The sequence below is a fragment of the Talpa occidentalis genome, unplaced genomic scaffold (genome assembly GCF_014898055.3).
Source record: "Talpa occidentalis isolate TD23 unplaced genomic scaffold, MPIMG_talOcc4v2.1 talOcc4.8, whole genome shotgun sequence".
Taxonomy (NCBI): domain Eukaryota; kingdom Metazoa; phylum Chordata; class Mammalia; order Eulipotyphla; family Talpidae; genus Talpa; species Talpa occidentalis.
In genome coordinates, this window is record NW_023605194.1 from 94,491,186 (window position 1) to 94,613,081 (window position 121,896).

Consider the following 121,896-nt stretch of genomic DNA (forward strand, 5'->3'; position numbering starts at 1 on the left):
TCGAGTAACTGAAAGAGGAGGAGCCTGGCTGAGACCACGGGAGGCAGAAGGGAGGCAGAAGAGGTGGCTGGCTGGGGAACAGTCCTAAAACCAGCTTCCAGGGATGGTGAAGCAGGGTTTTAGACCTCCTTGCAAGGACCTGCGATTGAAGGACCCCAGGTCATAAAAAATCCCTTCTGGGTATTAATGGCTCTCCCCAGGTGCTAGCCCTCTGTCTCCAGTTCCACTGAGACCACCAGGCCTTCATTTTCTGCTTCTGTGCTTCCCAGTCCACCATGAACTCATGATGGGAGCTCCTGCTGGTAACTTACAGCAAAGCAAGGAACTCTCCCTTTACTTTTTCTGCCTCAACCTCCACTATAGGAATGCCCCAAGATGCTGCCAGTGTACGAAGAGAAAGAGGAAGTGCCGAGAGACAAATCCTAAAGATAGATACCCAGACATGGCTCTCCTGAGGTCTATGTGAATGGTGGCCCTGGATTTGTGCAGTACACAGCCTGTGCTACTGTACATGCTGGCCTCATAGACACTATACAGTACTCAAAGCACCCCATCGCTCAAACAACTTGTGCCTTATTCCCTGGCCTAGCTGGTCATGCTCACCTGAGCCATGATAATGAACGCACCGCACCCCCCAGAGCTGTTCATTGTTCAATGTCTACACTGTGCACAGAGATGCTGCAATGCCATCTCCTTCCTTTAGGGCAAGTTCTCTCCCAGAAAGTTCCTCTACCCCTCACACTATGGGACCCACACTACCTGTTCTCCAAACATGTCTGAATCCCAGTTATGAGTGCCACCATATGCTAAAATTACTATTTTGAACCCATATCCTCCATACTTTCTGAAGACCAAGTTATTTCTGCTGCTTTGCTGTTTTGGCAGTTTCCCCAAAGTAAAGTTGTAGAATTAACAGAGACGTCAAAGTCTTCTAATTCAGCTTTATCATTTTGCAGATGGCAACATAAGGTCCAGAGAAGGGAAGGGACTTGCCCAATCTCCCACTTCCATTTAGAGGCTTGGTGGGGGCTGAGACTCCAAGTTGAGCACTCCACCTCCTATCCCACACTGTCCCCTCTCACAGGATGTGGAGGTTCAGGGCACAGAGTAGCTGAACAAAGGTGCCCCAAGCACACAGCCCTCTGCACACAACTGGCCTTGAAAGGGAACCGCTAAGCAAATGAAATCTTTCCTATTTCCTGCTAAAAGAGTCATAGGTCTGGAGCAGTAAATAATGCAAAGTAAATGTAAACAAGTTTTGCTTCACTAAGGCCTATCTAGATGAGATTACCTAAATGAGGTTACATTTTAACAAGGCCAGAAAGCTGGCCAGGCTTGTTGATCTCCCAGGGCATCCTCAAATACCTGTCTTTTGTCACAAACTTTTTTATTTTTTTAAGATTTATTTATTTATTTATACACGCACTGGGTACAGTCAGAAGCACGGGAGGGTGAGAGAATTCACCAGAGCCAGAGCGGGGAGCAGAATAGGCAGAAGGAGTGAAGTACACTGCTAAGGGGAGCAGCGGGGGCGGCAGGAGAGGTCTGCGCGCCATGTGGGACCCTTGGCCGGGAATCGAACTGGGGCTGCAGAGGCTGCGGGCAGCTTCGCAGCCCAGCGCTCAACCTCTGCGGCACCAGGGGAGGCCCTTGTCACAAACTTTTGTGCTTACTGACCGATGTTATCAATGTAAGATGGTTATGTATAAAAGAAACCCTTTGTCCCTAGACTGTTGCTCAGACCTTATGGGGTTACCCAGGTCTGGGACCTCATGCATGAGTAATAAAGCTTCTCCTGACTTCACCATTCCTAAAGTACCACTTGTTCTTTCCTTGGCTGGGTAAAAGGCTAGAATTTATTTCTGCAACAGCCTTGCTGCCTTCACCACCAAAGGAATCAACAGACCCATTTTTAAAAGAGGCAGGTAAACTTTGCCAGCTGAGAAGTGAGATCCTGTAGTGGGTTGAACTGGAAAGCAAGACCAGCGGAGCACAAGTTGGCTGTCAGAGCCTGACAAAGCCTGAGGGAGGTAACCCAGTCTCTGCCTTGTGTTCAGGGTTCAGTCTAGAGTCGGCGAATCAATTTGGCCAAGACTGTGGATGGCTGCTTCTGCACACTGCCTGTGTCTCCAGCCTCCCAGGCCTTTTCCTACAAACTCCTGCTGAGAACCCTGTGCCCAGGCAGAAAAGCTCAGCCCAGGCTGGTTGGCCATGCCTAAGGGCCCTCTCAGCCCCTCCCCCTGCACACCTCCACCCCCACAGCCTGCCTAGGCAGGTTCCATTTCCTCTCAGTAGGCCGGCCTTGAGAAAATGGTTTTTCCTCACTGGTTCCCGGGCTCTCAGGCTCTGAGTTTCTCCCAAGCCACAATCTCTTCAGGATTCTCTCTCTATGAGTAGGCAGAGTCACTTATTCCAGTTGCTCCCCCACCCCCATTTCCCCAAACCTCTGGCCACTGGAGCCTCTGATCCCTCACCTATGTATCATCTCATTTCACTCTTTCATGTGTCCACACCTTCCTCTTCCAGATCCATCCCATTCATATCTCCACCCTCTGCCTCATCTCCCTCAACCCCAGCCTGCCCCTTGCCTCCTGTGGTCTCATAGACGCCATCATTCCTGTTGCTGTGTGGAGGCAGGAGCTGGCCCTGTGCCCTGCTTGAACTTACCTGCTGAGAAGAGCTGCTCCAGGGTTTGGAGGCAAGGATGACATGGGTGATGAAGTGGAGGGAGTAGTAGAGGGGGGAACCAGAAAGAGAATAAGACCTAGAGTGCTCCTACCTCAGGGGCTGTGTGGGAGCCAGCAGAAAGAACAGCGAGGCCTTTCAAGTTGCCCTTAATTAACCTGGGCCTCTGGTTCACACCCCTGGGCATTTGCCTGGGTACTTGCCAAGTGACAATAGGGAGAAGAAAGCCTTGCTCAGAGATTAGGGGAATCAGGAGTCCCCTCCCCTTTGCTTCTCCCTCACCCACATAAAAGGTTAAAAAAAAATGACCTCCTCGTGCTTGTCACAGTCTTAATATAAGTGACTTGCTCGTTAGCATAAGCACAATTGTAAACAAATTCTAGTAAAATGTAAATACATCAGAGAGGGATTTAAAAATTAACTTGGCTTCAGTTTCCTTTAGAGGAAGATAAGGACTTAGGTGAGAGGTTCCTTCGGTCACTTATGATTCAGACATTCTGGTCCTTGGCATGGATGAGGATGAGGGGTTTCTCCCGTGGAGCACCCCGGGGTGCTGGCCTGGGGAGGGGTGGAGATGGGCACAGGATCACAAGTACAGGGCAGCCAGGGAAACTTGACAATTTGCCTTCTAGGCAGCGGTCTCAGCCAGCTGAGAAGCGCCCTCCAAGACCCTGGAACAGAGGCCAGGTCGCTAGGTTTCAGGATTCTTCCGAGGTACAGCATCAGTCAGCCCCTTAATCCAAGTCAGGTCTTTCCTCACTCCAGCCCCTCCCTCCCCACCTCGGTAACTCTGCCTCCAGCTGGGCTTGGCTGCCCCTTTCTGGCTCATTCTCAGCCTCTCCTAAGGATTCTTTGTAGCTATGGCATTTGCATTTTAAAAGGGGCCTGCTAGGAGGGGAAGGGGCGGGACACGAAATGCTGATGATGTGGTTTGCTGAGCTAGTAGGGGAAATGCTTTGCTCCGGACCCACAAATTACAACACTTGGGAGCATCTATGTGCCCCCCGCCCCTACACAAAGTGGGCTTGCTTTAGTCTTTCCATCAAGAAATAGCTAGAGGGCCTCTCTGGTGGCACAAGTGGTTAAGACTCAACCTATGAAGCTGTCCACAGCCTCTGCAGCACGAGTTTGATCCCCCGGGAGATACCCACATGGCGCAGCAGACCTCTCCTGACTCACCTGCTTTTCCCCTCAGCAGTGTATTTCAGTTGATCTGCCTGTTCTGTTCCTCACTCTGTCTCTGGTGAATCCTCTCACCCTCCACACCTCTGGCCTGTATCCTAGCTCTTGTATGCATAAATAAATGAATCTTTAAAAAAAATAGCTACCTTGTATTAGGCATTGAATTAAGAGCCAGGATACAATGATGAATTAGGTCAAGAATGAGTCCTCAGTCCTGCCCCTAGGAGGGTTGCAGTAGGAGGCTTACAGTCTAGTGGAGAGATGGCTAACCTGCTTCAGCGTGTCCTCTGGGCCCTTTCTGCCCATCTCCTCCCTACCCTCCTTCCCCAGAGATCCCCTGGTGGCTGCAGGCAGAGTCCCAGAGGGTCTATATTGTTCACATCAGCTGGCAGGCCCTGCCATCTAGACCACCAGGTGCTCCAACCCAGCCAGGAGCCTGCTCCCAGGTCCTGGAGTGCCAGCTGCCAGGCTGCCAGTGGATATAGCAGCTCAGATGAAAAAAGGAAATCTTTAAAAGGGCTTGCAAATACTGCTCTTTCCAGGAGAGCAGAATCCCCCAGCCAGGATCCACCTGTTCCATGGCTGAAAGGTCCTGTGGATGCTGGCCTCCTGTTTCCTTGAATCCTTGTCTACTTTCCTTTGTTTGTATCAAAATCTGACCTCTCCTTCCCAAATCCTCCCACTTCCACAAAGCCTACGTTTACCACCCTAAGGTAAGAGACTTGCCCTCTCCATGCCACCATCGTTGCTAGGGAAGTAGGCCCCCAAGCCTCAGCGTGCTGTTGGAGGTGAAATGACTGGAGCCCTATGTGTACAGACACTGTTCTGAGAGCCATGTGCATCTTCACTCACTTAGCCTTCACAGCAAGTGTATTATTATTATTTCCATTTTACAGATGTCCAAAGACACACAGGTAGCAAATAAAGAACCAGAATTTGAGCCCAGGCAGTCAGGCTGAAGGCTGTGTCCCTGACCACTATACTAATCTGTCCCCAAAGCAGCTTGTAAATGAGGAAATGTCGTACAAATGCTGCTGCTTCCTCAGGCACACCTGCCTTTTACCCCACCTCCACCCCCCAGTCCTCTCTGATAGGACACCTGGAAGCACCTGTCCTGGAGTGCAGTTCTCAGAATTATTTAAAGCAGCTCGGGGGCTTAAAATCCCGCAGAATAGGTGCTGGCCACCTACACCCACCCCACTTCTGAATGCACCCGCCACATCTGGCCCAGGGAGCCAGGAGCTGGTGTCAAGAAGAGGGCTCCAGAGGTAGGAGGGGGTGAGGAGGAGAGAGGCGGGCTGGCAGAGCCCAGAGATGGACTGTGTGTTGGAGCTGGCCAGCATCAGGGCTGCCTGGGGGCTGGGCAGTGACGTGCCAGAACTACCTAGGGGAAGCCAGTCTGCTGCCTAATCAGATTAAATACTCCTCCCAGAAACCCCCTACTCCTCTCTGTCCCCCTCTTAGCTCTTCACTTCTCTGCCCCGCCCTCCCTGAGGAAACCAACTGCCCCAGCTGATTTTATAAATGGCCTTGCAGGAGGTGGGCACATTGGCTAATTGAATCAGCGCCCATGAGGCAGGAGGCGGAAGGCTGGTTAGCATCACGGCTGAAAGGTGGTGGCAGGAACAGCTTGAGCGCAGCCTTCAGGGAGAAGCCTGCTTGAGCAGAGAAGCCTGGACAAGCTGGGCCTTGGTAGAGTCTGAAGCTCCAAGGTAGGAATGCAGCAGGAGCCCTGGCCACCCCTCCATAGCCTGCAACCAAGCTTAGAGAGGAGACCATCAGCTAACACACGCCGCCGCTGCCACCGCCACCATATACTCTGGAAAAAGAAAATACAAAGGGAAACAAAAGAGAGAAGAAAAGAAACAGGAAGACTGATGTGACATGCTGTGTGTGTGTGGTTATGTGGATCCGTGCACACGTCTTGACACCAAGCTCAGTCATGAGCCACGCTCACTTGCCTCGATGTCACCTCTGCATAATAATTAGCAAATGAAAGCAGTTTCTGAGCCTTTTGAGCAAGGCCAAGCTCCCCATGGTACCAACTGCTCCCTGGTAGCAGACCCTGGAGCCAAGAGGTCCCTTCTGCAGGAATTGTCACTGGTCTCACCTTGGTCTGTGCCTTCCAAGATGCAGGTGCTTCCTCAGCTATGGACTTCGCCCTAGGTGGCCTGGGTGGCACAGAAACACTGCAAGGAGGGTTCCCTTCAGTATTTGAGGAGGTAGATTCCTAATGTCCACGCCTTGGTTCATACATTCAGTAAACTTCTGCACAGCCAGTCTTTGGGTGGGCTCATCGAGGGGGGACCAGTCCACGTGTCCTGCACTGCCCACCTCTGTGTAGGCCTGGAAGGTGGCAGGAGCTAAGGAACTCTGCGTGAGTAGGCTGGGGAGTGTTGGGGGTTGGGGAGAGGTTTTCCAGGAGCCCTGTTGCTGGTCTGTGTCAAAGACCAGCCACAATGTGGTTGGGCCTGGCCACACTGGCACTGCTACTTCCCTTCAGAGACCCTGCCTGCCCCCGCCAAGTCCTACAGACAATGATAGCACGGGTCAGCATCCTGGCAACTGTCTCAAGGACTTTCATTACCCCTCCCAACTTCCCCAAATGCCCACTTCCTCTGCCCCACCAGTCCACACACTGCCTTTCCCAAGTGTCCAGTCTATCACTTCCCTTTTCCAGCAAAGCTAGCACCAGGACGGAAGAGCTCAGAAGACCCTGCATCTCCAGGGAGGAGAAAGGAGGAGAGGAACAATTTTCAGTTCAGTGTCGCACACCTCTCAGGGGCAAGTTCCACAGGTCTCCCGCTCAGGATCTGAGGAGCTGAAGAAGCAAGCTCTGGATACTGGCTGCTCATATCATCCTCATTCTTTTGGGTAATAGTTCCTTCAGGGTAAGTCCCCATACCTGACTACTAAGCCCCCGGCAGCCTTTTTCATAGGCTAACACTGCCCCCTGCTGGACTGAGCTCACCTCAAGTCCATCTGACAGATACAAGAAAAAGAGAATTGCCAGTTCAAGGGTGCCCCAATTCCCACTTCTGGCCTGGAAGGGGGAATGGGAGGCCTGGGCCCTTCCAGCCTCCAATACAGCCAGATGCTTGGATTGGAGGGGACAGTGGGGCAGTCACAGTGGCCTTTGACTCAGACCAGCAACAGGGCTCCTGGAAAACCTCTCCCCAAACCCCAACATTCCCCAGCCTACTGGCCCATTGCTTCAAATCCCTTTCATAAGGACAAAGACACTGTGCCTGCAAGGTAAAAACAGGTCCCTGTTGGGGGGAAGCCTCCGGGGCTCTAGGGACCTCTTTCACTTCCCTCCAGAGCTCTGAACTCTTTCCCTGGCTGCTCTTAGGACAACATGAGCTCGAGAGATAAGACCATCTTAACCTCAACACTTCAGAAACTCAGCTCATCTTCTAGACACCCTACGGGTCTGTGTTCCACTGTGACATCTGCTCTGATCCCAAGCTCTGCAGGCCGTATCACTGTCGATTTTGAACCTAGTCTTTTCTGAATGTCCTTTTTCAGCCCTGACCTTGTCCACTCTGGTCCATTTCCCATAGGGCTGTTGGGGTCATGGCCCTAATGCTCGACTCTCATGAGACTCTGCTCAAAAGCCTCGTTGTTCCCCCTTGCACTCTAATTAGGTACAAATTCCTGCACAACATGGTGGAGACCTGTTTCAGCCAGATCATCGTATGTGAATGTGAAGCCCTTTCCCACGCATGTCCAGACCTTCCCCACACCTCCACAAAAGCTCAGAGCTCCATGGAATTCCTTCCTGTCCTTGAAGACCCACCTAAAGTGCTACCTGGGATATGAAGTCCTTCCTCTGAACCCCCCTGGCCTTGTTTCACTTCCTATGCACACATGTACTTTCCTTTTCCCTCAACTGGCAGAACCCGGACCGTCTCATCCCACTCTGGCTGTAAGCAGCCTGATGCCAGGGAAGTTCAGAGGCCTACAGAGCCCCTTCCTATGGACTGAACTGGCTGGTGGCAGAAGCACCTTTGCCTTCCTTTCCATGGAAGTAGGTTTTGATGAGAGGGCACCACGCCTGCCCTTCAGGAAAATGAGACACTGGGGCCTGGGGAGAATCAGAGCAGGAGGGGCTCTCAAAGACCATGTGGTGGGTCCCCTCATTTTACAAAGGGCAGGGCAGGCCAGGGCAAGTGGGATTGATCTCCTCAGAGGCCCACTGACTGCCAGCTCTCTCTTTCTCTCCAGCCAGGCTTCTCCCCGCCCCCTCAACCTCCCCACCACACACCACCAGCTTCCCTGAAGTTTTTCCGGTGTTGCCACTACACTGGCAACGTGTTTAAGATGCTCAAATGTCTTTCCAGGGTGCACTGACTCAACAGACACTGACTACAGATTCTTAGGACCTGGCCTCAGCTCTCCCAGCCCAGACCTTGCTGACAGCAGAAGAGGGGTCCAGAGGCCCACAGGACCCTTCACCTCCCAGTAGGGCCATGACTATCCCATCTCTGCCCTCACAGCACTCATGACACACAAAAATATTACAGAAATGTTTAATGCCACAGAGAAGTCCCAAACCTGCAAAAGCTGCAGCCACTTTTTCATGTGCCTGGAGCCAGGAGGCAGGAAGCCTGCACAAGCCTGGGAACCAGGGTGATTTGCTGACATCATTTTGTCCTCTCCCCTAAACGCCTGAGGTTCCCCTTAGGCCCCCGGAAGAAGAGGAAGTGGAAAGGGAGTAGGAGGAGGGAGGGTCTCTTTGGGGCAACCTTCCTGCTTCAGAGGGTGACTCACAAGCCCTGGGAAGGACAATTTCTCAGACCAGGCTAAGGCCAGCTAATCCTGGGGTTCCCCAAAGAGCAGGGGGAGGTGCTTGGGGTACAGTAGCCAGGAGGAGTCACCAGAAGGAGCTAAAAGGGGATGACTGATGTGTCCCTCCTCCTGACCAGCATCTAACCTCCTCCCAGGTGCACAGGACCACTTCAGGGCCAGCATTTGACACGGTCCACATCTCCCTGCCTCAATCACTTTGGGCCTCTCTTAAGTATGATATTGTCATACTCAGTTCCCTGCGACCAGTCAGAGGCTGAGAAGTCCTGCCCTGCTGGGTAGACACGCTGGAGGCCGCTGGGGTCCCCATCATCCGTGGCCTGCCTCCTCCAGGCCTCACCTCGGGGCTCCTGGGGTCTGTCATAGAGGGCCAGGGAGGCCACTCCCTCAGGCTCATCGTATATGTGTTCAGGCCTTGGGGGTGGGTGCTCCTCAATGCTGTCATACAGAGGGTCAACTGGGCTTTGGCGAGGGACACCCAGCATACCCCTCAAGCTCTTCCCCAGGTTACGGGCTACTGCATCGAAGGGCACCGCATACTCTCCCTCTGGGCCCCGAGGCCGGAGGGCAGCCACTGGGGCAGTGGGTGAAGGTGGTGGTGGCAGTGAATCATGGGGCCGGGAGTAGGGACTCTCAGGTCGGGACAGCACCCCTGGGACTGTGGCTGGCTGGGCTTGGGGTCCAGGAGGAGCCGAGTTCTTCTGAGCAGAGATGGCCTCTTCTAGGGCCAAGAAGATCTCATTGCCTTGCCGGGTTTCGAACTCAAAGTTGCCCTCTCCAGAGGTGCAGCGCCGGCCTGCCTCAAAGGAAAAGGTGACCTGGGTGGAGGGAAAAAGGGATCACTAGGCCGCTGCTGGGTGGGCCACTGCTTTGGGACCCAGCCCCCAACAAACTCTCTCACCTCCAACTTTCCTCCATGGGAACCAGGCAGCCATCTCGCCAAGCACCTCTCTGCTCCCTCAACCGTCCCTTCAAATTGTTTCCATCTCCTCTCCTCCTCTCACTTCACCAGCCATCTTGGCTTATCCCACATATCACCAGCCCCCATCTACCCTGTCACTTCTCTCTTTCTCCTCCCTCCTGTCCTTCTCCCTCACCTCCAAGACCTTTTCAGTTCCCCTTCTTACTCCCCATCTTCTTATCCCCATCTCCTGGGCTGTCTCTGCCTTCCTCCTCCTAGCTTCCTGTCCTTTGAGGGCCCCTTGGCCCCCTCCCTGACAACTCTTTGCTCCTGTAACGCATTCTTCCTCTCCCAGGCTGCTGGGCCCCTGCTCACCTTGTCCCGCCCAAAGCGCCTCAGGAACCTGTAGGGCCATTCATATTGCTTGGTGAGGGGCTCTGGGCCACCCCACAGCTCCAGGGCACTCTCCCCAGCTCGGAGGGTATAGGCTCCCCGCAGCCGGCACCGCTCACTTGCTTCGGTGAGCCTTATGGTCACAGAAAACTCCTTTCGGGAAACCACTTAGCAGGGAGAGAGCAGGATTAGAAAGAAGGTGGTTAAAGGGACACACTGGCCTGCCTGGAGTGAGTGTGTCAGGCCTTGAGGAAAGTGTGATCCATGCACCCGTGGCCTCAGCCTGCATCTTGAAGGGCAAGCCTCTCCCCAAACGTCTGGTACCGCCACCCCCTGCCCTAGTAGGCATCATGCCCTAGCCGCACGCACCCCAACCTTGTGCCCACATCCTTCCTGTCCCCGTTGCCAGAGCCACAGCTTGTCATCCCCAACTCATCTCTCACCCCGACCCAGCTGCCGCCTCAATCCCTATTGGCACGGCTGCGGGTGCAGTTGACCCTGCCCACGCCCTGTGGATGCCAGCAGGGCCCGTGGTGAGGTGGGGTGGGGGTGTCCCCTGAGTCTGCCCTCCACACACACCCAGAGGGCTAGATAGATCACATGAGTGGGGACTGCTTTGTCAGCAAAAGGCTCCCCTGCATTCTCTCCACCTTAAATCCCCAGAAAGAAAACCATTCTTTTTCAAACAGTTGCCCAGGTCCCAAAGAGACAGGGTTTAAGAGGAGACCCACACCGGACACCTCCCCCGCACCCTCTCCCATGCGCAGGGCCTGGGCAAGGTGGGAGCCACAGTGCAGGGCTCACACCCAGACAAGCCAGCTCCCCCACCTTGGGCTGCTTGCTTCCGGAAGCGATATGAAGCCGCTGATATGGGGCCTGGCGGGGCTGGGGGCAACCACAAAGCAGAAAGACTCCGGTAGAGGCAGCAGGCTGGCCCACACCTCCTCCCGCCACGCCGTGGGGGTAGCACCAGAGATAGGCAGCCCCTCACCTGTGGTCGTGCTGCTGTACAACTCATTCTCTGCCATGCAGGGCCTGCTGCCCTTCCCCTCCAGCTCATTCCTCTGGCCCTGGGGGAGAAGGGCTGGGTCTCACCACCATCACCCATCCTAAATCCCACCTCTGCTCAGGCTTTCTGAGCTGGTTGCCCATCTGTGCTCTAGTTTGGGGACCCCATCAAAGAATCATCCCACAGCCCTGCTCTGGGCTCCCATAACAACTACCCACAAGCAGTGTCTCTGTCCTTCTCCTGCCTGCCCTCCTTGCCCCTTCTGCACCCCTGGGCAACTCACAGGAAAGGCCAGGAGGCAGATGGCCTGAATCCAGTCACTGCGCTCTGCGGCGGGGGCCGCCAACAGATACTGGCGCTCCTTGGTCTCCAGGAAGAAGGGGCTGGTGTCCCGGGGGCTGCTGGCTTCCCCACCAGCCTCAGCCACACGCAGGCAGTCACTGAGGCGGATGACCTTCCTGGAGGCCTCTCCCCGCCGCGGCTTCTCCGGGCCTTCCTGCAGCTCCAGCCGGGCCAGGGAGTAGCCCGACTCTCGGTACAGCACAGCCCCAAACCGGCGCCATTTCTGAGTCCAGACGCAGGGCAGGTGGAATGCCGAGAGGGAGCCAGCAGAAATGGATAGATGGTCACCAAAGGGGAGAGGAGAAACCAGGGGAGAGGTCTGGAGTGGCAATGTGGGGATGGGGAGAGAGCGGCAAAGATCGCAGGGGGCCCAAGAAGATGGAGAGAAGAGCTGTAATTAGAAAGGAGCTCAGCTGCGAGCAGTCTAAAGAGGTCTGCAGTGGCAGCAGAGAGACTGCCCAAGGCGGGAAAAGGCACACAGAGACAGGCTGCTAGGAGAAGACAGGCCCAACCTAGGAGATGCCCATGGAGAGGCAAGAAGCCAGAAAGTTCTTGAAGAGGTATCCAGAGGAGAAGGGGAGGAGGCAGCGGCAGGAGGGCACGGTGAGGAGGCAGCATGAAGGTCCAGACGATCATCCTTCTTGTTCTGTGTGAGGTTCCGTAGAAGCCCTCCAGGGATATTTCCCCAAGCCCTTGAAGCCTCCTGCCTCCCCTCTCCACCCCCAACAGCTTGGGCATGAGAGTGTAGGAGAGAGAGGCCCTGCTGTGGGGAAGCTGAGAGAAAGAGGACTTCCTTATTCAAGGAAGTGAAGGTTGGACACCCTGGGATCGTGGTGTCCAGAGGCCCCAGCCAAGGTGACCGGTGAAATACACCTCAAGAGGGTGGGAAAGGAACCTCCACTGCAATCCTGAATCATCCCCTCCCCATCCCCATCCCCAAGGTGTCCCCGTGAAAAGTCCCAGCAGAGCAAAAGTGAAGTCAGAGTCCTCTGTTCCCTCCCTACAAGGCCAACAGCCATCTGCAAAAGGCAGAGTTTGAGGCCTGGTTGGGGAGGCAAGTGGATGCTGAGAAAAGAGACTTCTAAGCTTGACCCTGGCCAGTCTTATCAGGTCGATGGCCCAGTCCCCACCATCCCATAAGGGTTTTTGGAACATTCAGGGAACCCATGTCTTCCCCAGAAATTATTAGCAGCCCCCCAGACCCTCTGTCCAGGCCCAGCCCAGGTTGCACCTCTTACCTTTACAAAGGTCTGCTGCAGCTGAAGGTACAGGAAGCCCTGCTTCACAGCCACTTCTTCCATCCTCCCACCATCGCGGGCCCCTCAGCAATCTCCTACCGCTCCCGCCCTCTTTCTCTCCTCTCTGCCCTGTGTTCCCCCTTCTTTCAAGTTCATTTCCTCTCTGCCTAGAGTTTCTGCACTATTCTAGTCTGCTCGATGACGACAGGCCGATAGGCCCTGTGGTTTCTTGGGGGTGTGTGTGTGAGTGTGTGTGTGTGTGTGTGTGTGTGTGTGTGTGTTTTGATGAGTTTCATGTTCAAGCTTCCTGCATTTCTCAGTGAGTAAAAGATAATTTCCAAAAAGTCAAGTTCTGCTCTCAGTGAGCAAAACTCAGGTACAGGCGTTTTTTTTTTTTTCATTGTTGGCATCACCAACAAAGAGTGGCTGACCACAAGAAGAGAGGCAGAAACCAAGTTTGAAAGAAAAACCAATAACACACAGCAACCACCCCCCCCCCCCAGACCTCCCGCCCCTTTGCCACACTCAGCCGGATGCTTATCATGGCACAGCTGGAAGAGAATTAGAGGTCAACCAGCTAAACCCCCCAATCTAAAAAACAAGGAGACAGGCACAGAAAGGTCTGAGAACATGTTCAAGGCCACCAAACCGGAACTTGGGTTTCTCAATTCACAAGAGCTGAGCTGCACACAGCAGGCCCTGTGCAAGGGCCAGAGCTCACCACTTTCACACAGCTGTACCTGTTCCATTAGGTGGAAGCACTCTCTGCCCCCCACAACACACAGGCCACCTCCGTGAAAGAGGTGCAATATGAGCATGTACATGCTGAAATATGTGACGCTGACCTTCCTGCCAGTCTACTGAAGACTGAAAGACACTTGGGTTTCATCTGGAGATATCTTTCTAAGTACTCTAGCAGTCTTTATATATATATATATATATATTTTTTTTTTTTAAGCTTCATATGGCGCAGCGGGTTGAGCATCACACTGTGAAGCTGTCTGCAGCCTCTTCAGGGTGGGTTAGATTCCCAGCTGGTCAGGGAGAAACCGACATGGCATGGCAGACCTCTCCTGCCTAGCCCGCTGCTCCCTTCAGCAGTGTCCTCAGTCTGTCTTCCTGTTCTGCTCCCCACTCTGTCTCTGGTGAATTCTCCCTCTGACCTATACCCCACCTCTGACCTATACCTCATTCTTGTATAAATAAAAATAAATCTTTTTAAAAAAAAAAAGCTTCATAGTTACTAAAGCTTCCAGGCACACCCTGTCACCAGCCACACTAGCCAACCCTGGAAGAAGGCAGAGCAAGTATGAACCAGCCTGTTTGCCACCCTGCTGGGGTCACAGGCTGGTACGGGCAGAGGAAGAAGTACCGGGGCTCCTGATCTTTAATTCAACAGTCCTTTCATGGCTGGTCCCTAAGTGGAACACAGACGCTCAGGATCAGTCTCCTTGTTTTTAGATTGCTATACAGGAAGATACACTGCTGTGGGGAAATCTAAGCTCCCCAGAGGGTATTTAACTTAGAGCCAGCTGGTTTAGAGAAGAGAACTGATGGATGCATGGTGTGGAGACATGGTGGGAACAGAAGAAATAGAGTAGCACTCTCAGGGTAACACTAGAATCGATGTTTAGGTATCTGGGCCCTTTTCAGCTCCCACAATTGTCCTTGGAATGAAGAGTAGAGCAAAGCACTGTGCAGGCCTTCTGCCGTACACGCTGTGTACTTTGCCAAGGCTCTGTAAAGCACAGATGTTAGGAGCGATGGGAGGGCAAAGCCGAGGCACATAAGGCTCAGGACACTCAGCCTAGCTGTCTTGTGAACAGGTTGATCCAGAGACTAAGGAAGAACCAAGGATGCTGGTATGGGAAAAGCTCCTTGACCAGAGGTTAAGGGTATGGAAATAGGACATGGCCTATTCCATCTCGCTCATCCCTTGGCAGAGACAACTTGTCTGGTAATTGCATGGTCTTGAAAAGAAATCAGCATCTCCTGGTAGAGTGAGAAAAGAAGCTGAGGGCTGACAAAGCAGTGCTGTTCAACTTCAAGGGCATATATTGTTAAAAGTGCAGATTCTGATAGTGTATTAAGTATGGAGGGTGATACTAATGCTGTTGGGAGGTGGCAAATTTCATTTGAAGTAGCAATATATAGAGGATGCCATCCCCCACCCCTACCACAGCTGTTTGCTTTCCCTGGGTAAACTGGGCACATTCCACTCGGAGCCACAGGGAGGCGCCCGAGCTTGCTGGATTACCTGAAAGCTGTTTAACCCTGGAGGACTGAGCAGCAGGTATTCCAGATCCCCCATGCCATCCCTTGGTTGTGGAAGTTGGAAAAATCCTCCTCCTGTAGTTGTTGTCTCCAGAAGACAGGATAAAAGTGACCCCCTCCAAAATGACTTTCACTTTCCCTGACCTAACTTGTGAGGACCCTGCAGTGGAGGAGCTAATTCCAGTACCTTCTGCCTGGCCAACCCTCTGAGACTTTGTTACAAGACATAGCAGAGGGGCAGAAAATGAAAAGTCTTTAGGTTACCCAGGCAAGTAAGAGAAAGTAAAAAAAAGAGGATCCTGAGGGTGAATGTTGGGACGCGGGTAGAACTTGGGGACCCTTGGCTTCCCTTTGCTTTTTATTGATAAGGAAAGATACCTCAAATCTCTCCTGTGTCATAATATAAGCCAAGGGATCTCTTTCCTACACCATGGTTTCTCTCAGCAAAAGTAGAGAACCATACAGATCAGAGACCATGGTTCTCAAAATTTCACAGGTTTTTGTTTAAATACTCTCCCAGTGATTAGCAACTAAATCTTGAACACAAATGAGTTTGTGAGCTTACCTTTGAAACAACAAAGGAAGGAGCACAATAGACCAAATTATGGGTGGGTAGAGGCCCATGGTAAGTTAGGCCCAGGTAGCTTGGGCATACAAGAAAGAAGGTATAGAATGGTCAGGGAGCTGGCAGGGACCTGAGAACAGTATAGGACTGAGCAAAAAAACAAGTGAGTAGGAATCATGAAAGGTCCCACCCATGGCCCTCCCTCAACCCCAGCAGTTCCCGACTGTGGAGGAGACAGATAACACCTCTCTCTTGAGTTTCATTGCTAGCCTTCGCCCTTTCTCCATTTAAGCATATCTCTTCCCCCAGCACAAAGTAAAGAGAGAACCATGTTCTGGAAACTCCGAGAGGAAGGGTTTATAATATTTGTGTTACTTAACATTGACATAACATTCCAAATGTTTTATTGTTCTCACATGCACACTAGCATGAGGCTGAAATATAAAGAATTAAGTAGGGCCTCCCCGGTGGCGCAGCGGTTGAGCGCTGGGTTGCGAAGCTGCCCGCAGCCTCTGCAGCGCCGGTTCGATCCCAGACTGCTCCCCAGCGGATGCCAGCAGCCTCTGCAGCGCCGGTTTGATGCCCAGCCACCAGAGGAGGGTCCCACATTGCGCGCAGACCTCTCCTGCCGCCCACTGCTCCCCTCAGCAGTGTACTTCAGTCCTTCTGCCTGCTCTGCTCCCTGCTCTGGCTCTGGTAAATTCTCTCACCCTCCTGCGCTTCTGACTGTACCCAGTGCTTGTATAAATAAATAAATAAATCTCTTAAAAATAAATAAAGAATTAACTTAAAAATTATTTATTGAGCATCTATTCTGTGCAGAGGTACTAGGAACACACCATAAGCAAGACAAAGCCTCCTGTTTTCATTAGGGTTAGTTTCTAGCTAGGGAGCTTGATAATGAAAAGAGTAAATTTTTAAGTAAATCATTGATCATGGTGGGCAGACCATGACCAAGTCTATACAGCAGTGGGGTTGGAATATAACTTTCAATAGAGTGGTGAGAAAGCCTCTCCGAGAGGACAACAACTGCACTAAAAAGTCAATAATAGGAAGGAACCAGCCACTTAAAACTCTGAGAGAGAAATATTCCAGCCACAAATTACTTCAAGTGCAAAGGCCCTGAGGCAGGAACACCCTTGATGTGAGGAACTGCAAGAATGGCAGGTTGACCAGAACATCATGAGTGAGAGGGCGGCATGGTAGAAATGAGATCTGATCACATGGGCTCTTGGGCCACAGCAACGATTTTGAAAGTATTCTAAATAGAATGGGAGGTCATGTAACACTTTTTAAGGGAGGTGCAAATAATCCGATTTATGATTTTTAAAAAATGTCCTGCAGTTACATAGATAACATATTATCAAGAAGTAAGGCAGGAAGCAGGGATGGCTTGGACCAGGGTGTTAGCAGTGAAAAGAAGAGAAGTGGTTGGATTTGGGTATATGTTAGATCTAATGCAACAGGACTTAAAGTGGATTGGAATCCCAGGACTGATAAGAGCCTAGGAATCAAGATAATTCCTGGGCTTTAATCTGGGCACCTAAGTGAATGCTGGTACCATTTACTAGAAGGGAGACAGGAGAAAGCAGTAGAGAAGAGAGTTAATGGGGGATGGATTTGCGCTTGGCCCACAGGGAGTTGTTACTTCCACCCAATCTTGCAAGTAGGGAATTAGAAGACTACCATTACTATTGTGATTCCAAAGACAGATCATTATTAACTTAGATGCCAGGTCAGGAAGGTTGGGGCCCATGATCCCTGCTGGTTACATTCAGGGAACTAACGAGTGGATACTGAAAGGGGTTTTTTGTTTTTTGCTTTTGGGCGGGGGGAGGGCAAAAAACAAACCCTCAACAATTCAGGGCTATGCTTGCCAGAAGCAACAGTCGAAAGCTTGAGCCTCACTTCTGCCTCCTAAGGGACTCTAATCGGCAGCGCCAATCTAGCATACAGAACCCTAGTAGCACGGAATTCTGGGTGATGTAGTTTTTAGGTGTCCTATCGTTGCAAACCAGGAAGACACAGAAGGACAGAGGTTGAAAGAACACTGAACACCAATCCAGTTTATCCACAACAGAAAGTGTGTAAGATTATCATCATCATTTCCATCCCAATGGTATGGCAGCGCCCAGTTAACACAAACTTCAAACAAGCAATACGCTAAGAACCCAGGCAAAATTTTATCTGGGTGCCCTGACTGGACGCCAGAGTAAAAGCCTATGGAAAACAGGAACCGGCACTGTCTTAACACAGATGATTCCTAGTGGGAAGAACTGGAATTGGCAGGCAGGCAGGGACTGACCTGTACTGATCCAGAGGGATGACTTTCTCACTCAGATTGAGCCCAGAGGTCCTGAAACCTCTTTCTCTCCACCACAACAATATCTCCTAGCAGGAGAGATTGACCCATTTCAGGAGGTAGCTTACGACAGTGGTTAAAATAATCCATTAGGGACGATTAGAACTGTGTCTTCTTCATGTTTCCATCATCGCCACTCTAGGGCGGCTATTTATTTCCATGAACTTTCACGGAGGAGAAAAGGACAGAGCTGCAAACAAGGAGACCACTATTTGGGTTGCTGGTAAGATCCAGAATCGAGACAGCAATGGTCCTTGGCCCTGCAGCAGAAAGACAAACATAAATTCGGCTGCTGCTGGAAACTGCGTATTGGAAAGTCAAGAATAATGCAGGTATCCTAAGTGGGGAGGAGGGGCTGGGAGGCGGTGGGCACATCAGAAGATCCCTCCGTGTGCTAGAGCAGCTGCTCGGCATGCGGAGGTGGGGAGCAAAGGGGTGTCCAGAGGCGAGTCAAGAGAACACGCAGGACGAGAGGATTCCGCCAGGTGCAGAGTTCGGGGCGTGGGAAGGTCTCGGCCCTCCTAGAGCCCTCACCACGCCAGCGAGCAAAAGGCAGCGCCAACGACCGCTTCCGCGCCGGCCGGGCCCAGCGTGCGCGGCCCCTTTAAAAACCATGTAAACAAAGCTTTGTTCCCCCGGCTCCCCTCCCTCGCGCTCCCCGGCCGGCTCCTTCCTCCCACCCCCAGCGTCTCCGGGCCGCTGACGTTGCCCGCGCCTTTACGCCGTCCCAGCGGCGCTGCGCATTCTCCAACCGCGGCCCCGGCCGCTGGGGCCTGCGCAGCTGAGCAGCGCTACGCCGTAAGCGTAGCGCGACGAGCCCCCAGCGCGCAGGCGCAGCGGCGACGGCGGCGGCGGCGGCAGCGGCCCCGGCCGAGGTGCGCGCTGGGGGGGAGGGGGGGCCGGAGAGGAGCATGAATGGAGCAAAATGGCGGATCATGTGCAGGTGAGAGGAGCCGCGGGGGGGAGGGGGCGGCCGCGGAGAGTGGGGAGTGGGGGCGCGCGCGGCCTAAAGGGCTCGGGCCGGCTCGGGGCTCGCCAGGCCCGAGCCGCCGCTGCTCCGGGCTCCGGGGCCGCCGCCCGTCCCGGAGCTCCGGGGCCTTTCCCGCCTCCCGGGCCGGGGGCCTCCTCCATCCCCTCCCACCGGTCCCACGCCTCTCGCGCGGGCCTGGGGGTGCGGGAATCCGCGCCCCGCCGCGCACAGGCTCCATCGCTATCAGTCACTGTCTGGAGGGAGGCCTCCCGCAGATCTTCAGGGCCCCCCCCAAACGGAGGAGGAGGGAGCACCCCTTGCCGACTTGTCCTGAGAGGACTCCCCCATTACACCCGCCAGTCCTAAACAATTAACAAAAAGGAAACCTCACAGTGATAAATCTCGCGCTCCACAGTCTTTCCCGCTGCCTCCTCTTCTCGCCCGGAATACGAGAGACCCCCTCCCCTCGGGTCTCCTTCCCCCCCACACCGATGCGCCCTTCGCTCCCACACTCCCGACCGTACAGCCTGCGGGGCTCAACTCCCCAATCCTTCAAGATGGGTGCTCGGGCCTGGGCCCGCCCTCTCTCGGGTCCCCCTATCCACAGTGAAGGAGTTGAGCGCCCACACCTCCTATGAAACGCGGGGTGGAGGGGGGTGTGTCTGAAATGAGAGAGGCGATGTTGGGTGCAGACCTTGTCCTGAAGGGTCCTGGTCGGGTTCGGGGGTGCCCGGGGCGTGCTTTGGGCCCATCTTGCTTTACCTCAGAGATGGGCACAGGCCCTAGAAGGGACAACGTGATAGTAGGAGGATTGCAGGGTTCCTGTAAACTCGATGAAGTTTCTCCTTTCTATACCATAGAATGGATATTTTAATGACAGTTATTGATTCAAATCTATTATCAGAAACCTTCGAATTTTCTAGGTAACTGCACAGTTTTTGTATTGTGGGAAGTAAAAAGTGGAGCGCATAGGACGTGTCAGCTTACCTTGCTTGCTATATAGTATCATTCTCCAAGTAAATAGAATGTTCTTATTCCTCATAGGATATCTACAAGAAACAGGAATGGTGTGACTTCTACTGGGTTGGTTGTTGTTGTTTGTTTATTGGGAGAGAAGGGACTAAATAAATTTTCAAGCCAGGCATCAGTAGAGAAGATCATTGGAGTGTGAGAGACAACTTCTACCAGAACAGAATTACATCAAAAATTGTAGCACAAGCTTTGTGCTTTAAACCCACCATTATGGACTACTTCAGAAGTAGCAGTGAAACTTGATACAAGGGGACAGTAGTAATAATAATAGTGTAGCACCTGGACTTGCATAGCAGTCATTTCTAAGAAGTGTGAAGGATTTTATGTGACTTTGTTTTAGTTCTTCCATCTTAAAAGACTAGGTAGGCAAGAATTATTCCTGTCATTTTAAAGGAACAAACCAAACTGACGAAGAGATTTACTTAAGGTAAGGCTAAGTGGACCAAAGACTTCTGACTTTGGATCCAGTGCCCTTATGCAGGGACTGAAAATTAGTGGAAGAAAATTAGTGTCCATGAACACTCCAAAACTTGGTTTTAATAGACAGTCTTTCTGGGCCTCCCTGGTGGCGCAGCGGTTGAGCGCTGGGTTGCGAAGCTGCCCGCAGCCTCTGCAGCGCCTGTTCCATCCCCGGCTGCTCACCAGCCACTGGGCGAGGGTTCCACCTGGTGCGCAGACCTCTCCTGCCGCCCGCTGCTCTCCTTAGCAGTGTACTTCGGTCCTTCTGCCTGCACTGCTACCGGCTCTGGCTCTGGTGAATTCTCTCACCCTCCCGCGCTTCTGACTGTACCCAGTGCTTGTATAAATAAATAAATTAAAAAAAATAGACAGTCTTTCTGATTAATGCTTTGGAAAGCAGAAGAAGATAGTGTACTTTTATGAATTATACATCTGTTCTATTGCCAGTAAAAAGTATCACTTAGTGTGATCTTTCCCATTTTTAACCAAATATGTTATTTCTACCCAGAGGAAAGTCAAGATGTGTCAAAGCAAGTGTCATGGCTTTTTTGGCATAAAGGAGGCTCTGGGGTGATATTTTTCTCCCACCCATGTAAAAATAAAAATCTACTAAAGTGAACAGCTTACTAACTTTTCAAAACAAAGGAGCATGCCAGTGTTTCGTTTTATTTTATTCTTTATTTACTTTAAAGAATTGCAATATGTTACTGTAAATTAGTGGTCTTTATATCAATAGCCTAAATTTGTGAGAGAATTTTTCTGTGTGGATTAGAATGGGGGCATATTGCTTCTAACCTTCCTAAGAAAAAGATACGATTTCCCTGATACAAAATTTCTTTTTTTTTTTTTTTTTTTTGTGGGACCCTCACCAGTGGCCGGGGATCGAACTGGCGCTGCAGAGGCTGTGGGCAGCCTCGCAACCCGGTGCTCAACCGCTGTGCCACCAGGGAGGCCTGATAGGGAATTTCTAAATAAATGAAAGAATTAAAAGACAATTGAGTACATTGAGGGGGAATACTTTTCTTATAACACTGTTGGAACATGAAGTTTCAGAAGGAGTCTATTACAGATTCAAGGCAGTGATTATTTGAAAATTGCCTATGTAGTACTAAATAGTCAAGTCATCATGTATCTAGTACTTTTCTGGACCACCAGGGTGAGCAGTTTTGTTTTTTGTGAGGTTTTTTTATTGTTGCTTTGACACTAATCAAGTATCATGGTTCTCAGGCTGAAATCCTGAGCATCTTTTATCAAAGGTTTAAGTGTCACAGAACTTTGGCAATGGGAAAATCAAAATATTTGATTTGTCTTTTACCTCTGTTGATGTCATAATCAAACCTCTAGAAGGGGGACTGTAAGTAACTCCTTATTGTGATGGATTTCCTAGTCTTGGTCTTAGGACCTTATCTACTGACAACCATAAAGGCTGTGGTTACAGAACACTGACTGTTAAAAAAAAAAAAATCAAACTCATTTGTATTTATCTTCAGTTGCCTCTGCTTCCTTTTTTTAATATCGAAGGTTAGAGTAAGATAACAAGGATTCAGTATCTTTACCTGTTGGCTAGTTACTGCAGAGACAAGTGTGCAGTAGTACTGCGTACAGTAGTAATTAAAAAAAGATTGAGAAGGATCAGATGTTAGCTTTAGTAGTGCTAGGTGGTGCCCAGGATCTTGAGAGAAAAGAATGTGTAATATTATAATTCTATATTAAATGCACTATTTAATACATAAATATATTAAATGTATAAAATTATATAAAAGGTAATTCTGGGTTTTTGTTGGAGTTATGTTGTGCTGGGCATTACATAGAATCTTAAATCACTACTGGTTTCTGCAATCTATGTAATAACAGAATATTTTCAAATACTCACTTTGTTTTAAATTTAAGGTAAAGTAATTAAATATTGATCACTAGTGTAATTCTTGGGAGTCAGGAAGAATTGTACCTACTGGCAGGTTAAAATTTAACAGAGTGCAAAAGTTAGCCTGATTATAACAAAATTGATAGTTTTCTTTTCAGCTATTAAAAATACACAAGAAAATGATACAAGCTTTGGGTAGTGTTTGAGAAGGGAGTTCTGTGGAACTTTTGGGAATTTTAAATGGGGGGTGGGGGGGAACCCAGTAACTTTTGTAGCTTTTTTTCAGTTAATCTAATACCAGAATATATGTGCAAGGTCCTTTGCTGCTGGCCACTGCAGAGGATTCAGAGCTGAAAAAGACTCTGGTGCCAGACTGCTGAAGTGTCAAATTCTGATGTTCTCTTTGGGCTGACTTCAGAAGTACAAACAGATAAAAGAACTAATGCACTCATTTCAAAACATGCTACATTTGTGTTAGAAGATACTGGAATAGTTGTACTCCCTTACTCAGCCCACCTCTTCTGTGCATTTATACAAATAATATGTTTGTATTTTAAAGGGACATATTTATTTGATCACTTTGCCCTTAATATATTCCTCTTGTGAGAAAAGTCTTCCAAAAATTTATGGCATGTGGTATCTATCATTCAAACACTCGTGCAATAAAACACATGTTACTGTAATGGAATCTCTCGTTTAGATGGAGGTGGGAAAAAGAAGCATTGAGAAAAAAATCCCTGTTTGTATCTTTCAGAGACATTAACTTCCATTTGATCCAGAAATTGATGTTCATAATCACCAGCTGTATTTTCTTTTTTCTTGGTTGAGTTTTGAAAACAATATTGTACCACAGCCTTTCGAGAGGGAAAGTTGCCAATTTAAACCAATAAGCTAATGTCTCTGAAGATACAGCTACTGGGGCTACTTTGCTCACTTCAATATATGCCAAGAAGATAGTGTTTAGAAATTGCATCATAAAAAAAAAAATACTTACATTACCTCACACATTTTCTCAGAATTGGGAATCTGGGAGTGACTTAATGATTTGAGAGTTCTGGTTCAGGTTTAGTTGTCAACTTGGGCTGCAGTAAAAGTCTCCAGGCTTGACCCAGGTTAGGGAAACCTGCTTTCATGCTTACCCAAGTGGTTGTCAGTAAACCTGTTACTTGCAGGCTGTTAGATTGAGGGCCTTGTTGCTATTTGGAGACTTCAGGTCTTCGACACCTGGGCCTTTCCTGATACATCATTTTTAAGGACTTTTATACATCATGTGCTGACATCTGCTTTGTATAAATGACCCATCTTTGTTTTTTTTTTTTTTTTTTTTTAAACTCTTACCAAAATCATGTGAGTTTAGCTTGGTGAATTTTCACAAGTGAACAGTGTTTGGTACCCAGCACCCAATTCTACAATGTTACCAGTACCTCAAAAGTCCCTTAGATGCCCCCTTCAGCAACCACCCATACATCCTTCCTCCTAAGGGTAACTACTGTCCTGTCATCTTATTTTTAAATATGATTTTAGAAGTCAGCCTAAGTAAGGCCTATCCATGAGAGAGTGAACTTCAGAGCCAGGGAAGAAACAATATAGAGCTGTGGTTCTTCAACTTTGGGGAGAATTTGGATTCTTTTTGTTTTTTCCCCAGAACATAATGGAAGGAAACTATATGCTAGAAATTGAGGGAGAGTATACCTCCACAAGAAAATGCCTACAATTTCAGGCCATTCATAAACCTTAGAAATAGAGCCTAAAGAATATTCCTTTTTAGATGAAAATGTTCATTACATTTTACTGAGAAATTGATTTGCAAGTGTTTTTCTTTTGACCTATGTAAAAGGCTAGTCCAGGGTCATAATATGTGTTTCTAGACAATTGTGTGCAAGCCGAATGTTTAAATATTGAATTCTTGAGGATGATTAATAGAGACTATTAACTATCTACTAATGTCTTGTTCTTGGTGCTGTGCAGACATGGAAGGAAAGAAAAGATGTGCTGTCCTACTTTCAGGAGCCTTGCATTTTAATTGTGAAGATAATAACAAGCCTGGGTTATTGAGTTGTGAATTTGTAATGTGACTGTGGTTTTGTCAGCATGTCCTTGAATGAGGAAGATATTACTGTCATTATCTTTACCCCCATTCCAATACATCTGAATTCACTCCTCACATATACAGCGACTCATTCTAGCAGGGGCATCTCAGTGGAATGAGATTGGAACCCAGAACACATCAAAATACTGCGGCTAGGAGTAGTGTTGTCAAAACTGTCCTAAGTGTGTCTGATAATGGCATTTGTGACTCTACCTCTCGAAACATGTTTATGCACACACACAGTTCACGTGCACATACTGCTACCACCATAAATGGAAATTATGTATTGGAAAGAAGGCAGAATTGGGGCCTTCCCTGGTGGCGCAGCAGTTGAGCGCTGGACTGTGAAGCTGCTCACAGCCTCTGCAGGTCCGGTTCGATCCCCGGCCAGCCGGCAAGGGTCCCACATGGCGCACAGACCTCTCCTGCAGCGCCTGCTGCTCCTCTCAGCAGTGTATGTCATCAGTCTGCCTGTTCTGTTCCCCACTGTGGCTCTGGTGAATTCTCTTACCCTCCCACGCTTCTGACTGTACCCAGTGCTTGTATAAATAAATAAATTAATAAATAAATCTTTTAAGGAAAAAAAGAAGGCAGAATTGGACACTTCATGCTAGCAGTTTTTGTACTTTAACAGCTTGCCACTTTGTAGGGTCTCGTTTAATGTTCACAGCAACACTATAAGGTAGGTATTTAGAGATAGTCGAATGGAATATTCCTTAAAATAAATTGATGAAAATACCTGGTGCCTCTGGAAGACTGGAAAACTGTTGGAAGATTTAGGTGGTGATTGTGGTAGTGGTTATTGTAAAACTGGACTATGGCGTTTTGGGGAGTTGAAAGGGAGATAACCAGCACTTGTTGCGCATCTCTTATAATACAGCTACCAAGATGTATTATGTCATTTAATTTGACGGGTCACTGAGTGAATTAGTAGGTGATCTGTTAATTGCCTTATACTACCAACTTGCTGGCTGGGATTTCCAGTTGTCATCCTTACATCTCTCCCTAATAAACGACCATGTACTTAATTCCATGTACATTATCATAAATTTTCCCAAAATATTTATGTTCCTACTAATATTTCTGTGTCACTTTTATTAAATATGCTCACTTTGATTCCTTAACTCACAGAGTTTCTTTCTAAGATCTGATAATCTGTAGCTCTTTTCTCAAATTGAGCTATTTGTTATGCTCCAAAGTAAACAAGTAGAGGTCTCTTGTTTGCACAGTAAGCAGTGAAAGACATTTTTTATGGGACAGTGAAATGATACTATTAGTCAGATGTTGATGCTAATAGACCAAACAAGTATTGTCTCTCAGAAGTCCCTTTCCTAGAAAAAGATTAGGTGAGAAACAATCAAAATGCTTTCCTAAAATTCCTTTGACCGTAATTAGATTGATAAACTATCCATTGCGCAACTTCAGGAAGTTGAAATTGTATAGCTATAATGACCTTTGAATTTTTTTGTGTATGAATTTATGTCAGACATTAAATGCTAATCTCATTTGTACTTTGTATATTTGAATTATATAGTCTTAGAAAGATTTGAGAGTTGTGCTAGATATTTGTCTTGAAATTTGAATCAATTTTATGGTAAAAGGGGTGTATTTAAGACTAGAAAAGAGGAAAACAAGTTTTTTTAAAGGATTTTTCCATTTCTGTTTAGAATTTCTGTTTAGAATTATTGATAGAGTTTTGAAAGCATGTATCATGAAAGTGGCAAAAATCATTTCAAAGTCAGCTTTTTAAGTTCATTCACGTCCACTGACTCCTCAATTGTGGCGTTTTATTTGTCTTCCCAAAGGCTATTGTCTAAAGTCAAGCTTGAGATTTAATGACTATAGGAACCTGTAACAAAGTTCACTTTGAAACTAATGTTAAAAACAAGATATGTATTTCACTTTTTTTTGGGGGGGGGGTCCTCTACCAATCTGAAGAATACCCCACAAGACCTTGTCTTTAAAAGCTAGTCTGAGGCATAGCCAAGAACTAAAAAAAAATCAGTAAAACTTATTGGAAAAGGGGATCTTGGTTTTCTTTACTTACAATATTTTGAACTAATAATGATGTTGCAAAGCTGAGTAAGTTTCAAGTCTTCACAATATTTATAACAAATTGTTTTTAAACAAATTGAACCTGAGTAACAGGGTATATTTAAAATATGGACGGTATGTCTGAAAGTGTTACAAATGAACACTTGTATAATTTACTTATTCTTGGCATTCTTCCTTTCAATTTAACAAAATCTACCTTTCAAACAGGGAGATTGGAATGTTGTGAACAGGAAAGATTTCAATTCACAGAATTCCTAAAACCTGTCCTTTCAAAGCTCTGTTTTGGGTTACTATCCATGTGCCTTAGAGGTCACAGAGACATATTTCTCATCAACAGTGATAATAGGAAACTTCAAAACTAACTTTGTATATATCCCTCCCTTACCCACTTTCTCAAATTTAAACAGCAATTAGAAAACTGAATATATCAATTCATAGAGATGGCTGCTGAGTAAATCTGATGCCAGTGGAATCAGATTTTTCTTTAAATCAACTTTATGTGTAAACTGCATTATTTAAAGTGTATATTTTAAGAAATATATGGGACTCCCTCACCACAGTCAAAATACAGAACTTTTCCTCCTAACTCTGCTGTCCATCCCTCCCTCAGTCATTAACCCTCAGCCCCAAGCAACATTGATCTGTTTTCTGTCACTATCAATTAATTTGCATTTCCTAGAGTTTTGTATAATGTACTTACACAATATGTACTATATTGGTTTTAACTCTCTTTGACCAAGTTTTGGCTTTGGCAGTAATTTTGAGATTTGTTCAAGCTGTTATATCAATAATTGGTTACTTTTTATAGCTGAGTAGTATTCCATTGTATGAATGTACCACATTTCATGTATCCCTTCACTCCTTGGAGGTTATCTGGCTTGCTTCTAGTTTTGTCCCTGTGAATAAAAGCTCTATAAATGTTCATATCCAAGTCTTTGTATGGACATACATTTTCATTTCTTTTGAGTAAGTACCTTGGAGTAGAATGACTGGCTCCTATGGTATGTTCAACTTCTTAAAGAAACTCAGCTTTCTGAAGTGATTGCTCCACTTTCCTTCTCACGGTAGTGTATGAGTTCCGAGTGTTGCTTATCTTCACCACCACTTGGTATTGTCATTCAGCGGGATTTTACTGTGCTTCTGGCTTGGCATTTCCTTGATGAGTAAAGGTGTTGAGCACCTCTCCATGTGCTCACTGTCCTTTCATTTATTTTGGAGGTTTGCAAACCAGGCTGTTGGTTTAACCCCCACAGCCCGTTTCTGTATGACCTGAGAACTACAAACAGTTTTCACATAATGAATGGCTTTTAAATGTTTTTTTAAAAAAAAAAAAATGACAGAGCGTAATAATCCATCGCAAATGACAATTGTATTAAATTCTAATTTCAGTGTTCATAAGTAAAAGTTTTATTAGAAAACAGCTACTTGAATTCTATGCAAATCGTCTGTGACTACTTCTGTGCCACAGTGGCAGTGTTGAATAAAGGTTATGAAAAAAAGTTTTCATAACCTTCTGCCCTAATGGCCCTTTACAGAAAATGTTTGCAGACTCCTGGTCATTTGTTCCTTCAAATCTGTTGACTTAGGGATAGGGGAAGGACTCACCCAGTGTGATTCTTTTTTTTTTTTTTTTTTTTTTGTTATTGTAAGTAAATAGGAACATTTAGTTATTTCTTTTTTTTTTTATTAAATAATAAATTTTATTTTTATATTCCCCCATACAACTGCACATGCCCCATTCTGACCCCAATCCCTCTCCTCCCGGCCCCCACCCCCCAAAAAGTGTCTCTGGTTCATAGTTTTTTGTTGATTTTGATTTTCACTTTCTTATAGTTATTCTTTTTCCTGATCCCTTATTTAAGTTTTCTAGATTCCTGCTATGAGTGAGACCATCCGGTATTTTTCTTTTTCTTTTTGGCTTATTTCGCTGAGCATGATCCCTTCCAGCGCCATCCATGTTGCTGCAAATTGCATGTGTTTATCTTTTTTGAATGCTGAGTAATATTCCATGGTATATATGTACCACATCTTCTTGATCCAGTCATCTATTTTTGGGCATTTGGGCTGTTTCCAAAGCTTAGCTATTGTAAATAGTGCTGCTATAAACATAGGGGTGCAGGTGTTCTTTGGAATGGATGTTTCTGTGTCCTTTGGGTAAATACCTAGGAGTGGAATTGCTGGATCATATGGAAGCTCTATGTTTAGTAGGTCCAGAAATCTCCACACAGCTCTCCATAGTGGTTGGACCAGTTTGCATTCCCACCAACAGTGCAGGAGAGTTCCTTTTTCTCCACAACCTCGCCAACATTTGTTGTTGCTAGTTTTTTTAATATGTGCCATTCTCACTGGTGTAAGATGGTATCTCATGGTAGTTTTGATTTGCATTTCCCTGATGACAAGTGATGTTGAACATTTTTTCATATGTCTGTTGGCCATTTGCATTTCCTCTTCAGAGAAGTTTCTTTTTAGCTCTTCTGCCCATTTTTTGACTGGAGTATTTTCTTTGTTGTTGTTGAGTTTCATCAGCTCTTTGCAGATTTTTGTGATCAGTCCTTTATCATTAGTGTTGTCACCCAGTATGATTCTAATCCAAGCTTAGCTTGAAAGGAACCAGAGCCAATTAATATATTTTATTAACTGTGGTGTTCTGGGATGCTACTGATTATTCAAAATGGTAGCCAATAGGTACATGTTCCTATTTACGTTTAGTTTAAATTAAATTCTCTAGTTGTGCTGATCACATTTCAGGTGCTCAGTAGCCACATATGGCTAATGACTACCTATTGCACGGTGCGCTTGTAAAATACCAGGAACTTTCTATTCGACAGTTCTACTTTAAGTAAGAAAAACTTGTCAAAAAACTAAAGGGATTGGAAGTGGGATGGACGTTATAGATACTGAATGCTCATGGGTACTTATAAAAATAAGCTAGATCCATATTCTCCCAGGTGTATGAATGAAAATAAATATATTAAAGTATTTATTTAAAATTACTTAGTATTCATATTATCAATCTATGATCTGTCCCTTTACTTTAGTGAGAAGAAGCGTCAACTCTGAAAAGAAATTCAGAATTTTACTGACTGAAGGTAGTGTTTTAAGGACTTAAAATACCTTAATGTATTCTATCCCAAAGCACTTTGCAAAATAGACCTTCTAAAATGCCCATGTATTTGTAACCATTTTAAGGTAAGTATTAAAACCATATATTCAAGGTTTTAAGTCTTGATATACTGGCAGTCTGGTTCCCTTCAGTTGCTAATTTTAAAATAAAGGTTTTCATAATGATAACATTAACTTAGAAATAATCCAGAAATATTCTATGTTACGATGTCCATTTTAAGATTGAATTCAAGGCTTTCCTTCAAGTCACTGAAAAGTGTTTTGTGTGATTATACTTTTGGGATCAGATATAACATTCTCAATAGTGAAGTGGGAATCAATAAATGTATTATCAGATAGTGATTGATTAATCATGGCAATAAGATCCATCCTAGATGTAAATGTTTTGCTGAAGTAGGATCTAAATGTACCAGCTAATCATGAGAAAGTGGCATAAATGTGTTCTGTGGTGGTCTTGTTTTAGATATGAGTGTAATGAATGGGCATTTTAGAGGCATCCAGAAATGTATGTTTTAAACAACTGTCATATCTAGTTTCAAACCTAGCTCTGTCACATTCTTGATGTGATGTGTCTTATATGTACCCTAAATGTGTCACTTATTTGTTCTTTGACAGAATAATGCTGCTTGAAATAGTATTGTCCTCTTGGTAATTTGGTGAGATAGGAGAAATGACAGATACTTAAACATATCATTAAGCAGTCCTTTATTCAGCTAGTGTTTTTGATTCTGAACTGTATACCATATTGGTAGGCAACACGAGCATAAACATGAATAAGGGACAGGATCTGTACTTTAGGACTGTAATAGCTAAAAAATGGACACTATTAAGGGATATAGAACAGTATAGGTTCTGTGTACGCATGAACATGCCGAGACTTCCTCGGAGGTTTGGGGAAGTCTTCTTAAAGTGAATGCTTCAGCCAGATCTAAAAAAAAGTCGTGTTCTGCAGGTTGATAGCACCATACCAGGCACAGAGAACCATAAAAAAAAGCTATGTATGTTCATCAACATTCCAGGAAAGTGAGAAAAATTCAGGGTGCCTGCTATATGAGAAATAAAGAGGAACAAGGTGAAAAATGAGATTGTAATAGTCAGAAGGGACCAGAGCGTGAAGAGCCTATTATATCATAATTTATACTATAGTTGTATAGTTAAAAGTTTTTAAGAAGTGACATCATAAGTACATTAATGGGGTTGATGGTATAGAAAATTGACTGTAGACAAAGTAGAGATGAAGCAGTAGTCTATGCAGAAAATTACTGGGACTTGAACTAAGTTAGTAGGTATGAGGATAGAGAATAAGAGATTGATGTTAAGAAGGTTAAGGGTGTTAAGAAGGTTAAGGGTGGGATTTAGTTGGCAGTTGAATATGTCAAGTGAGAAGGCAAACTTGCACATTTTGGGGACTTTGAATGGCGAATGACTGAATGACTAGGATGTTGAGAAAAATGGTAATATTAGTCTGTGCAGTTTTAAGGTACTTAATACATTTGAGTAAAGATGTCAATTAGACAACTATGCCTTATCAACTTGTGTTTTACATTTTCATATTTCAGTAGCCTTCAGATGTTGTAAGTATGTAAAATGTTAACTGTCCATGATAGACACATGCCCTGTTTCTTACTAGGTCTTACAGCAACCACAAACTTGAGTGAAACTGATAGTCTATTCTAGTTTGTTTGCTGAAACAGCCTCAGAATCTGTTACCAGCAGTAAAATGCTTTTCAAAATCAGCAGTGAGATAGGCATACATGTAATGCAAAAAAGAAGAGGTTATAGTCTCAGGAGTTTTAGTAAGCCCTGCAATTCTGACTGGCCAAATATTTCTGGTCACCAATATTTAAGGTTTTTCTTTGTATTTAAGACAATTAAAACTAAATCTACCTGATCTGTCCTTGGTCTGTTTTGTCTTCCCCTCCCATTTTTAACTTTCTGAAAAATCATATTAATTTTTCTCTATCCTTCATCATAATTAGTGTAGGATATCCAAAAAATATTTATTTTTTAAAATCTCCTATTAGAAGATTTTTCCAATACTGTATTTTGTAACTTTGCTGTTCCTTCTTACTTGCTTTCTGGAAGAATTCCTTGAAAGCATTTTTCATATATAGTAATGTAACTGGAAAAGCAAATTGATATTGTACAAAACTGTCACAGGAAAAGTTATTTAGAATTCCAGAGAATCAGAAAACCAGCATATATGGTGACTATATGCTAAAACTTCTGAAGAAATATTTACTTGATATTCTTACTTTTTTGTGAGAGGGTAAATATGAACCTCTGAATTCTTTGCTTCTCTGAATCAGACAGGGTTTCAAGATTAAGTATTTGTGATTACGTTTATATTTTCTCCTTTAATGTTCTGTTTTGAGTTTCTTTTTTTTTTAAGATTTATTTATTTATGCATACAAGAGTTGGGGTACAGGCCAGAGGTGGGGGGGGAGTGAGAGGATTCACCAGAGACAGAGTGGGGAGCAGAACAGGTGGATCTACTGAAATACACTGCTGAGGGGAGCAGTGGGCGAGTCAGGAGAGGTCTGCTGCGCCATGTGGGTAGCTCCCTGGCCGGGGATCGAACTCTTGCTGCAGTGCCTGCATATAGCTTCATAGGTTGCTTCTTAACCCCTTGTGTCACCAGGGAGCCCCCTATTTTGAGTTTTTTTATGTTTCTTTCTTGTTGAGTCTTCTAAAGAGTACATAGAGTGTTTGGGATTTTCTCATGGGCAAAGAGATAAGGAGAGCTGAGAAGTTTTCTTCTGAATTTTTAAAGTAAAAATTCTGTCCTCTTTATGCCTTTATTTCTGAAATCTTTCATTCTTACTAATAAACTTTTGAATGTTCATTGTTGATAATTATACTGTAGGTCAACAGGCCTGAGGAGATACTATCTTAATATCTAAGAATATTAAATCTCAGTAAACTAAGAAACTAGGGGCTGTTCATGTTCAATACCTGTGATACATAGGTATAAATAAATAACACACAGAAGAAGGCATTCAAGGGAAGTTGGCTGTTATTTTTATTCAGTAAACAGCATTGACTTTTTTTAGAGAAGCAAGGATGCATAAATGTATGGGGTAAAGAATTAATGGACTGTAGTCATTTATTACCAGGATTAAAGATGTCCTTCACATTCTGAGGTTTTAGAAAACAATTGAAATGTCTTTCTCCTTTTGCTGGATTTTATGATGTTATCTTTGTTACTGTTATTTAATAGATGATGTGTTATAGTTTGAAATTCAAGACTTCAGGTCTATATAAATCATGAGTTCCCCAATCATATGTACAAGATGTTTAAAATTGGAGCACTGCCCTGACCTGTTTTTAAAACACAGTTTTAATGATGTACAACAGTAGCTTGCTTTCTGTTTCATATTACATTTTATTTATGTGGGTATATTAAGGAGGCACTTTAAGGCCAGTTAATGTTTCTTCACCAAATGTACTGATTTTGTTTACCCACAGCTGGTATTTACAGTGTTTTACTTATGAATATAAGTCATTATTGTATTGCGATACAATTGTGTTACATGTTCATGAGAATCTGAATTATGCCTTATCAGGCTTATGAAATGGGATTCGACTCACTTAATTTTTAAATTAGAAAGAATCTTAGAGTGTGATGATACAATTTAAAAATTCAGGGCCTCCCCGGTGGCGCAGCGGGTTGAGCGCCACGCTATGAAGCTATCCTTAGCCTTTGCAGCGCAGGTTCGATACTGGCTGGCGGGCGAGAATCCCACATGGCGCAGGGGACCTCTCCTGTCTCACCCACTGCACCCCTCAGCAGTGTATTTCAGTGAGATCTACGTGTTCTGCTCCCCGCTCTGTCTCTAGTGAATTCTCTTACCCTCCCGTGCCTCTGGCCTGTACCCCAGCGCTTGTATAAATAATTAAATAAATAAATAAAATCTTTTAAAAAATAAAAATTCATATGTCCTCTTTTCAGAGGATGGGTAACTATTTTTTAGAGTTAATGTAAGAATTTCAACTTTCCAAACCACTAAAATCTTAATTGTTATAGTTAACACAATTAAAGAAAAAGTACAAATAGGCATGCTCAGGGAAGGTATAGACAAGAAAATGGATTTTTTTTAATTATATATTTCACTTCTATGGGCAGGCATTGTACTAAATACTAGAGATAAAGCAGAGAACAAAATCCGTCTGGTCCTTGCTTTTGTAGTGCTTATAGATATTTAATAAATTATACCAATCAGTACATATTTACAAACTATGATAAGTGATATGAAGATTAATCCTCAGACTTTTATGAAGCTTCAAATTTTTGTGGGACCACACTAGCAGCACTTCCTAAGTATTTCATGGCTCACTTGGTCTATCATTCCACACACATAAGAAGATTATTAACTTTAGAAATTGGGGCATTTATGTCTCTCTCTTAGAAATTCATGGTGTACTTTAGCATACTGATGGACTTCTTAGTAAGTTCTAACTACATTTTTTTTTTAATTCTGATTTCATCAGTATTTTTTTTTTTTAAGATTTCTGTATTCATACAAGAACTGGGGTACAGGCCAGAGGTGCGGGAGGGTGAGAGAATTCACCAGAGACAGAGTGGGGAATAGAACAGGCAGATGAATAGAGGACACTGCTGAGGGGAGCAGCGGGCGAGGCAGAAGAGGTCTGACACACCATTTAGGTATCTCCTTAGCCTTCCAAGAATCGAACCCACACTGCAAAGGCTGCAGATAGCTTCACTGTGAGGCACTCAACCTGGGAGGCCCCTCTAACTACATTCTTCTAGAAGAACTTAGAATAACTAAAGTTCCCAAACTGGAATGTATTTCATTGATCTAATCCTATCTCTTAGCCAATGTGGAATACTTACAGCTCTGTACGTAGAATTTTCTATTTTTTTCATTTGAAAAGAGGGAATAACATCTTTGTATTTTGGCTTTGAGGATTAAATTAGAGTCAAGGTATAAATGTTGAGTGGTTAAATAGGTTGCTTGTTAGCTATGTAGGGCTTTGCTGCAGCAAAACAAATATTCTGTTATTTTTGGTCACTCTTGACATACTCAGACTTTGACTAGTCAAATCTATCAGTTCTAAATTCTAGACAAACATTTATAATTTGCATAATCATTGGTTGATTGCTACCATCTTGGTTGAATGAATGAGGGAATGAATCTTATTTGAGCTTATATATGAAATGCACTTCCAAATTATATTTGAGTTTGGTTATTAAAGTATTTAAAACATTTTAATATGCTGTTTCAGGCAGGAGCACTTTGTGATATCTACTACAAAGATTAAACCTCTTAGTACTCATATAATAGAAAAGACTTGTAACTGGTGGCTGCTAGCTGACCTCATAGGCTTATTCTTTTCAAACTGCTTGTCTTGTTCCTTAGGATTGAATCTGCGGTAGCTCATAGCTCTTTCCTTCCTAGTTGCATCACTGTTGCTGTCACTTAGCACCCCCCCCCCCCATTGCAACCTACCAGTTGTCAGGACAGGGAAGTTATTTCTTTTTTGAATTTATTAGTTTCTAGTTACTGACTAGTAACTTAATTTAATTGTAGAGGATCAAGCAGAAACTGAAGTACCCTGGACCAACATGGACACCTGCATTTCTGTTTCTCAGTGCCTGATTCTTGGTATCTTTCTTCCTCTTTTGTAAAAAATGTATGTATATATTCGTTGAGCAGCTACCATCTTCAAATTGATACTCAGTTTTGCAAGTAGACATGTTACATGGGTAAATGAAAATCGTCAGAGGCCTTGAAGTAATTTATAGAGAACATACTGTTTACATTATGTTCCCATCATTACTAAACTGTTTAATTTACTGTAGTATTAGAGAAATAAGATGTGGGTGTGATTTATGAGCTGTTCATGTCATGTTTTATAACTCACGCACATAATACATGCGGCATATTTTTAAAAGGCAGGTGGTCTCTCAGCTACCCAATAGTGTTTTATTTTTATTTTAATATAACAAATATTAACCAAATAAAACTAGGTATAAATTATATAGGTTGTCATTCTTATGAAACTAAACCATTTTGCAAATTTAAAACAAACCACACAACAAATTTCGTTCAAATTGGCATTATATACTTAATATGCAAGATAATGAAGTCTGTACTACTGACTGCAGTGTTCTTAAGGTTTTGTTGTTATTGGAGAAAAACTCATGTAACGGAATATTTGGAAGAATTTTCTTTAGTGATTTTCAACTCACTTGTTCCAATGTCATATAACTATTAGCACTCATTCCAGGTCATTTCATTACTGCAAAAGAAGCCTGTACCCATTAAGAAGTTTCAATAAGTTTCTCTTTTTGTTTTGCTTTTAGTTCAACATGTATGCATACTACCTGTTTCTCCCACCATTTTTTTATTTTGCATGCTGAGAACTGAGGAACTCCCATTCTTGATACATAACCTGTCCTTCACTTCCTAGAAGGCGTCATTTACATATTCAGTCCAAAGTCCATCTCTGCTCCTCTTATTACCCCTAAGTTATTAAGTATAACTACTTGGCATGAGTATATCCCTAAAGCAGAAGTATGAGCACTCATGACGCTGTGCTTCATATTAAGGTGAACAGTCAAATTATCCAAAATACAATTATTTTTAAACAATCATAAAAATGAAAATATGTCATGTATAATATTCTCATTGTGAACCCATGCAACACTGAGACTATATTTGAGGAGCCCAGTTTGAGAAACATGGTTCTACATAATTGTTGACGTCTTGTGTGTACCTAGTAAAAATGAGGAGCATGGGAGCTTTAAACCCTTACTATACTTTAAAAAATTTTAGGGTAATTGCTTTGCTGTGTGGAAAATATCCTTTTAGAGAAATCTTAATTGCTATCTTCTCTTAGTAAAAAAATATTTTTATTTATATAATTTATTTTATCAGGAACATGAGAAATATTGCTCCCTTTGGAAACTTCAAATTGACCTTTTTTTAAACTCAAAGCTTTTTATTCTTAATTTGGTTCTTAAATGTATTTTTATGACAAAAAAAGATAAATACAGGCTTTGTCAGATATGCCTTTTATTTTCAAACAATAACTTATTTTTTATTTTAAAAGTATTTGAGTAGTTACTTTCAGCAATTGATTCATGAATTGGGTAAAGGGAGTTAAAAGGTATATACTTTGAATTATAAAATAAATCATGGGGATAAAAAAATCTTAACATACAAATTTATCAGAATAAAATCTTAAATTACACACAAGAAAAAAATCATATTTTTATTCTGTCCTGAATTTTGTCATAAATTAAGAACTAATTTGCTATCTGTCTTTTTCCATACCTAAAATGCCTTTATTTATGGAAATGTATGTTTTCAAGTGTGAAGCTGATCTTTACATAGCTGGATTTAATGTAGTTAAATCTCTCCTTTGGTGGTCAAAATGTGCAGTTTGAAAATTTGATAGGGAAGTTAAATATATTTAAATTCATTAATTCTGAATGTTATTTAAAATAAGTAAGAGTAATAACAATTACCTTCATGATAGGAAACCAACCAATTCATTATCTTGAACTGAGAAAAGTAAAGAAATCAAGTATTTACTTTGCCTTCTTTTCATAAACTGAACAGATAACCAAGTAGGAGATGTGGGGCAGAATTGCTTTATACATGATTCTGACTAATTAAAGAACAAAAATTATAAAATTGAAGTATCACTGTTTTATAAGCCCCACATAAGTAGATAAAGGCAGTGAGCATCACTGGCTGCTAACATCACAAAAGGCATGACAATCGGGCTTTATGTGCCTCCTTTATTCTTGCCATTGGGGATAGAACCTGAGTCTGTTTCAATCTTTGGATCCATCTGTCAGTTTTTAGGAAATACTGAAAACAGGAACAGGCTGAAATACACCAAGATTATCTAGTCAGCAAAACTCAAACCTGGGTTCTTCAAAGATAAATTTGTAAAGAAATGAAAGTTGGTGAAGAAACCTAAGTGACACCAATTTTTTAAGTGGATATGACGACACTGTAGAGTCTGGAAGCACACAGAGGTACCAACGCCATAGAAAGAAATAGCAAGGAAGTGATTTATATGAAAGCAAGGTAAATTGGTTACCTGTAGCCCGAGAGGAAAGGTGGTGATTGGGATGGCACACAGAGAAAGGACTTTCTGGGGCAGCCGATAAAGTTCTATGTCTGGACTTAACTGCTGTTCACCTTAAAATAATTCATTAGGTCCTACACTGCAAGAGAAAATATACAAGTAGCAAATAATATTCCAACTATTTCTTGCTAATTTGTAAGTCCTGCTGTATGTCCAGAAGTGAGGTTTTTCATTAGCTATAGCAAAGATTTTGGTCTCAGCCCCCCTCTAATACGAGGAGCCCAGACAGCTTTCATTTTCATGACTTGTAACTATCATGTTACTATACTAGAAATTAAGACAATATTTATAGAGTAAGCGTTTAAAATAATCGTACTCAACCACCATAAACAAGGCAACATTATAAACATGAAAAATATTCTAAGGTAAACAAAAAAATAGTAAATTAGCATTATTTTACCCTTTTGGGGTACATTTCTTTAATATGTGACTTAATAGAATGCAGCTAGAGTTTCACATTTACTTATACATTCATTTCATTATCAGACATTGTTTTGATTGAAAAATATGAGCAAAATCCAGTCTCACAGAGATATATAGTTGGAAAAAAGAGTATACTATTCTTATAGTTTTTTCAGATTATTATGGATAATCTTCAATAAATAGTAGTATTATGAAGGTTAGCTGCAATGTGGAACCTATAGCCATATCTGAACTTTGTTTATTCTGTTACGTGAAACCCACTGACATGCAGCAAAGATGTGTTTTTTTATGCATACTTAGCATTTTGTCACATAGAACATTAAAAAGACATGTCCTTAAGGTTGAGATTTAATAAAAATATTTTTTCTGCTTTTTTCATCAAGGACATTCTTAAGTGAAACTGGCCCTTTTTAAAAAACAATGTCACAATAAAAAGTACATTGACCGATAGTATATTGCAGCGCTACCACCTGGATTTATATTAAGGCACCTGCAGTTTTATCCACCACTGACTGTGTTCTTCTATTATTTGTGCAAATGTTCATATACTCAAAAAGGTGAATAATGTCTTAGTATTAAGAAAATAGCATGGACTTTATAGACCTTCTGAGTTTCAGTAAACCTCAGGACCATCCTTTGAGAACAAGTGAATGAGGAGCTTTGCAGAATCTCACTGATTATTGTATTCAACATTCATCTTGGTTACTTTTAAGTAACCAAATGAAAATAATTTATTGTATTTTTGAGGAATTGTCTTCTGGTGTGGCTTTCCCAGGCTTGTCAGAAATTAAGAGCTAGATGGAAGTGTGATCAGTTAAATAAGCTGTTTAGGAATGTAGTTTTAGTATGTTACATTGATTGACAGTGAGTTTCAAAATACTCTTTCATATCATCTGAGAAATACATAGACCCCTTTAGTATTTGGATTTCTGTAACTGAATGCATTCCTTTCACAAATGTTTGTTGCTCAACTTTATCTGAAGAAATAGACTGAAGAATATGAAAACAGATTTTGGTTATATTAAAGTCTGAGTAATTTTATTAAACACACAACTGTGCTTTCTCTGTTTTCTCCCCTCTCATTTTTCCCTCTGCTGAGTGGGACTAGAGATGAAGAGTTCTCATTTCCCCTTTATATCTCACACATTTAAAAGACATCCTACTATAAGAAAACATTTATTGATGGTTTGTTTTATGGTCAACATTAGGTTAAATATCATGGGAATATAAGTTATAAACTCATTAAACAGTTAATAAGGCAGCATCCAGATAAAGAGTAAAAATGTGTGTCCTGAGGTTACAGTCTATTAAAGAGATCAGTATGATTCAAATATTCAGAAAAGCTTCCTGAGAGATTAAAGAGGAGTCAGTAAAAATACTGTAAACAGAATATAGCTGGATAACAAAGCATTTAATAAAATCCCTCAGAATACCCTCACATACGTCAATTATTGGCTAAAATGTAAAATTTAATACAACCTCGCATGTGTTGAATCATTGAGTAACTAGTTGACTGACCATATACAAGAGTGCTAATCAGTGGATCATTGACAGCTTTTATGGCCCAGGACTCTATGGACTATCCTATGGACTTATTAGTAACTTAGATATGGATATTCATTCAGTATGCATTTATTGAGTAGCTCCTGGGACTTGTATGTTACAACATATCCTCAAAAACCAAAAGTAACTAATATACAGCCTATTCTATATTCTCAAGGGTAATAAACTAAGCAATTATATAAGCAAATTAACTACTGAAATATAAGTTTACTATGCTTCTCATATTCAGGGTAATAGGGTGTACTGGTTAATAATAAAGGAGCTGAAAAAAGTCTCAATTCTCCAAATCTGACAAGATAAAATTTTATACAGATAAATGCAAGATCCTACATGTGAACAACGAATAATAACTCCATAAGTATAAAATGGGAGAGACCTAGTTTCACATGTGTGGGGATATCAAAAGAGTACTTCTGAAATTTCTAGCTATATGTAGAATACTTAAAATTTCTTCTGTATATCTCAGAAATGTTAATAAAATGTTAATTCCCTTTAAATATATACCTGACCTTAGCTCTACAAAAAGTAAGGAAAGTTACTTGGGAACAAAAAATGATTGGGAAGGTGGACTTCTATTTCCTGCTGTATGGCAAACTGATTTTTCTGAAATACATTGAATTTGTAGGGTTTGATGCCAAAATGAAAACACTTGTGTATACTGCAAGGTAAGGAAGTTAAAGCTGAAACTTCCACATTAGTCCAAGACCCTGGAAAGTATTCATTAGACATGAGCAGAAATAGGCAGATATAGACACTCAACATTTCCTCAGATTGATTTCAACAATTATGAATTTATGTCACCCACACACACATAGAAAAGGCCACCATAAATGAGATTCAGCAAAAACTAAGCAGCAAGTTTAGATTATTCCATCAACCCACACACCCCTCAGATACTGCAGAATCATTAGAGACAGATTTTAAAAATAAACTGCATGAAATCCTTACCAAAACAATTTTTTTTTAAGATTTATTTATTTATACATACAAGCACTGGCTACAGTCAGAAGCATGGGAGGGTGAGAGAATTCACCAGAGTCAGAGCAGGGAGCAGAGCAGGCAGAAGGACCGAAGCACACTGCTGAGGGGAGCAGCGGGCGGCAGGAGGGGTCTGCCCGCCATGTGGGACCCTCCTCCAGTGGCCGGGGAGCAGCCAGGGATCCAACCGGCGCTGCAGAGGCTGCGGGCGGCTTCGCAGCCCAGTGCTCAACCGCTGCACCACTGGGGAGGCCCCCAAAACAATTTTTGAAAGGAAAAAATGAGCAAACAAAAGTGACCATTAAAAATGATGAAGCACATCTGAAAAGAAAATCAAATAGAATATAAATTAAAAGTAGAATCATTAACATTACAAACCTAACGAATAGGTTAGCATATTGGGCACACTGAGGACGAGAGAGCCAGAAGATCTGAAGTTACGAAGAATATAAACCAATGAGACAAGGAAAGAAACATTTAAAAAATTAAGAGACATGGAAGATAGAATGTCTGATATACCTAGAAGAGAGACAAATATTTGGAGAATTGACAGAATTTTCTAGGACTATAAAAATCACACTTGGACATAGTGAAGCCTCAAAACTCTTAACGACAAAGGTGTTAAAATCAGAAAGAAAACATCATGTAAAACATAAACTGGTAAGAATAATCTCAACAGCAACCTGGAAGCCAAGAGAAAGTACAGAGAAAGTTAATGTCAGCTTCGAATTGTATACTCAACAAAATAATCTTTCAGGGATGCGGGCATTATCACACTCAGGCAAACAGAAGCTCAGTAAGTCTTATGGACTTTCATAAAGTATATACTAAAAGAGGAAGGATTTGGTTATGTAAGAAATAAAGGTGAGCAAAGAAATTGGTAAACATAAGTAAATAAATGTGTGAAATATTAGTAATGTCTGATTTTTAGGGCTAAAGCAAAACCGAAATAATAGACAATGGCAACGTAACAGTGGTCTTTTGGTTCATGGTGTTAAAGGTTATTGTGTTACTCAGGAGAGGTGAGAAAATATTGTCTGATTTGGACTTTATTAAGAATTGTGGTAATTAATATTGAGAAAAATGGTACTCAGAAACTAGCAAATAAAATTTTATTGAAATCCAAAAATTGTCAAGGAATGAAAGGAAGCAGGTGGACAAGGATAGCACAAAAAGAATGTAAGTCCAAGGTACATTGCTAATCACAAGTACTAGGTAATCTCGAAGTTAAAAGCCAGTTTACTTGAGTAGATTACAAATGATATGGAAGAAGCAAGACTTCACCATCACCCTCCCCAGTATACACAGGGAGCATACTTAAAGTAGTCGTTTCCACCTGACTTAGATTACAGGTGAAAGTAAAAGAAGCAATTTTCAAAAGATGGTATAAAAATATATGTTTATGATCTTAGAATAGGAGATGATTTCTTAAACAGGACAAGCAAAACACTAATCATAAAGGAAAATAATGGTAAGTTTGACTGTATTAAAATTAGGATCTCTTCAGCAAAAGCTACCATTAAAGGCAAAAAAAAAAATCTAGAGTGGGACGATTCATTACAGGTAACTTGCAAAGCTCTTGGAAATGAAGTCACTAAATATTTAGCTACTGAAATTGTATGTACCTCTTAAAATCACTTGAGAATAAAGTAAAATCTGATAAATGTGTAAGGTAAATTGCAAATCCACTATCAGTCAAAAAGAATAGGTCAAAGGGCCAAAAAGAATGAAGCCACAAAAGATTTGAACACAATAGGCTGAATTTGAACATCACAAAAACTTTCTGCTCAATCATATATGGACCATATATAAAATGAACAAGAAACAACCAGAGTAGTAAGCAGACACTGGGAGCCTAGAAATAAGCATGATGCATCTGAAAGCGAGGGACCAAAGAGTTTGTATTAAGAAGTAATGCAAAGTTTACATTAAATAATTTGAAGTCAGATTGTTTACCAAATTTGTAACTCGTCTCACACTGTTATATTCATCTAAAATTGAAACCCAACCCTTTGTTAGAAACAACACATATTTCTTCAAAGACGTTTTAAAATTGTGCCACATAAATTAGGTCAAGAATTATAAATTTGGCTTTTCATGTGGCTCACCTAGTAAAGGTGAGAAATTGAGCTTGCTGGGTTTTGGTTTTGTTTTTACAACAAACCTCTTCCAGAAAAAAGTTTTAGTGCATCAGGACTCAACATCCTATTAAAAGCATCTGTGCCAAAATCTTCCTAATTCTTTTTTTTTTTTTTAAATAGAGGCATGTTTTTAATTAATTTATTTATTTATTTGTTTTGTTTATACAAGCACTGGGTACAGTCAGAAGCGCTGGAGGGTGAGAGAATTCACCAGAGCCAGAGCGGGGAGCAGCGCAGGCAGAGGGACCAAAGTACACTGCTGAGGGGAGCAGCGGGCGGCAGGAGAGGTCTGCACGCCATGCCGGGGAGCAGCCGGGGATCGAACCGGCACCGCAGAGGCCGCGGGCAGCTTCGCAACCCAGCGCTCAACCGCTGCGCCACCAGGGAGGCCCAATCTTCCTAATTCTTTTAATATGTTACACACGAGAAGGTGTCACAGGCTTTAGTAATGATACATTCTTAGACCAGAACGAGATGGTGGGATTATTTCAGAGAAACCGTTTGACCCCTCTAGGATCCTTTAAAAAGCCCTAAGGAGTGTGAGTATTTAATGTTTGGTCTCATCTGTAATTGTTAGTCATTACCAGAAAATACTTCCCTGGGCCTGGAAGTTTCTGGTAGTGATAGCAAATTAGGGTCCTACGATAAAAATAGAAGATTTGCTAAGTTTTCTGTTCAAAATTCTAGGTGTCCTCTGCTTCTGGTTTATTTTTTAACTGTTGAATTATGCTTTCAAAAATCTGGTTCCAGAAATTAATAATGTAGGCAAAATTGTTTTATTCTCACCCTGTGAAGTTTAATTTCCACATTTAACTTTTATTAGTGTAGCACAAATCTTCCTGGCTTAACCAAATTTTTCTTTTTTGGATTTAGTTGTGCCAGCAACCATCAAAGACTGATCTAGATCTGTCAGCTCATTGCTTGTCCAGAGGCAGTTGACTAGCATAGCTGTCTTTCTGCAAAATCTATGCATTAAAATAATATGAAACTGACAACTATTAGAGTTTCAGTTTTCCATCATTATGGCTCAAATGAAACAATACACAAATTCAATGCAATTCCAATAAAAATATCAATGGTGGAATTTTTTTTTCCCCCAAAGAACTGGAGCAAATACTATTGAAATTCAACTGGAATCACAAAAAAGACCCTGACTAGCAAAAGCAATCTTGACAAAGAAGAAATAGAATAGAGCTGTCATACTTCAGACCTCAAGTTATATTATAAAGTCATAATAATTAAAACAGCCTGGTATACCACACACACACAGATTCCTAATCTATAGGAGCTGACTTGTTTTCTAAAGAGAAAAGTAAACTGTTCTCCCCATTAAATAAATAAGATTGTTAAAGTTTTGTTGAAAAATTTTGGGTTACATTTGTTTCTGAGGTGGTCAATTTTGTTTCAGGTTATCTTTATCAACCTACATATGTCACATGGACTTTGGATGAATAATCCAGATTCTTTTTCATAGTGGTTCCTTAAAGTAGCTCATATAAGATTTATATTTGCCTTTTATTTATTAAATTTTTTTTCTTTTTTTTTTTTTAAAGAGGCATGTATTATTTGTTTGTTTGTTTGTTTGTTTGTTTTGTTTATACATGCACTGGGTACAGTCAGAAGCGCGGGAGGGTGAGAGAATTCACCACAGCCAGAGCGGAGAGCATAGCAGGCAGAAGGACTGAAGTACACTGCTGAGGGGAGCAGCGGGCGGCAGGAGAGGTCTGCGCGCCATGCGCGACCCTCCTCCAGTGGCCGGGGAGCAGCCGGGGATCGAACCAGCGCTGCAGAGGCCGCGGGCAGCTTCGCAACCCAGGACTCAACCACTGCGCCACCGGGGAGGCCCCTATTTTTAAAATTTTTTTTAAAGATTATTTATACAAGCACTGGGTACAGTCAGAAGCGAGGGAGGGTAAGAGAATTCACCAGAGCAAGAGTGGGGAACAGAACAGGCAGAGGGACGAAATACACTGCTGAGGGGAGCAGCGGGCCTCAGGAGAGGTCTGCGTGCCATGTGGGACCCTCACCCGGCGGCCTGGATTAAACCAGCACTGCAGAGGCTGCGGGCAGCTTCGCAGCCCAGCGCTCAACTGCTGCGCCATCAGGGGAGGCCCCTGCCTTTTATTTTTTAAATGATAATAACTGCCAATGGGATTTTAATATTCTGCCTTAAATTTATTTAGAAAATGAGATGTATACAAGTTCATAGCATAGAGACTAACACATAGTGTTTATCCAGCAAAGCAATCTTTCCTTTTATCTGTGAAGAAGCCTCCCTGGTTGTGCAGGTGGTTAAGCACAGCACTGTGAAGCTATCTGCAGCCTCTACAGTGTGGGCTCCATCTTGGCCAGCTGCGGAGATATCCATATGGCATGGCAGACCTCTCCTGTCTTGCTCACTACTCCCCTCAAAAGTGTATTTCAGCCAGTCTGCCTGTTCTGGTCCCACTCTGTCTCTGGTGAATCCTCTCACCCTCTTGCACATCTGGCCTGTACCCCCGTTCTTGTATAAATAAACCTTAAAAAAAAAAAAAAAAGTAGTATCCAGTGAATGAGCTTGCCTTTTTGATTAACTCCCTCAACTTTTTAAACATTTTGGCTCATTTTTTCCTACCTCCCTATGAACTCTGCCTAACTACACAATTTTGTTTTTTGTGAATTTTCCCCCACCACCATCCTTTATATCACCCTGACTCTCCTTTCCCCCATCTTTATTTTTTTTTTTATTTATTTTTTATTTATACAATAATTGGAGTACAGGCCAGAGGCACAGGAGGGTGAGATGATTCACCAGAGACAGAGTGGGGAGCAGAACAGGCAGGCAGACTGAAAGCACTGCTGAGGGAAGCATCGGGCATGACAGGAGAGGTCTGCTGCGCCATGTGGGAATCTCGGCCAGCTGGAAATCGATCCCGTGCTGCAGAGGCTGTGGACAGTTTCGCAGTGCTGTGCTCAACCCACTGCACTACTGGGGAGGCCATCCCCCATCTTTCTTAATCTCAGAATCCTTGCTTCCACTTAGTAATTTCCACTAGTTTTTGTAAGTATTTTATTTTGTTGATTTGTCCACTGTGTGAATGTCCAGTATTTGTCTTTGTTATTCTAACTTGTTTACTACACATGATTCATTTGAACTCCTTCCACTTTACTATTTATCGCAGCACTTAGTCTTTCCTTATGGCTAAATGGTATTCCATGTGTCCCTGTATACTTTCTTAATTCTCATTACTTTTGCTCTTTTATTTTCTATGATACTTATCATCTGACATACCCTTTAGTTCATTTACTATGTTTATTATGATTTGTGTTCCCTCACTATAATGCCAGCTCCAACAGAGTAGGAATTTTTGTTTTGTACACATATATCAAACATTTTGGTTGTTACTAGACACTCAGGTATTTATTGTTGAATGAATGAATGAACTGATGCTGTTTTCCAAGTGAAGAATAGAGACATTCAAGAGTTAGGGAACTTCCATGTCAAATGAATAATCTAGGCAGAGCTGCATATAAAAACCCTCCTTTCCTTACTTTGTTCAAGTACAGTGTTCTTTTTGTTAGTCTGCCATTCTGCCCATCTATTCTATTATTTTTAATTTTATTATCATTGTAATTATGCGGTTACGTTTTCCCCATCCATATGTGCACATGTTCCACTCACCTTCCACCAGACAGTCTGTACCAGTGCCCAGTCACTCTCCCGCTCCACCCTTACCTTCCTTCCCCTATTCTCTCTGATAACCAGTCTTCCCCCCCCCCCCAAAGCCCAAGATTTGTCTTTATGCATTTTGCCAGTATGGGGTTTTTTTGGTTATTTGTATTCTGCTGATAAGTGAAATCATTCAATATCTGTCTTTCATTATCTGACTTATTTCACTTAGCATAATCACCTCTAGGTTCATCTGTCTTGTCCCAAAAGGCACTATTACGTCTTTCTTAACAACTGTGTTGTATTACATTAAGTATATATTTAACAGTTTCTTTATCCATTCGTCTGACACTGGGATTTAAATTAGTTCCAGGACTTGACAACTGTGAATAGTATTGCTGTGAACATAGGAGTGCATAAATCTTTTGGGGGTAAATACCTAGGAGAGGTATTGCTGGATCATTTTTTCTCTAAGAAATCTCCATTCCATTTTCCATAGAGGCTGCACCAGCTTGCATTCCTGCCAATAGTGTGTGAGAGTTCCTTTTTCTCCTTATTCTCACCACTACTTTTTATTTCCATCTTTTTGATATGGGCCATCCTCATCGAGGTGAAGTGATATATCATTGTGGTTTTGATTTGTATTTCCCTTATAATAAGTGATGTTGAAAATTTTTTCGTGTGTAAGCAATTTAGTTTAAATATTGATGTAACCTGTCATCATTTGGTCACATGTAAGTGTGTAATCAGTTGTTTTATTATTAAGGGTCTCCAGCTACTGCTAATGTTTTTCAGAGCCTTCTGTCCTCAGCTGAGCACTTTTCGAAAAGTTATTCTAGAAAGTGTTTTTATGGTACTGGAACTTGCATGTAAGGTTTGTGTTAATTGTAGGATTATATAAGGTATATAATTAATTATGAGTCCTGTGGTTATGCTGACTATGGAAGAAAAGATCCTTTGTGCCCTTTGGACAACAGGAATCACTAAATGTGATGGAGATTGGGAGAGTTAATCAACATGGGAATGGCTGACATCAACCCAGCCCATTCTCAGCAAATTTAAATAAAGTCATCCAACACCACTCCTCATTGTTAGGAAGTTCCCCCTTGGTACTAGAGACATTTTTAGCAGATGGCACTTTTCTAAGATATCAAATGAATTTGGATTGTCTATTTCTTTTGTGATAATTTAGCTTAAAATGTATCCGTATAGGATGTGAGAGATGGTAAATAAGATACCTGTAGTTGTTTTCTGAAACAAGTTTGTGAAAGAAAACATTAGGTCTCTTCAAAACTAAGTTTATTGATATATTGCACATACTACATTTATTTGTGTAAGTGGTAACAAGTTTACTCAGTTCTTTGGGTAAAATGTTATCTTTTTTTTTTTTTTAATGGAAAAAAATGCTTGAAGAAGCAACAGAAACTAAAGAGAAAATATTTTCAGTTGTTTAAGTGTGCCAGAATTGTATTCAGTATTTTAAAAGGCGAGAATACCAGAGATGCAATTATAAAATAGAAAAGCTATGACGCAAATCAAGGCATAGTTTGTTAATCTTTTCCATATATGTTTGGGTGGTAAGGAATAATTTAGAGTTTTTTAGATATGAGCATTATTTTGAAGTGACTTTATAAATCTAACTTTTGAAGGATTTTTGCATTTTAGATCCTCAGACAGAAGAATATTTTATATCAGATAGGTAGGTGCAATATGGATTCTAATTTAGATCTGCAGAGAACCATTAACAATTACACCATCTTGGAATGAGTGTTGTAATGCCTATGTATTAACTAGAGAATTTTAACAATTTTTTGCCCTGTCAAGTGGACTAATGGGTTGAAAGCTATGACATAAAATGTCATATTTTGTTTTATTATAAAATATTGGTTATTATAGAATAGAATATTATATTATAGGATATTACATTATATTATATATTATAGAATATTATAAAATATTGTCAATATTAAGATAAAATTTGGGAAAGAAGGGCAGGATTGTCTAAATCGGAAAATTAAAATTAAGTTTGTTTTTAATAGACTTACTTTTAGAGCACCTTTAGATTTACAGAAAAATTGAATGGAATGAGTTCCCACATACCTCCTTATCCCTCCCCCCCACACACATACAGAGTTTTCTCTATTATTTTTTTTAATAATAGACTTAACTTTTTTTTTTAAAGATATATTTACTTATGCATACAAGAACTGGGGTATAGGCCAGAGGTGTGGGGGTGAGAGGGTTCACCAGACACAGAGTGGGGAACAGAACAGGCAGATTGACCAAAGTACACTGCTGAGGGGAGCAGCAGGCAAGTCAGGAGAGGTCTGCTGCACCATGTGGTTTGCTCCCTGGTCTGCTAGGGGATTGAACTCTGTGCTACAGAGGCTGCAGACAGCTTCATAGGTTGTGCTTTAGCCCCTTGCGCCAGTTTTTTAAAGATTTATTATTTATTAAATTTTTTTAATTATTATTAAAAAGGCCCAGTTTTCCCTATTATTAAAGTCTTATATATTACTGTGGTATATTGCAATTGATAAGATAATATTGATACTTTATTAACTCAAATTCACACTCTGTGTTATATAGTCTGTGGATTCTGATGACTGAATAGTGACACGTAAACCTCATTACAGTAAAATACAGAATAGGTTTGCTGCCCTAGACACCCACTGGACTCAGCCTATTCTCCCTAATTCACCACTCCCGCTCTCTTGGTCACCACTGCCCTTTTTACTGTTTCTATGGCATTGCCTATTATAGGATGTCACAGTTGAATATGCAGTATGTAACCTTTTCAGATTGGCTTCTTTCACCTTAATATGCATTTAAGGTTCTGCCATATCTTTTTGTGACTTGATAACTCATTTCTTTTTATTACTGAATGATACTCCATTTTCTGAATGTACAGGTTTATCCTGTACATTTTAAGTACTTTTTAAGTATCTACACCTATTGAAGGATATTTGGTTGCTTACAAATGTTGACAATTCTGAGTAAAACCTGTTGTAAACACACACACACAGGTTTTTATATGGATGTAAGTTTTCAGTTCATTTGGGTAAATATCACAGAGCATAATTGCAGAATCATATAGTAAAAGTTAAAACTGGGGCCTCCCGGTGGCACAGCGGTTGAGCGCTGGGTTGCGAAGCTGCCCGCAGCCTCTGCAGCACTGGTTCAATCCCCGGCCGCCAGGTGAGGGTCCCACATGACGCGCAGACCTCTCCTGCCGCACGCTGCTCCCCTCAGCAGTGTATTTCGGTCAGTCTGCCTGTTCTGTTACCCCTCTTGCTCTGGTGAATTCTCTCACCCTCCCTCGCTTCTGACTGTACCCAGTGCTTGTATAAATAAATAAATCTTTAAAAAAAAAAAAAAAAGTGGGCCTCCCCGGTGGCGCAGTGGTTGAGCGCTGGGTTGCAAAGCTGCCCACAGCCTCTGCAGCGCCGGTTCGATCCCCGGCTGCTCCCCGGCCACCAGAGGAGGGTCCCACATGGCACGCAGACCTCTCCTGCCGCCCCGCCCGCTGCTCCCCTCAGCAGTGTACTTTGATCCTTCTGCCTGCTCTGCTCCCTGCTCTGGCTCTGGTGAATTCTCTCACTCTCCCGCACTTCTGACTGTACCCAGTGCTTTTATAAATAATAAATAAATCTTTAAAAAAAAAAAAAAGTTAAAACTGCCAGACTATCTTTCAGAGTAGCTGTACTAGTTTGTTTTCCAGCCAGCAACAAATGAAAGTTCCTATTGCTTCATATCTTTATCAGCATTTGGATTTTACCCATTCAGTAGGTATGTAGTAGTATCTCAACTGTTTTAATTTGCAATTCCTTGATGAGTACAGTGATACCAGGCATCTTTTCATATGCATATTTTGCAGTTTCAGCCACCTGAAGTCAGCCAGTGTCTGAAAATATTTAGTACAAGATATTTTTAAGAAAGACCATGTTCACATCACTTTGATTACAGTATATTGTCAGAATTGTCCTATTATCAGTTATTGCTCATATCATACTGTGGCTAGTTTATAAATTAAACTTTATTTTAAGTGAATGTATAGGAAAGAACATAATATAGGGTTGAGTACTGTGTATAGTTTTAGGTATCAACCAGAGGTCTTAGAATGTATTATTCCCCAGGGATAAGGGAGGGACTGCTCTATTTAATTGATAAGGAAAAAAATATGATATCAGTAGATAGTATTCCAATTAAATTGTTAGAGGTGTGGTTTAATACTCTTAGCAGGAGAATGAGCTATTAATAGGATTGTCTGCCTATATACAGATGTGCTTTTGAAATGAGTTTTTAAGGAAAATGGTAATATAACAGAAAAGTCTGTTTACATGTGTGATTGTTTCACACTGCAAATTTGGGTTCCCAAATGGCTGACTTCCTTTTCTACATAATGTACTTTCTTACTCAGCCATTTTCATAGCAGAATACATTGTATTTGGTCTTTTAATACTGTCGGCATGATACAATCAAGTTCTATATAAGGTATTTGAGAGACAGACAACCTTTATTGTGAAGGAAGTAAAGGTGGCAAGAACCAAGGGTATTCTCCTTTTTCTTTCTTCCTGGAAATCATAGGGTGCAAGATTTTTTTGCCTGAAACTTTAGGTGACCATATGATGCAACATCCATTTATAATCCATCTTTTAAATGTTGCAGGACTGCTTTTATCCCTTGGAATGTTAGTTTAAAATAACAGTAGAGGGCCTCCCTGGTGGCACAAGGGGTTAAGCACCACACTATGAAGCAATCCACAGCCCCTGCAGCACGAGTTCCATCCCCTGCCGGCCAGGGAGAAACCCACATGCACAGCAGACCTCTCCTGTCTCGCCCGCTGCTCCCCTCAGCAGTATATTTCAGTCAGTCTGCCTGTTCTGTTCCCCACTCTGTCTCTGGTGAATCCTCTCACCTCCCGCATCTCTGGCCTGTACCCCAGCTCTTGTATGCATAAATAAATAAATCTTTTAAATAAATAAATAAAATAACAGTAGAACTCTATAGAAAAGCCATTAGTGTTCAATGGAGAGTGTTACTTTGTCAGCTGGGGATTTTTCTGTGAACTAAACTTCAACATGCATTAAGGTGAAAGCTTCATAACCCGAGAGTTCTTACCCAGGTGTTCTGTCCTCAGTGGTAGCAGGGATTTTGGCGATAACTTTGTTCCTTGAGCCACACTCTGCTTGGTTGCTCCTAATTGCCATCCTTGGAAGTCCCTCCACACCCCTTCCAGGGATGCCCTCGCTGTGTTGAGTTTCCCATTTCCTGCATTCCAGGCTTATCTTTTTATGGGATGGCTCTTTTGGTGTGAAGCACATTTTTTAGTAGCTCCTTGAAAAAAAGAGAATGGGTGATATTTATGGCCTTACATGCCTGAAATAGCTTTATTCTACCCTCACACTTGATCACTTGTTTGCCTGGGTAGAGTCTTCTATGTTGATCGTCACCCTTTAGAATCTTGGAGACATTAGCCTCTTGTTTCCAGTGTTATTTTTGTAATGTCCAGAGTCATCTGATTCCTGATCCTTCTTTGTGCATCACCTGGTTCGGGTTTTGTTTTGTCGCTTGTTCTTCAGCTGCCTTCCAGTTTATACAGTAGAATCATCTTTTTGTCATATGTTATTGTTTGGTTTTGCTCTGATGTACCTTGAATGGCTTGATTTTCATCCACTATACTGGGCATTTGGTAGACACTTAGATTCTGAAAACTGATGTTCTTCAGTTCTAAGTTTTCTCAGATTCTCTCCACTATTCTTTTTTCTTTCTGGAACTCCTGTTAATTGACTATTGGACTTGGGCCTTTGATTTTCTTACCTGTGCTGTCTTATTTTCCATCTCTGTCCTTTCCCTCTATTTTCTGAGAAATTTTAGCTTAATTTTCCAAACTTCTGATAAGAATATTTGCTTCTGCAAGTGTATTTTAAATTTCTAAGATCTCTTTCTAAGTTATTTGAATGTTTCTTTTTTAGAGCATCCTGTTCTTATTGCACCAGTTGCAGTGTGTTTTCTTATCTCATCAGTAAGGCTAATGATTTTTTTAAACTTCGTCTCTGCTTTCAAATTTCCTCCCTGCACAGTTTTGGTCTGTTAGGCATTGGTTTTTGTGTGTGTGTTTAGGCTGCTTTCTTCAGATTATTGGTAATTATTGATTATTTGCACATGATCAAGAATACGAGCTTACAAAACTGATGGGGGAAGCTCTAAGAATGTGGTAGAAACCCATCTGCTTGCAGTATCATAGGAGGTCAGCCCCACATCAGTGTATCTTTAAATATTTCCTTGACGGTTACTGAGATCCTCAGGGAGAAATCTGCCAGGAGAGTAGTGTGTATGCTGGCATTTCTGGGTGGGAGGAATACCCAGTAAGGGAAGACTCTGTAGCATTTAATGTGCATGTGGCCTCATAATTGACTTAATTGCTGCATGGTATCCAGCCCTCAAATGTGCTTTTGACTGGCTTGGTGATCCCCAGTTTGGAAAAAGAGGTAGTTACTCAGAAGCATAAAGTAAAAGAAGATAGCCAGAAATCCAACTTGTAAAAAAATGTGTTGCCATGTTCTTTATTACTTTGGCCACCCCACTTCATCTTAACATATGAGAAAGGGGAGTGAAAGTCAGGTCAGTTTCTAGCTTTTCTCACCACTGGCAGAGGTTGACACTTTAGTCAGTGAAATAAGTTGCGATTGATTTTTCTGTATTCCAAAATTTTGTTGCTGTTGTCCCCTTCCTATTTTCTCTATCATTGTGGGGTTATAACTTTTAAAAAGTGCCTTTAATGTGTTATTTGCGTTTGGAGAGGGAAGAAAATTGGACGTGTGGTCAATCTGCCATTTTAACCCAAAGCCCCTTTACAAGGTTTTTAAGAGACATATTCACACAGGACATTTTTAAAACTCGTATTATGTGTGAGACAGTTAGGCACACTCTTGTCTGTTCCGTTTAGTATGTGCTTTAGTGCCGTAACTAAAATACAATACATAATTAATATAGATGGCAGTTTAAGCAAACATTTGTGTCAGTTGCTTAAGAATTTGAGCATTACAAACATTAATATGAAAGTTAATAAATACCTCTATTTAAACAAATGTTTATGGCAAGGGAGATATAGTTCTGTTTTTGTGGGGAAATACATACTGACTACTGCCCAGTAGTCCTAGAAATACAATTGATCCTCATTATTCATCATATTTATCTTCTGTAAAGTGGCCCAAAACACCACTGCCACTAGAGGATTACAGGGTCAGGTTCCTACCAACCTGTGACACATTTTTGTCAGCCAGTCAGCCTTTAGCCTTGTTTTATTTGTGTTTTTGTTTATAGACACCTTATTTTAATATGCCTGAATGAATCTTAATACAAAAATCTGTTGTACTACATGCTCATTGCTTTCTGACTTTGACATGGTGGAGTGAATCACTTATGTGAGACAAAATATCACTTGAGCAAGGGAAAAGAACTCAGGTGTCTACAGGGGCCAGCAAGTGGGAGCTGAGGTGAACTAGAGAGAGTCGTCTTGCACTAAGGAACATTAGACAGCACTAGAGCACTATGCTTGGGGGCCATTTTAAATTGTCAGCAGAAAGCACAAAACTGCAAAAACATGGCACTAGGTAAACCATGTGGAGAACCTAAGCTTACACTTGTTTGCAGTAGGAAAGCTGAAAGTAGAAGACAAAAGCATTGCCTTGTTCCGCCTCAGCTGGGAATGTGCACATCAGTCAACTCAACTTGTTTTTGACACCCTGTGCATATCCATGAAGGACCACAAAATTACCATAGGATTGAGTTTGGAGTTTTAAATAAATTTTAGCAAATAGGTAAATTCACAAATATAGAATCAGTTGTATATCTTATGGCCAATGCTCCAGCCATTCAGGAAAACGCATGTATAACCCCTGCAGAAGAAACAGTATGGATTTTATATGCATTTTTACATGAACTTATCAAAAACTGCTGTTCTCCAGAGTTTTTAATAGCCAGTGTAATTGACAATAACCAGTGATAAACACAAGTTAATAATCTACAAACATTAATTACCTCATTGACTTTTTAACCTTGTGAAGTAGATATTTCTACTTAAAAGAAATGAAGTTTGGTTTAAAAACTTTGAGTGTTTTATTCATACTCTCACAGCTAGTGAAGGGTAAGGATTTGCCTTAACTGTTACACGGAACTCAACCTCACTCCTAAAGGGTCCTTGTTCCTGCTGCTAGGTCACTGCAGCTATTTGTGGGGTAGCCTGCCATGTTATATTGAGAAGGCTGGGGGTGTTACTTGATTTATTTTAGTTCTTGAATAGAGATTGTCCTGTTGTTTTCATAATTGTTTTAATTTTAACATTTGTTTTCATATTTGATTAGTTACATAATTAAAATGGGAAGAATGGTATATCACAATCATAGAATTTTAGAGCTAGAAATGTTTTTTAATCGTGTAATAAAATCCACTTATTTTATATATGAGAAAGCTGAAGCTCTTGGAAATTAACTTGCCCAGAGTCATATAGTTAATTACTAAGATCAGTATCTAAATTACTCAACTCAGTCTCTTCTCTTTGCATAAAATTTTCTGTAATCCTTTGTACTCAAAAGGTTATATTGACCAAATTTGGCAGTTAATCCCCAAAGTTACGCCAAAATTTATTGTACTACCATATGCCACTGCCTTTTAATTTTGACATCCTGGAGTAAATCGCTGATATGAGACGAAATTTCATTTGCACAGGGGAGAGAAGTCAGGTGTGTACAGGGATGGCAAGTAGGAGCTGGGGTAAACTAGAGAGAGCCTGCATCAGGGAAGCACTGCCTTCTTGGTACCACCTGATTAGTGACACTTGAAAATGCAGATAGAGTGTTACCAGATCTTCTGGCTTTGCATGGGAAGCTAGAAAAACAGTTGTTATTATGAAATATTGGCAACTATATCATACTTTAAAAACTGTAAGATGAAAATCCTGGGCCAGTTTAAAGCCTGTACCTTAGAAGCTTCATCTTACACTGCACTTTTCATCTTCTGCACCGTTGGTTACTATGAGAAGAAACCCAAACCAGTTTCTAGTGACATATTAAATGGAAATTCAAGTTAAATTTGTAGGTCAGTAAACGATTAAGTAACCAGGCACAGTGAGCCCCACTGTTTACCTCATGAAATAATTTGTTTACGTATGTTTTGGCTACATATTTCCCATAATGCAAAGATCATATGTTTATTACAAGTTAGAATTGATTAGTATTTTGAAGCCAAGGGTTGAATTTTGCAGTCTCATATGTTAACAGGCTGGCTGTCCTTATCTAATGCATGCAAGGCCCTGGTATAGCATTATCACTTACTGAAAATATGTTTTTATCTTGTATTATGGCAGTAGACATTACACAGCATCTGCAACCAAAAAGTATTACTCTCTTAATACTCTCAGAAAAAGAATGTCCTTAAGTACATCCAACAGTGTGACCTTATTTATGTCCTGAGAAAATACTGGGAGTTAGAGTGCTAAAAGCATGAACTGATGTAAAACTAAAGCATTATAAATTTAAAGTGTAGTTGTTGGTTATTGGTGAAATTCTCTTCCATTAACATCAGAAAGAAACAGATGAGACTCATAGCCTGGAGAATTTGGGGGAAACTGAAACTTTCATCCATCCTTTTTTTAAAAGATCTCAATAAAGTATAACACACATATAGAAAATACACAAAATATAAATATTTTTCAGCATAAATGTGCCAGCACCAGCACCAGCTTAAGCTTAACCAACACCAGCTTAAGAAATGAAATATTTATCTGTTCTGTTATTGATAGACCTCTGGCTTTCATTTGGGAACTATACTGCATTTAGTACTGCCATGAGCATTCTTATGTATGTTTTGTTGGGGGGTAGGGAGTTCAGTGAACTTAAGCACACATTCCTGTTGGGTATATATACCCAAGAGTGAAATATCTGGGACATCCGGTATCCAGATTAACTTGCTTTGGGCAAATTAATTTCATGGATCTTCAGTTTTCTCATGTCTAAAATAAGTGGATTTTTATTATTATATGATTTTTAAAAGATTTCTAGTTCTAAAATTCTGTGATTGTATTATACTATTCCTATTTTAATTGTGTAAGTAATCATATTTAAAAGCAAATATTAAATGGGTAGAATTGAAGGGGACTACACAAAGTGAAGCAGAGAGAGAAAGTCAAAATACTAGATGATTTTATTCATGTGAAATATAGAAAAACAAAACAAAGGAACTAACAAAACTAATCCAAAACAAAATCTAGAAATGACTGCAAAACAGAGGCTGCTAGAGGAAGAAGGGGCCCATGGTATGACTACATGAAGGTCTGTGGGTGCTCTGGGATAGGTGATGTACAACCAAGGAGGTACGGACCTATTCCTCTGAAACTATTGTTACCTCAAAAATAGAAATACAGCCAAACCATTTTCCACTGTTTTTGAACCACTTTAGATTGCACCAGCAGTGTATGAGCTCCAGTTGTTTTACAGCCTAACCAACACTTGATCTTGACTATTTCATTTTAATCATTCTAATTGATATCTCATTATGATTTTAATTTAAATTTTCTCATGATTATTGAGGTTGTGCACTTTTTCATTTGCTTATTGGTCATTTGGCTATCCTCTTGGAAAGTACATATTCAGGTTTTTGCACTGGCTTTGTAAACTTTTTTCTTTAACTTTTAAAAATAATTTGCATTTATAAATATTCTCATCCATAAAACAAATTACAAAATAATTAAAGTCCAAACTAGCTGATTCTCCCCCCACCCATTGACTCCACTGTAGTCATCAACTTAGTATAGATCTGCAGATATATGTATAGCAGTAAAATGGTTTAGCCCACAAGATTCCCTTCTAAATAACTTCATAGAGAAGAGGAACCTTAGATGGAATTTTTTTTTAAGTACATTTAAACTGAACATTTATTATTGGTAAGAAAGAACAGAATGAAAGTAGTAAAAATTTCCAGTCTTACAGATTTGTTTTAGGAAATCTAGTTGGAAAAAATCAGCCGTTAATTTATAATTTTTTATTAGAAGAGTAAGTTTAGAAAAAGAATTAGCTTAAATTGCCCTTAAAAAAATTTTTTATCTGTACAGATATTGGGGTTTTTCTTTGTTGTTTTTTGTTTTTTCCTGTTCACAAGTACATGGTTATAGCCAAATTCAAAAGTTAAATATTTTAACATAGAAATTGAAAGTTTCCCATTATCTCATCTACGGGAGATAGCTGTTCATGTTGTTTTCGTTCGTATTTTCTTACATGAATTCGCTAACATATATAACCAATTATATACTCACTACCTTACCTCTTGCTTTTTTTAACCTAACAATAATTACTGAATTTTTAGAAATATTTTTAAATACTATGTATAATAATTTAATATGCATTAACAGTAAGAATGTTATTAAATAGATTTAAAAAATAAAATGTAACTAGTGTATTAATTTTATTAACCTTGTAGATCTTTAAAAATGGTTTATTTAGGACATACTAGTCATGAAAACTGAGCTACTAAACTGGTAGTTCTACTCTAGATTCTATATGAGAACTTCTCTGGATTGAGCCTGCACTTTGCACTTTGTAATAGGGTTGTGGCTTGATCATTTCAGATGTTTTCAGGTGGCTGTCAGATTAAGGGTGTGTACTACAGAGAACCTTTAGATCTAACTAGTCATCCCAGGATGCTTGCTTTCTAATTAAGTACTCAGCATCTGGGGAAATAGCATCAAATCCTTCTTAAAAGGTGGTATTGTTTCAGGGCAACACAGAGATGAAAGAGATGAAATGGATTGCCTGACTGTGGGTCCTCACCCACTCTTCCCCCTAACAGTATCCTAGTCTCTGGTTGGAAATCTATGAACAGGTTTTTTTGTTTGTTTGTTTGTTTTTTAAGCAGTGAGGCTCATGTAAATGTTTATGTTAGGCTTTTTAAAAAATAATGTTTCACAAATGAAAGAAAACTAATTTCTATGCATTTTGCTTTGTGGGGTAATATAACATCTCTTGTATACACAAAGCCTCATTTCCCTTTAATCTACATGCAGCTCTTTAGATCAGTCCTATTCTGAGGTTGGTAGTTTCAACTGGTAGTACTTTGTGCTAAAATGAGAATAATTGAGCTGCATTTTTCTCTCCAGGTTAAAAAGACTAATGTTGCTGCTACATAGTAAAGAAGATAAATTATTTCATTTTAACTATTGTTGGTGAATCTGTGTGGTCTAGGTTTGAGGGTTTGATTGTTGAGTTTCTTATACTAAAACAGTACTTGTCTAGTTGAAGACCACCTTCCAGTTTGTTTCATGAGTATTTTGCCCAAACATACTTTTCTGTTCCACTGGGACCAGATGGAAATTGGGTTATAAGTTTAGCAATTGCAGGAATAAAAAATTGTTTTTTGGAGGCTTTTCTGGGAACTCACTGGCATTGCACAATAGATATCCCTAATCAGAACTGGTGAATGGGAAGTTTAATGTAGGTGTTAATTCACAAAGGAGGGAAATAGGGTATTATTAAGTTCTACTTTTAATAACTAATCAAATAATTACAGGACATACTGTTTACTTGGGGTCCAAAAAAAAAAAGAACTAATTCAAAATAATCTAGCCATGAGATTTGAGTTGGAAACAAAATGATCCAACAGAAAGTATATGTAAATGTCTCGTTCCCATCTCCTTCCATGCGTCTTGTGGGCAACCCAAATAAAATGACTCTTAACCCTGTAGCTTTTTGATGTTTTCACTAATTGTTTAGGAAAACAAAATTGTTTCCCATTCGTTCTTCTGGAATTAAAAAAATAGAGCTATATCGTTCTTCAAACTGTTTGTGTAAATGGTCAAATTACTTTTTTGTTCTTAAAGGCTTTATTTTCTGAGCTGAGAACTCATTACCAGACTTACCTGCAGTATGTTTTTGCCTGCTAAATTAAAGCAAATCAAAACAAAACAGCCACCAAAAAGCCTACCATAACCTGCATGTAGGTTTTTAACAGTTAGGAACTGCTGGTGACAGATGCTTAGCCATTGTCATGTGAACAATTTTGTTGTAATAAACATAAACAAGAGTGCACTGGGGGAGCTGCTGGAACTGATTGATCAGACTCGAAGAAGAATCATTACATCTAAGTGGCATGGGTGTTGGAGTGTCTGTTCTGGATATTGGAAAACTCATAGCACGTGGTGGCTTTGGAAGTTATGAAGCTGCTGCTGCTCCCTAATACCAGATTTTGTAACTGTCTTTCAAGGTGTCTGTCTGTTGATATCTTCTGTTACCTATTTTTTTAAATAATGTGTTCCTTTTAAGGGAATTATTTTATAGGAAGGGGGGAAATAGCTTGCCAGGTTGAAACAAAACCTTGTGAAGGAGATTTAATCTCTTGATTAAAAATTTGGGAGTCTGTAATTGAACCCATTCATTTGTCTTGGGCCTTTGAGCCCATACTGGTCATCCTATCATTGACTCACATGTACTTATGGAATACATGTAGCTGATTAGCTATGTCCTCTCTTGTATTTATAAACTAAGTGAGAAAAAAAAAATCAGGTACTGTTTATTGAACCTCATTCTTGAGATCTGACTTTGCAAGTGCAGTTTTCTCTGCTTTTGAGTTGAAGAAAGTATTAAGTGGAACCCACGAAAGTACGAGAATAACTTAAAATAAGCCTCGTTAAAGCCCTGAGACGTTTGACGGGTAGCTTGTTTCACTTTAGGCTGAGGGTTGTTGTTTTTGCTCTTGGTGGGGAGGGAGGGCGCCCTGAATTAAGACTGGTATCATCTCAGAATGTCGGTCTTTCTTGTTTCCTTTAATGTTTGAAATTAATCCCGTTGAGTAAAACCGTATCCTGCCTTAAGGTGGCCTTCCTACTTTGTGAAATAGGTGTGCTTTACAAAGTCACAGTGATGGAACGCCCATCTGTGTCTATGCAGACATCTTTTTTTCTTAATAAACTTGCTGTATGCCACTAAACAGACTGCTGAATTCACTCTAAGAGGCACCCAAGAACCCCATGCACCAAACCCCAATAGTAGCATAATGGCATAAAGGGCAATTTTAGGCAAATTGTGTAGTACATTTTTTACTATTTAAACAGTTTTGTTTATCAGATATAATAGTATTTTTGTTCTTGTCAGAAATTGTATTTTTAATAGTAGAAATGAAATAAACTAACTCTTGCTTGCTACTGTTGAAAATGGACTCAGATTTCTTCTTAAAGTCCAAACCATTCTTAAAGACTAACAGATGTTTGTCCTCCTCTTCAGTTAGTGAAAGGTGATTGTTAAGTGAACTCTTTGTGAGTTCCTTTCCTCTTTGCTTTTAAACACTGCCTTTCTGGAAGTAGTTTGCATCCTTTTGGGTTTTTGACCAAAGCACACACCCATCACCTTCCTGCCTCCCTGGAACTGGTTCAAGATTTGAAGAGAAGGGTTTGTTTGGGGGCGGTTCCCTTGTCTTATCTCTGTGTGAGCATATGCTAGGGTTGAATTTATTTTGACCCTTCCATTTAAATTTGGAACCAAAGCAAGAGTTTAAAGTACAACAGAGGAGTCTGCTGAACTTTAGACATGAGGGACCCAGGGAGGAAGGTGCGTACATATGTTCTGAAACTTTCTTCTAGAGGTTGGCCACCTTTGTACATACGTGTAATTGTAAGCTGATAATTACTACAAAAAGGGAAAATATTTTAAAACTAAGAAAAGATATGTGTGGCACTTATATTGTGTGTTTATGTGCTTTAATTTTATTATTGCCTCTGGTATTCATAATTTTGAAGTTGATGGAAGGACAAGTAAATTCTGAATTTTGATAAAGTCTTTTGGAAAAAAAGGAGAATGGATATTTATGAGGGAAAATGTTATCATTTGTGCTTTATATAATGACATTTTTAAGCATTCTATCATGTTGTCTTCTAAAGCATCAAATACAGAGCTATAAATTTTTATGATTAAAGGTCATCTACATTCTCCTCAGAGTTGAGAAGCAAGTCCTCTCTTCACTGATTATTGTTTATTTTTGCCCAGTAATTTTTAACACAGTGCCTTGCATATAAAATAGGCAGGTCTGATTTCTCTCTTGATTGATCTTTTCCAGAGCCTGGCCCAACTAGAGAACCTGTGCAAACAGCTGTATGAAACGACAGACACAACCACTCGACTCCAGGCAGAGAAAGCCTTGGTTGAATTCACCAACAGCCCTGATTGCCTGAGCAAGTGCCAGCTGCTTCTCGAGAGAGGAAGTGTACGTAAGATATGAGACTCATGAAGAGTAGCAGAGGTTTAGCCAATACATTCTGGTTCTAAGTTAGGGGTAGATTGGGATTGTTTCTATCCCTTATTTTTTCTAGGAATCTTCCTTCCTTATCTCACTTTCAAAAAGAACCACACCAAACAGTATGGCAAAGGGCCAGCCAGCCTCATCAGGAAAATTTTTTGGTACATGTATTTTGTCCTTTTTCACCTTGAATCATGTTTCTGGGACTCCTTTTCTGTTTTTACACTTACGTACCGTCTCATATCCTTTACAAAGAAGACAGAGCTGTTTATAAATCACCTTTCTTAGCCATAGAGTCCCTGTCACCTTACAAAATCCCTGGTCATCTCTTTTTCCTCTGGACCACACCACGTTCCCTTAATGCCTTAGACTTGTAGGGGGAGATAATGACCATGAAAAGCACAAGAATGACAGTTTCTAAAACGGAATTAGTCTTCTAGCTTGAAAATGGCAATGCAGTGATCAAATTAATGCTTTCAATGAGACATAATTTGGTTAAATTAGTGTTTTTGGCAAGATGGGGGTCTTAGGAAGGGTAAGAATCCAACCAGGCATGGTTGTCTCATTTGTGCTTTGGATAATGATATTTTAAACTTTCTATCATTTTGTCTTCTAACACATCAAATAAAGAAAACTATAAATTTTTATTATTAGATAAAGGTCATCTAAATTCCTTAAAATCTACACTTGAGAATATGATAATGCTAGGCATGGTATCATGAGAAGACATGGCAGTGAGAGGGAGCTGGCATTATTCTTCAGACTGGAAGGAAATGTGAAGAGAACGAAAGTCATTAGTTTGTTGAACGGGTAGAATTTTTGAATTTTCATATTATTTTAGTATTTATGAAGTAAATAGAACAAATTCTAGTTGGCTAAGGAGTATCCTTTAGTAGCTGAGATAGCTAATTCTAAGTACCTAGAGAGTCATGGTCAGATTGTATAGTGTTCTGATCTCTTTTCACATGTAACATTTTGTGTATTTCTCAATTACTGCTTCTTAAGATTGTCCCACTTACATTTGTACTATGGAAGCTGCAAAACTAGCTCTTCTGGTTGACTCCCACTGGAGTCCCAAAATATCTTACTTAATCTAAGGGTCAAGGATTTATTGGAATTAGGTGTAAAAACAATTTACATCTTATATAATATATAGTCATAGTTAAATACTATGTTCTATGGTTATCGTATCCTCTCCTTGCATATTATTGATTTGATATAACCACTCTACTCACTTTAAACCATGTTTGGGGATTGTGGAGGAATTCTCACATGGCTCCTTCATATATATATGGTCAGATAGAATACTCTGATTCTCCACAAGGTTAAAGTTAATTAAAATCTACACTTGAGAATATGATAATGCTATGCCATTGATTTAGGGCATACTTTTTCTTTCTCATAATTGTTACGAAGTTACTTGTGTGTGTCTGTGTGTGTGTGTGTGTGTGTGTGTGTGTGTGTGTGTGTGTGTGTGTGTTTCCCCCCAAACTGTAGCTGACTGTTAGCCATGCTGATGGAAAGATATAGTTTGGGGATTAGCTGTATAGCGTTATATGGTAGTTCTTTCTCTTATACTTTTTTCCCCTAATACCATAATATAGAAATACTTTGAGGGGAAACTTTTTTGTGCCATCATTGTAAGAAAGCTTTTGAAGGGAGATTTCTTGTTTTAAATGAAAGAAGAGATTTGTCTTCTAAAGATGTTAGTACTTTTCTGAAAAGACCCCATCCAGCATCTATTCCATTCACTTTCTCCTGCCCTTTGTTCGTGAATGAAATCAGCTAAATAAGCATATGTCACTGATGAGACTAATTTTTCCTTAGAACAATAGACCCTCTAAAGTCCAGAGGCTCACGTGAAGCACAGCTGTTTACTTTTTCTTGAATCTGAGCACCTATCTCCAAGTTAATGTCCTTATGACTGACTAACTCAAAAAACTTGTTTGTTGAAACTTTCCCCCTCTCTTTTCACAGTCATCTTACTCCCAGTTACTGGCAGCTACATGCCTTACAAAGCTTGTATCACGCACAAACAACCCTCTACCGCTGGAGCAACGAATAGATATTCGTAAGTAAAGAATTGTCTGTCCTCTCTTAAAGAAATCAGTTTGTTTAGATATGCACTAGTAATACTTAAATTTATGTTTCTTGTTTGATAATGTTTTGAATCTCTAAGCATATAGGATATCTAGAATCCAGGGTTGTTGGGTTTTTTTTTTTCCCCCTAGAATTTTGGATTTATGAAAGTGAAGAAGGCCCAATATAATAATTCTAGGTAAAGCCTGACTCATCCCCTTTTTTGTAAAAAGACTTCTTTCATTCATTCTTTACTCAACCTAGTAATTAAGAGAAACTTTGTTCAGGGTTTTCCTGTGCAGATCATATTATTTAACCATCCACGGGTAGAACCAAGGCTGCTATACTTCAGAATTTTATACTTGTCACAATGAAAAATCTTAATTGAAAAACCTACTAATCTTAAATTCAAAATCCCATTTATCAGTAGCATGAAGAATTAAGGGAGTTTAGAGTAAAAAATAATTACCATTACTTGGACATTTATCACAATTAATGATGTGCACCCTTCCCTGGCATAGCTTTCTATTATATAGGTTAACTTTATCTTACAGGAAACTATGTGCTCAACTACCTTGCCACTAGGCCAAAGTTGGCTACTTTTGTGACACAAGCACTTATTCAGTTATATGCCAGAATCACAAAACTGGGCTGGTTTGACTGTCAGAAGGACGACTATGTCTTCAGAAATGCAATCACAGATGTCACAAGGTTTTTACAGGTACGGCATATAATTTTGCTGTAATAGAAATGTGAGAAGTCACCTGTATGTACTTGCTTTTATGTGGATCTACTTTTTTAAATTACACAAAATGTGGTTATTTGGTACATTGTCTTCTGTGTCTCCTTTATCCTTAACATATCTTGGCTTTGCATGTTTACACATTAGCACAAACAAATCCCACTTAATTCTTTCTAATCCCACTTCATACTGTTCCAATCTGAAACATAAACCACTCTTACATGTGGGCGTTTAGTTTGTATATTTTGACGGTAGAATACTTTGGTGAATATCCTAGTATATATGTCTGGACATACTTTAAGTGTGTTTGTAGGGTGAATTCTAGCCTTGGAACTATTCAAACATATTTCCAAATTACCCTCAAAAAAGCTACTTCTTCCAACATATAAAAGGATGCCTATTTCTCTGTACCTCTACTCTTGGAGCTCAACTTTTCTATTTTTCTAATAGATAAAAAGAATAGTATCTGAGTTTGGGTTATGATCAAAAGGAGCAAATTTTCGTTCATTTCTACTTTGTATTTCTATGAACTTTCTATTTATATCTAATGTACATTTTTTATTGTTTTTTGTCTTTTTCTTACTGTGGTATCTGTTCTTGTAAATTGTGTTATGGGTTCATTTGTCATGTATTGTAAACAGGTTTAGTTTCTCTTCTTTTAACGTGTGTAACAATGTTTATGAATATTTTCAAAATACAAAAGGTTTCAATTTTGATGAAGTCACATTTAGCAGTCTTCCTTTATGGCAATTAGGTTTTATATTCTGCAAAGCAACAGTTTTAAACTACAATTTCTTGCTACCTTGTCTAGGCAGTTTTAATAGTGACACAGGATTCTGTCATTTCAAAAGTATGACTGCATTCCAAATGCTGAAATCAAGCAACGTACGCCAACTCTTTCTACCTTACACTTTTTTCTACCAGGATAGTGTTGAATACTGCATTATTGGCGTCACAATTTTATCTCAGCTAACCAATGAAATTAATCAAGTAAGTGCTACAGCCTTCCTCATTGAAGTAAGTGCCATATTTTTTCTTAGTATTGGTGTTTTCTGCTGTGTGTGGGATGATCTTTTTTGGCAGTTGTGTGCTTTTGCGGTAAGTGATTAATGCCCTTTTGAAACAAAATAGTTCCATTGGGTTTTCCTCTGTAAGTGCAGTCTACCTCATTCTTATTGTCCTGGTCGCCTTCTGTCTCCAGAATATCACAGCTTCCCATCTCAGTGTCCTTACTGGTATTAATATTCATTGCTGGAGATGAGAGTAATGGTTCTAAGTCAAAACCTTAATGGAATAATGCTTTACTAATGAAAGAGAATGAGATCAAAATAAGGATCACAAAGGTGGGAATGCATCATTTTTGTGCTCCTGCTGTATACATTGATATGTGTTTACGATCATTTAAAAATCAGTTCTCGTGTGCTGGGCGTGTTTTCAGAATGCATAAAACATGCTGCTAAATATCGAATAATGTTTTAAATGGTCATTGATGTCACAGTATACTACAGAGGAAATACCAGTGACTTTCTTTTGCTCTGGCTACTATTTTTCAGTCATTTCCTTTTGTATCCAGCTAAAATTTTATAATTATTGAGTAGGCCATGATTAACGTTAGTATTAGTAGTAACATCTCACCCGTCCATTGTTAGCTATTAATTACGTTGGCATCACTGTTGCTATGGCTCATATTTATGCAGACATTTTTATTAACCCTGAGAAATTTTAACTCTGTGAGTTGGTACTTTTTCATGTATCATTTTTTATGGAGTTACTTTGGTTTATAACTAAGCTTCATTGTGCAGCATTATAATTCGACACCTGTATATACTACATCATACACCACCAAAAGCCTAGTTTCTATTTCTCAACATATAATTTGCCATCGTTCCCAGTTTCATCCAACCTCTTTCCCTTCTGGTAACCATCAATCTGATCTCTGTATCTAAGGGTTTTGTTTGTTTGGTTGGTTGGGTTTTTTTAATTCACTTAGCATAATTCCCTCAAGATTCCATCTGTGTTATTGCAAATGACAAGATTTTATCTTTTTATAGCTGAGTAGTATTCTGTTGTGTATAGTTATTGCATCTGTTTTAATCCTTTCATCCATCACTGGATACTTAGATTGTTTCCATATCTTGGCTATTTTAAATAATGCTGCAACAAACATGGGGTTACATAATATCTTTTTAAGACAATGTTTTTGTATTCTTGTGATAAATACCTGGAAATAGGATATCTGGATCAAACTGTATTCTATTCTTAAATGTTTAAGAATGTCCATACTGTTTTCTGTAGTGACTGCTCCAGTTTACAGTCCCATCAACAGTATATGAGGCTTCCCTTTTCTCCACATTCATGCCAACACTTGTTATTTCTTGTCCTTTTGGTTTTTGTTTATTTATTTAGGCATATAGGAACTGGGGTGTAGTCCAGAGGTGGTGAGTGAAAGGAATTACCAGAGACAGTGGGGAACAGAACAGGCAGATCTACTGGAATACACTGTTGAGAGGAGCAGCAGGCGAGAAAGGAGAGGCACAGCAAACCTCTCCAATCTCGCTTGCTGCGCCATGTGGTTCAGCTCCCTGGCCAGGGATCAAACTCATGCCGCAGTGGCTGGCAATAGCTTGATAGCACAAAATCTTAACCCCTACACCACCAGGGAGGCCCATATTTCTTCTCCTTTTGTTAATGGCTGTTCTGACAGATGTGAGGTGATACCTTATTGTGGTTTTTATTTGCATTTCTCTAATGAATGACAATGAACTTTTTTTCATATATCTGTTCATCACCTGTGTGTCCTTAGAGAAATGTTTATTCAGTTCACTTGCCTGTTTCTTTTTTAAAAGATATATTTGTGCATACAAGACCAGGGTATAGGCCAGAGGTGCAGGGTGGGGGATGTGAGAGGATTCACCAGAAACAGAGTGGGGAGCAAAACAGGTGGATTGACTGAAATACACTACTGAGGGGAGCAGTGGGTGAGACAGGAGAGGTATGCTGCACCATGTGGATCAGCTCCCTGGCTGGGCATCAAAGTGCTGCAGTGGCTGCCTGTAATTTCATAGTGTTGAGACTTAACCCCTTGTGCCACCTGGGAGGTGCCCCTCTCCCCACCCCCTGCCTATTTTTTAATTGGGTTGCTTGTGGGTTGTTGGTTTGTTTTTTGTTTTTTGGTTTTTTTTTTTTTTGAGTCCTATGAATTCTTTGAGTTGGTGCTTTTTTTACTGCTCTTGCTTATATCTTACTAAAATCTGGAGTCTATAATGTGTTTTCTGTGATTGTGGTCCTGTTATGCTCAGTAATTTTCAAAATAATAATAGCTTATACTTTTACATTACTATATGATGCACACCGTTAAGCACTTTATAGTAACTAATTTTTAATCACAAAATCCTATGAGATAGATAGGTACTCTGGTTACCCCATTTTCTAGATATGGAAGCTAAGGTCCATCAAGAATTTACCTAACATAACACAGTTAGCAAGCAACAATATCTGAATTCAAACCCACATAGTCTCATTCCAGAGCCTGTGTTCTTAACAACTAACTTATCATTTAGCCACTATTACTTTTGTAATCGGAGAGCATGCATTAGTCAAGTACAGAATTGGGGTTTAATGCTCTCTCTTTAAGCTTGGCCTGACAAAATATGTCAATGTTGGTCTGAAAAAAAAAATCGAAATTTTACTTAAGAAAATAATAGAAATGTGTGTGATATATTTAACATACTTGTAACTTAGCAACTTAATGTGTAATTATTCTCTATTATAATCAGCATAACAGATTATATATGGTATATGATAAATATATATAATCCAGTAATATCTTACTACCTAAGGCATGCAAGATAACACAGTGACACTAAAGATAGAATTGGGGCCTCCCCGGTGGCACAGCGGTTGAGCGCTGGGTTGCGAAGCTGCCCACAGCCTCTGCAGTGCCGGTTCGATCCCCGGCCACCTGGTGAGGGTCCCACATGGTGCACAGACCTCTCCTGTTGCCTGCTGCTCCCCTCAGCAGTGTACTTCGTCAGTCGGCCTGCTCTGCTCTCCCCTCTGGCTCTGGTGGATTCTCTCACCCTCCCATGCTTCTGACTGTACCCAGTGCTTATATAAATAAATAAGTAAATCTTTAAAAAATAATAATAATAAAGTTAGAATTGGAGAATATTTTGAACTTCTTTGTGACTTAATTTTCTGTTGTTATTTGTTGTTGTCAGGTTTAAATCTGAAAGTTTATTTCTGTTACTATTCCTAATTTGAACTTAGAAAAAATCAAGGAAGGCTCCTAACTTAGTTGTCTGTACAACTAATAGTACAACTAATAGGTGCCAAGAGTACTCTTGGCAACCTTGAAAGTCCTGTCTTCCGCTTACTGAGTTCCTACTATGTGTCAAGAATAGAGGACATGCTAAAGAATTAAAAGATTTGGCTCTCGACCACAAAAAGTTTTTGTATTTGGCTGAAGAGTTAACAACAGGGGAATATGTGAGAGAGCGAACTGCTGTTTAAGTACTCACTTCTGTCATAGAGACTACATGTTGCAGTAGGTTAGAAAACTAAACAAATTTTAAACGTGTTCTCATTTATCTTCAGTTCATGGCTATTAGTCAGTAATTGTTTTGGAAATCCTTCAGTAACTTCAACCCTGAGCAGATTATTTACCAAAACGCAAGCCTTGCTATTGTCTGTCTTTGAGACTAAGTTTACAATATAACATAATAATTATTAGCAATATCTGTCAATAATTTGTTAAATTTTATCTCCCCAACTGTAAAGAAGAAATTGCAACTTTACAGTGGAGTTACTCATCTCTCCCTCTCTCTTCCCTCTCTAAGTTATAGAAATGCTGGCTTTTAGCAGCATAAGTTATGCAGGCTTTTAGCAGCTTATTGTCCTCTGCATTAACTTTCTATATTTGATTTAACAGTAATTAGACATGAAAAATAATGTTGTTTTTATTGGAAATTCTTCTAGTTTATTTGAAATCTACATTAATTTTTTTCTTTGCAATTTATTTTCCTGAACAGGCAGACACCACCCATCCTTTAACCAAGCACAGAAAAATTGCCTCTTCTTTCCGAGACTCATCGTTATTTGATATCTTCACACTTTCCTGTAATTTACTAAAACAGGTGAGATTGTAGGTTGGTTCCTGATTCTCAGTTCCCTTTGAAAGATGAGAATGAGTAGGTACTTGTTAGGTATCAGCTCTTAATTGACTTCATGAGAGCTGATGCATCTCTTTCATAATCATCATCTCTTACACAAAAGCCATCTCTGAGACATTGGCAAGGCTTGCCAGATTGACCACTGGCATCAGAGACTTATTTCCCTAGGTAAGAGCATTGAGTGAGTACTTATCCATGCTCGGCCCTTAAGGGAATCTAGCTTACTACAAAGTTTGAGGTTTTGTTGTGTGCTTTTTTTATACCCACATAAAATCTACCTTATGCACAGTAAAAGTGTGTTAACTTTATTGTGTTTGGATTCTTTGAGCTCTAAAGGCAAGTTCAGACTACTTTGTTAGCATACTAAAACTAGGCTCACTCCTCTATCCCCTGCTGAGTTAAAAGCAGCAAATAAACCAGCAACATCTGTAAGGAAAAGTAGATTTTGAATTTTTAACATCCATTTAGATTTTCATAACCTGAAGGAGGTAGTCAGTATCACATAAGGAAATTACCTATTTCAAAATAGAAAGTTGGTGTTTTGATTCATTTATGGATACAGTTGAACTAAGAAGGAAATGTTAACCTTTGAGCTCTATAAATTTATCACAATATTTGGCTACTTTGTCCCTCCAGAAAGCTCTGGGATTAGCCCCTGAATCTTCATTTTGGGGGATGGGATTTTTTTGTTCTTGTCCTCAATTTTCTAGCTTGTCCCAATTTTAGTTTTAGAAAACAAGTTTGGATTCTTTCTTCTGTCACAGTTAATGATGTCCAAATTTTTCCTCAGTTCCGTAGTTTTACTTCAGAATTCTCAAACATTCCTTAAGTTAAGCAAGCTGTTTAGCAAAAACTGTTCTACCCACTCCCACCTAAAGGAAAAGCTTTTGAGAAAACTGAGAGGATTGTATCCTCCTCTGATACTATTGAAAACCACTAGCCAGCCAGACACTTGAGGCCATTGCTGGTATAAGCTAGGAATCTGAAACTTAGTAACAATCAGCCAGTATTCAGCTCTCCCTGGTGAATAAATAACATTCATTGGTGATTTTGTTTTAATTTTGGATTGATACATTTTGGTGATGATAATATTAAAAACAGAAAGGGAGGGCGGGAGGAATATAAAACTTACTAGAACTTCCTTGACCTTGATCCTAGCCTGTGTAGAAATAAGTTGGATCTCACATGCAATTGAAGTAACCACACCTCTCATACTGCTTCCAAAATCCCTTGGACACTATATCTACAACATGTAAAGAATAAGTGTTAAAGGGGGATTTCTTTAAACACCAGTTGCTTGTTTTTTGTAATAGTAAATGTTTTAATAGTAAACAAGAAGCTCGGATTTTTAAAGTGACACTGAGGTGATAGTGTAGCCTCTTAGAGGGGGACATCACTTTACTGTGTGAATATGACCCTCCTTTTCTGACTTCAGCCTTTTCATAAGTCTGGTGGCAAGCTTGGAAGAGAGGAGTGATTGTTTGGGCCTCATCATGTGGTCATTTTTACAGGCTTCAGGAAAGAATCTAAACTTGAATGATGAAAGTCAGCATGGCTTGCTCATGCAACTGCTCAAACTCACTCATAACTGCCTAAACTTTGATTTCATCGGCACGTCTACTGATGAATCCTCAGATGACCTGTGCACAGTACAGATTCCCACCAGCTGGAGATCAGGTAACAGGGTTTGTACCACCTGAAACAGACTGCTTCTCACCCCTGGCTTACTTTAAGAGAACATTTAGAATTTCAGCATCTATCTTAATAAAGTAAGAGAGACATTGCTAAAGGAATCTTGGAGATTCCCCAGCATGGGAAAACTCACTGACTTACTAGTAGATATGAGTTTGACCTTCTGGCATACATCACTTATAGAGACTTCTGTTATCATACTCATTTGAGTAATGCCTAGTTTTAAAAACAAGATCAAACAAAAGAACGTATGCTTAACGATTATTTTTGTGTTGGTGTGAATAAAAATTTGTGCTGTGAACAAAGTTCTGATTGTCTTATGTTCTCTGACTATCAAAAGAATGAAAGCTATTTCATAGAGGAGCTAAAAACTCATATTTTAAAAGGGGAAAAGATAACCAAACCCAAAAATAGCCCTATCAGTTTATCACTGTCAAAGAAAATAAAGATTCTGTAAGATAAGGAAGCAGACAGGCTCCCTGATAAATGGTGCTAGAAGCATGCCAGTACAGGTTCAGGCCTGCTCAACGTGTTCTATTGTCTGTCTTTCAGCGTTCTTAGATTCTTCAACACTGCAGCTGTTTTTTGACCTGTATCATTCCATCCCTCCTTCATTTTCACCTCTGGTGAGTCAGGACCAGTTTCCTAAAGCACACCTATTTCTAGAAAGTAGAAATGTTGATGAATTCATTGTTATTTCGTTTTACAAAAATCTCAGCGGTAAATCTGAGAAATGCTAAGATTAGTTATCCCATCTGTTGAGATCAGTTTATAGGCTAAAGGTTCTCATAATAAAGTCTTAATTCTTTTAAAATTATTCCTTTTTGATGACAGATTGGTACAGATCACAAGCTCTTTTGGTTTCATCTTGTATCTGACTTCATACCATATCTCTGCCACAGGTTAGAGTACGGGCATTCAACTTAACATTGCCTAGTTGAAGATTGTCCTGATAGAGAAACTTGCAGATCCCCCACATATATGTTGCATAAGTGATAAATGGAAGTTATGATGGGGAAGCATATTTGCATACTTGTCTTGAATAACACTTGAAAGCTCTGGGGAATGGCATATTTCACCTTTATAACAATAATTAACCTCTTTAAATCACAAAAGTCATTCAGGTCTTTTAAGACTTTCACCGGTTATTTCAGGTTATTGGTATAAAGTATAGTTGTATAAAAAGAAAACAGTAAAGTAGTGGGTGTTTTACATAATATTTCTGTAAACTACTTTCTCTCTGTAGTGTTTTTCCAAATTAATGTAGGGCTTTGCTTTAGCAGAAACATGAATTTGGTGTTGTTTGTGTCACTGCGTTTTTACTGCATGAAAAGGTAGCTCATTCAAGAGGGGTTATTAATAAAAGCATGATTTGTAAAGGTGTAGGCAGTAAATTAAGGGAATCCAATGGGGTCGGATCATCTACTCCCCTGGGACTTGCCAAAGTGGGGTCCCTCAAACGGCCAGGAAAGGAAGTACTGGAGAGTACTGGATTGTGGCATAGGGGAAATCTTTGCAAGAGGTAGAGAAACCTCGCTCCATGGCCTCTTTTTTCCCATCCTTGGCCTCCCTCTGGTAATTTCCATTGATTGAGGACAATTACAAGCAACAAGGCAGGGGAGTTTGGCTATAGTTAGTCGACAGAGGTTAGCTTCCCAGGGAACATAAGATGGGATGGAGAAGGGCAGAAAACATCTGGAAGGACAAACAGAGGCTATAACTATCTAGCACAGTGAGGAAAGGGTAAAATGTTTTTGGTATAAAAGTTATTTTGTTCAGGACACACACCTGACCTGGTTATTTCATTATAGTGGGACATGGCAAAGCCTGCTGGAGCAGGAAAAATTAAATCTAGGCTTTCTTTAAACTGTGAATCACATGGTATTTTCAAGCCTTAAATAAAAGTCTTAACAAAGTCAAAGAAGCCATTGGACTGGTTAAAGAATACAAGTAAATTTCCAAACTGAATTTAACTAGTTATGATTACTTTGAATCTAATGCTTTGTATTTTTTCCAATTAGTTAAGCTGTTTCAGATATTCTAAGCTATACCCTCCTTGATCTTTCTACATCATTATACTGGTAGCAGAAGTTGGAAGGATGGAATTGGTGGCAGCTGTACCATCTTTTTAATTAGTTGTTTTGGGTTGTGCCTGCTTATAGGTATTATCCTGCTTAGTACAGATTGCCTCGGTCAGAAGATCCCTGTTTAACAATGCAGAGAGAGCCAAGTTTCTCTCTCATCTGGTCGATGGTGTTAAGCGAATACTGGAAAATCCACAGGTAGGATTTTGGACAGTTTCTTCTTCTTGGAGAGAGGAGTGGGGAGAGACAGAGAGAGAAGGAGCGGGGGAGGGTTTAGGGGTGAGAGAGAGAGAGCGCGCGAGACATCAACAGCACTATATGCTTATATAGTATATGCCTATCTGTTATGAAGTAGAAATCCATCAAGCAAAAATTCATTGCTTGATGAATTTAGCAAAAATTCCAGTTTTTGCTGCAAACAGTTCAGACTATTGATCTTCAGAAGATTTAGGTGAATCTGTATTTGTAGGCAAATTCTTGAGAGTATTCACCCAAAAGAGTAGTTTCTGTTCTCTAGCTTCAGGAATACAGTCATGAGAAGGAATCACTTTGATAGAGGAAAGTAAAGATAAATCTAGTCATTTTTCCCCTAGAAATTAAGATTCTAAAGTTTGTACGGTTGCCATTTTTTTTATATACATTATTAACCTATGTGATTAGGCTGCTTTTAAGTGAAAAGGAAGATATTTGTCAATCAACTGCTTACAAACCAGTAACATTTGATATAGAGAGATAATAAAACAAACATTAATATAGGAATATATTTATTACAGTAATGATGATATAAACATATAAAACATTTGTATAACTTTGCCACCATAGTTTAGTTGTGCTTAATAGTAAATCCAGCAGTTATGAAAATGTCATTATCTTTCTTTGATTTTAGTGGGAAGTAAACAGATAGCTTAGATCATGCCTCTTTTATGGCAATCAACTTTTTAATCTTAAGCAAGTAGTGTGATCCTTCTGGGCTTCCATTTTAGACATTCAATTGAGGATAATCCCCTCTCACAAGATGATTGTTGTGAACATATGAGATGATAAATACGATTATCCCTTTTTAAAAGTGACTTTTGGAAAATTGTTTTTAAACATTATACACAGGATAACCTGAGCTCAGAAATTAGATTCCCTCCTCCTCTCATGCCATCCAAAATGTCATTCTGGAAGTATCGTGACTTACATTTTATACTTATTTTCCTCCTGTCCTGTCACCAGAGTTTATCAGACCCAAACAATTATCACGAGTTCTGCAGACTACTGGCCCGACTGAAGAGTAACTATCAGCTGGGAGAATTAGTAAAAGTGGAAAACTACCCTGAAGTCATTCGATTGATAGCTAACTTCACAGTCACCAGCCTTCAGGTTTGTCTTTGATTGCTTGTCTCTCTCTTTGTAGACATTGGGACCTCTTCTCTTGCTCACCTTACAAGAATGTTTCTATTGTTTTCTTGGCAAAGGTAATTAAAAGCATAGGGTAACCTGCAGAGAAGTTATCGCTGTTGTAGCCTATTCATTTGCATTACAGAAGTATAAGGAGTACAGTTAGAGCTACCATGGGGCTTGCAATTCAAGGCAGAAAGAATCCCCTCATAACCATCCCCAAAAAAAGGCAATACTGGAATAGGGGAATAGAAGAGGGAGGAGAAAATTGAGTGTCCTCTCTTTCTAAGTCATGCGATTTAGGGTAGTAGCACTGTCATGTTCGGGCTTGCATCAAAATTATCTGAGAAACACGCCATAAAAGTTTACCCCCCTTTTTTTTGTTTGTTTTCAAAGTCTTTTGTTTCAAGCAACATGGGACTAATGTATTGTGCACTGAAAAATGAGAAATGTGCCTTCTGCTCTTTTCGTTTTCCTTAGCACTGGGAATTTGCCCCAAATAGTGTGCACTATCTCCTGAGCCTGTGGCAGCGGCTGGCAGCCTCTGTGCCATATGTGAAAGCCACAGAGCCCCACATGCTGGAAACTTACACACCTGAGGTCACCAAAGCCTACATCACATCTCGTTTGGAATCTGTACACATCATACTAAGGTAAGGAAATTTGAACTGTCTCCCTCATTCCCCCGCCAGATCAGGCACCCAGTTGGCAAAAATGTCCTTGATAGACCTAGTCTTATTGGAGCTTATACCGCTAATGTGTGTTTTTTCATGTGAGTGGAATAGCATATGAGAGCATAAAGTCTGAAGGAATAGTGTTTTTCTTCAGCATCTTCCTCACATCCCCCTCTTTCACCAGCTGTGGCAGTATCGTCGAATACAAAGTATACTGGTATATGTGTCCTTACCGCTGATTTTCTTTAAACATGAGAGAAACATAAGCCATAGATAAAAATTTAAAGTGTAAGTTATAGGAACTTAATGTGATCTTCTGAAGAAACAAGTAGATAATAAGATTACACAAACTAGAACTTATGATACAAAAAATCTAGACAGTGATCACGGATTGCATTACATGTTTCTTGTCTGCTTTGAGTATTAACTAGACCAGAAATTTATAGTTAAAGAAATATTGGGCCTTTTAAAAAATGATATAGTTATTCTTTGTTTAGGACCTCTCTTAAATGTTTCATTATTTCTGAGGAGAATTTACTTAGATTTTCAAAGTCTGGGTTTCTGGTGTTTTGTTTTTTTTAAGTTGGGTTCTTTTTTTTTTTTTTAAGATTTATTTATGCATGAAAGACCTGGGGTACAGGGCAGAGGTGTGGAGGGTGAGAGGACTCACCAGAGATAGAGTGGGGAGCAGAACAGGCAGATTGACCGAAGTACACTGCTGAGGGGAGCAACGGGCGAGTCAGGAGAGGTCTGCTGCACCATGTGGGTTGCTCCTTGACTGGCCGGGGATTGAACTTGTGCTGCAGAGGCTGCAGACAGCTTCGTGGGTTACGTCTTAACCCTTGCACCACCAGAAAGGCCCCTAAGTTGGATTCTTAATTTGTTCAAGTCAAGTGCATTTAATTGCTATAGGAGTTATTATTCCAAATATTTTATGGTCAGTCATTTCAAAATGTAATATTTATGAAGCCCATTGGAAAGCATTGTTGTGTTAGATGCATAGTTTCTCTTCTGGGGGGCTTCATCTGGTTTCAGTGAGGCAGTTTTGGAGAGTGGTTACATGTATGAGATCTGGGCCCAGTGAATAGGAGTGTGAGTTTCTGAGTTTCCTTATTTGTAAAATACAAATAATAGGCCTACCTCTTAAAGTTACTATGAGGATTAAATTACTGTGTCCTGGCCTGTTGTATGGTCTGAGAACTGAGAACTGATCACTATAGTGTTGGTGCTGTTTCTGGATTGTCATACTGTGATGTAACAATAGAGAGCTTGTGATATTACAAAATTTTTAAATCTAAGAACCAGTAGACAATACAAGACCAATGGCTCATCTCCAGTTCTGAAATCCAAAATGAGAAAACAATTTTCTCATAAGTTTGGCACCAAAAACAGTTTGAGGGCAAAACTTGACTTGCTTCTGACTTGAGTAAGACCTTTTATAATCTTTTTTAAAAAATCTTCCCTATGGGCCTCCTCTGTGGCGCAGCGGTTGAGCGCTGGGTTGCAAAGCTGCCCACAGCCTCTGCAGCCTCGGTTCGATCCCCGGCTGCTCCCCGGCCACCGGAGGAGGGTCCCACATGGCACCCAGACCTCTCCTGCCACCCGCTGCTCCCCTCAGCAGTGTACTTGGGTCCTTCTGCCTGCTCTGCTCCCTGCTCTGGCTCTGGTGAATTCTCTCACCCTCCCGCGCTTCTGACTGTACCCAGTGCTTGTATAAATAAATAAATCTTTTAAAATAAATAAATAAAATAAAATTTTTAAAAATCATCTCCATATGGCTATTTATAATATGTATACATTTTGCTACAGGAATATTTTATTTGGCATCCCAGAGAACCTATTGAGGGTTTATATTACCTGGTAGAGGCATCATATTGCCTCCCTAAAATATGAAATTTTCTAATTCCAAAACACACCAACCACAGTGTCCTCATACAAGGAGTAAGATACTTATATTCCCAAAGTTTACTGTAGTTCAAAACCAAGAGCTCCTAGGGTGAGAAGCAATAGGACTGAAAAGACCAGAACAGATATATGTCAGGGCAATTCAGATTAAACAACTGGATACCAACAAACAGAATATATTTAAGGGAGACTAATGCCTAAGGTAAAGATATGTGTCTTCATGCAATTTGCAGCAACATGGATGGCGCTGGAAGGGATCATGCTCAGCGAAATAAGCCAAAAAGAAAAAGAAAAATACCGGATGGTCTCACTCATAGCAGGAATCTAGAAAACTTAAATAAGGGACCAGGAAAATGAATAACTATAAGAAAGTAAAAATCAAAATCAACAAAAAACTATGAACCAGAGACACTTTTAGGGGGGCGGGGGCGGGAGGGGAGGGATTGGTGTCAGAATGGGGGGGCTGCAATTGTATGGGAAATATAACAATAAAATTTATTATTAAAAAAAAAACATTTGGAAAGACATTTGAAAGGAAATGTAAAGGATATATACATAGGAAAAAAAATTGTAATCCTATTGGAGATTAGGATGTGTTTGCACAAAATAAAACTATTTTTGGCTGTATGTTACTGCCTAACCACCCAAAAAAAAAAAAAAGATATGTGTCTTCCAACTTTATATACATACAGACATACATACATATATATTCCTTCCTTGGCAAAAAAGGCATGGGCCTCTAAGATTGGAAATGGTGAGTAAATTAAGAGAGCTGCTACCATGAGGAAATCAGTGGACATATTTTAAGAGCACTACCTTCCTTCTTCCTTGGGAATAGAGATGGGCTGGAAGATCCCCTGGAGGATACAGGTCTGGTACAGCAGCAGTTGGACCAGCTGTCTACAATAGGGCGCTGTGAGTACGAGAAGACGTGTGCACTCCTCGTGCAGTTATTTGACCAGTCGGCGCAGTCCTATCAGGAGCTGCTGCAGAGCGCCAGCGCTAGCCCAATGGATATTGCTGTGCAAGAGGGTAAGTGGGCAGTGGACTGGGCCTGGAAAGTACTCTCAGTACCTTCATTCATTGCCATTTCTCTTACTTACTCCCTAAAAAACATTCTTCCATCATCAGTTATTTCCATATACATAAAAGAATATTTGTAAATAAATGCCACAGGGAACCAAGGAAGAGTAATTGAAATCATAATCTGCAGCAGGAACCTACCTGACTCCAAAAATAATGAGCTTATCTGATAGGAAAGCACCAGTTGTCCAATGAATTTCTCACTTGGCATATCCTTACCAGAGCAGAGAGTAACTGTTATATACTCTGCATAAAAAAGTAAGGTTTTATGGCTCTACTAGTATTCTAAGATTAAGGAAGCACATAGCAAGACATGAACTTCACAGCAGTGAAGAACTCCTTTATGAAATTGTCACTGAAGGTGACACTAATAGGTCTTCTTCCTCTTGTAGGAAGGCTGACGTGGCTAGTTTACATCATTGGTGCAGTGATTGGTGGCCGGGTCTCTTTTGCCAGCACAGATGAACAAGATGCTATGGATGGCGAGCTTGTCTGTCGGTAAGTGCTCCCACAAAGGCTTTCCATTTTGCTGGTATGCCCCACCCACTTTAGGTCCTAAGACCACAGGAACTTGACATGCTTCTGTTAATGATTTCCTCTCCATTGATAGAATATAGTCTCATGAAACTGATTGCACATTAAAATGAAGGACTGTTCTAGGACCAATGCCCAACCTTTTATAAGTGCAGTGAGAGCTCTGCCTGTGCTCTTACTGAAACACATTTGCAGTAATTCAGCAAGGAAATTCTGGATCCAGAATTAGGAAAACCAGAGTGGAAGTTGTTCTGTTTAGGGCCAAATCTTAGTGAGATGTAGACAGCTTTTTGCCAGAGTAAGTCTGATAGGACACTGGGCTCTCTAGATACTCCTGAAGAGGCTGCCTTTCAGACCTTGACCGTATACTTTTTTACCATCAGGATTTCAGGTTATTTTATATTTATGTAATTCTTACCTTCCTGAAAACCTGTAAGTGATTTAGTAATTTCTAAAAATTTACCTAGCAGAAATAAAATTTAAATCAGGAGTTTTGAATACCTGAATCAAAGTATTAAGGACCTCAAAGAACTTTTGTTTATGTGAGACATTTTTATCAAGATTTACCATATTAAAAGGTAATACTTAGAATGTTTTAATATTTATTCATTTAAAGATCATAGTGAACCCAGTACAAATATTAACATAAACAAATGTTTTTTTAAGAAATGACTTTTCCCCACTAAAAGGTGAGAGTGGCTTTGTTTTACTCTCTGGCACAGAAGTCAGCTGGATTCTCATAACTGCTTCTGCATTCAGTCATCATGACCTCACCAGTCTTATATCTTCTGGAAGACCCCCCCCCCAACTGTACCATCATGTGAAATGTGTACATAATAGTATTTTCATGTTTTTATGAAAATGGTTTTGTGACCTTGCAGGGTCCCTAGTCTGAAGGGTTCTAAACTGCTCTCTTGGGAGATAAACTTTTTAACATGATGCCTTAGAATTTTTTGGTCCCCAATATTTCAATCTATAATTCATACTCATCTGAGAATCCCCATTTGTCTCTTTCCACCACCATTTTGCTTATCAGATTGCTATCCGCCCTTAGGTGCCTTAATCCTGATAACTCCCCCTTTCATCTCCCACTGGCATTTTTTGAAGAGTTGAGCAAAGATTTAATAAAGATAAAATCTAATATCTTTTTGATTCTGCAGTCAGGTGTGATAACTGTGTGTGTGTGATAATATAAATTGAGTTTAGACAGTGTCTTGTAGACTGGTTCTCGACCTGAGCTTGCAGCACAGTGACCAAATATAATTCATCCATGATAAGTCACAAATAGTTTGTCATCTGTTCTCACACTATCAGAATTTCAGATGGCATGCTTATAACATCATTTTTATTCACCACTCACTTGCATTCAAGTGTGCTTTGTTGGGGCTGTGTGCAGGAAAAAGGAGGAAATCTCAGGAAGCGTATCTGATCTCTGTCCTTGGAGGTGTCACATGCTCTCGAACATTCATCTTTCCTGTGTCTCCATTCCTTTCAAGGCTGTGACAAAAACAATCACAAACCACTGGTCAGTCCAGTACTCCCTCACTTTGTAGATGGAAGAAGTGGGACACTGAAAATAGTTTTTCCCAAGGTCTTATGAAGCTCAGTTACCCTTCATACCAATATTTGTCCCACAGTTTTGAAGCTTCAACCATACTCTCAGTGGATTGGAAGTGTTAAATATCTAATTGGTCATTCATATGTATTCCTCCAGTGTGGTTTCTTTAGGGCAGAAGTGGAGAATTTTATTTCCTCAACAGTGTAGAGCCTATAGAAAGTGCCTTTCAAATAGGATGGTTAAGGAGAGGAGAGACACAATTATGAGGGTAGGTTGGATTTTCTAGAGTGACCAGGATATCCTGCTGTTGAGAGAATCATTACTTTTCTTTCTCTAGGGTGCTCCAGCTGATGAACCTAACAGATTCTCGCCTGGCTCAGGCGGGTAATGAGAAGCTAGAATTAGCCATGCTGAGCTTTTTTGAACAGTTTCGTAAGATCTACATTGGGGACCAGGTGCAAAAATCCTCTAAGGTAACAGACTCTCATTTTGCTCCATTTAGTTCACTTTCTGATTGGGGGGGTGGGGGTCTTCAGCTAGAGTCTCCAGATTTTAAGACACTCATCAAGGAATTGGGTCCACTTACCTTGTGCTCCATATGCTTAACAGATGGCCAGTCAAAGCATTTCTTGGTCTCCCCAAAACAGCTGTTGGTCTCCCCCAATTCTCAGTCACCATACCTAAATTAATGTCCATAATAGCAGAAAGTTTTGACAGTCTTTATGTTATTAGGACTAACGGGGACCAGAAAGGTAGCTTAGTTTCTGTACAATGTTAAATAAAACTTAGAAACTAACTCATTTCATCTTACTAAGAACAAAAACAGTATTGGGATGTGATTTTTCTAATCCATATTTTCTGGTTACTTTCTTTTCCGTTATCATGACACCAGCTGTACCGTCGACTCTCAGAAGTTCTAGGCTTAAATGATGAGACCATGGTCCTAAGTGTCTTCATAGGAAAAATGTAAGTGTTTTGGCCTGCCATCAGCAAGAGTCCCTTGCAATCCTCTTGCAACTGTAAAATGTGATCTTGGCATTGTGTTGCCAGTGCCTTGGTATTCCAGCATTGATCGTTTGCGTCAGAAAATTGTGCATTTGAGTGTGTGACAAGCTGTGCTTAGAGATATGGCCCGGCCCCAGAGCATTCCAGGCTCGTATAGGAAAGGATTTAATTTTGTTCATGTCTCTGGAATCATGGGTGAAACCCTATTTTGGCTTTAGCAAAATGGCCCTCCCTTCCCAGAGATTGGTGCTCAGCCTCCAACCCAATCACTCTGCTGTCAGGGATGCCAAGAGTGGACATTCACTTGCTGGTGCCAATTTCCATTAGGTATGCCCCCCCCTCCAGGAGGAGAGCCCCACTCTAAAATGGGCTTGTTCCTCTGAAGAAACACCATACCTTTTAAGAGTCTTGAATCTTCAAAATCTAGTGCTATTGTTTCAACTGTCCTCAAAGTTAGAGCTTCTAATTGGCCCTTTTTTGTTTTTTTGTTTTTCTGTTTTTTTTATACCCTGTTGGTTACATTTTCCCCTTTTTTAGGAGTCAATTTACCAAAGCACACAATAGGAGCCAAATATTACCCAGGGCTGTGTGCAAAGTGACATTTTGCCTCCTTCCAACACTCCCAATCTTATGCATTCATATCCATGAGCTGGTTAATAATTTAAGATGAAAAAGCAAAGGGGGTCTAAAGGACTCTGCCAGCCAAGAACCCAGAAGCAAGGGCTACTAGAATTCTGCAGCTGACAGTGGATGGTGCAGGTGCAGAATTGCATACGTCTGCATGTTATCACTGCCGCAGAAATCTCTTACCCTTGCTGCAGAAATCAGCCCTGGAGTGCCCCAGAATTCCAAGGGCCTGGGTATGGGCCAGTGTAGCTTTGGAACCAAGTAGTGAAGATTATCTGAAGGATAATTTTTCTAGTCAACCAAATGTAAGTACGGAGATTTTATACCCATTTTTTGTGGTTGTGATGTCTGTGAATTGGTGATGCAGATGTGTGGTGACTCTTGATGAATGATTTTCTTCTTCTCCCAACTCTCATGAAAGCCAGCCAAATCAAAAGCATCTCCTGCTTTTTTTTTCTTTTTGTCCTCCAGCATCACCAACCTGAAGTACTGGGGCCGTTGTGAACCAATCACCTCTAAGACACTACAGCTTCTAAATGACCTCTCTATTGGATATCCTTTTCTAAACCACCTTCTCTGCACCATGGGAAAGGTGGCATGCCGATCTTAGGCATCATGACCCCCTGCTATTTAATTTAGCTTCCTGAATATTCATCTTCTGTTTTCCTGGGAATACCCTCACAGAATCCAGGAGTAACTAAAGGCAATACCCTCACAGAATCCAGGAGTAACTCCAGACCCCCAAAATGAGCCAGTACATAAGCTAATAGTTTACTACAGATTTATTCCTAAGATCCAGAAATACCCAGCAGATGAATGTCTTGGGTACATTCTCTTTGTGGCCAGGGTTTATGCATCCTCAGTGGCAGCATAGTCCATATCCATCAGGATAGTCCATCAGCTAATCGGTAGAAACATCCTGACTACAAACTTTGCAATAAAAGCAGTGGCTCCCCTTGAATTGGACTAGGCCTGCTTGAAATTGGAATTGCTGTAAGCCTTTCACAGCCAGGGTTCTGCAAAAGAAGTGTTGACCCTGTAAAACTTATTTGAGGTATTTTTTTCTCAGTTCTCCCAAAGATGGTACATAGCTAGTACCATTCTAAATACACAGTGGAGAATGCGCTATATACAGCGGATGCCTCAAGCAGGACTTTAGAGCCTAAAGTTTCCTGACTCCCCCTGAGAAAAGCCATAGGTTTTGGAGAAAACTCCTGGGGTTTGTCTCTTTTCTTACAGATAGGAGTTTGGTGTGGGCATTCTCTTCATTGGTATTTAACTACTTAGGTATTTAACTACTTACTACTTAGAATAGACTCATTTTTTTCCCATTTGGCAATACTGTACTCAAGTAGTTAAGGAAAATAATATAATTGGTATGGAACTCATAGTAAAGAAAGGAACTATACGTTACCCTAGAAGGTTCATTCTGCACTGAAGATTCTTAATTTTGTGTCACGCTTTCCTTGACCTTCCTCCTTTGTCTTTACATACAGTAGTGTGAGGAAACTAGTAAAGCTGAGTGCAGTACAGTTCATGCTGAACAATCACACGGTAAGTGATTCCAGCCCCTCATCCTGATTCTGCTCTCTAGCCACCCACACACATACTTTCTCAACTCATAAGGGCGATGATACGTAAATTGAGGTCCACAGTGCTACATAGCCAAACACTGCCCCGGTTCCATCTGGCCACCCGATTATACATACTGTCATCAGAGCTACTCTTTAGAGCCAGATATCTGAGTTCTGGTGAAATCACCTACTACTTTTCAAACTAAGAGAATTTAGTTGTAGGTAGAAACAATAGTAATCAAAAAAAAAATTTTTTTTTAGACCCCTCATACCCTTAAGGAATGACTATGTAGCCATTAGCTTGAAAGGCTTAGTAATCCTAAAATTACTGGCTTGCATTCTGCCTCTAACCCATGCTTTTATCTTTTTAACTTGTTTTCTTTTTTTCAATAGAGCGAGCACTTTTCATTTTTGGGTATTAACAATCAGTCCAACCTGACAGACATGCGTTGTCGGACTACCTTCTACACAGCACTTGGGCGTCTCCTCATGGTGGATTTAGGTACTGCAATAAATGCTAGGGGCTCATGAAGTAATCTGGCACTATTCTAAATTTTCATTTGATAGAAACTACATGTGGGGGAAGTCTTTCCTGTTATTTCAACAGTAACAAAACTATCTGAAATAGCAGTCTGATTTCACCAAGAACAGAGCATGCTTCCATGGCCCCTGTGACTGGAGGAGAGTAACAGTGTACACCTAACGTTGCCCTCTGCTACATCGTGGTTTTAAGTTTCTATTCATACTTCTCACCTTTAAAATAAGGGAATTGAGTTTCCTAAATGCATCTTGTTAGCAAGATAATGCCCACACACATACATCCTAAGATGAACAGGCCTGAGATGGTGAGTAAAACATTTTGTCGCCCAGCTCACTGGCACACATGAGCTAGATGGTTTTCGTACTTTTCTAGCTCTAATTGTGGTTTTAGTAGTTTTGAGTCAACTGATAATTGAAACTTGATGCCATTATAATTTTGAGCTTTTTATTAAACTGGCATTATAAAACCATTGAGGTTTATGAAAGATCACTGAAGAAAGAAAGGTGTGAATAGAGACTCCACTAGCATCTGATTCAGGTTTGAGTCTCCTCTAGTTCTCAGCACCAGACAGTCCTTTATCAACGAACGATAGTTCTCACTTAAGGAAGAACAAATCAGTAGACACATGAATCTCAGATGTTGTGACTCAGTATCAAAAAAATTTTGCATAATCTCTGCACTAGGTAATTTGGGTCATTTTCTAGTTTAAAATTTTCCTCTACATGCAATTTCTGAAGTTACTGACAATATCTGTTGGGATAATAAATGGGCCCCTTGGATTGTCCTTGGGTCACTCCTTGTTTGTCTTGTTTTCCATGCATAGACACCTTTGAATTTTTTACATCAGGGTCACATTCTGGGTTGTTTGCCTTACAGGAGAGGATGAAGATCAGTATGAGCAATTCATGCTGCCACTCACAGCAGCATTTGAGGCTGTGGCCCAGATGTTTAGCACTAATAGTTTCAACGAGCAAGAGGCAAAGGTGAGTCTTTACCCACCAGATTGATCAGCTATATCTATAAATATTCCTTTAGGTATACTATTACAAAAGATTTTTTAGTTTGGTAAAAACACATTTATAAAATTTGCCATCTTAACCATTTTTAGGGGTATAATTCAGTAGCGTTGAGAACAGTGACATTGTTGTGAAACAGGTCTCTAGAATCCACAAGCTTTGTGGGTTTTTTTAAATATTTATTTACTTATACAAGAACTGGGGAACAGTCAGAGGCGCGGGAGGGTGAGAGGATTCACCAAAGACAGAGTGGGGAGCAGAACAGGCAGACGAACCGAAGACACTGCTGAGGGGAGCAGCAGGTGAGGCAGGAGAGGTCTGCCGCGCCACATGGGTTTCTTCCTGAACCCGCTCTGCAGAGGCTGCAGACAGCCTCACAGGGTGGCACTCAACCCGCTGCGCCACCGGGGAGGCCCCAGAATCCACAAGTTTTAATGTGTAACATTTTTATTATTCATTTCTTTGTCTATTCCATTAAGAATTATTCTTTGTCTCATGAATCATTTTGAAGGGTTTGTGAATTTATATATATGTAGAATTTTAAAATCACCTTTATTGATTTCTCACTCTCAGAATTGTCACTTTCTGAGTTCTGCTTTCCTCATTTTTCTACTTCACACACACCTGCTCTCTGTACCAAAGCTCTGTACCAGAGCTCTGTACCAAAATCGGAAGATTCTAAGCTGTTAATATTTGTGGAATTTTTTTTTTCTTCACAAAAAATGTGAGGTTTTAAATGACTTAATAGTCTCCTTTTTCATCTTTAGAAAGCCCCTTAGGTTTCTATATCCAAATCAGCAGGGACATTGTAAGACAACATGACTTTGTCCAGAGCTCTCTCTGTTCTCTAAACCAGTGTTTTGGGGTCTGAGATGGGTGCATTCAATGCTAAGACTACTGTGGAATATGCCCACAACTTAGGCTAGAGTATCAGCCATATCAAGGACTTAAGGAGTATCATTGAATATCAGCCCTTTTCTTCATCACAGTCCATATAGAGCAAATAAATTAACAGAGCTTCCTTGGCCAGAAACTGTAGCTTTACCCACATCTTTGTCATGCCTCATATAACTTGTCTTTTAGATTTGCCAAGCTTTTGACTTGAAAGTTGAGCTTATGGTTTCAGATTTGGAATAGAACCCTTTGCTTTAAATTGACCCTTGGCAGATGTGTAGTCATGATTGATAGTCAGGGTACCTGGGATGTGCTGCCCCCTTGAGCCTGATGAATATCAGGTTTCAAAAGCAGTCTTACTGCTCTTTAGAACCTGTGGTAAAATTCTGTTGAGACAGAGCATGGGGTTTGGGGTGCTGGTTCTGTGTGCCCTACCCCTCGCTCCTGCCACCTAGCAGCATGCTTTTGAGCAGGTTACTTCACCTCAGTAGGGTTGTCTTATTGTAAAAGTGTAGTAAATACTTTGCCACTCCAAGGTACAACATATGTCTTATTCCCAGACACCCACACTAAAGGGGCAGGTAACCATAGAGACTCCCTTGCCTTCCTCCTGGCTGGGTCTGCTTGGGAGTTCCTGTGGTGCTGGCTGACAGAGCATTAGGCTCTGTGACAGGATATATAGCTCCTTAACCTCTGTTGTAGTGAGTTTTCCTTTTTTCTTTGCTTTTTTGAATAAGCTTTTTTGCTTTTCCACTTTTTACATGTGATTTAGCCTATTAATGTCTTAAAACTGTATCAAACTATATTTTTTCTATGATGAGTCAGGAACCATTCTTTTTTCTTAGTGTAACAAGCTCTCCAAACTAATTTTCCAAATAAAAAGATTCTGTTCTAGTATGGAAGATATCCAAATACTTGGGAGAGAGTATATTTTGAATGAATGAAGGGAGAATTTGATTACAGATATGTGATATCCCCATCAGATATTTATAGCTTTGACTTTTCATCTATTTTAACGTATTTTTGCTTTTTACTATAGCGAACTCTAGTTGGCCTAGTAAGAGACCTGAGAGGTATAGCTTTCGCCTTCAATGCCAAAACCAGCTTCATGATGCTGTTTGAATGGATGTATCCTAACAGACTAGGAGCATACACGGCAAGCCTTAACTAGAGCTAAGTGGGTGGTGGGGTCACGGGAGGAGGACGAGGAGGGAAGGAGGTGGGAGGGTGTGGTGGGAAGAGAAGGTGAAGATGTATCCATAAAACCTGTCATGACCTGTCAGCTGTCATTCCTTCGTAGTCTAAAGACACCGTCTTGTCTGTTACGGTCACTGAGATTGCGCTATGAATGAGGTAGTTTCCCAGTTCCTCTTTGGGGTCCCGTATATTTGTGCTTGTGAACTTGTTGCAGATGAATTTTATTATGCTTAACCAAAAAAAGATATTAAAGTCTATAAGAAAAAAGACAGCTTTGTTTGAAATCTGGAAATGTAACCATATTGACTTCATAACCATTTCAAATCTGAGTGCTTCTGTTTCTCTAATAGTTATGTGATTCCCTATTATATTATGGAATTGGTAAAAAGATAATATGAAATGCATTGTGCTCTTCAGGGTAAAGGCATAATGTACATTCAGTATTTTATTAGATGTCTATTACAAGTTACAGGACACATAATCGCTCCCATGTTCTGGTTAGAAAGACTCAGATGAGCAAACAGGAAACACGAAATAGAACTGTAACTCTGCTTGACTCGGAAATTACCTTAAACGTGTACCTTTCTGGATTCAGAAATTCTTCCTTAGCTTTTCATGTACAGATACCCATCCTACATGCCAATTCTCCAGCGAGCAATTGAACTGTGGTACCATGATCCAGCCTGTACCACACCTGTGCTCAAGCTGATGGCTGAGTTGGTTCATAACAGGTAAGCATAATAGTAAGCACAACTGTCCTTTCGTCTAAGAAAGCCCTAAGAGAATTTGCTTAATCTAGTGTTTTGGGCGGATTATTTTGGGCCTAACATAGTAAGGTTTGCTGCTATTAAAATTTGAAAGCCTCTGAAAGGGGGAGAGAGAGCACGCGCGAGTGTGAGTGTGTGTGTGTGTGTGTGTGTGTGTGTGTGTGTGTGTGTGTTTGTTTGAAAGCAGAGTGCTTCCAACCCTGCAAAGATGCAGTTGCTTGCAGGAAATAAGTCAATTTAAATAGACTCAAGATATCTACGAGACGTGAACTTGGCAATCAGGATTCTGATTTCACTGCCCATATACATAAAGGTTCACATTACTCATAGCTCACATTTCATAGATACTATCGAGAGGGATGGGGGTACACTGGAACACCCTTTCTTTTTTTTTCCTGAAGATTTATTTATGCATACAAGAACTGGGGTACAGGCCAGAGGTGCGGGAGGTAAGATGATTCATCAGAGGCAGAGTGGGGAACAAAACAGGCAGACTGAAATACACTGCTGAGGGGAGCAGCAGATGAGGCAGGAGAGGTCTGCTGCGCCATGTGGGTAGCTCCCTGGCCAGCCGGGGTAGCAAACTCGTGCTGCAGAGGCTGCAGACAGCTTCATAGTGCTGTGCTTAACCCCTTGCGCCACCAGGGAGGCCCTGGAACACCCTGTCTTAAGAAAGGTACTGTGCCAACTACAGCTAGATCAGTAAAAATTTAACTTGCCAGGCACTGTCTCAGCAATTATGCCAGACAAAAGCACTGCCCTGTTAGCTATTACATTATGGGGGGAAAGCTAGTTTGGATGATAAATCAGACAGAGGTAAGTGCTATGAGAATAATGAAACATGGTAATAGAGGGGGATGAAGGGGAAGGAGGATCAGAAGTCACCTCTCAGAGGTGATACTGGGATCTGAATGACATGAATGACTCTGGTAGTCCTAACTAGAGAAAACAACTGCAAGATTGTTGAGATGAGGTGAGCTTGCTGAGGCTTGAAACAGAAAGATGTCACTGGCTGGCTAAGGAGGGGCCATGGAGGGCCAGGGGTTGAGTAGCAACTTAGTACAGCGCTTGTGAAGAACCAAACGTGTTCTCATTGCAATAGGAAGCTGCTCAGCTATTTGAAGCAAGAGGTTGAAATATTCTAACAAACAGCTTCTATGAGGAATGGGACTGTAGGGAACAAGAGTTGAAGCAGATAGACCATATGGATGTGGATGGATTTGTGGCACATTGTAGAGCTACATCGTGATGGATTCAATGTGGGGAGGGAGGGAAAGAAGATTCAAGAAGAATCCTGGATTTGAGGCCTTACCAACTAGAGTGAATAAAGCTCATTAAAGGTATGGAACAAACCAAAGAAGATGTGCTTTGGTCTAGGGAACAGTCAGAATGTAGAACTCAGGTTTAACACTTTTTCCTTCCCCGCCTGACGTGTTGTAGTGCTCCAAGGCCCTTTGTGTGTTGTCTTCTTATAAAGTGGTAATACTGCTTACACTCCTCCATTAGTTACCGCTGAAGATACAAAGGGAATGATATATAGTGGTTGAAGGACTGAGCCAATATCACGAAGAGATAATTGTGGAAGAAGCTAATTTTAGTCAAATAAAGTTGAGAATTTTGGGAGAATACTTTCACCTGCTACATCATTTTGTTTCATTGTTTTAAATGTTTTTAATTTGAGCAGCAGAACTTGAATTTAGCATGATGGTCTTCAAGATGTAAGCTACATCACTGGTTAAATAGCTTTGATTCGCCTAGTTATTTCACATTAGGATAGGTAATCTGCATACCTTCATACCCAAGATAATCAAGTGAGACCCTGAAGTAACCTCATCTTCCAGCAACATGCCTCTGACTTTTTTCTTTTATTCTCTGCTCAGATCCCAACGACTTCAGTTTGATGTCTCGTCCCCCAATGGAATCTTACTTTTCAGAGAAACCAGCAAGATGATAACAATGTATGGTAAGTGCTTTAGAGGAACATAACCCTGAAAGTAGACACCAACTCATTTACCATCCCATATGCAGTGTGGGATCTCAAGCCAGCACTGCCAAGGCATGGTGTGCTCCTCATATATTTGTGTTACTGTGCCAGCTGGCACCGAGGACCTTTGACTCCAAGCAAGAGCGTTAGTGGTACATAAACTATCAATTATAATGTGGTTGAAAATACAGTGATATATCACATTTCTACTCAGGCAATCGCATCCTTACACTGGGAGAACTCCCAAAGGATCAGGTGTATGCACTGAAGCTCAAGGGCATCTCCATCTGCTTCTCCATGCTGAAGGCTGCCCTCAGTGGGAGTTACGTCAATTTTGGAGTCTTCCGTCTCTATGGAGATGATGCCCTGGACAATGCTCTACAGACCTTCATCAAGTTGCTGCTCTCTATTCCCCACAGTGATCTCCTGGTAAGCCTTAAGCTTCACTGATCCAAGACCATGATTGAATGTTTCTGTGGAAGACTAGAATCCAGATTCTTTCTGCTATAAGTAGGTCTTCCCAGCTGGCAGGAACTAAACTAAGATCTTGCTCTCTGCGTGCTTAAGTACACACAACAACTAAAGTGATTTTCAACATCCTCCCACAGGACTACCCCAAACTCAGCCAATCTTACTACTCACTACTGGAAGTCCTGACTCAGGACCACATGAACTTTATTGCAAGCCTGGAACCTCATGTCATCATGTATATTCTCTCTTCCATTTCTGAAGGACTTACAGCACTTGGTAAGTACCTGGGTGGGTGGGCAAGAAAGATAGACTCTTGCCCGCAATAATCCAAAAGGATTATTGCTTGGGGAGTTGGCCCTCACAACAGAGTATGTAACTCATGGGTACATTCTGATCCTGTGTATACTTATTGATCCCCTCCTGAGGACCAGGCAGATACTGCACTAAGCGAAAAAGGCACAGTATTAACAACATAGATTCCCTGTCCTTCAGCTTTTATGTGGTAGATTAAACAGACACACAGACAACTGCCTGTTTACATACTACAGTGGGGATGAGTACAAAATGCTATGGGGTTGTGGTCTGGGGGGTGGATCCCTAACAGGTACTAGCACCTGGAGGCATGAAAGAACAGGGAAATCTCGATGACTGGCAGGTTCTGCAGAAGAGTTGGAGAGGAATGAAGTAAAGCTAGAAAGAGAAATAGGCAGGGGCAAATCTGAACATCACAGAGAGGGGCTATAAGCCATGTTAGGATGTTTGCATTCTATCCCGAGGGCTATGCAACCTATGGACAGGTTTTATCCAGTTAGGTTCCAGAGTTTTTTCATCCTACTCCAGATGGTTCCTGTCAACCATTTTGTTGCTAGGCTGCCTTCCTGCAATCCTAGTAGGTATATACATGTTCAGAAAATAAAACACTCTTTATATTAGACTGAACAAAACATAAATAGGAAGATTAAGTCAACTGCAAAATATTCATGATATACTGTAAATGCATATATAATGATTCTTGAGTTGTCTGCTGTCATCTACAATTTTCGGCCACCTCTCTGACACATATCTACTAATGTAGGTTATGAAACAATATCTAGGACAATATAGCCAGGATATCAGGCCCTGCTTTGGAAGACTATTTGATGGCTTCATCCCCTGATTGCTGGCCTATACCTTGCCTTACCTAGTCAGAGTTGTGTGCGCGGGCTGTGATACAGAGCTCTTGTAAAATGCAGAGATGAGTATGTGCCCCCGCCCCCCCCAGCTTTCCCTGAAATACTTTGGATGAAGAATACAGTACCCTAGGTCTTCCTGGTGGCGCAAAGGGTTAAGCACAGCAATGTGAAGCTCTCTGCAGCCTCTGCAGCATGAGTTCGATCCTGGCTAGCCAGAGAGCTACCCACATGGCACAGCAAACCTATCCTGTCTCTCCCACTGCTCCCCTCAGCAGTGTATTTCAGTCAGTCTGCCTGTTCTTTTCCCCACTATGTCTCTGGTGAATCTGCTCAACATCCCCCTCCCACCTCCCCCCCGCACCTCTGTCCTATACCCCAGTTCTTTTATGCATAAATAAATCTTTTTTAAAAAAAAAGAATATGGTACCCCACTCTAGCCAACTGTAGATGTTGATAGGCTATATTGAACTGGCTATATTAATGCCATCCCCCAGGTAATTCAGAAATAGAAGCTCACATCACAGACTTCTTGGATTCTAATCCTCAATTAAAATATAGTTCTAATCAACCAATTACTAGTAGGTGATCTTGAAGCAGGTCATATAACCTCTCCAAACCTTGGTTTCCTCATTTGTAAAATGATACACCTACCTCCTGGAGTTGTTAGGATAGTAAATTAGAAGTACTGATAATGACAAAGTTGGGGTTTTTTTTGTTTCTTTTTTGTGTGTGTAAAACTGGGGTATAGGCCAGAAGTGTGGTGGGTAAGAGGATTCACCAGAGACAAAGTAGGGAACAGAACAGGTGGATTTTACTGAAATACACTGCTAAGGGGAGTAGCAGGCAAGACAGGAAAGGCCTGCTGCACCATAATGTGCATTACCTCCCTGCCCAGGGATTGAACTCGGGGCGCAGCACGATAGTGCTGAGACTTAACCCCTAGGCCACTGGGGAGGCCCACAAAGTTCTTAGTACAATAGAAGCACTTGGCTACGGGTAAACTTTTTTTCATGAAGTAGAAGACATCCATCTATACCACGTAGAGTCAGTAATTTCAGTATAGTTTATTTTACTGTCTGACATACTTTCAAACTTAGATTTGAACTTTGCTATATGATGAGGGTAAGAGGTAACAGGAAGTGTCCCGAGCAGTAACTTTGGCTGAATTGGCCAACCCCTATGGGATCTCAGCTAAGGGCAGACCGTGTTCGCCCAGGTCACCATCTCAGTATCTGCTGTGTTCTATCCCTTCCTCTCTTTCTGGCAGACACCATGGTATGCACAGGCTGCTGCTCCTGTCTGGACCACATCGTAACATACCTCTTCAAGCAGCTGTCACGTAGCACCAAGAAGAGGACAACACCGCTGAACCAAGAGAGCGACCGCTTTCTGCATATCATGCAGCAGCATCCAGAGATGATCCAGCAGGTAAGAACCTGAAAGTCAGGTCGCAGCATGGAAGAAACCTTTCTTTAAGTTTCTTACCAAGATGCTAAGTCTGACTGGCATCTCACCAAAGAATGCTGCCAAGTGGAGTTTATGCTTTCAGATTTCAGTGGATTCTGAGTTTGCTGAGTGGTCATTAGATAGAGAAAATCTGAAGAAATCAGCTCCTGAATGACCATTCTGAGTGTCACACTGGCCTCTGTGCCTTGAGCCTACCCCATGAGTACTGTCCTCCTTCCAGGACAATGAGTGTGCTCACCCACAGCCTTAAATGGAGCGTGAGCTAGACACGACCAGACCTAAAGCCTATACTCCCATCCACAAAATGGGAACAAGAATAAAGGACAATAGAAACATAGAAATCAAACCATGTCCTCGCATCAGTTTTATTTGTATGTAACATCTTTTCAAAACATAAGATTTGCAAAAATACACTAGCTAGGAAACAGAAAAGGAAATGGGATTGATTAGATTTTAGTCAATAGTATTTTGACCAGTCTCACCTTTTGTCTACATGGTCATCTCTAGAAGGAAGCAATGAAATAAGTCGTTCCCATCACAGCCCCAAAATGTCACTAAGCTGTCTCCTCTAAAACAAGTACCTGGTATCTATAGTGTAAAGTGACTCTACATACTATAATCGTTTGCTTGGCCCATATGATCCCCTACAAAAATCGGGGTGAACTGAGAAGGTCCATTTTTAAATAAATGATCAAATAAATTTAAGGAACAGGAAAGGAAATATCTTAGAAGAAATTATTACCTTGTGATAAAAGGTTAAAATGAAGCTTCATAAAGTATTTGTCTGATTTACCCTGAATAGAAAAGGCCTTTGAGCCTAATAAACTTCTCATTTACAGATGCTGTCAACGGTGCTGAACATCATCATCTTTGAAGACTGTAGGAACCAGTGGTCTATGTCCCGGCCCCTGCTTGGCTTGATACTACTTAATGAAAAGGTGAGAGCCAGCTCCTTGCTGCCCAGCGCCACAGCAGTGGCAGGCAGGCACACATCTGGCTGTCACTTTCCAGGGCACTGTGAGAAATGCTTGTAGAAACCCCCAGGTTGGTGAAACAGGGCAAGTGGCCCATTTATTGAGCTTGTCCCAGTCATGCTTGAACAGCACCAGTCACCTAACTGTTAGAAGTCGGCAGGTGTGGCAGGTCAGACAAAGCACAAGGAGTAGTACAGGAGAGTTAGTACATGGAGATCAGAACATGTTCAGATTATGCCTAAAGTGCTGTACAAACGTAAAATTCATAACTAGTAGAGATGTATGACCCTCAGGCGGCAACCCACTTAACTAGCTACTTCATTTTTGGAGAACATTACTCCACCTCTGAAAATGATAGGGAGGTAGTCTGCCTTTTCCCATCTTCTTTCCTTACCTTGTCTCTCACTCCTTGCCCCACAGTATTTTTCTGACCTAAGGAACAGTATCGTGAATAGCCAGCCACCAGAGAAGCAGCAGGCTATGCATCTCTGTTTCGAAAACCTAATGGAGGGCATTGAGCGGAATCTTCTCACGAAAAACAGAGACAGGTGAGTATGGAAGGCCTTGCCAGGAGTCTTGGGCAATTATTTTTATTTAATCCAGCATATCCAACGGTATCGTGTTAATTTGTAATTAATTGGCATTTTAAAGAGACTTTAAGCACTTTTTGTTTTAGTAAGTCCTCAGCAGCTAGCAGCACCTTGACTTATATGCTAAATTTCCATTGGAAATAATCAATTTAGATTTCGATTTCATAAAATTTGAAGTTGCCTAAGTAGAGTCCCACACTCAAGTTGTTCCAAACATATTGGGACGTTTTTTAATAACTGAATTGAATGGCAGGTTTTTCTCAAATTTCAAATTTTACTTAATTTGAAATATGGCAACTACTGGGGAACTAAATTATATGATGTTTGATTCAATTTCTCAACTGCACGGGCATTACCCAGATGCTCAGTTGTAGCTGGCAGCTACCATATTGCACAACGCAGTTGTATACTATGGGTCTCTGTTAAGAAATTAGACAGCTTCATTCTCTTCTGTCTTCATCTTTGAGATTACTTCCCCCTTCTGTTATGAACAGAGGTGGCTGGCCCCTCAGAGCCCCAGATGTGACCAGATCTGGAGTACTGCCGTGTAGTTGTCAGTCAGAAAGGGGTGTAAAACTAGCCTAATTTTCCCTTAAAGTCTGAAGATTAAGACCAACTGTCTTTTGAAACCGAACCCTTCAGTTCATATGTTCCCTCTTAGTCCCCGCTTCTCTGCCAGAACTGTTGTGGGCAAAGACCCTTCCCCCCAATCCACATGCATCCTCTCTGCAGGTTCACCCAGAACCTGTCAGCATTCCGTCGAGAAGTCAATGACTCCATGAAGAACTCCACTTACGGCGTGAACAGCAATGACATGATGAGCTGACACCTCCTTGGACTCTACCTGTACAGAGCAGCGTCCCTTGGTCTGGTGCAGAGGGGCGAACAATTGCAAGGGAGAGGGCCTGGCTGACCCAGGCGCCCTTCTCCAGGGATGTGGGGGAAATGGCAGAAGTCAGCTAGCTACTTTCCCAGGTTAAAGGGTGTGAGTACACTCACTAGGGGGCAGGGCGCTGCTGGTTCCTAGGGGATTGGGTGGGAAGGGTGGTGGGAGGAGATAAAGACACAAATGTGTGAGACTCCAGCCCCTCCTCCTGGGGCCACCCATGTGGAGAGAACCCCCAGTGTCCTGCCACAACCTGCCTTGTATAAACATGTACATTTTTTCATAACATTTTGAACAAGGTTTATATTGACTCAAGTTTAAAAACAAAGTGTGACTGAAAAATTTTTACAGAGTCTAGTGCACCAATGCTGATGTGAGGGGTTGTGTATGCGAGTGAGAAAAAATGTGTATTCTGGTGGCCTGAAGCTTTACTGGACGAGGATGTGTGAACGTGCAGAGATATATTTAGCGACACAGTGTAGAGAGGCAAAAAAAAAAAATAAAAATTCCAAATGTATATTTTTTCTTATTGCCCGTTCCTTGCCCCTGAAACTATCACTTCCTGTTACTGTATTACCCTTGTTATTAGGAACTCTAAGCCATGAGGAGCACCACCCCGCCCCTTGCAACCACAGACGCTGCCCTGGTCCCCTGGCCTCTTGCAGTGACGGAAAGCTCCAGCTGAAAGTTTTGGTGTTCTTAGCTTCATCCTTTTCCCCCACTTTGCTACCCTCATCCTCAGACAGATGCCTCTTGCTTTTAAAAGTCGGGTGTAACTTTATGATTTAGGGTTCTTGGTCTCTAAAGATAGGGATCAGAGAGAAGGAAGTGAGCCAGTTGCTCTCCTGTTGAGCGATTTGGATGAGTCCACCAGAGGCCCAATGCGCGTGGCCAATAACTTTTAGTCTTCCCCAGCCCTCGAGGCAGTGTGCGTGGAGGTGTGCGTGTGGATATTTATATATTGCCCTGCACTCATGAATGTATGAACAGGAGGAAGTTCCTACAGTGGAGGGGTTCTTAATAACAAGGTCTGCCTAGCATGAAGTATTTAACATTCTCCTAGCCCTTTAAAAATATACATTTTTATAAAATGAAAACCATAATAAATGTTTTGAATATTTAAAAAAATTAACCTACAGAGGAAAATTATGGAGAAAGCTATTTGCCTTGTACTTTTTCCACAATCGTTGCTGCTAGTTGTACGCATCTCTAGTTCAGCTCTTGCCCATGGGACACTCATAAATTCGGTTTTATTTTTATTTCTCTTCTCTACCCCCAGAAACAAAGCTGTTTGGTTTTTTTTCCCTTCTCCTCTGGCGACTGTGTGGTAAATTCTTTCTTGCGTGATCAGGTTGCGGATAGACTTGTAAGGGTGTTTGCTGCATACAGTGTAAGCATTGTGATCGCCAATAAACTTCAATGGTTTCTACTGATGTGGTTTCAGCAGTCCAGTCTGGTGTGTCTACAGCAGCGTGTCTCCCTAAGCACATGAAGATGTGTGAAACGGGCATTCTCAAAACACAGCGGGGAGTGCTGGGGCCCCTCAACCTTATCATATTATATTAGCATGTTTCTCACTGGACTAAATCCGACACAATTTCTTTTTAAAAGTATGATTGTTTTAGTTGATATATATATGTGATATATATACACATATATTATCTGCTGCTGGCCATAGCTATAAAGTGTTAGATGCAGATTTATATCCAGTGAATCATAGGCTCTAAAATGCCACTCTTGCTCACTTTATTTACAGACACTGCTACTTTTGTCTCTTGTCCAGTCTTCTGGGCACCTTCTTGTTCCCAAGTTATTTCAAAGACAAAAATTGTATTCTGATAGCTAGAAGGCAACTGATTCATTTTAGCCAAGTCTGTCTCTAAGCCTGATAGAAATATAAGATGGTGTGACATCATTAATATGCAAAACACTCCAGTCACACATTCCAATAACCTGGAATTCTAATTCTGTAGTAATTAGACAAAATTTTCTCACAGGTACTTGATCAGCAAAACACCAGACCCCTCCCTTCTTTTCCACACAAACAATGTCAGAGACAAGAAACTCAGCAAAAACAGTGGTTTCCTCAGTAGAGCCCTAAGCAGAGTCTGGTCACCACAAAGTGCCACGGTTAAGATCTACAACCCCATCCAGCTTCTGTTCCTCGCTGAACTGACAACCAAAAGAGGGAGCAACCCACAAGAGCCTTGTTTCCTGGTTAATTATCAACAGTTTCACATGACTCAATCTAATAAATGTGAAAGCCAGTTAACTTGGGGTTCCGAAGAATTCAGGTAAAAGTTTTATTCAGTTAAAATGTGAGTTTATTTCTAGGCTACCCTGGTACTATGGTCATCAAGGCAAATGTATCTAGACAGTTTTCTGACAGTCTTTACTACAGATTACTTTATTACGTGCATCCATTTTGTTGGCACTACCAAGTTTATCTGTTCCCTCTAAAGGATAAACCAGACAAAAGAAGGGATTTGGCCCAGGGTCAGATCTTAGGTTTTCAGATTTTAAGAATTAATAACTTTCAGCCACATGTCAATTTTCTAATGACAAGTAACAATCTACTAAGAAATAATAGTTTTATACTGTGCAAATACGAACTTATCTTAAGGACTCGTTTTTTCCACAAGTGAAGTCTCCTAGTACTTTATGAAACTTCAACCAAGTGCAGAAATGGATCACTTGCCAAAATATTCATGACCGTGGGGTAGCAGGAATTGAATCTAGAGCCAGAACACCTCTCCATATCCTACTTGCCTCCAGCCAGCCTCGCCTACCTAAGATTTTTGGCTGGATTCATAAATCTAAATTGCCACCTAACACTGCAAAAGTGCCAAATGCCAAAGCAAAAAAAAAAGGATAAGAAAGATTAACTACAGGAAACCTGCAAAATCTGTAAGTCTGATGACAAGGCTTGAAAATGTAAATGATTATAACTAGTTCTTTAATTTTAAAAATAAATTTGAAAGGATAAAAATGTTCTCACCAACCGTCATTAAACAAATGCCATCTAGCTGTCAAATAACATCTAAGAAGATTCTTGCCACAGTAGCTTGTTTCCTGGGTCCATTTATCTATCTTGGGCAGCTTGAAAACCCTCCAATACATTGCTCAGCCACTTTGGTGTATTACAGGAGCAGTTGGGTCAGCTAATTAGCTGCCAGACAATGGGACATTAATGATCAGAGTGGAGGGTAAACTCCAGTATGGAATATTAGTGCCCTTCCTCAAAAAACCTTGTGGGTTTTTTTTTTTTTTAAGATTTACTTATTTATGCATACAAGAACTGGGGTGTACATCAGAAGTGTGGGGGCGGGGGTTTGAGAGGATTCACCAGAGACTGAGTGGAGAGCAAAACAAGTGGATCTACTGAAATACACTGCTGAGGGGAGCAGCAGGCGAGACAGGAGAGGTCTGCTGTGCCGGCCGGGGATCGAACTTGTGCTGCATGGCTGTGGATAGCTTCAGAGTGCTGTGACTTACCTTGTGCCATCAGAGAGGCCCCAAAAACCTTGTGGTTTTGAAGGCAGCCTGCTGCTATCTTTGTCAAATACTTAAAAAGCACCCACTGTAGGCAAATGCCTTTTTGACCATCAGCCAGAGAAAAGGAAACACAAAAACAAAAAACCATTCACAAGGCAAATGCATTTTCATTCTTTGGTGTAAGAACCTGAGTAACTCCAGAGTCCTCATAAACTATACTTACACAAGCACCACACAAATAGATTTTTTAATTCTGTGTGATGACCACGAAGATTGATGATTCATAATAGACTTAAGCATCACCTACATGGCCCAAACCATCCCATTATTGAGGCTGCCAAGAAATGAAGACGGGGTGGGGGGGGGTACTCCTAACAACTGCTACTGGGTTGCAAATTAAGCAAATCTGCACATCAGATTCAAGGTCTGGAGGACAACAGATTTGCCTATGTAAAGAGTGGCCACAATATAGTTCAATAGTAATAAAAAGGTGGGTGAATGTACAAGCACAGCATCTCAGAACAAACAGGTCGTCTCAGCTCTTCTGTGTGATGAAGGTAAAGCATCCTCTGGAAGCTGAATTACTTCAGCTGGAAAATTAAGGAAAACGAAACCACTTTTTACTTTAAGAATATAACGGACCAGGGGCCTCCCTTGGTGGCGCAGGCGGTTGAACACAGCGCTGTGAGGCTGTCCGCAGCCTCTACAGCGCCGGTTCGATCCCGGGCAGCCAGGATCCTCAGCAGTGTATTTCATCAGTCTGCCTGTTCTGCTCCCCGCTCTGTCTCTGGCGAATCCTCTCGCCCCCCCACACATCTGGCCTGTACCCCAGCTCTTGTATGCATGAATATATTAATCTTTTTTTTTTAAAAAAAGAATGTAACAGTCCATTACCGTTTCTATCGACTAGAAAACCAATTCCCTACCCTTTAACACCTGGCGATCTGGAACGAGTCACAAAGCAAATCAAGTTATAAACAGCCAATCAGCTCTGAAGGCGCGGGGGCTCCCTTCCATTCAAGTAGAAATCGCCATCACCGCCTCTGCGTGCTGTGCGGGGCCTTTTTCCAGTTTGCAGAACCCTGTCTTCTTAGTCAACTCCCTGCCCTTTCTACAACCACACCAAGCCCCCTCCCTCTCTGAAGTCCTCCCCTGTATCACCTTCCCTCCAAGTCTCAGGCCTACTCAGGGGTTTGAGGTAACCCTAAACCTGGCCCCTCCCGGTCTCAGCGAGCAAAACTGCAGAGCCGAGGCCGCCCAAAAAAGACGATGATGAATGAAAAGGACGCGTGTCGGGTGCGGGGAGGGTCTGCAGGTGACGCCCCCGCACAGAAGCCCTCCGGCTGCCTGGTTAGGGCGAGTTAAGCTCACACGGTCACAGGCGTCAGCCGAAAAGAAAAGAGCAAGCGCCTCTGACGCCCTCCCCCAGGACCCCGCAAAGAAAAGAAAAAGCCGACGGCCGAGAGGGCTCCGCAGCGCGCGCGGGCTCACCGCGCCCCGGAAGGGCGCTGAGGCCGCCCCGGCCGCCCCGCCGCGGCTGCGCACTAGGACGCTCAGCGCCGCCTCATTCGGCCTGCGACGCCCTGCGCAGGCGCAGTCAAGACTTTTGCGCCTGCGGGCCCTGGGCGGGGCGGCGCGGAGGAGTGTCGCGGCTTCGGGGGAGCCTCCGGGCTGAGCTGGCGCTCTGCTGCCCGCAGCCCCCACGGGACTGTGTGCCGGGAGAGATTCGAGTCCACTCGCACGTGGCTTCACCCGGTGTCCGCGGTGAATCGCAGAGGTTATGTTAGGGACTCGGTCCCCAGCTGGGGAGAGCCGTGCGGTGGGCAGGCAGGACGAGGATGGCTGCCTGGCCCAGGGCTCTCGGGGAGCAGGAGCGACCCCCACGCGCTGGGAGCCCTCGCTGAATGAGTCCCTCGGAAGAAGACGCTGAAAAACACCGAAACCTGCAAGGCCTCCTGCCCTTCTAGGAAAAGGAAGCAAGGAGCAGCATGGGGGAGAGCGCAGCCAGCGAAACTGAGGTCTCAGGATATTTCCCTGCTGCACTGTGCAGAGCACCTGAGAAATCACAGCTGATTCCTACAGAAGTACCCGTCGCACAAAAAATCAGAAAATAGAAGAGTTTTGAACACCTAATCACTTTATGAAACAAACATTTCACTAATACCGAGGCCAAGGACATTAAAAGAAAAAACTTTATAGATTAATAGCTCTCGTGAACATAAAATCTAAAATCCATAACAAAATATAAGAAAACCAAGTCCAAAAATAAAAGAATAATATATCAGGGCCTCCCTGGTGGCCTTGGGGTTAGGTCTCAGCGCTACCACTATGACATCACAGCGGCCTCACTTCCATCTCGGGCCAGGGAGCTGACCCACACGGTGCAGCAGACCCCACCTGTCTTACCCCCTGCTCCCCTCAGCAGTATATTTCAGTCTGTCTTCCTGTTGGGTTTCCCACTCTGTCTCTCATGCATCCTCTCACCACCCCCCACCTCTGGCCTGCACCCCAGTTTTTCTACATCTAGCAAAAATAAAATCTTAAAAAAAAAGCATAATACATAATGACCAAGTGAGACTGATCCTAACAATACAATATTAGTTTAACATTTTGAAACCATCAATGAATGTATTTCACTATATTAACAAAGGAGAAAGATCATCTCAATAAAGAGAAGGCACCTGACAAAATCTTACACACATTCATGCCAAAAACGTCTTAGCAAACTGGGAACAGAAAGAAATATTCTTAAACTGCTAAAAGACGCCAGTGGAAAGCCTACCTCTAACATACTTAAAGGTGAAAGATTAAATGTTTTCCCTAAGATCAAGAACAAGACAATGTCCACTCTTATTGCTTCTATCATTGTCCTTAAACCAAAACAAAGAGGCGCCAAAAGGAGAAATAATAGGCATGCTGATCAAAGGAAGAAGTAAAACTATTCACAGATAAGATTTGGACTACCAAAAAAAAAATCCAAAAACTAACAAGCGAACTTAACAAAATGAAAGCATACAAAGCTGATATACAAAAATCAACATTTGCGTGTGCTGAAAATGAACTAGAAAAGGAAATTTTTCAATGTATAGTATTCACTGTAGCATCCAAAAACATGAAATTCATAGGAATAAACTTACACACTGCGTGCCACACTAAAAGCTACAAAACATGGCTAAAGAAAATAAAAGACCTAAATAAATGGAGAGACTATAACATGTTCATGGACTTAATAAGTCAAGATTGCGATGTCGTTTCTCCCAAACTGAACTACAGAGCAGAACCATGGAACAGAATTAAGTCTAGAAACTGACCAACATATATGGGTAATTTGTTTTTTACTAAAGTGCCAAGGTAACTCAACTGAGAAAGGATGGTCTTTCTTTTTTCCTTTAGTGCTTGAGGAACTGGAATTCAGAAGAAAAATGAACCTTGACCCTCACCCAACACCATACATAAAAATTAGCTCCAAATGTATCATAGATATAAAAATAAAAGTTAAAACTAAAAGACTTCTATGATAAAACTTTTCATGATTTGGATTAAGCAAATATTTTTTAAGACACCAAAAGCTGGAATCAATGAAAAAAATTCTTGAACTTCATCAAGTTTTAAAATTTCTCCTCTTCAAAAAGATAACCATTTTTATAAATGAAAAGTCAAGCCATACTCAGGAGTGGAAAATACTGAGGATACATATATTTGAGACAAAATATATCCAGGATATACAAAGAATGCCTTCAACTCAATAAGAATAACCCAATTTTAAAATGAACAAAATATTTGAACATACTTTTGCAGAGGAAGATGTACAAATCACCAATAAATACTTGAAAGATGTTCAGCATCACTTGTCATCAAAGAAATACAAATAAATACCACAAGAAATAACACCATATATCCACTAGAAGACCAGCAGTGTCAGGTATAGACCAACATGTAGCACAACTCAAATTCTCATAAATTGCTGGTAGAAATGCAAAATGGTACAATTTGCAAAATGGTTTTGCAGTTTTACATAAAGTTTAATATATGCTTATCCAGCAATTCCACTCCCAGGGATTTATCCAAGACTAATATGTCCACACAAAGATTTGCTCTCAAATGTTCCCAGAAGTTTTATTTATAGTAGTCTAAAGCTGGAAACTACCCCAATGCTCATCAACAGGTGTACCAGTCAGGGTTGCATTACAAGAAAGAGGCTAATGTCAGTTTTTGGGACAGGCTAGGCAAGTCTGATATCTATAGGGGAGGTCTTCGGGAAGAACAGGCTGGAAGCTCTCTGGCAGGAGCTAAGGCTGCTGTCCACAGAAATAACTTCTTCAGGGAAACCTCAGTTCTGCTCTTAAAGCTTTTCAACAAATCAGATAAGGCCTACCCACATAATCAAAGGTAATCTTTATATAAGGACAACCGATTATAGATAGTAATCTTATCTACAAAGATACCATCATAACCACACCTACAATTAGTTAATTAAATAACTGGGCATGATAGCCTAGCCAAGTTGACATGTAAAATTGACAGGCAGGTGACTGGATATACAAATTGTGGACTATTATTCAACAAAAAACCAGAAACAAACTACTAATACAAGCAATAACGTGGATGGATAAATAAATCTCAAATACATTTTGTTCAGCCAAAGAGCAGACAGAAGATCTCTCTCTGATTCGACTTACAGACTTCCATGAAATTCTACAACAGTATTTATAGTGTCAGAAAACAGAAAAGTGCTACTTAATGCAAATTAGGCTTTAAGGGAAAGACAATGAGAAGGGAAACAAAAATTGGGGGGAGTGATGGAAATAACTGTGGTCATGGCTACACAGCTGTATACGTTTGTCAAAATTCAGCAAATTTCACACTTAAAGTGAATGTAACTTTTCACATATATAAATCATTCCCCAATAAAACTGATTATATTTTTAAAAAGCTGATTCCTGATTCCTTTTGGAAAAGGCCATTCTTTCCCAACTGAATTACTTTGGCACCTTAGTTGAAAATCAATGAACTTTACATTTCAGTGAGAAGTTTCCTGGGTGAAGAATAAGTATGCAATGAGCAAAATCCCGGTTTCTACCTGACTCCTAGAGGTATCCATGAGCAGGACAGAGAATGTTGTGTCAGCTGAAGGGCCTCCTGTTCTTCACGTCCCCCTACCCAAACATTTTCATGCATCACTGTGCCCTGTGCTCTGTTATTTATCAAAGTACTGATCCTGTTAAATTCACAGTGCCCCTGGCATATCATTCACCAGCTGCTGCAGCTGCCTCCCTGGTTACTTCTTCATCTGCACCCCTTCCAGGCAGGGGAGCAGCCCCACTGCTGGAAACAGGGATCAGCCCACTAACACCTCCATCCAGCCCTGTGGGTCCGGTCAGCCGTCTGGGCCTTAAGAAAAGCCCACACTGGGCCTCCCTGTTGGTGCAGGGTTTAAGTCTCAGCACTATCAAGATTTCACCAGCCACTGCAGCATGAGTTCTATCCCCAGCTAGGGAGCTACCCACATATGGCGCAGCAGACCTCTCCTGTCTTGCCCCCTACTCCACTCAGCAATGTTTTTCAGTAGATCTGCCTGTTCTGCTCCCCACTGTCTCTGGTGAGTCCTCTCACCCCCCACACTTCTGGCCTATGCCCCAGTTCTTGTATGCATAAATAAATAAAATAAATCTTTAAAAAAAAAAAAGAAAAACCCACACTTGGGGTAGAGAAAAGAAAGGAAGGTGGCAAGGAGAAGAAAGACATGCCAGTGCTGCTGCTCCTACTAGGTGACAAAGCAGCACTAAGCTTCTCAACCTGGAGCTGGAAACTAAGGTTAATCCCCACTGCCAGTCGCTTTCGCCATTGCCTAGGGGTCAGGGCCAGCGTCATCAAACTCACCTGGAACCAGGAGACATGCAAATTCTCTTAGCCCCAGCCGGACCTCCTCCACCTGAAACCAGTACTGACTGTTTTAACCAGCCCTCCAGGTGTTTCTGAGGCAAGGAGACGAACTTAGAGTGGGATGGGGACAGATGGGTCTCTTCTTTAAGGCTGATTAGGCACCTCCCAGTTTCCCCTTACAGGCTTAATAACCCCCCAGTGTGGGCACCCGGCACACGGAAACGGGATGAGGCCGGTGTGAGAGAGCCTTAGAGAGAAGCACGCAGCTCCCGGAGCAGCCCATGGCAACAGGGGCACCCTCGGTGTAGGGACGGTGAGGTTGTTGAGGAAGGGTGGGGAGCTGGCCCCAGGGGACGAGTGTACCTGTGTCCAGGCCCCAGGATGCGGGGGGCGGGGGGCAGTGGGGCCTGTTGGCAGCCTTCCCCGCAGCAGGTCTCATCACCCCTTGTACCCTCTGTGGAAGCTTCTGGCTCGGGTGAGCTGGTTTAGAGAACACACTGGGCGCGCCTGTGGGTGTGCCTGCCAGCTTGAGGGCTCTGGGCTCACAGGAGAGCAGGAGAGGTGGGAGGCCAGGCCTCACAGCAAGCACCCTTCTCCACAGCTCCCGGCTGCCCAGAGACATGAATCTCAGCTGCACCTCCGAAAAGGCGACAACAGCCTTGCTCTGGGGTGAGTGAGGCCTGAGGCTGTTCTCAGAGCACCTGAGGTGCTGGGGGTGCCGCATCCTGGGGAATGGGCTGCAGAGAAGATAAAGCCTCCCCTGAGGCTGGCGCCCTTCATCCTTCCCACTGTCTCCTTCCTCACAGGCTGTGAGCTAAACAAGGAGAAGCCAAGTTGGACCTTCAAGCCCCGGAAGGACGGGGAGCAGGACTGTAAGCTGCTGCTGACTATGGTGCGTCAGGTTCCAGGAGAGGGAGGATGGTGCAGGCAGCGTTCTGGTCCCTACAGGTGCACAGGGTGCCCCTCCTCTGTCCTTGGGTTGGTGAGGTGATCCTGTCTGTTTGCACCATTCCTCAGATTTGCTTGGGGGAGAAAGCCAAAGAGGAGATGAACCTCGTGGAGCTCCTGCCCCCAGCAGGTCAGGAGGACAAGAAGACCAAGCCCATCATCATTGCCTCACTTAGGGCCTCGGTGCTTCCCATGGTGAGCCTCCAGCGCTGGTCTAGAAGGCCCACTGCGTGCCCTTCTCAGCCTCAGCACCTGGGTGGGGAGGACACGAAGAGGGGTTTTGGGGGCTGGGGTGGGGGCTGTACAGGCTTCCTGGAGGAGCTCTGAGTGGAGAGCCAATGTCACATCACTGAAAGCTTGCAGGCAGACCCCCGTGTCTGTTCACCCTTTACTAGCTGTGTGACCTTGGGCAAATTAAATACCTTCTCAAATATCACATTTTAAAATTGTACTGCTTGTGACAGGCCATTGTTGATGATTCCCAGATTGACTGTACCAGGAGTTCTCTTATTTCTAGTAATTTACCTGGAGTTTTTCTGTGGAAAACATCACCGTGAATAATGGCAGTTTTGCAACTTTTTTTTTAAAAATCCCAGTAAACTGGCTAGGAACTACGGTGCAGCACTAGAGACAAGGATTGTGACGGAGTCCTTGTTTCACTCCTAATTGTTTTGAAAGGAACACTTCTAGGGCCTCCCCTGGTGGCGCAGCGGTTGAGCGCTGGGCTGCGAGGCTGCCCGCAGCCTCTGCAGCACCAGTTCGTTCCCCAGCCGCAGGCAAGGGTCCTACCAAAAAAAAAGTTTACGGATGCAAACAAGATGGCTCATGAAAATTATTGAATCAGATTATGATACAAGAAGTTGATTGAGCAGAGCTCATCATTTAGAGCATTCGTTAAAAACTACAAGGAACTTCTAATGTTTCTCCATTAGCTCTCACATGCTTGGTAGATAACACTTGTCAGGTAAAGGAAGTCCCCCCAAACTGGCTTTGAACTTCTTCAATCATGAATGGTTATCAAATGCTTTGCTAGTCATATGGATTCTTTAATTTTCAATGTGGTAAATTGTCGCAAGAATTATATTCAACAAGCTTTGCAGTGTTCAGATAAATACTACTTGATCTTATCACAAATTTCTATTTTTTGCTTTGTGATATATTAAGACTTTAAAGATTTTATATACTCATAAGAGGTTGGGCTATAAATTCCTTAGTTTGCTTTGAGTATCAGGCATCATGAACTGAGGGAGGAAGGTTAGCTCCTATGCTGTGGAATGATGGGTATAAGGAGGATTGTCTGTCTAATCCGGGAGGCACTTCTGTAAAAGTGTCCTCAACCCTATTTTTTCCTCTGGTTATGGAAATCACTCATGACCCCTCATGTCTCCTAGGGCAATTGCACCCATTCCCACGGCTTTAAAAACGAGCTATCCGAACGAAGACTCTTAATTTTACTTCTCTTAATTTTACAGCCTTGCTCTCTTGCTCTTATGCCCCAGATCCTCTGTTCCACTCGATTATTTGATAGCTATCCAAACTTGTCTAAATCCAGATTTTTTTTTTCTCTATAATCTCTTCCTCCACTCCCAAACCTGATCTTCTCCCAGTAAATAGCTGCTCTTCCAATTAGGACAAAAGCCTCTTTCTCTAACTCCTCATATCTGATCCACTAGCAAATTCTGTTGGCTCCGCTTCACAATATACTGCAGTCTGACCACATCTCACCCCTTCCCTGCTACACTGGTCTAGAAAGACCATGACCTCTTGCTCAACTTTGTTGCAGGACTTCCTAGCTGATCTACCTGCCTTCACCCTTGATCCCTGCAGTCTGTTCCAAAGGTAAACAAATGACAGCACTAAATCTTGCCCAGGGCTTGTTTTTATAAATAAGGTTTTATTAAAGCAGTTACACCTTCATTTACATATTATTATATGTGGCTGTTTCACTCCTAACAGTGGAGTTGAGTAGTCTTGACATAAACCTGATGGTTTGTGTGCCTAAAATATTTACCATATGACCCTTTACAGAAAAAATTCCCTAGTATACCTCTAGTCTATTGTATACACAGCTGCAGCTGCCAGAAAAGTCCTTTTAAACAGTCAGATCTGTTGCTTCTCTGCTAGGACACTTAGGCCAATGACTTCCCATTTCACTCAGAGCCAAGATCCTTCCATGGCCTCAAAGCCCTTGACAACCTGTCTGACCACAGCCTTTGCTACTGTCCACTACCTAACCCTGCTCAAGCCACATCAACTTCTTTTGTCTGTACTTTTAAAACTCCAAACACACTCCTTGTGTGTGACTTGGAGTCTTTGCCTTTACTGTTCCCCATGTAGGGGACATGTGTGTGCCTGCCCACCGTAACCCCCAATCCAGTCTTTGTTCAAATGTCATCTTATGGAAGAGGTCTTCCCAGAGAACCAATAGCATCTGCTTTTCCTGTCCCATAATCACTTTTCCCCTTATAGGACCCATCACTGGCATCAGCTTTGGTTTGTGCTCTTTCTTCCCAAACACAATATATAAGCTCCAAGAAAGCAGGAACTTTGCCTGTTGTGGTTGCTGCAAAATCTGTACTCCTATATAGTCATCCCTGGTATAATGTAGGAACTCAGTGTGTAATGAGTGAGTGAGTAAATGAGTGAATGAGCAATGTGGGACTGCCTTGATTTTTAAACTGTTGCAGTTTGCTTAATAGTTATAGATCTACTCAGTTGTTTCCATTTGAGTCAGGATTTTTTTTTCAGTTTCACTGAGACATAATTTACATACAATAACATTCTCCATTGTTATATGTATAACAATTGTGTGTAATTGTATGATCACTACCACAATCAAGGTAGAGATTTCTGTCATCCCACCCTGAAATTTCCTCATTCCTCTTTATAAGTTAACTGCCTCTGGCAACAGTTGATTAACTTTCTGTCACCACAGTTTCACCTTTCCTAGAATTTCATTTAAACAGAATCATATAGTCACTGTGTCTTGTGCCTGGCTTTTTTCATTTAGCAGAGTGCTTTGAGACTTATCCTTGTTGGTGAAACAGTAGTGGTTCCTTTTTCATAGCTGAGTAATAGTCCCTTTTCTAAATATAAAATAATGTACCACATGACAGTGTATCTGTCAACAGTGAACCACAAATACTGCAGTGGTCCCCATCTATAACCTAAGTATGCCAGGCTATGTCATCTTAGATTTGTGTAAGCACACTCTGTGACGTTCATACAGTGACAAAATTGCTTAACCATGCATTTCTCAGAATCCCCAACAACTGGTTGTATTTGCATTGACTAATGGGAAATAAGTTCTGAGAAATAGTAAGCAATTTCATTGTTAGACTACACAGCATAGCCTATGGGACCACTGTTATATATGTGGTCTGCATTGACATCATTAAGTGACATGTGACTATATGTCATACTTACATCACATATATTTATATTTGTCACATATAAATACATAAACATGCTAGTTTAAATAATGAATATATAACTTTGGTTAGACATTTCATTTTTTTAATAAAGATTTATTTATTCATTTACCCAAGAACCAGGGTACAGGCCAGATGCACGGGAGTGTGAGGCAATTCACCAGAGACAGAGCGGGGAACAGAACAGGCAGACTGATGAAACACACTGCTGAGGGGACCAGTGGGCGCAACAGGAGAGGTCTGACACTCCATGTGGAACCCTCACCAGCCGGTGAGGATCGAACTGGCACTGTTGAGGCTGTGGACAGCTTCACAGCACTGCGCTCACCGCCTAGGCCACCAGGGGAGGCCCTAGACATTTCATTAGACTATTATAAATAAATCTGCAAACATTTGCATTTAAGTATTTGTATGGACATATTTTTATTTCCAGGAGTGGAATTGATGGATTATATAATAAAGCATATATTAAAACTTTATACAGGGCCTCCCCTGGTGGCACAGCAGTTGAGCGCTGGGCTGCGAGGCTGCCCACAGCCTCTGCAGCACCAGTTCATTCCCCGGCCACCGGCGAGGGTTCCACAAAAAAAAAAACAAACAAACACTTTATACAAAACTGCCAAACTATTTTCCAAATTACTGTACCATTTTGCATTCCCACCTGTATGGGAAATGCAGTTGTTCCACATCCTCACCACTCTTATATTGTTAATTTTCTTAATGTCAACATTCTCATACATATATTATACCATCTTTTTGTGGTTTTTATTTATATTTCCTTTTTGACTGATGTTAACTATCTTGGTTTTTGGTCAGTTGTATATCCTCTTTTATAAAATCCGCTCTTTAGATGTCTTGCCCGTTTTTTTAAATAAGAGTTACTCTTACTTTGAGTTGTAGAAGTCCTTTATGTATTTTGGACATAAGTGCTTTATCAAAAATATTTATTTAAGGGCCTCCCAGGTGGTGCAAGGAGTTAAGCACCGCACTATGAAGCAATCTACAGCCTCTGTAGCACGAGTTCGATCCCTGGCCAGCCAGGGAGCTACCCACATGGTGCGGCAGACCTCTCCTGTCTCGCCCGCTGCTCCCCTCAGCAGTGTATTTCAGTCAATCCAGCTGTTCTGTTCCCCACTCTGTCTTTGGTGGAACCTCTCACCCCCCCAATCTCTGGTCTGTGCCCAGCTTTTATATGCATAAATAAATACATCTTTAAAAAATGTATTTATTTAAAATATTTTTTCCTAGTACATGACTTGCCTTTTCATAATAGTGTTTTTTTGAGAGCATGAGCTTTGAATTTTGATAAAATCCATTCTAACACATCTTCCTTTTATGAGTTCATCCTTTTGGTGTTGTAAGAAATCATTGACAAAATTAAGGTCACAAGTGTTTTCTTCTAGAAATATTATTGTTTTAGCCTTATATTTGTCTTTGATCCATTTCAAAATAATTTTTGCATCATATGGAGTAATTTTTTTTAACCATTTTGAATACCTTTATGCAATTACCTTAGCATTTTTGCAAAAAGATCAATTGACCATATGTGTGTGCATGTGTTCCTATTACTCCATTCTGTTTCATTGATTTATGTATTTGCCCTTATTTCAGTAAGACTGATTTGATTATAGTAGTTTCATAGTATTAACATAGTGTAAATTCTTCAACTTCATTATTCTTTCCCAAAGTTATGTTGGAAACTTTAGGTGCTTAGCATTTCCATATAAATTTTAGAATTGGCTTTTGTTAAAAATCAGTCTTCTGGAATTTTGATAGAGTATATTGAATCTATAAATTTTTTTGGGGGGGAAACTGACATCTTAACAATTTTGAGTTGTCAATTATTAAATGTGATGTATTTCTTTGTTTACTCTTTAACTTTTCCCAGCAATATTTTGTAGTTTTCAGGAGTTAATCTTTATGACCGAGGGTTAGGCAATAGTTTCTTAGATTCAGACCAGATTGGGCGTGTTCCGGGTGGTATGGCCATAGACAATAGTTTCTTAGATTTAATACCAGAAGTACAAGCCACAAATTATGTTCTAATTTTCCTTCTTCAACTCCTGGGATTTTTAGAAATGTGTGTATTTTTTTTAACTTCCAAATAATTACAACATTTCTAAAATTCTTTAATTGATTTCTAGTTTAACTCCATTGTAATCTGAGCACATGTTCTATATGTTTTCAGTCTAAGCTATGTTGTGACTTGTTTTATGGCCCTTAATATAGTCTATGTTGGTGAAGATTTCATTTAAAGAGTGTATGCTCTCCTGTTGTTGGGTGTATTGCTCTATAAATGTAAATTATACCAAGCTGGTTTGGTAGTTTTGTGAGTCTTCTATAACCGTCCTCATTTTCTCCCAGTTGATCTATTAATTACTGAGAGAAGAGTGCTGGCAACTTCACTAATAATTGTAACTTTCTCTATTTCTCCTTTCATTTATCAGTTTTTGAGGCATGTACTTTTCTAGAATTATTATATCCTCTTGATTGATTGATCTTTTTCATTATAAAATATTCTTCTTTATCCTTGTAAGTATTCAGAAGTTTACTGATTAGTAATAGGCAGTCTAGCTCTTTATTCATTAGAATATTTGTGTGGTGTGTTTCCCTATTCTTTCACTATCATTTTACTTTTAACTTCTGTGTCTTCGCTATAAAGTGTCATTTGGATAGCATATAATTGTTTATTTAATCCCATCTGATCATACATGCTTTTTAATTAGTCTTTATACTATTAATTATGAATATAATTATGGGCCTCCCCTGGTGGCGCAGGCTGTTGAGCACAGCACTGTGAAGCTGTCCGCAGCCTCTGCAGCACAGGTTCAATCCCGGCTGGCCGGCGAGGGTCCCACATAGCACGGCAGACCTCTCCTGTCTTGCCCGCTGCTCCCCTCAGCAGTGTATTTCAGTCAGTCTGCCTGTTTTGCTCCTCACTCTGTCTCTGGTGAATCCTCTCACCCTGCCACGTATCTGGCCTGTACCCCAGTTCTTGTATGCATGAATGAATAAATCTTTTTTTAAAAAAAAAGCTTTTAGAGACAAGAAATCTGGGATTTAGAGGAATTGTAGATTTAAAAAAAATTATGAATATAATTACTCACAAGATTGGGTTTATATCATCTTGCTAATTGTTTTTCTATTGTCTCATATGTGTTCTTTTTGCCCTCTTTTTTATGCTTTTTTTGGATTAACTAAGTAACTTTTATAGTTACATTTTCATGTCCAGTTATAACTCACCTCTTATTTTTAGTGGTTGCTCCAGAGTTTACAATATGCATCTTTAACTTACAACAATCCGTATTCATATAATATTTTACCATTTCATGTATAGAATCTAACTACAGCATATTTCATATTCCACCTCCTTTCTTTGTGCCATTATTGTAATAACTTGTGTCTCTACATATGCTATATAAGCTACATTAGGCTTATTGTGTTCAAACACACACACGCATATGTATATGTGTGTGTCTCCCTGATCTATCAATTACCAAGATGTGTTAAACTTACTATTGTAAATGTTCAGTGGATTATGCTTATAATTTTGTTTGCTTTATATATCTTTATTTTTTAATTGAATTTTTTGGTAATTATAGATTCACATGAGCTATGAGAAATAAAACTGAGAGATCTCTGTGCCTTTTGTCCAGTTTTCCCAAAGGTAACATTTTGTAATAACATGGCAATCTAGAGGTCAACAATTGATACAACCCAGGGATCTTGTTCTAGATGATTCTGTCACCCAATTTCCTATACCCACCACCATAGCCAAGATACTGGAGTTCCTATATCCACCACCATAGCCAAGATACTGGAGTTCCAACACAACAGGGATCCTGCACGTTGCCCCTTTAAAAACTGCACCAACTGCCCTCCTGCTCCCTCCTCTGCCCCTAACCACAGGCAACCATAGTCATATAAATAGAATCATATTTATGTGACAGTTTTGAAATTGGCTTTTATTTTTCACTCAGCATAATTCCCTAGAGATTCATCCATGTTGCTCTGTGTGTTCTTTTCATTACCGTGTAGTAGTCCATGCTGTAGACACACCACAGTTCATCCATTCATCTGTGGGGAAATTAGGCTGATAAAAACCCCGGTTTGGGGTTAAATGGGGTTAACCCCAGTTTGGGGTTAAATTCAGTAAAATGTCTTCTCATGTCCTTTAAGCACTTTTGGACTGGATTGTTTGTTACTGCTGAGTATCGATGGTTCTTTATATATTCTAGCTACTGGTGCTTTGTCAAATAGATGGTTTGAAAATGTTTTTCCCTTGGTCTATAACTTGTCTTTTTGTCCTCTTCACATGAACTTTTACAGTATGAATTTTTGGTTTTTCGATGAGGTACTTTTCTTCCATTTTTCCTTTTACGATTGTGGTGTCAAGTCCAAGAATTCTGCCTAGGATGAGATCATGAAAATTTTCCATGCTTTTTGCCCAAAAGTTTTATGTTTCAAATTTAAGTCGTGATTCATTTTGAGTTAGTTTTTGTGTAAGGTACATGATTTCAGTGACGTTTCATTTCCTTGCCTATAGATGTCATTTGCTCCAGCACCATTTCTTGAAAAAACTATCCTTCTCATCCATCTAACTGATTTCACAGCTTTGCAGTTGCATGTATTTGCATGGGTCTAGTTCTAGGTCTTCTGTTTCCCCATGTGTCTGTCCCCACACCCCGCCCCCCACCAATGCCACAGCTGTGGCGTTATGTGTGTTTAGACTATGCTGTTGGTGCACAGAATTCACAGAATTATCTTCTTATTAATGGATTTTTTAAAAAATGAGGTAACCTTTAGCGCTAAAATGCTTAGTGAACTAAAGTCTATGGCATCTGATATTAATTTGTTTCCCAGTTGTCCAACAAGATCCAGTATTCCTTTATTTCATAGCAATGAAATTCAAGACTTTTACCTGAGCACAGGGTGGCTGAAAATAAGACTATATTCCCTCTAAGTTAAGGATGGCCACAATGTTCGGGACAACGGAATGTAAGAAGCATATCTGTAACATCTGCAAAATGTCTTTAAAGAGATTATGTGACCATTCTTGACCCTCCTGGCTTTCTGTCCACTGGAATGTGGATTTGATGAAGAACTTGAGCAGCCATTCTGGGCCACAAGGTGGAAAGCATGTACTGAAGACAGTGGAACAAGACAGTACAGAAAGCCTGGATCCCTGGTGGCTGAGCAGCCCCACAGTTAACTGCTTTATCTGAACTTAGATACATGAAAAAAATAAGCTTCTGTCTTATGTAAGTTACTGCGAGTTTTCTGTCATTTGTTACCAAACATAATTATAACAAATACAACCAGCTTCATTTTATTTTAGGAGTTTATTTTTTTTAGAGCAGTTTTGGGATTATAATGAAATTGAAAAGATACAGATTTCCCTTATCTCTCACACCCCCACACATACATAGCCTCCCCATTATGAGCATCCCTCACCAGATGGTACAACTAACTTCATTTTCACGTTAATCATAAATGACTGCAGAACCAGAGGCCCAACTACAGAGCCTAAATAAATCAGAGGTTTGTTTCTGTTTTGCATGGAAGTCCAGAGATGACAGCCCAGGGCTGGCGAGGTGACTTGGTGGTTAGGACCAAGTCTCCTCTTACCTTTCTCTGATCCTTTGTGTAGAGCATCTGCCCACGGATCACCTTACAGTCCAGGAAGGCTGCCGCAGCTCCAGCCCTCATTTCTTCACTTAAGATTATAGGAAAGAAGAAGTAAAGAAAGACCCAAGGGGTTTTTCTTAGTTCTCTGTCCACCCTTTAAGGAGTCTTCACACCCACCAAATTTTGCTTAAGACTCATTGGTCTGGAAACTAGTAAGATGGTTGCAGCTAACTACAAAAGAAATTAAGGGATACAGCCTTTGTGTAAAGATTTGAATACTATCAGGGCACAGTTATGGAAGAAGGAATATTGGGTAAGGAATGGGAAGCCTCTGCCTCATCTGGCATATGTATTTCCATCTCTTCCAAATTTCTCTTTTTATGTTTTAGGTGTGTAACTTGTAAGCAGTGTACAGCTAAACCTGATTTCAATCTATCTGGCTGGTATACTCTGTTTATATTTCTTGTGACTGTATGTGTGTGTGTGTTTATATATATATATATATATAAACTTATAGCATGTACTCTGTGCTTCTAATTTTTTTTTACTTTTAATTTTGGGAGCTCTTCCCTTTTATTAGATGATTAAAATTTTCTTTCCCCCTTTGTACTGGTTTGGAAATTATAGAATCTCTAATTTTATTGGTCATCCTTAATTTTTTAACAATCTTATATGACCAATGACCAAAAAAAATATTTAATCCCTCCCAAATAATCCAGGGAGCTTTTCTAACTACCCTCTTCTTAATGTACATGTTGTCATCTGGGGATTCAACCCTGTCAGTACTAGTCGTCACCAACACTATTTTACTTGACAGTGACATTGATTTTTTTTTTAGAGATTTATTTATTTATGCATACAAGAACTGGAGTATAGGCCAGAGGTGTGGGGGATGAGAGGATTCACCAGAAACAGAGTGGGAACAGAACAAGCAGATTGACTGAAATACACTGCTGAGGGGAGCAGCGGGTGAGACAGGAGAGGTCTACTGCGCCATGTGGGTAGCTCCCTGGCTGGGGCTCGAACTCGTGCCCCAGTGGGTGCGGATAGCTTCATAGGTTGCGTCTTAACTCCTTGCACCACCAGGGAGGCCCAGTGACATTGATTCTTTTCTGTTTGCCAGTTGTATTGCGTACCACTTCTGTTTGCCCCTGTTTCTTCCTTCTCAATTTAACTGCCATCTTCCTGAAACACCCTTTAGTAGATCCAGGAGTAGTGAGCTTACTTGGGTCTTGCCTAGAAATATCTTACCCTCCCTGTGTTTATACTGCTGGGTGGGTAGTTGCCCTCAAAACTGAAATGTTTTTCTATTCCACTGATTTCTGATGCTGTCGAAATCCTTAGTCTGTCTGGCTATTGTTCCTTTTTTGACAAATATCTTTCTTCTCTGGTTTATTTTAACATAATCTCTTTGTTTTTATCTCTACACTGCCCTCTATAGCAGATTTAATGTTATTTATCTGTTCAGGACTTAGGTTTCCTGCAGCTGTGTCTTTGATCATTTCTGGAAAACACTTCGCTAGAATCCCCGTGAATTCTGACTCCAGTCTCTAGTCCCTTACCGTCTTTGGGCATCTTGGCCCTCCTGCTCTTCCTCCATACCACAACTTCACATTCACATCCCGTTAATCTCTCTCTCTCTCTCTCTCTCTCTCTCTCTCCCTCTCCTGCATCCTGTGTGATTTCCTGCCAGCACTATTCCAGGTTCCTGATTCCTTGCTTCAACTGCTTTTTTCTGCTTTTCACCATTTGTACCATGTATTTCAATGCTTATTTTCATGTCTAGAAATTGCATTTGGTTCTACTTTTTCATAATCTTTTGTTCTGCAGTTCTCATTTTTTTATATTATTTGACTCTCATCAACCTTACTTCACAGTGGCCTAGATGGCTGGTCTCATCTCTCCCGCTCTTGGTGGTTCTCGTCTGCTGTCGTTCTGTTCCTTTCTGCTGACTCCAGCAGGATCGTTGCTTGTGTGTTTTGTAATTTTGGATCTGGAGTTGTCTTCAGAGCAGTTGTTTCTTTTTCTCCGGAAGAATTCTGCGTGCGAGAGAACAGAGAGTACCCCAACAGAGCGGTTTCATGTTTGCGTCTGCCCTTGGCCCCCAGGATCTCACAAGCCTAGGGTTTTCTACGGATCTCTTGGCTTGTAGTAAGTAAAAACTTGGCTTGGCAAGTGAATTGAGACTTGATACAAGCGCAAAGCTGGGTTCTCACCAGAGACTCCTTTCCTGCCTCTCCCGTCTCCCTCCTCTGATGGGGGTAATTTCTAGTTGGGGTCTAATAGTTCCCTCCTCAGGGTCTTTCTACAGAGAGTCAGTCCTTTAAGGGGCCTCACTCCTGAGCCCAATGGGAGCGACACCTCAAGCACCAGCTGCTCACAAGTGCACTTCCCTTCCAGGGCATCAGCTCATCCACACCCCTTTATCTCTGAGCGCAGGACTTTCTGTCACACTCTTTCAGCCAGGCAGTGCAAACATCAGATCGCTTTTTATCCAGCATTTCTTGGTGTTTGTGGTTGCAGAGTTTCAGTTTTCACTTACCTGCTTCCTGTCTGACCCAGAGGCTCTATGTTCAACTTCCCAGCCCTCAGTTTTCCCCTCTGTAAGGAAACAGCACCTCCTTTGTGGGCTTGTTGTGAAGAGTCAAAGGGAGAAGCAGGTCAAACACTTAGCATGAGGCCTGGCACATGTTAAGGACTTAATACATGAGTGTCATTGTTATTCTAGAACATTTGGGACGTTTGGAAAAGCATAAAGAAGATACACGCCATCCATTGGAGCTTTACATCAGCACTTGAGTGTATCACTAACTTCCTTCTGCTTCATTTCTTCACTGCTTACAAGACCAAGGTGGCGTCTTACGTACAACTTTGCATCTGCTTACCTCATTTGATTCATTTCTTAGTTGGCTCAGGCTGCTGTAACAAAACACCACCGAGTGGGTGACTTGAACAGCAGTTCTTTATTTCCTCAAGGTGCATGAGGCTAGAAGTCTGAGGTTGGGGTGCCAGCGCAGTGGGGTTCTGGTCAGGGCCCTCTTCCTGGCTTATAGACAGCCTCCTTCTCCGTATGGCCTCAGGAGGAGATCAAGAGCAGAAATTCTTTCTTCCTAGAAAGTCATCAATCCCATCCTGAGGGCCCACACTCAGGATCCCCCACAGGCCTTGTCTCCAAATCCCAGAGTCAGGGCTTCAACACAGGAGCTGGGGGAACACAGTTCACCTGTAGCAGCCAGACTTCCCTAGGTACAAGCTGCCCCTTGCTGGGAAGCCCAGCTCTGACCATTGATCAGATTTGCATTCTCCTTCAACAGAGCTCACCTCAGCAGGAAGGTCTAGGGGCCTGAGAAGCTGGGAAGTGTGTGCGTGGAGTTTGGGGAATAAACTGAGCATTCCTGCAAGAGGCCACCCCCCAGGTGCCAGGCCTGAGTGACCTGTGCCCTCTGCTTCTGCCCCACGTCCCTCCCCTGCAGGTCATCACCACAGGGCTGGAATTTTCCCCTCTAGTCACCTTTCAGCTCCGGGCCGGCTCCGGACCCGTGTTCCTCAGTGGCCTGGAAAGTTATGGTAAGTCCCAGTCTGGGCTGGAAAAGGTCTGACAGCAGGGTGCCTCCTTCAGGGCCCGTCAAACATTAAGGACCTGGGCCTCTCTGGTGGCACAAGGGGTTAAGTCTCAGCAATGTGAAGCTATCTGCAGCCACTGCGGCATGAGTTCCATCCCCGGCCAGGGAGCTACCCACATGGTGCAGGAGACCTCTCCTGACTCACCTGCTGCTCCCCTCAGCAGTGTACTTCGGTCAGTCTGCCTATTCTGTTCCCCACTGTGTCTCTGGTGAATCCTCTCACACACACCCCCTCTGCAACTCTGGCCTGTAACCCAGCTCTTGTAAGCACAAATAAAATAAATCTAAAAAAAAAAAAAAACCCACTGAGGTACCTTGAGCTGTCAGGGAGATTGCCCAAAGGCAAAGCATTGCCTCTAGCTTGGACTGGGAGGCCCTGCGCGGGCTTCTGGCCCCATCTTCACCTCCCCACCACATTCTTGGTGGGGTACGACTGGCTCATTTTCAAACTGTAGTTGTGAGAATAAGTCAGATGCTCAAGCAAAACATGAGGTGTCACGTCTAGTATAGACCCTGACTTCAGTGTCGACTACTGGAAGCTTTGGCTGTGCTGGTAACTTGGTCCCCAGTAAATTGGGGTGCCAGCCACTCTTACCACCCCTCAAACTGGCCCATCACCATCAGGGACCCTCTCCTGCCCCAAACCCTTCCAGGTTCCACTACCCTTAGGACAAGATCTGAATTCCTCAGCTGCTGTTTCCCCTTCCTGCCCCGTCACACAGCACCCACCCTCACCTCCACCCCCACCCCTTCCAGTGTGGCTCCTCTGCCTCCTCCCACCCTCTGGAGCCGTCCTGGGTCCCCCACTTCAGCCTCCACCTGGTCAGGGAGGCCAGAAGGGCTGCACACAGGTGGGGACTGCTCCCCGCGCGGCTTCCCCAGAGCAGGTCCCCAGCAAGAGCCCAGGGATGGACCCAGGAGGCACCTGTAGTGTAAAAGCCTTTCTCGTGCCATCGCAGACACCTCAGACCTGTCCTGGGAGGAGGAGGAGGAGGAGGAGGAAGAGGAGGAGGAAGCAGAGGAGGAGGAGGAGGACACAGATGCCCTGGAGGAGGAGGCCCCTGTCAGACACACCAAGAGGCTGGCGCCCCAGAAGCAGGCAAACCTCGCCAAGGTGAGAGCAGGATGCTCAGGGCTCCTCAGGCAGCAGGCAGGACACAGGAGCCCCCGCCAAGCCAAGCCCTCAGTGGGAGTCGGTTCAGCCCTGGGCCTCACCCTAACTCTCCTAATAATGCATGTTTTGCTCCTCAGAAGAAAAGGATGGAAAAAGACGAGGCAGTGAGGTAACACCCTTCATCTATTAACTTAGCTGAGATGCATGTGCTGGAAATAATAGGGAGTACCTGTGTGTGCATGTGTGCATGCGTGCATGTGTGTGCGTCGTGCGTGTGTGTGTGTCTGTGTGCATGTGTGTCTTCACGAGAGCTGCCCAGGGAAGCCAGGCACACGAGGGGGCTGCCACCAGGGGGCACAGCCTTTTTGAAAAGCACTAAATTGTTGTTATCTTCTGACCTAATTCCACTTATAAGTTTCTTTCTAAGGATGCCCTCCAAGACAGCATATGAATTGTATGCTCTAAGAAACTATCGCTTCATTCAAATAATAGTGGGACATGGAAGCAGCCTAAATGTCCACCGACATCACAGTAATAAGCCATGTCACATCTTCTCCCTGGAGGTTCCCTAATGCCCGGAGAGAAGACAGCAACCTGGAAACTGTTTAAAGAATTAAAAGAACAGGATAGTCCCTCACTGTTCATTTTATCTCAGATGTATTTAGAAAGAAACAAACAAAAATCCTGAAAGGAAATACACCAAACCGTTAATATTGGTGAGAGGTAGAAAAATAGTCATTTATTCCGTTTGCTATATTTTGTGCCATGTGGTTAACATTACTTCTATAATAAAAAAGGCATATTTGTGATAAATAAAAGAAAGCAGATGGAAGGCTGAGAGGAAAAAAACATCCTGTTTAAAAAGAGTCAAAGAGGTCCTGGCAGGCAAGGTGGGGCGCTGGACCCACAGTCCCCCTCCCTGGCTGCACCCCGCTCCCAGGAGTGGGCACCGGCGGGTTCCTGGCATCAGGCTGAGTGTTCTCTTTCCACCCCACCCCCACTCCTTGCCCAACCACCCCAACTGCAGACCTAAAGACAAGAGCCCTATGAGAAAGGTGAGTACTGAGCAGTAGGGGCTGGACCTCCTTTGGGGGGTAGGTCCTCTGGAAAGCAGGAAGGGGAGACTGGAGCCGTCTCTTCTCTCCATAGGCCAACATCACACCCAAACCTAAAAAGCCGGGATCCAAGAAATGATGAGCCTCCATAATGAGAACCAGTGAGACCACCCTGCAGAGTGACCACAAGCCTCGGTGGTGCTACCCCCCCAAACCCCCTCCATCTGAGTCTGAACGTGATGCAGGTGTTGGGGGTTGAACACAGGAAACTCTCACCCCAACTCTCCAGTTTGCCTGAGGAAAGAGCCCAGACCTCAGGGCCACAATAAAATGTGCTTTGCCAGGACCTTTTGTCTGCAGCCTCTTCCCAGGAGCTGGCCTTCTGGCTGACCGCAGTGACCCTGTGTGTCCAGCAGAGGGCAGCATGGGCCAGCACCCTAAACTCTGGCAGCCGGGGCGCCAGCCTGAGGGTGCCTTGCAGGGCCTGTGCAGTGGCTGCTCTTTCATCCCCCTCTCCTCTCCTGGCACCTTCACCCCCAACTCTGGGGAAGAGCCGGGTGTCGGCCCCTGGCCCAGCGTCAGCCTCTGCCCTGGACTCGAGGAAGGGGCCTAGAACTGCACCCACGCACCCATCTGGCAGCGTCATGTCTCCAGGCACAGAATTGAAGTGCCCATCCTGTCCAGAAGGGCCTTGGCCCTGGGGGGAGGGGGGGCAGCCCGAGTGTCTCCCCCACCTCAGTCAGTGGGCAGGTGCACCATGAATCTATGGGAACCTCAAAGCCACAGCCATAGTGCTGCTCTCCCAGACTGGCACCTCCATTTGCAGTGAGCTTCAGGTCCCAGGGACCACACTCATGCAGATTGTGTCAGGCAGGAGCCCTGAACCCGTCCCTTCAAGAAAACCCTCCCAGGTGGGAGAGGCGGGTAGGCTTCGCAGAGGCTTTAAAAGGTCCCTCACAGGAGATGGGCAGAGGGACACTTCCTACTCCCTTGTGGGGCTTCCCCTGGATGACTTGGGGCTCAGTAAATTGTTGGGGTGAGATCCACAGAGGCCTGAAAAGGGGTTAACTCACCCACTGTGTGGCTCTGGCTTCTGCCCTCCCAGGCCTGCAGAGCCACTTTGGCAAGGGGCACGCT

The 121,896-nt window shown here is 41.7% G+C and overlaps 3 protein-coding genes across 9 annotated transcripts; 2 read left to right on the forward strand and 1 right to left on the reverse strand.

The window, feature by feature from the left end:
- Positions 1–8,410: 8,410 nt before the first annotated feature.
- On the reverse strand, positions 8,411–12,929 carry DOK2 (docking protein 2). The gene is made up of 5 exons (XM_037495998.2): positions 12,560–12,929; positions 11,263–11,544; positions 10,962–11,040; positions 9,953–10,137; positions 8,411–9,494 (listed from the first exon to the last, which is right to left on the reverse strand). The coding sequence occupies exons 1-5, from the start codon at positions 12,620–12,622 to the stop codon at positions 8,871–8,873; spliced, it is 1,233 nt and encodes a 410-aa protein (XP_037351895.1). The 5' UTR covers positions 12,623–12,929; the 3' UTR covers positions 8,411–8,870.
- Positions 12,930–18,582: 5,653 nt separating this feature from the next.
- On the forward strand, positions 18,583–95,907 carry XPO7 (exportin 7). 4 transcript variants are annotated; one of them, XM_054690634.1, is made up of 28 exons: positions 18,583–18,703; positions 61,333–61,479; positions 63,490–63,583; positions 64,146–64,312; positions 65,258–65,350; positions 69,364–69,468; positions 71,016–71,181; positions 71,749–71,822; positions 73,359–73,478; positions 74,499–74,645; positions 75,144–75,316; positions 78,081–78,274; positions 78,718–78,823; positions 80,755–80,890; positions 81,310–81,383; positions 82,521–82,601; positions 83,540–83,603; positions 84,017–84,125; positions 85,041–85,147; positions 87,114–87,202; positions 87,895–88,002; positions 89,919–90,001; positions 90,237–90,451; positions 90,631–90,769; positions 92,933–93,093; positions 93,972–94,070; positions 94,527–94,654; positions 95,429–95,907. In XM_054690634.1, the coding sequence occupies exons 1-28, from the start codon at positions 18,686–18,688 to the stop codon at positions 95,520–95,522; spliced, it is 3,291 nt and encodes a 1,096-aa protein (XP_054546609.1). In that variant the 5' UTR covers positions 18,583–18,685; the 3' UTR covers positions 95,523–95,907. The 4 variants fall into 4 exon arrangements, with proteins under 4 accessions (XP_054546609.1, XP_054546610.1, XP_037353243.1 ...); XM_054690635.1 differs by having other exon boundaries at positions 65,258–65,323; XM_037497346.2 differs by lacking the exon at positions 18,583–18,703 and adding an exon at positions 60,792–60,827.
- A 9,275-nt stretch (positions 95,908–105,182) lies between these two features.
- NPM2 (nucleophosmin/nucleoplasmin 2) lies at positions 105,183–121,098 on the forward strand. Of its 4 annotated transcripts, XM_037497157.1 has the most exons (9): positions 105,183–105,273; positions 105,562–105,629; positions 105,767–105,852; positions 105,978–106,103; positions 118,441–118,534; positions 119,550–119,704; positions 119,842–119,873; positions 120,732–120,759; positions 120,854–121,098. In XM_037497157.1, exons 2-9 carry the CDS (start codon positions 105,581–105,583, stop codon positions 120,896–120,898), a joined length of 615 nt encoding a protein of 204 aa, XP_037353054.1. In that variant the 5' UTR covers positions 105,183–105,273; positions 105,562–105,580; the 3' UTR covers positions 120,899–121,098. The 4 variants fall into 4 exon arrangements, with proteins under 4 accessions (XP_037353054.1, XP_054546293.1, XP_054546292.1 ...); XM_054690318.1 differs by lacking the exon at positions 105,978–106,103; XM_054690317.1 differs by lacking the exons at positions 119,842–119,873; positions 120,854–121,098 and having other exon boundaries at positions 120,732–120,756.
- The last annotated feature ends 798 nt before the right edge of the window (positions 121,099–121,896 follow it).

Coding starts and splice junctions, on each gene's coding strand:
- DOK2 (XM_037495998.2), bottom strand. CDS start 12,622: ATGGAAGAAGTGGCTGTGAAGCAGGGCTTCCTGTACCTTCAGCTGCAG. Junction 11,041..11,262: donor TCTGCCTCCTGGCCTTTCCT/GTGAGTTGCCCA, acceptor CTTCTCCCCCAG/GGCCAGAGGAATGAGCTGGA. Junction 10,138..10,961: donor GTACAGCAGCACGACCACAG/GTGAGGGGCTGC, acceptor CTCCCTGCTAAG/TGGTTTCCCGAAAGGAGTTT.
- XPO7 (XM_037497346.2), top strand. CDS start 60,807: ATGAGGGACCCAGGGAGGAAG. Junction 78,824..80,754: donor GATGGCGAGCTTGTCTGTCG/GTAAGTGCTCCC, acceptor TTCTTTCTCTAG/GGTGCTCCAGCTGATGAACC. Junction 90,770..92,932: donor TGAAGGACTTACAGCACTTG/GTAAGTACCTGG, acceptor TCTTTCTGGCAG/ACACCATGGTATGCACAGGC.
- NPM2 (XM_037497157.1), top strand. CDS start 105,581: ATGAATCTCAGCTGCACCTCCGAAAAGGCGACAACAGCCTTGCTCTGG. Junction 106,104..118,440: donor GGGCCTCGGTGCTTCCCATG/GTGAGCCTCCAG, acceptor CCTCCCCTGCAG/GTCATCACCACAGGGCTGGA. Junction 119,705..119,841: donor AGCAGGCAAACCTCGCCAAG/GTGAGAGCAGGA, acceptor TTTGCTCCTCAG/AAGAAAAGGATGGAAAAAGA.